This window comes from Pseudonaja textilis, chromosome 3 (assembly GCF_049901715.1).
Source record: "Pseudonaja textilis isolate UNSWEBS1 chromosome 3, rPseTex1.2, whole genome shotgun sequence".
In the NCBI taxonomy this organism is placed as follows: domain Eukaryota; kingdom Metazoa; phylum Chordata; class Lepidosauria; order Squamata; family Elapidae; genus Pseudonaja; species Pseudonaja textilis.
The window spans coordinates 78,717,649-78,861,827 of record NC_141992.1 but is presented as its reverse complement, the minus strand read 5'-3'; the positions used below and the strand labels follow the sequence as shown (position 1 = coordinate 78,861,827).

At 38.9% G+C, this 144,179-nt stretch overlaps 1 protein-coding gene, 1 long non-coding RNA gene and 1 pseudogene across 2 annotated transcripts; 2 read left to right on the top strand and 1 right to left on the bottom strand.

Moving 5' to 3' along the window:
- Positions 1–47,137: 47,137 nt before the first annotated feature.
- Positions 47,138–76,490, bottom strand: LOC148126180 (uncharacterized). The gene is made up of 3 exons (XR_015742926.1): positions 76,252–76,490; positions 75,154–75,231; positions 47,138–48,777 (listed from the first exon to the last, which is right to left on the bottom strand). It is a non-coding gene; the product is annotated as an uncharacterized LOC148126180 (long non-coding RNA).
- LOC113435970 (HAUS augmin-like complex subunit 4) lies at positions 56,533–57,089 on the top strand (annotated as a pseudogene).
- A 70-nt stretch (positions 76,491–76,560) lies between the features above and the next one.
- Positions 76,561–133,791, top strand: SNX7 (sorting nexin 7). The gene is made up of 9 exons (XM_026700333.2): positions 76,561–76,865; positions 89,935–90,117; positions 99,263–99,373; positions 99,799–99,963; positions 102,586–102,790; positions 106,136–106,335; positions 109,223–109,309; positions 114,532–114,684; positions 132,995–133,791. Exons 1-9 carry the CDS (start codon positions 76,659–76,661, stop codon positions 133,076–133,078), a joined length of 1,395 nt encoding a protein of 464 aa, XP_026556118.1. The 5' UTR covers positions 76,561–76,658; the 3' UTR covers positions 133,079–133,791.
- Positions 133,792–144,179: the final 10,388 nt, after the last annotated feature.

Sequence of the window (144,179 nt, the reverse complement as noted above, 5' to 3'; positions counted from 1 at the left end):
CTGCGGGCTGGATGTGTCACGTGCTGACCACACCCACACTCAGTTTAATGAAGGAGGGGAAAGTCCTGATACATCACGTGATGCCACCATGATGCCATTAGTTTGACACCCCTGTTGTAAACCATTCAGAGTCACTTGATAATCTAATAAATAACAAATAAATAAATAACAAATGAATAAATTGCAGATCTAGAATGCAAAATACAAAGAAAGCGGGAGAGAACTACATTTGTTCTCGAGATTTAATATAGAGTAATAGATTGGCTGCTACAATGTTTAGTTATTCACCTCTCTATCCTCAACCTGTATCTTGGTAAATACATTCAAATATTAAGAATGTGCCATACATCCCCTTGCACACACACCCCACCCCCCATGGCTCATTCTTCACACAGAAACAAACAAAACTGCCCAAGTTAAATTCTAGGACTAGGAGAAGCATAGCTCTGGTATTTCTCTCATTAACTGGCTACTACCTGCTCCCTAGGTTTCTATTAATTTCTTGTACATAAATAAACTTTAAATCAATAGGACAATGCAAACGAAGGACAGAAAATCATAGAAACAATAACAGAAGGAACATTGTGATTAGATTTAACAGTCAAGAAGCTGAGCTACTAACAGTAATCAAGGACAGTGCTAGGCACAATGATTCATGTTCTTATTGAGATCTAGTCATTTACCAAATGTCTTGGGGAGTGTAAACAGGAGGAATTTTAAGCAATGTTTACTTGTGATCAGGTAAGGGTTAATTTTCACTGAGTGCCTTCTGAGACATTTAATCTCTATTTAGAGGAAAAGATCCACTAATGCTGAGGATGCACTGGAATAACAATGGAAAAATGGGAACAGAAATTCAGAGGGCGGAGGAGAAAAAGAAGGAAGAGAATGTCAATTAGTCCATTCCTAAAACCCGAAATGGTCGTGAGTAAAACAAAAGAAAAACAGAAGAGATTTTTATTCTTAAAATATAGCCAAATTTAACAGTGAAAAGATACAGGAATAGAACATTTTCATAACCTTGGACAGCAATTAAAACATTTATGCTAGCTGGCTAATAAGAGAACTGAAAACCAAGGACTGTTTAGTTTAAGAATATTTTCCTAAAGGAGGTTTGTTGGAGTGGCATCAGAGGTTCAATATCACAGAAGGACTGGCAGAGACGTGGACAAGTGGTCATGCCTCACAACTGAGATAGTATCAACTGTTGAAGATGACTAAAGAGTAACATGGGCTGGTAAGCCTGAACTGGATTAAGCAGTATTTACACTGCTGAAGACGTATTAGTTGAAGAAAGGCCTGAAGACCTTAAACTGGAAGAAGGTGTAACTGAGAAAGATTACAACTGTGGTGGAATGTAATCTGGATTTCCAGGAAGGAGGGGCTGCAGTCCAGAGGAGCAAAAGAGAGTGAGGTTGAGATAGATTAGTTGTAGAAAGAAAGTCAGAACATCTCCTTCTTTGGAGTTTTCAGAGTATGTGTTTAATTATGTAAGTGGTTTGCTTTTCTTTGACAAGGTTTCGGTCTATGGGTAAGGAACAATAAAGGGTTAAAACTGCTTAGATAGAAGACCCTTAGCATGTCATTTTTGCTTTTTGGAGCCTGACATCTAGAGATTAAAAGAAGACTGCATCATAGGACCTGCCTACCAACACACAGTCAAGGATGACAAAACCAAACCTATCAAAGAAAATGCACTAGCTATCTTGATAGACAGAAATTAGCTCCTCATATTTTAAGCTCTTTCCCAATTCCCAATTAGAAAGGAGCCAAGACGTAGAAACAGAGAAAATTGTTAAACCAACCTTGGGGAAATCATACATGTACAGCTAGAAAATCCTAATACTATAAGCTCTGCATTGCAGGACCACACATTTTACACTCCTCTCCAGAAATTAGGAGGAAAGGCTAGCGAGCACAAGCTTGACCTACCTACTATAAAAATCTTTGGGACATTTAGAAAAAAATACCAAAAAAAAACCTCATTGTTTTCATTCTTGAATTAATAAAAAGAGAAAAAATGTGTCTACTTGCCCCAAAGTGTTTATCAAATCCTGAGAAGTCACATTCCCAGCTGGGGAATTTGGGGAGTTGAAGTCCATCTGTCCTAAAAGTTTCCAAGGTTGAGAAACACTGCCATTGACAGCCTAAAGGCTCCTGGAAAAGTACAGTGGACAAATTGTAATTACGAAGTGAACCAAATAGCTTTCTCCCACACTCTCAGTTAACTCTGCAAAAGAGGGCTTGGCTTTTGCAACCATTACTCTCGGATAAAAACAATTACTTTCATCAGGTATATCTTGTATAATATACAGCATATATTGTATGGCAATCCTCTTCTATACAACTGTTGGAGGTGTAACTCTGTTATCCTGGGCGTCTTAATTAGGGAGGACAACATGCAATCATCCATATTTCCATTTGGTTTTTATGGGGCTGGGATAGAACAAAAATAAAGGTGGATCATGCATTTAAACAGTAAGAACCATCTGAACATTTCAGTCAGTTTGTGCTATTTGATTGCCTGTGGTCCAATTTTCTTAATTAGAGAATTCTCACACTTATTCCAAACTTGGTCCATTTTTAAGACACTCATACAAAATAGAAGAATTCTGATTTTGCATTTATTTTCTTACAGTCTCTATGGGTCTGTGTCTATATCTTACTCTGCATACCTCTCTCTCTCTTTCTCTCCCTCCCTCTCTCTCTCTGTCTCTCTCTCTCACACACACACACACACAAACACACACAAACACACCAGAGGTGGTATTCAGCAGGTTTTGACTAGTTCTGGAGAACCAGTAGCAGAAATTTTGAGTCTTTGGAGAACTGACGAATCCCACCTCTGACTGGAGATTTTACAGTATCCTTCCCCTGCCATGCCCACCAAACCACGCTCACAGAACCAGTAGTAAAAAAAATTTAATCCCACCACTCACTCACTCACACACACACACACACATCTATCTATCTATCTATCTATCTATCTATCTATCTATCTATCTATCTATCTATCATCTATCTACCTACCTACCTACACACACACACACACACACACACACACACACAAGCTGTAACATTTAATATTTTCACATAAATCTTCCACATTTAAAAAGCTGGAAACTATAGTAATATTATTAGAAATAATTGGAATACTGAACATTCTTACTGGTTTTGTTAGCAAGGTTTTCTTGACTTTTACCCCTTTCTCAAGATACTTGCTGCAAACCTCTTTTTTTCATCTTTTTTGTTCTGTTTTTGTTCCTGAGCTAGCCAGAATGGTGAGATGGCACAGCAATCCAGGTGGGACAATGGCGAGCAAAAAGATGGGGTTGCCACATTGTATAGTCCCTTAACAGTCACTCAAAGGAGCAAGCCGTGATCCCTGATTAATTACTTCTACTTGGAATAGAGCTAGCTTTGCATTGATTAAGGATTACTTGTAAAACAGGAGGAGACGGCCAAAAATTATACGCAAAACAAATGCTTTGATTGAAATGTGGGTGATGGTTTTCATTGAACTTGTCTTTGGGCAAAACATATATGCTTTTTTTTTGCTTGCTGCCTATTTCTTTAATTAGACTAGCAACAAGGTGATTAGACAAGGGTTTGGGAAAGGGGAAAAAAGAAAGAAAGAAATCATATCCACTTTGACTGAAAAGAAAGACTTCAGAATCCACATTATTCACAGTTGATTAGACTAAGAAAAGCATTTCTCAGACATTTCTCAGTGCGACATATTGTGAACTCTATTTTACTGCCAGACTCCAAATGGCAATTAACAGTCTTAAGCTGCATATAAAACCCAATATGAACCACATTTACAAGAGCATTGTGTGTGAATCAAATTATGCTATCTTGAGTTTGAAGAACTTAGAAATAATTGCCAATAAGTATTCATGTATTGGACCAATTTTTGAAACAAGTTCTTGTAATTACTACCAGTGTCGGGAGTACGTGTGGCTGATTTTATGAGATCTGATGCATTTAAAGAAGTTGGCTGAATAGTTGCCGGTTTACATTGGCAGGAGAACATTCTTCATGCCACAGCTTTGTATCCCAGTTTTTGCATGTAAGACCCCAGTACAGGGGTGCAATATTTCAGTATCATAAATGGTGTATGAAATGAGAAAAGGAAAAAAAATAAAATAAAGTGGTTACGATCCAATGAAATGTTAGCCAAGGAATGCACTTGCACAGGTGTTTGAATTGCTTTTCTATTCTGTTTCTGTTGTATATTTAAAGCAATTACTAAGATTCTTTGCTTTTGAAATTTTTATTTAAGCAGTAAGAAATTATTTCAATGTAAAGACTTTTGTTAAAGGGGGTGGACCACTTTTTTCTTTTGGTAAGAACTGACATTTTCAGATACTCCACACACATACAAACAAATTTTCAATCTTTTTTTCCTTTTTCCTTTTCTTTTTACTCATTCACTTTTTCTTTTTTCTCATATTCTTTCCTCCCCATCATATTAGAGTCCTCTAGGGACAAATATTTGAAAACAAACAAGGAAAGGGTATCAATTATAAGGATAGGAAATGAAAGAGTCTTGTGTTTTCTTAAAGGCTGATACAATTACTAGGGAATAAGCCTGTCTATATCTATGTCTATGTCTATCTCTATGTCTCTCTCTATATCTGTCTGTCTGTCTTTATCTATCTATCTATCTATCTATCTATCTATCTATCTATCTATCTATCTATCTATCTCCTTTCTATCTCCTTTCTATCTATCTCTATCTCTATGTCTTGTCTATAGCTATATCTACTATGCATATTCAATAGAACATAAAATAATATTCTATAGTATATTGTAAAGAAGATAGAAAAATGTTCTATACAATATTATTATTAATGTTTTTGCTACAATTGATTAGTATGGATACCCTTCTAGAAACTGGAACAAGGAGAGAACAGTGCTTCTTAGGCTTCTATTTGTTAAAACTAAAGTCACACAAAAAGCTAATTTAGAGGGATTGTCAAACATGAATTGGGCTATGCCAGGTAGAAATGTTGAAGGTTTGGGAACCTAAAATAAATAAATAAATAATAAATAAGTTCCATGCGGGAAAATTTTCCTGCACTTTTTCTACCAGTTCTATCACCAACAGAAATTGATTTTGAATTTCTTGCAGGTTTTTTTTTTCTTTTTTGGTAATAGCTTCTACTACCAAGAGAATTTGGTTTTGAACTTCATTCCAAAGGGGAGAGATGAATGTTTGTGAAGCTACTATGGCTGGCTTGGGAATGTCCTTACTTTTTCATGTTAGAAAGTGTAGGTAGCTAGCCAAAAAAGAAGTGATAGTTAGAATATTTTGGACATGTGATGCAGCACCCAGAAAAATATGACATACTTCCCTTAATCCTCCAAGGAAAGATTGAAGGAAAATGAGGTCCAGGCAGAAGAAGAACATCATGTCTAAGGGACTGGTTTGAACAAAACCTCGACAGTCCTTTTTCGTGTGGCTATTGATAAAAATAGGTTCGGCAACATGATCACCAATGTCCGATGATGGATAGGCGCAAGAAGAAGAAGGTAGCTAGAGAGATTTGAAAACAATACCAACAGTAGAACCCTCTGTACCCTTCCAACCAACAAGGGAACCCAACTGAAACCACTAAAAGAAATTTGAAAGATATTTTCAAGAATCTGAGCATATGGAAGAAGAAGAAAAAAAAGACTATCTGGCAGAGGGAAGCATACTTTGAAGAAACTTCCAAGCTAATGTTGGAACAATGATTTAGACATCTTAAAAAGTACTTTAGTACTTCCATTGAGTACCCTTGAGTACCATACCAAAAGTACCATTGAGTACTTCCACACCAAAGGTTTTTTTACCTCTCTCCCCAATTTTAGATATATTAAAAATGAACATGATGTTCATTGCATGAATAGATCGGAGGTTTGGAGGCAAGTCAGAAAAGTCTAGATGGGAACTACGACCATGGGATTAAACCCCTGCTTCTTCTTATATACTGTATGTTGTAAACTGATCACCACTCCACAAATACTACAGTGTAAGCAAAAGATGAGGGCGGTTGTTTTCCTTTGTTTTTCAAATAAACACCAGGATTTTTTTTTCCTGCAGAATACCTATCTTTGGCTCTACAATTGCAGGCGGCACTGTTCACCCATGCAACAGTTCCATAGAAAGAGGAAAAACAGAGTTAGCCTGAAACTTTTTGGTTTGACCCTGTATGTTCTGAATGGAGAAATTAAAGATGCAATAGGTGGGCACAAGAGCTTAGTCAACCAAAATGCAGGTGTCCTCAATTGAGCCCCAACATTTCCATTGCTAAGTGAGATGTTTGTTAAGTGAGTTTTGTCCCATTTTTATGACCTTTCTTGCCATGTTTGTGAAGTGAATCACTGCAATTGTTAAATTAACAACACAGTTATTAAGTGGATCTGGCTTCCCCCATTGACTTTGCTTGTCAGATGGTCGCAAAAGGGGTTCAATAACCCCAGGATACTTCAATAACCATCATAAATATGAGTCACTTGCCAAGCACCTGAATATGGATCACATGCTGCAACCATCCTAAGTGTGAAAAATGGTCAAAAGTCACCTTTTTCAGTGCCATTGTAACTTCAAGAGGTCACTAAATGAACTGTTGTAAGTCGGGGACTACCAGCAGGGCTATCTGAGCCAGTCACTGTGAAACCTGATTTATGAAAATAATTTTCATATCTGTAAAAAAAATCTTCATAGTATAATCCTATACTCATTTCCTTGGGGGATAAACCCCACAATGGTTCGGTTTGCATTTGAATTTGTGTCTTAGCATTGCCACCAGAGCCTCTTTATAACAATTGCCATCCTGCCACAATAAAGCTTTAATTCTGCAATTACATTAATGGGTGTAAAAGAGCAAAGATTAAAGATGTAATTTCACCTCGATTAAATAAGGAGTGTAGAAAATATTCCATTTTGCCTGCATAGTCTTTCCAGTCCTTTTCTTTCTCTGTTAAACCCAAATGTTGCTTTTCTGTTAAGGTGCTATCTCACTCTGTTTTAGTAATTGTTAATATTGTATCTTGCAGATATATTCCCTGCAGGAGCATTTAGTTTTTTTTTTCCTTTTTATTATTATGCTTTGAAAATGTCAGTCTCTATGATCACATTATAAAATGTCTGCAAACATTGATATTTCTAGGGAAGCAGCTAAACAAAGACTAGGCTGGTGTGTGTGTGTGTGTGTGTGTGTAGTGCATGCACACCTGCACATACCCATGTGTGTGTATGTGTGTGTGTGTTTTATTTTCTTGATGTAATATAAATTAAGAGTTTTCTTGTTTCCATTTTACACTGAAAGACCCCTTGGTATACAAAACAACATTAAAGATGCCTGAAATAAAAGAATGGAATTATAGTTGCAAAAATAAATCTCTGAAGAACAGAAAAGCCGGGCAAAAAAAGACAAATGTTCCAATCTTACCTTCATCATAATCTTATTAGCATTTCTAGGGAGAAAAGTTCAAGTATCCGTCTACACTCGTATGAATCTGTCTCATAAATATGTCAAGCGCAAAGTATAGTTATTTTAATAATCTGTGTTGGTGGCCCATCGTGGATTTAATTAAGAGACAGCGAGTGTATGAAATACGGCATGGAAGCCCCCAACTAAATGGAGAAATGGTTTACTGCAGTGCCAAATTGGGGAGGGCACAGACTTAATGATGATTTGGTCTCAGAAATCCTACTTAAACTTAATTAATACTGACTGCAGCAGATTTGCTCGGAGAGAAGCAAAAGATAGAGGCGCACAGGAAAAAAAAAATTAATGATTTAGGCTAGAGCGTGATTTTTGTAAAATACCTGCATTAGTTCAAAGCACACGGTGTTATTTACCAAGGAAGATTTTACCATAGCCCCTGCCCTATTTCTAACCTGGAATTAAAATTCTCTATGCAATATTTATAATGCCGACTTTTAATTTTTGTTTCCTGTTTGTTGGGGTGCTGTTTAGATGCCACCCCATGTTTATTCTGGGATCATGATCCCAGAATCTTCTTTCTCGTGGGTTGCACCTCAGAATGAATGCAAATTTTATTCCCCTAGCATGAATCTAAAAGAGGAGCAATAGTGATAAATCAGGAAAGTTATCCCAAAAGATGGGGCTGGGGAGAGATGCCGAAAATAAAAATCAATATTTTACATTGAAACGACCCAAAATATCCCCCCCCCGACTCCCCCTTGAAACGTCAGTCTATGGATTCAAATTCCTTTTTAATGTGTATCGTTCTTAAAATACACTCTGCAGGAAGCAAAGCATAGGATGCAGAAGGTTATTGAGATGTAGTGCCTGAAAGACCATAAAACATCGAGTGGCGGGATGGTAGCCAAGAGTAACTATCCATCTACAGAATAATGTTTGACAGTAAAATGGGTTTTCCTTTAGTCGGTAGCCCTGGTTCTCCTCCATCTGCCCAAAATCTGTTCCAGAGAGCTGGCTGTTTCCCTAATTTCAGAAGGCTGTAAACATGAACCCTGCTGGCACCAACATCCAACCTTCTCAGTGGATACAAATTCTGCTCTGCTCTTTTCATTATTTATGTATTCTGATACCTGGAAAAAGACAGGTGTCCAGGGTGTTACACAAAGATTCGTGCTTCAGCTAACCTCAGCTATGCAGACTTCAAGCTCACAGAAATTTGTTCATTGTTTATTAATTTATATACTGCTTTGATAATTTTTTATAAATAACTCAAAGGGGCAAACACACCTAATATTCCTTCCTTCTCCTGTTTTCCCCACAACGACTGGCCCTAGTTTAATAGTTTAATACCGGTAGTTCCCGACTTACAACAGTCCAAAGTTACAACAGCACCAGGGGTGGGCTTCCAAAAATTTAACAAAGGGTTCTTTGCCTGGTTGCTGGGTGGCCGTGGCCATGATGGGTGTGGCCTAGTTGGCCTCCTGCACCACGGTGGGGGGCATTTTTGCCCTCCTTGGGCAAAAGACTCTGGAGGTTCTCTGGAAGCTGGAAACAGGCCCATTTCCGGCCTTCCCAAACTTCCGGGAGGCCATTTTTCGCCCTCCCCAAGCCTCCCTACATGCCCTGCACTTACCTGCATCCAAAATGGGCCGCATGGGGACTCCTGAGAGAGGCAAGGCGAGGTGGGTGGAGCCAGCCACGAGTGGGATTTGGGGGTTCTCTGGACTGCACAGAATCTTAGCCCCCAGCAGCCGAACCCTGAACAGCACTGAAAGAAGTGACTCATGGCTGCTTTTTACGCCTACAACTTACAGCATCCCCATAGTCACATGATCAAAATTCAAACTGTTGGCAACTGACTCATATCTGTGATGGCTGCAGTGGCCTGTGCTCCCCTTTTGTGACCCTCTGACAAGCAAAGTCCACGGGGGAGCTAGATTCCTTTAACAACCATGTTACTTGCTCAACAATTGCAGTGATTCACTTAGCAACTGTGGCATGAAAGGTCATAAGATGAGGCAAAACACGTTTGAGAAATATCTCACTTCGCAACGTAAATTTTGGACTCAATTATGGTTGTAACTCAAGGTCGTAACTCAATAGCGCTTTGCCATTACTGCTAGCTGATCTTTCAGCTGGAATTGCCAAGGAGCAAGCCTGGAACATGCCAGGAATACAACTTGTTCTCAAAACCAGGTTATAATCACTGCCGCTTTTGGGGGTTATTGTTATCTCTTCTCCCCCCAATCATAAGAAGAACATAAGGTGGTATTTGATAAGGAAATACAGATTGATAGCCAATAATTGCTCTGTATTATAAGAGAATGCTTCCACTTATTAGAGTCCAAAAAAACCCTAGTTTTGCTAAATTTTTCAATTTGCTTAAACCTTTCTTCTTCATTTTGAAGTTGAGATGCATGCAACAAAGGAAAATGAGCATACAAAGCTTCAGGCTTGTTTGCTCATTTCTTTAGATTTTCTCCCTCTAGTTTCAAGATGACAAAGACTCGAAACAGTGGTTAGAAATCTCCACATTGCTTCCTGCTATGCCAAAACTTCTTGCTCAGACCTCCATGGAAATTCTTCTAAGCTCAGACTTCAGACTTGAGGGAAAAAGAACTCTTTTGAGACTAGCATGCCTTAGAAGGAACTGAAACACACAAATCTTTGGGTGCTGTTGGAGCTCATCTATATTTCACACCCAACTAAAAATAAAAGAAACTGACATTGCAACAGCCATGATCCATTGCGATCAAATTAAAGGCAAAGAACACCATTCATCTGGACAGGGCCAGCATTGTCTCTAGATAGAATCTGGTACATAGGCCGGGGAGGTGGGGCTGATCTTCTGATCAGCAATACAAACTTTCTGCTGGTTCTTCTAGAACAGCCTGTTTAACAAAAGCTTTGAATGCCACCCCATTGTTCTTGATCCCCTAATCTAGCCTAGACCCCTAGGAGAGTATCCCATTTCCAGACATTAAAGTATCTGGGCAGGTAGATTGGTCCTTTGTCTTATGGAAGAAATGTCTTGTAATTCTTTTTCAAGAGGAACTGAGTGTCAGGCACAAGCAACCATGTCCATATGACTACTTTATTGTATTGTACCCATAGTACAAGAATCTCCCCAGACTCTAGCCCTCCTTTGAGAACAAGCATGGAACTTTCATGGAACTTGCAGGATGTGTGTTTGTGTCAGTTTTAAGTTTCTTATGGCTGTGCAACAATTCAAGGCTAACTCCCCATTTAATCCCTCCTCCTTGTCTGGTTGATAGTTTTCCAGCATTGAGCAGCCTACTAGATTTGACTTTCATTTACTTTAGAACAAAATAAGTGAAATGAGGCATTGTGTAGTTCATGGATTTATGAAAAAAATATTAAAATGAAGATGATTCAAGATTAGATTACATGTTTCTGGTACACCTGTGATGTACTCCCATTTTGATCTTTAGTGTGTCATAATTACACATATCGAAACATCATATATCTCTGGTACTTTTAGTAAGTAATATGAATTAAGGGCCAAACTAAAATACTTTTTCCCAAAACCTGCAATTCTTCCTCAAAAGCACCGTATAATAATGCTACATCCTGGAAAAGTTCCTATTTTTGTCTCCTGGCATTCTGGATAATGATTTGAAAGACCTTTGAGATACATCGCTCAACATCTTGATTTTTTTTTTTTTAACTTTTAGAAAACTTTTAGATCAACTTGCAGATTTTTTTGGTTTTGGAGAATTCATTGTTAGCTTTCAGTCAAACAGCAGCAGAAATGTCAGATCCTGGTAGGGAAGTGTCAGCCTCAAGATCTCTTTGGGTACCCCAACTGCTATCTATCTCCTTTATTTCTCCCTTAGTTTCTCTACTGCTAGGCTTACTTCTTTCGGCTGTCATTAGCAACGGGGGGAGGGGTAATTGTGGGGGGGGAAGAGAGCTGGAGGTGTTTTGCATTCCTTTACTGTGGGCAGAAGAAGGAGGGGGTATATAAATTCTTCTTTCCAACTTTCCATTTCCTTGCTAGCCTCTATCCTTTTTGCGCAGCTGCGAAGTCTTATCAAAATATGTCAAGGTCAACGGACAGAGACCTCATCACCACCTGAAGATGCCCACATGATCATATTCAGAACTTTTAATTGGAAGAGACTCCTGGACTTCGGGGGGTGGGAACAATTCCATTTCTTTGTATGTGTGATCTGCGCGCCAAATCCTCAGTTTCGGAATTTCATTTGTAGCTTCCTTTTCATCTTCCAGTAAAAGACTAACTTTGCTCTGAACCATGGAGTCTGAGTATTTCTTTCTTGGATTTTGAAAGGAGCACACATTGACAGGAAGGTTCTGGATTAAAAATTCTTTACAAAAATTCTTTACATAATTTTTAATGGGCAAATGAGCAAATCATGCAATAAATATCCAATGTTTTTTTTTTTTTTACCCCAGACAGTTTATTGTCTAGCTTCTGCTAAAATACATGAAGTTCTGGGTTATTGATTCCATTGTTGAACAACAGGCAGTACAAGAAGCAATGGCTGGAAATTAATCAAGGTGAGAAGCAACTTAGAACTAAGGAGAAATTTCCTGACAGAACAATTAATCGGTGGAACAACTTGCCTCCAGAAGTTGTGAATGCTCCAACACTGGAAGTTTAGGCTTAGTTGGTGGGCGTGGCTTGGTGGTCATATGACTGAGTGGACTTGGCTTGGTGGTCATGTGATTGGCTGGGTGTGACCAACTCAATATCACTCACATCGAGGCAGGCATCTCCTTGCCTGGCCTCTCATGATTGTGGGGATGCTGCAACAGTTGTAAGTATGAAAAACGGTCATAAGTCACTTTTTTCAGTGCCATTGTAACTTTAAATGGTGACTTCACACAAGCAAAGTACCAGCAAAGGAGGGGAAAAAACTCCAGAGAAGTTACTGAGACAGGAAGTCCAGCCCTGCCAAAAATGTAATAAGGGTTAACAGAGAGGCAGTTTCTGTAAGCAACACCAGAATGTTTCTTTCCCACCTTCGTTACAGGATTAGGCCAGTAATTTCTTCTAACAACCGGTTCCCGAACTGCTTAGAATGTTAACAACCAATTCTAGGGAATAGGTGCAAACTGGTAGAATCCCACCCCAATCATATTCAATATCCGGTCTGGCCAACATAGAAATTGATTGATTTGGTTGATATGGTTACTTCTCTCACACAGATGACTCTGGGTTAGATACAAGGATTAAGAGCATGCAAATCACAACATATAGCCCCTGGTATCTAAACATAAAATACGAGCCCCATTCACAAAATATCCCTACATCAACAGCAGCAGTTAAAATATTGCTTCCATTGATCCAGCCTAAAAACCTTATCCGCTTTTCAGGATCCTTGTCACAGGGTTGACTCACACAGTGAATGTGAGTCAAGATTCTTTTCATATATACTATTAGTAAGCAGATATGGATAGTTCTCGACTTACAACCATTCATTTAGTAACTATACTTATACATATACTGTACCTATGGCTCAGCAACTCCAGACTGTATTATCCTGTGATCCATAAAATGGTAGCCTGAGTATCTATTTTGATTTCACCAAACTTTATGGAAGAGAATGTTAGTAATTACAAATCCAACCCATCTTCAGGACTTGGGGGATGATTTGTGATATGAAAAAAGGCAGATATTGTTTTAATGTGATAAAACATATAGGATATTTATAGGATATTAATGTGATGACCCAGAGTGTAACACAAATGTAACAAAATCCAAAACGTAAATAAATGTCCTTTAATGCCTCCAGCTTGGCCCCACTGTTCAATAATTCTCAGTTGGAGATAAAACGTACTCAAAAATAGTCTTCAAAAGAAAGCAATACAGTTCAAACTTAATGAGCAGATAGAGTCGAAATTAAAAACTAAAACAAACTACAATGAAGGAATTTCCACAATGGACCAGGATAAGTAATTTCCAACTTCAAGGAGATAACAAGGCACAGTCTGTTGGAAGGATGCTAACCAAGATAACTTCAGCCCAAAGTAACACACGCTTTGCTTCTGGCAACGCTGTGTTTTAACTGTCTCTCTTATATACTATTCTCCCCAGCTGCAACCAATGAAGTGGATCATGGCCACTTCCTCTCTCATAAGCCACGTTGTTCCCTTCTCCGTTCCTCCCTGCATGTCCTAGGATGAAGAGAGGATGGGCCTGGTTCTTCCTCTGACTGCCCAGCCAGCCTCTACCCTTTCCCAGCCTCCTCCACAACTTCCGGAGCCACACCTCCACTCCCTGTCAACTGTTCCTCCTCTCCCCCAGAGTCTGACTCTAACAAGGGCATGACAATTAAGTTTATAAACTTAGTGGGTTTGATATGGAAAAAATATTTAGAATTTCAATATATTTTATATCTAATGTATTCATCATGCTATTCCCTTTGGGGAGTAACGTTCAAAATTACAACAGCACTGAAAAAAGGGACTTATGACTTGTTTTCATACTTACACGACCATTGCATGTGACCATTGCATGACCATGGCCATGTGGTCAAAATTCAGACACTTGGCAACTGACTCATATTTACAATGGCTGCCGTATCCCAGGGTCATGTGATCCCCTTTTGCGACCTTCTGATGAGCAAAGTCAATGGGGAAGCCGCATTCACTTAACAACCATATTTCTCACTTAACAATGGCAGTGATTCACTTAATGTGTGAGGAGAAATATCATAAAATGGGGCAAAACTCACTTAACAATTGTTTCACTTAGCAACAGAAATATTGGGCCCAATTGTGGTCATAAGTCAAGCACTACCTGTATCTCCCAAGGTATACTTCTAATTTTACTTTTCATTTACTTAAGAGAAGAACTGCGTTTCTTTCTATTAAATTCCACTGTTAGTTTCAGCCCACATTTCCAATTAAGATTATAGTAGATTTTACTTTTGTCTTCTAGAGCAGAGATCTCCAAACTTGGTACCTTTAAGACTTGTGGACTTCAACCCCCAGAATTCTCCAGCTATGCTGGCTGGAGAATTCTGGGAGTTGAAGTCCACAAGACTTAAAGTTGCCAAGGTTGGAGACCCCTGTTCTAGAGGATTACGTATCCTATCCAGTTGTGTGTCATCCACAACTTTGATATCCATTGACTCTCTTTGTTCAACTCATTCATTGAAGCATGAGTTCAGAACTGTATCTTTGGTATACCATTCACTACTTCACTCCAATTTGTTGAGGATTTGTAAATAAGTACTCTTTGGCTAAAATTTTCCAGACAGCTATAAATTCACTCAGTCTTCCAATTCATACTTAACAGCTATTCAAAATGTCAGGAGTCTTTTATCAAATACTTCGTGGAAGTCCAGGTGCATTATGTCCATAACATTGTCACGATTTTCTAAGGAAATTACTCCATAAAAAATAGGAAATAACTTTAGCAATGCAAGACTTGTCCTTGACAATTTTTTCTCTCTGATTTCTGGTAGTTCTGCCTTTTCTTTATTATCGCTTACTTTTTCCTTTTTTCCTTTTGCAATCTTCACTGAACCATTAATGCCTTTTCCCTTTCTTTTATTTTGAAGATATTGCAAGGAGCCTTTTGTGTTGTACTTAGCATCTTTTGCTAATCTCACCTTATTCTGACTCTGAACTTCCTTGACATCATCTCTATAAATCCATGCTATATATATATATTCATTACTGGCCTGTCTTTTGTTCTGTCTTTTCTATGGGCTCTTTTGGAATTTCACATTTTTGGTTTTTGGGGCAGCCACATTGGCTTCTTATGCTATTTTCCTTATTTCTTCTTGTTTCTTCTTTGTTAAAGCACTTTGCAACTATGCTCTCAGGTATCTCCAGTTTTAGGAACTCTGTCCATTTTGCGCTCCTTTTCCAATTAGTTTTCTTCCAGCATAAATGTCTACTTGCAAATCCTCTCAGTCGATTTAAAACTGAACTTCCTGAACTTTAGTTTTTGACTGTAGTGCACTTTAGGAAAGTGTAGCTATTCAGATCTGAAACGGTAAAAGATGCTTAGGAAAGTGATTGCAGCTGAGCAGCTGAAAGACGTTGTGTCTTTTCCTGGGCTTTCCCAGCAGTTGTGCATTCCCAGAAAAGTCTACATTTCCACAAAGGCAATCTCAAGGAGGCCTGCTTTTCTGAATCAAGTCTTAAATTGAATCCAGTCTTCAAAGTGAATTGATTTGAAATTGCTAATTCAAATCAGATGTTGGCTGATTTGCCACAAACTCAGTTTCTGCGACAACCTCTGCTTCCTCCCTGAATCGTCCATTGTGAGCAATCAATATCTCTTAGGACGCATCCTTAGCTATGAGTTATTGTTCACTAGATGACATCACAAAATTAAACACAATTAAACAAAAGCCCCCTAGAACACACAGTTTTATTGGTCCCTTGGTCTTTTTCTTGTTTTTCTTTATGTTAAAAGTGTGCAAATCTATTGAGTGTAAATGAGTTTCCATGTACATACTTGGTGCTTAGATCCTCATCCACTGCTATTATTACAATACCTCTACACACAGTCTAGCAGGCTTAAGGCCAGCAAGATGTTCTCCCCCTCTCATTACTGGTTATTCCCATTACAAGCCAGAGTATCAATCAGCCTCTTCAGGATGGGCATTGGCACAACCACTTAAAGGTAAAAGTTCCCTTCGCACATAAGTGCTAGTCATTTCTGGCCCTAGGGGGTGGTGCTCATCTCCATTACAAAGCCGAAGAGCTAGTGCTGTCTGAAGACGTCTCCATGGTCATGTGGCTGGCATGATTAAACGTCAAAGGCGCATTGAATGCTGTTATCTTCCCACCAAGGTGGTCCCTATTTTTCTACTTGCATTTTTACATGCTTTCAGACTGCTAGGTTGGGAGAAGCTGGGACAAGTAATGGGAGCTCACTCTGTTACGCGACGCTAGGGATTCGAACTGCCAAACTGCCGACCTTTCTGACTGACAATCTCAGCATCTTAGCCACAGAACCACCACATCCCTTAGTGCAATGATATTTCTTCCTGGTAGCCCAAACTCTCTGCTGTGCAGTTGGAATATATAGGCAGCAGTCATCCTATCACCTTCAGTGGAAATGAATTGGTTATTCTGGCCTAGATTGCCTGGCATTTGGCAAGAGAACACTGGAGGTTTTTCAAGAACTTGGTGCTCCTGAAGATGAAGGCCTTCTCTCTGGTTCTGCAGATGGAACAACAAGCTCAGTGGGCAGAATCATACAGGGGCTACCATCTTCCTGGAAGTAAATACACTGTGAGGAAATAAAAACAAAATACCAAATCGGGTAAAAAATAAAACAAAGTGTGTGAGTTCATAATTTTTGGTAATGAGATCCGTTTTAAAATAGGCAGCAAATGGTGTCTCCATCTTAATTTTAGGACAGGCAGGAGGCTTTAGACTACCAATAAATTTTAAGATAGGCAACCCACATCTTAATTTTCCCAAACTCAAACTCGTAAGACAGAAATATTTTCTTCCTTCCAGGAGCCTCATTGTCTTGCTACTTATCTCTTATGGCTTGCTCTTCCGCATCTTTTCCATGGATGGAGCAGATCAGAGGTAGTATTCAGCAGGTTCTGACCAGTTCTGGAGAACCAGTAGCAGAAATTTTGAGTAGTTTGGAGAACCAGCAAATACCACCTCTAACTGGAGATATTACAGTATCCTTCCCTAAGCCACGCCCACAGAACTGGAAGTAAAAAAATTGAATCCCACCACTGGAGCAGATGTGGTGTCTTTAATGGATCTTGTTCACTGCGGAGAGTCAGTTTGATGTAGTGGTTAAAGTACCAGGCTGGAAACTGGAGGGTCACAAATTCTATTCTTGCTTTGGGTGAATTTGGGTCGATTTACTAGGAAGGAGAGGATGGCAAACCACTTCTGTAAATGTTGCCAAGAAAACTGCATTGACATCTCCAGGCTGTCAAGAATTATGAATAGCTTTAAGGCATTAAACAAACCAAAGCCAAAAAAGATATCTAAACCAGGGTTCCCCAGCCTCACGGTTCATGGACAGGCACCTGCCAGGAACCGGTCTGTGCAAGCAAGGGAAGCCCCATCCATACACCTGTGGAACCATGAAACCACGCCCCGTCACCCCGACCTGGTCTGTGGGAAAACTGCTCTCCATGGAACAGGTCCTTGGTGCCAAAAAGGTTGGGGGGGCACTGCTCTAGACAGCTTGATAAGATGCTCTTTATGGATGTTGTATATACCTCTGTATTATAATCTACAAAACTCCAGGTTTTAACTTTATATACAATCCTCGATTTACAGCAGATCATTTAGTGACCAAAGTTACATCACTGAAAAAAGTGACTTATGAATGTTTTTCACACGTGCAACCAAAAGTGATATCCTACAATCTTAGAAGAATCATGAATCATGATCAAATTCATTACTTACCTTATCAGTTGTTGCATATTTCCTTTGGACTATACATGAGACAGTGACTTCTTACACATTATTATTTTTTTATACCTCTTGTCTTGTGAAGTATTAAAAAGCTATCACTCAAATATTTTTTCAACATTTGCCCAGGTTTTTTGGTTGCTTGGCAAAGAAATTAAACCAGTCAGTCTTAGTTTTAGTGAAGTTTTTTTTTATTATGTCAGCTTAATTCAGGAAACAATAAAATGACAGTGCAATGTTGGTATGCACAGCATCAGTTTGCATGAACTTTAGCTCAATGGTCAAAATACACACATTATATATTCCAGGTATACTGAGAATAACTTAATTTGGATTGGCAGGGCCATAGTGAAGTGTATAATTGACACATAAAGCATTTTAAAAATATAAATTCATTACTTTTTTTATCGCTAAGGAAACCATCAAGAAAGATCATTTGGAAAGGTGAAGGTGGTACCCATAATTTCAAAATATATTTGCTTTACCCTTTAATAAATACAGTTCAAAATATTCATATATTTTTTCTAATATAAGTATGCTTAAAGGCAGCTAAATATTTTGTGCCTGCATGTTTATAGCAAATCCATTTTTATCCGTTATGTTTACATAAATTTTCTGTACATTTATTGTATCATGGCTGTCAGTCTGCATTTGTTAGGACCAAAATCTTGTTTTTTTCCTGATATGATTCAATTGGAAAAGGGTCAAAACATGCAAATTACTTCCAGGAAACATTAGTGGCTAACCAGAATAGACATAACATTGTTCATATGAAAAAAAAGAAAAAGAAAAAGAAAAAGACACTGGCAATTTCTCTGTGGGGTCCTTGGTGCTCTCTTGAGCTTGGCTGTTATATTGAAGGTCTAGGAAAGGAACGTTTGGGGTCCATAACAAAATCCATCTTCTCTATGGGGTCCTTGGTGCTCTCTTGAGCTTGGTTGTTTTCTTGAAGACATCTCATTATGCAAAAGTGCTAACACTGATGATATTAAGTAGTTGAGTAATGAAACATCTGCAAGAAAACAACCAAGCTCAGGGAGCACCAAAAAGACTAACCTGAACTATAAATATTCTCCTCTATCAATGATCTCTAGTCTATGGCTAATCTGGGTGGGGATAAGGAGGTTTTGCTCCAGGTGGAGTCATCAGGTTAGAGAAGGAATTATCTTCGCTAACCAAAATTAAGGAGAGTGAAGAAAATAGTTAGCCGAACATAAACCACCAAAAATATTGTCATAGTCTCTAGTCTGGATTCTTGATTTACATAGCCAGTCAGAACAAGATACAGAAAGAAGCAAATTATCTGAATCTGGACATTCACTGGTAACATTCCATGAAGACAAGAAAATTGGTGTCAGCTTTGGAAACCATATTCCACGCTGCCACATAGCCTGAGGAGTTGGGAGAGGGGGTGATTTCATTTGAGTAGTTCTAGTAGACAAAATAAAATTCTTTTCTTAATTCAAAGTTATTAAATGTGGCGCAGCAGAGAAAAAGGATCTTACACTGAGACAGATCGTGATTGGTCCATGTGATGTGATGATGAGAGAAAAGGGGATGGATTGTAGTTTGGGACATTGTGGAAAGTCCAGGAAACTTGAGACACTGGGCCGTATCTAACAAAATGAAATTCAATGTAGAGAAAAGTAAAGTCCTACACTTAGGCAAGAAATACCAAAAGTACGCATATAGACTGGGTGAAACCAGGCTCAATAGCAGTAACTGCAAGAGGGATCTTGGAGTCTTAGTGGACAACCAGCTAAATATGAGCCAACAGCAGCCAAAAAAGTTAATGCAATCCTAAATTGTATTAACAGAGGGATATAATCGAGATCAAGGGAGGTACTAATACTACTCTATAAAGCCTTAGTAAGACCACACCTAGAGTACTGCATCCAGTTTTGTTCATCACATTACAAAAAATATGTTGAGACGCTAGGAAAAGTACAGAGAAGAACAACCAGGATGATTAGGGGACTGGAGGCTAAAACATATGAAAAACAGTTACAGAAACTGGGCTTGGCTAGTCTAGTAAAGAGAAGGACCTGGGGAGACATGATAGCAGTCTTTCAGTATCTGAGGGGCTGCCACTGGGAGGAAGGGGTCAAGCTATTTTCTAAAGCGCCTGTAGGCCAGACAAGGAATAATGGATGGAAACTGAACAAGGAGAGATTTAACCTAGAAATAAGGAGAAACTTTCTGACAGTGAGAACAATCAACCAATGGAACAGCTTGCCCTCAGAAGTTGTGGGAGCACCATCACTTGAGACTTTCAAGAAGTGATTGGACTGCCATTTGTCTCTGTAGTTTCAAGATCTGCCAGGTGCTAGTCTAATAAAGGTACTTTTGAGATTATGCCTGTCTCGGAGTTACTGATTGGAATGGAGGTTTGCTGAAACACTGACAACGGATCTCTGTTGTACTAAAGTAAATGGATAAATAAATGCATTTCCTTTGGCAACTGAGACTGGAATATGAATATGCAATACATTTTTTATTTTCAAGACCCAGAGGTTAGACAGTAATGTCCCTCTCTTTTGGGAGTAGCTTGAATGAATGCCATTATTTGTTGCACATAACTTGAAGCCAATGAGTTGATGTCCCACACTAGGGGTCTTCAAACTTGAGAGATTTAAGACTTGTGGACTTCAGCTCCCAGAATTCCTCTTCCAGTCATATTAGCTCAGGAATTCTGGGAGTTGAAGTCCACAAGTCTTAAATTTGCCAAGTTTGAAAACCCTTGTCCCACACCATTATTTTATGTTCTTCAGAGACTCCAAATATGTAATACATTATCCCAAGTCCTTAGTATGTTCCTTGGGTTAGACTATGTTAGCACGCATGTATGTCTGCTAACATTTTTTGAGACATAATAATCCATTTGAGATCAGCAGCTGCTAGAGATTCTTTCCATAGTATACAATAGGTGCTTATTTCTTCTTGTTGTAGTCTTCCCTTTAGCACAAAAACCAGCTGGGTCATTTTGGACCAGTCATTATTTTTTTTAGACTGGACAGAAAAAAAATCAACTAATCTCCACTGGACCAGTGTGATAGACTATAGTCCATCATTTTCACTGAAGAAACTTTATCATGAAGTGAATTAATCTGAAATAATAATAATTCATAATAATAATGCAATAAACATAAACATTAATGATTTTGCAATACACATATAAAAATGACTCCATTATAAACAACAGATTAAATCTTGACTAATGGATTTTATATTGGCCAATCCTTCTAATATGTCAATAAAGAGCCGTTCAAAAGCAGAGGAATGTCTTCATTCCAGGATTAAAAATCCAGAGCAGCAGTTTCTTTCCAATAAAACAGAACTATATTTTAAACTCTGCATTTGATAAATTCTAGTTCTTCAAAAATTGATAGATTCTCATTTTTCATTTTATAATTTAACATAATGTTAATGCTAAATGTCCCTTAGACATGAAAAAGAATCATTTGATGGATTAATCTCATCTTAACATATGAAATTTACTTAATATTTTTTGAACATTAGCCATTCCTTTGTTAATATGGGACAGAATCATCTAACATACTTTTCAATTGTACTGGCAATGTAGGGATTTCAGTGATCGTTAGAATAACACAGAGATGTCAAACTCAAGCCAGCAGGGCAAGATGAGGTAATTAGTCCAGCAGGGCAAGAGAAGGAATTTCAGATGTGAAAAAATGGCAGTAAATCAACCCACTTGGGAGGATTCCAAGAACGCAGATAACCACAGTCAACACAAGATAAACTCACGTTTATTCCCAGCAGATGCCACACTCAGCTTGCATCTCTTTTAAACTCTCATTCCCAGGTGTGACTAATGAGGGGAATCAGGGCCCTTTCCTCCCCTGTAAGCCATGCAACCCATGTTGCTCTCTTCTCCATTCCTCCCTGAATGTCCTAGGATGAAGTGGGGGTGGGCCTGGGTCTTCCTCTGAACTCCCTCTCTCTTGTTCTGTCCAGCCAGACTTTGCCCTTCCCCAGTTTCCTCCACAGCCAAAAGAGCCACATTCCCACTCCCTGTCAGCTGTTCATCTTCCTCCTCAGATTCAGACTCCAACAGGGGCATGACACAGCAGAGCTGATCTGGAATCAGTGAAGGACTGGCCTATGATGCCTCTGCCAGAAAAAGAATGGTAGTTTTCGCTGGCAAAGGGTTGCGGGAGGCTGTTGCAGCTGAAAACAGAGCTTGTGAGGGCCATGGGCGGCCCTTCTGACCTCTGTTTTTGCTGGCAGAGGGTTGCAGGAAGCAGTCACAGCCAAAAGAGAGCTCAAGAGCCCATTTTCTCTGTCAGAACACTTGGGCCGCCACAGGCCGCCCCCAACACAAGTGACGTTGAGCTGGCCATGCCCACTCTGTCTATGCCCACCCCAACCCCCCAAGGTCAAATACAACCCTGCTTTGGACCTTTGACATCCCTGGTATAACAGATCCAAATAATTAAGTGAAAAGATGTTTTTACGTATGCTGTCTTTCAGCAATTTTAAGCAACTCGCGCTCTTCTTGTTCTTATGCATCCTTTAACATAGGAACGTGGTGGCTCACAAGGTTAGGATACTGGCTGACAATTGGCAGCTGGGCATTCGAGACCTGTTGCTGCCACGGGGCAGGGTGAGCTCCTATCACATGCTCCAGCTCCTGCAGACTCAACGGCTCGAAAGCAGGTGACCATAAATAGATAAATAGGTACCACTTCGATGAGCAACTTCCCAGGGATGTGAAAGGAGGCAAAGGTGTTGTCACTGGCAAATTCTTTCACCGCCAAAGCACTTCGGTGCTTCCAAGTATTAGTATTAGTACCCTTTAACAAAAACAAAAACAAAAGAAGAAATATATTTGAATATTTTTGATCCGTTTCCATTTAAATGCTTACCATAATTAAAATGGATTGCCAGCACATCTTAAACTTGTGGCCAAGAGACCATTAGCTTATTTCGTTTACTATCCAAGTCCCTGCTCCTCATTCTTACTAGTAACAGTCATGGGCTTAATAGCCTTTTTTGGAGAAGATGTCTTCAAACAGGCGACTAGTCCTCTATACAGATAGAACTGTTCTTTTGTTGACCTTAGTTTATAATAAGCCCATTCCATTAGTTCAGCCAGAGTGAATATAAAAAATAAATTATACATGCACACATTGATGGTTTGCACCCTATGACTATTATTAAGTGTTGTACCTTATGATTCTTGATGAATGTATCTTTTCTTTTATGTACACTGAGAGCATTTGCACCAAGAGAAATTCCTTGTGTGTCCAATTACAATTGGCCAATAAAGAATTCTATTCTATTCTATGGTGAAGGATGTTCCTTTTATGGAAGGAACGTTTCCACATGTGTATCTTTGTATTCACACAGAACTTTCCCTTGCACTAAACTAAATACAAAACCTCTGAGCCTTAGGATCATTTAGTCTATTGCAGTCAGAGAACCTCATCTGTGAACTTGTGAAACATTCTGCGGAAACATTTTCTTTTCAACACATTCATCTATTAAGATTTCAACAGTATGTCTTTGTCAGATGTGTGGTCACACCTTAACTTTTATTCTCACTTTAAAAAATGAAAGCAATTAATTAGCCTCCCTAAATATGAACATTAACATTTAAATGAGTGGAAAAGTGTAAAGCACTTGACTAATTTAATTAACAAATATCCAAATTGTTTCTTGAACATGGAGGTAGAAAGGTACTCAGAAGAAGCCTTCCCTGAATGCAAAGTAAACAAAGCAAAACATGGGCAATTTTAATGAATTTCCAAAATGAGGGTGGAGGTTGTGTGTATGTAGTTTGCTATCATGTTAAGAATATAAAACAATGGAAGTATAAGCAATAGGGTTTTTTTTAGGAATAAAATATGGAGAACCAAGCTTCCACCATTCTACCATCCCCATACTGGAATGCTCATTGTCAGCCCAAGGAATCATCAAAAGGATCCTGGGAATTATCTAATCCAAACTCCTACACAATTAGATATGTATAAACTGCAACTGCAAACAGGCCAAGATTGCAGTTGTCTTGTTAACAGGGTGCCATTATTTATTGCCTCCTGTGGAAAACAAAGCAAGCGTTTATCCTCTTTGCTACTGATTTCCATCTGGTTAGTTATCAGTCAAACTGGATTCCACTCCTATAGCTGAAAGCAATTCAGTCTGAACCCAATCTGGTTACAATACAATCTGAACCCAAACCCTACAATGGAAAGCATATTTGAGATTCTGAAAGGTCTGAATTAAGTATTCAATAATCACTCTGAATTCCCATTTTATTTTCAGCGGTCTTCATTCTCAGCTCTCTGTCTTTTGGCAAACTGGGTAAGCTGTCTTTTTTTTCCCTTGAAGCCATCTTCAAACCAGGTGGATAATTGCACTTTACCTTTCCAGTTTGACACGGGACCATTCATGAATAATCTTCATCTCTGATACCTCAATGCTATACAGGTACTCTTCAATTTATGACTGTAATTGAGCCTGGGATTATGGTCATAATTCATGGTAGTTATTCAGCAGATCTCCATATGAGCACACCAGTTTTACAAACATTTTTTTGCAGAGAAGCAATGTGGGATTAAGGAGAAACTTCCTAACAGTGAAGACAATTAACCAGTGGAACAGCTTGCCTTCAGAAATTGTGGGTGCTCCATCACTGGAAGTTTTTAAAGAAGAGAATAGACAATCACATATCTGAAATGGTATAGGTTTTCCTGCTGGAGCAGAGGGCTGGACTAGAAGACCTCTAAGGTCTCTTCCAGCTCTTTTCTATTCTTTCAAATGCTGCTGTCATTAAAAGAACACCATGGTCATTAAGCAAAGTGGTGGTCATTAAACATATCCATTTTAGCCAATGGGCAATTTTTGCTACACACTGAAAGTAAATGCCAGTTTTCAGCAAAAAAATATTACAAATTGTAGCTGTAAATGCAGACTGGTCGCCAAGGGCTAAAATGTGATCATGCGACTGCAAGAATGGGCCACCATTGGAACATCAAATCAGGTCATAAATATCTTTGAATGGTTGCTAAGCAAGCAGCCCTAAGTTGAGGACTACCTGTATGAATCTATCTAACACTAGTAATGTCCAGGACACTTTTTTTACCCTCTTGATGCACAAACGGTTTAACCAGAGACTTAACCAAATACGTTATTGTCTCAATTTTTTCATTCATGGAATTCTCAAACAGCTCGCTCAAAACAGTAGATGAAGTTCATGTAACATGATTTGCTTAAAAGAAAAAGACAGAACCTTACATTCATATCCACACTCGTCCACTTACTATTCTGACCAAGGCTTCCCGAGACTGTAATTAAGTACATGCTTAGTTAAAACAACTCTTGTTTTATTTGAATGCAAGGAATTATTTTCATTCCCAGCAGGTAATGAGTCCCAAACAGTCCCTTCAAGGTAAGCACCCACCTTTCTTTCCTTTGAATTGCTGCCAACAACTAGAGTGCCAGATGAATTATAAAAAAACCAACCAAAGTGCAAAGTCCACACAGAGCTTCAAGGATTAATCTGAACAGAATGAACGACTTTGCTTCCTGCAAAGGTTTCGTCACCTTTGCCTGTCCTTTATACCTTATGGGAGGGGCAATCACCTCCCAGCCTTACTCCCAAGTCAGCCTTTTTGTCTCAGCTGTTCTTGCCTTCTAGCAGCTCTGCGCATACGTGCACTGGGAACAGGCTCCCCTTTTTCCTTGGCCTCGCTACTGCCAGACTTCGGAGGCTCCAGAGTCAGCACATAACTCCCAGATGGTCCTTGTCCCATCTTTGCATCGGACACAGGACCCTCATCTGAGTCCTCTCCAGACTCCCTGACTGGTCCCCTTTCTTTCCCACTGTCTGATTCTGCTTCCTTCTCCATAGGCTGCCTGCAAATCACAATACTTACATCCACACTCTGTAAATTCATCCCTTCTTTGCGTCTTCTTGTCAAGTCATTTTGTAGTCAGACCTGCTTACTCATTTCCTAGAATGTGAGAGCCTTTCTCACCATACCGATCTCTTCCTATTTCCTAGCAGTAATCAGATGCTGTATATATACACATTTCCAGATTCTGGCCTTTCGATTCTGGTCTGGCTTTTTGGATGTCAGATGACACTTTAGATGGATAAATTGAGATCCTGAGATCCAGCCTAGGATTCAGAATTTGACGCATGAATTTAAAACAGGGGTGTCAAACTCAAAGCCGGGGAGCCAGATTTGGCCCATGGGGTGCTTAGATCTGGCCCATGGAGCCACCCTGGAAAGAGTGAAGGATGGGCCTGTGGTGCCTCTGCCAGAGAAAATAGGTTCCCAATCTCTGTTTTCAGATGGGACAGCCTCCTGTAACCCTCTGCCACTGAAAACTCAGTTTTCTCTGGTAGAGGCTTGCAGGAGGCCATCCCAGCTGAAAACAGAGCTTGGGAGCCTGTTTTCACTCCGGCCACCACAGGTGCCCCTGACATGAGTGATGTCAAGCTGGCCACGCCCACCCTGGCCACACCCACCCCAGGCCCCCAAGGACAACCACAATCCTGATGTGGTCCTCAATGAAATCAGGTTTGACACCCCTGATTTAGAAGGTTAACAATAATTTGGGATTGCAGGTGTGTGTGTGTGTGTGTGTGTGTGTGTGTGTGTGTAGGTTTCTATGGTACTAGAAGTCCTCAACCTATAGATTAATTGGCTACAATATGTTATGTAACAGGCACTTCTTTATTATAAAAGATAAGACCATGAAATAAATTATATGACTGGAAAGCCATATATCATATGCTCAGGATTTTATTTGACTTCATGGAATTCCTTATCTATTGAAAGGTGGATGTCCATGCAATTAGAAAAACTGCTTGATAATATACTTGGGAAAGTAGAAATTAGCATCCATAGGAACACTGTTTTCATGTCAATTTTTGGGAGAAGACTGAAGGCTTTTTTTTCCCCCAGAAAACAAAGCATTTCAGATTGTTGTCTGTTCAGAAATTCCTGTTCTCCAGTTCACTCAGGCATGGCAGTTGAATAAAATACATTTTGTAGCTCTAAAATTCACATCTACTTGTTGAGAGACAGAAAATATTAAAAACTATTCTCCAAAAATTCACATATTATTTGATATGTAAATGGGAGTGTTATAGGGTGGGAGGAAGGCAAACATACAAGAACTATTCTCTAAGGTGTTTAGCATTTCTTGCAAATAAACAGACTTGTAAACTTCCTTGCAATTAGAAACCTGACGAGGTTAACTCCCAGCTGCAAAGAAGCTTGCAAATAGACTAAGCAGGGTCCATGAATTTGCAGAATTGCTGTTTTCACATACCAGTCTTTGAACTAAATAAATGTCTTACTTTTCGGTGGTGGGATTTCACAAATCTGAATTCTTTTATTTTATTTTCAATAGCATTGTAGTGTCAGCCTAAATAATGATGGTGCTATGTTGATCCTTCTCTATTAGAGATCTCTTCTTTTGTCCTCAAACCACAATACTCAGTCTAGAGATTAAAACAAATTTTGTCCAGAATCCTGATTCGGTGAAATCTTTCACTTCCGATGGATAATACACTTACAAGTGTCAAACTTGCCTTTATGAAAAGAGTTTCTGGTTTGGTAGTTTCTACAATCAACCTGCCTTGTGACTACACTAGTTGAAATTTTATGGGATGAGGTGCTAAAGATGCTTGGTATAAAATGTTCTTGTAATAGCCATTAGAAAACAAAGCTATTCCCCATCATCTGGATGGGGGAATGTCAGTAGATGCCAGTAAGAAGCCTTCTGACAAGATCTGGTGGGCTTGGTGAATGTTGTTCATATCTAATAGTATTTTCCAGGTATAAGGCCTTAAACATCTGCCTAAAGAGAAATACAGTATAAGTAAATCTACAGCCTAGTGCAGGGGTCCCCAAACTTGACAACTTTAAGACTTGTGGACTTCAACTCCCAGAATTCTGGGAGTTGAAGTCCACAAGTCTTAAAGTTGCCAAGTTTGGAGACCTCTGGTCTAGTGGTTAGGGCACCAGGCTGGAAAGCTAAAGGCTGTGAGTTCTAGTCCTACTTTAGTCTTGGCAGCTGGCTGGTGATCTGAGCCAGTCACCCTCTCTCAGCCCACCTCATCTCACAATATTTTATTAAGTGGAGAAAAGAGGAAGGGGAAGGGGAATTTAATATGTTTGCCACCTTGAATTACTTACAAAGTAATAAAGGTGGGATAAAAAAAAATCTAATAAATAAATCCAGAGAGGCTCCCAGAATAGGAGGAGGATTCAAGTCTTCCCCTGTTTCCCATAATGTTATGATCGAGACTGTTAGTGGAAGTTCATTTTATCAACAGAGGCTTTGCTGGAGACTGCCTGTGGCTTTCATTCCTCTCAAAGGAAAAAGCAAGGAATCATTTTTTGATCATCTGCATCACGCTGCACAGAAATGGTTCCTAAGAAACATGATTGATCTCAGGCAAGGCAAGGAGCAGGTCTCATATCTCCTCTCAGGAGCTGAAGGGGCAACTATAGCTACTTCCTAAAGTTATTATTGGTACTCTGAAGAAAGCTTGCATGTCATCTGGAGGGATAGATTTCATAGGTTGTCTGTTTTATATCCATTAGGAGAAGAAAAAAAAGAGTTTCAAGAGTTCCTTCCAAAAATCAGCAGGTCATGAAATCAATTCTTCCACATGGTAGAATTACACAATTTTTATTCTACAGCATTTCTCTGCTGGCTTTATCTATATTATTTTGCCACTACACAAATATAATTCAGTGCAGTTGCCTTCTTTTTCTGTCCCTTTAAAAAAAATTGTCAACAGCCTTTTTCCTCCCTACCCCTGGCTCAAATACTTTCAGTTTTCCTTGGAGCGTGTCTGAATCAGAAAGAAAGTCTGTGTATTGGATTATCCAGTGAAGAATCAACCTAGCTAGGATGGCCTATCCAGGAGTTTGTCCAAGGGAAAGAGAAATAAGCCAGGCATAAAAGAAATATTATGTATTATGCTTTCGTAGCCTTTTTTTACAACCCACTCTTGTCACCATTACTAATTTCTTCCTGATATCCTGTATCATCCTCCTGAGAGCCTCTTTAGATCTGCTTGTTTATGTCATGTCTAGCTCTTTGTTTAGAAGGGAGCATCTGACTACATTTAAAATCCACAAGCCAAGAAAGATTGCCACTTGCATCTCAAGGCTTTTTGAAAAAATAATAATAATCTCACTGTTTAAGCTTCAGTAGAACCACACCAAAACTTTGAAGGTTTAAATATAGATGAAAGAGAACAGCCAGTGATGGGATTCAAACATTTTTACTACCAGTTCTGTGGGCGTGGCTTGGTGGGTGTGGCTCAGAGGTATGATTCAACCGGTGTAACAACCGGTTCGGTGAGCGTGTGCTTTGTGTTTGCACGCTTCACGCACACACGCAGAGGTTTTGCTACTGATCTTCTCCTGCAATCCTGCAAGCTCCTTGTGTGTTAAACAGCTGCCATGTGGCAATCCACTGTGCCATGCGAAGCAGCTGAGCTTGAAAACCAGGAAATAAAGGTCAGTATAGAGTCTGGGCAGTTGAGCAGGCCCAGAAGCTGAATGTCGGAGTGAACCGATTCGCTCACAGATGATCCCCAGAGCTAACGGTTCGGCCGAATGGGACCAAGCTGGTAGAATACCACCACTGAGAACAGTTCTCCAGTTTGCAATAGAGACACAAACTTTGGGGAGAACCTCTCATCTCCAAGCAGTGCAATCAGATGTGGTCCTGTGTCTCATGAGCCATTGTCCAAGCACTCCAGGTGATGACATAAAGCTCAAAGCAGGTCGCCAAATCTAATCTGAATGGCTGGGACGGGATCCCTCTAGATCACAAGAACAACCTGGTTTGCTCAGCGCTTTATAGAATTGGGTTGAGACCCCAGTTTTGCAACCTAATACAGAGACTCCTGTTGTTAGATTAAAAAGATTATTAGAAAGATTTTTACATATCACTGACTGGAGCGCCACTAAGTGGCCAAAAGCCATGTCCTCTCTCTCTCTCTCTCTCTCTCTCTCTTCCTCCTCCTTCTCTTCCCTCCTCTTTCTTTTCTTGGTATGATTCCCAGTGTTCATGTTCAGCAAAGCCTCGGTAACAGCTTCCAAGTTTTTTCTCTGAGACTTCCAAGACCCTTTGCTATTCCTAAGATGTGGTCACGGTTAACAGTGTTTAAAGGCTATGTACAATATTTCATGCCACTCTTTTATTCACCTGATAACAATGCGAAACAAAAGGCTTTCTTGAGGGTTGTTTTTTTTTTGGTCCCTCCCTCTTTGGGTTTCTGATTAGTTTACAGTCCTGTAGTTCCAGCTGTTTTATTCCAAAACCCTAAAACACTAACGCTGGGGAGTTCTGCGTAATTGCACATAATATGCGCCACATTATCCATTTCAGGAACTCTGCTGAAAAGCAGCTGCAATAAGGGGTTTTCTAAAGGCAGTCTGGTTTAAACTAATGGCCCTAACAGGAAGGAAATGCAATTTGAAAGAAGCTGATGCCTACGCTCTATTCTTGACTATAATATTTGATTTAATTATTAACTGTCAGTGATGGAGAGGCAGATCCTACATGGTATTTGCCTTCTGCTATGGATCACTGCCCAAGACCAGTACTGAAGGAGCTTTTTTTTTTTTTTAAGATGGCGGTGGAATGCTGATACTTAATTATTACATTAAAATGCATTTCCTGAATATTCCTTGAATCCTATGAAACAACATATTGTATTGTGATAGATTATGTGCTGAATTTAGCATAATCTCTCTCTTCTCTCTCTTTCTTTCTCACACACCCACACCCATAATTATAATTCAAGAGATCTTGGGGCTAAAAGCTGGGGGGGAAAAACTCATGTTTTTCTCTACCCTTAAGCCAAAATTGTCTTACAGGAAAGTTGTGATGTTTCTATGGCATGAATGTCACTCTTAGGTATTGCACAAAGTTGTGATGACCTGACTCTTCCTCCGACAGTATGATGGGGACATTAGCACTGGAGCTCTGACATAAGTGTGTGTCTAGTGATTTTGTGATTTTACTGAGCCTTGATGCAGTTTTAATTACCCAGTGTTTCTTGGATGGGTGGGTAGCCATATAAAGGATGGATGGGTGGGTGGGTAGGTGGATGAGTGGATGGGCTTTGCTAAACAACTTGCACAGAATTGTATCAGGCAAAATTTAGGATTTGATCAAAAGTACTGCTGATCCCTAAGAGCCTACATCACACCAAAACAAGAAATGAACCTGCTTACTACTTGATAGCAAGGACTGTATGTGTGAGTCTAAGGTGCCAAGCCCAGATCTCCATTTTGTAATAAGCACAGCAGTAAAAAGCCTAAACAAGTCAGTTATTCTAAGCAACTCCAAGACAATTCAGTAGCCTTCTTTGGACATTTTTCTCTACTTAGTCTGGCAAAATGTTCAAGTGAACAAGGTATCTCCCACATTTTTGTCCTCACTCAATCAAATAGTAGCTTTCACAGGTTGAGGACACTCTATGAAAGAAAGATTTATTGTGTGTTCAGGAGAAACATGAGAATCCTTTTCATGTATATACATCCTGGCTGCACAGGAATTCAGATTTCATAAAGGATTTTGGTGAAACTGCAAGGAATCTTCTTTGACACTTGAAGTGCAATCTGCAGGAATTAATGGGAAGAAACATTAAGGGTGGAGTAAACTCAGCTCAGCCTCTTTCCCTCTACACATTGTTTGAAGGTGAGTTTGCAAAAGAGCTGAGGAAGAAAATACACCAAAGCAAACATTAGACAGCTAACATGAGGAAAAATTTTCACTCTAGTTGGCTAGATCTGGAAGTTTAAGTCAACTTTGTCTATGAATCATACTAGGTAGTTGAATATCAGTAACAGTCACTATTAAGTAACTTCCTATTTGAAATATGCAGCTGGCTATTATGGCAAGAAAAGGCTAAGCTAGATACTGGCTTTCTAACCTATGGTCATTGTGAGATTTGGCATGTTTGGTTTTTGTTTATGGCAGAGGTCCCCAAACATGGCAACGTTAAGACTTGTGGACTTCAATTCCCAGAATTCCTCAGCCAGCTATAGAGACCTCTGCTTTAGGATGATGCAGGAACCATCTTTAGACCTGAGCATTGTATATGAAAGAAGATGCTGTGGCTTGTTAAGCAAGCCATAATTTAAAAAAAAAATTACCATGATTGGACTAATATAAAGGTAAAGGTTCCCTTGCACAAATGCGCTAGTCGTTTCCAGCTCTAGGGGGCGGTGCTCATCTCCATTACAAAACCGAAGAGCCAGCGCTGTCTGAAGACGTCTCCGTGGTCATGTGGCTGGCATGACTAAATGCCGAAGGCACACAGAATGCTGTTACCTTCCCACCAAAGTGGTCCCTATTTTTCTACTTGCATTTTTAGATGCTTTCAAGCTGCTAGGTTGGCAGAAGCTGGGACAAGTAACGGAAGCTCACTCCATTATGCGGCGCTAGGGATTTGAACCACCAAACTGCTGACCTGATTGACAAGCTCAGCATCTTATATGTCTCAAAAGACTACTACAGAAGAAGAAAAATTGTTGAAGGAAATTGTGTGCATGAGAGCAGACAGAAGGATACTACTACCTTCATCAAGATCTCTGCTTGGTTGCATAACTGGTCCTTTTTTAATCTTTTTCTGCAGTATAGCTATCAGCCTAGAATACCTCATGGGTCAGTCATTTTGACATCTGAAGAAATCTTGTTTGTGATTAAGATGCCTGCCTCTTTTCATTCCAGCTCACATATAGTTTTGTCTCATGAAAACCTCTAGCATTCCAAGACCTTATCCACACATAGTACAGAACAGGTGATTGAGTGAACCGAACCATTTCATAGAGGGGTTAGAAAATAGCAGGACAGTGTTACAACATTTTCCTCCTTACTTTTAAATGTGAAGTTAGATATAATTAAGGCACCAAGCTAGAAACGGGGAGACTGTGTGTTCTAGTTCCCACCTTAGCCATAAAAGCCAGCTGAGTGACTCTGGGCCTGTTACTTTCTCTTAACTGAATTCACTTTACAGGATTGTTGTTGTGGAAAAATAGAAGGAGGAAGTAATATTAGAAGTGCTCACTGCCTTGAGTTTATAAAAATAATAAAATGCAAGATATTTAATAAAATAAAGTATACTCCCCTGGTTGCGGCCTGTGTGGTATAGTCCATTCTTCTTCAGGACCTTGTCATCTCATTCTGCTTCTACCTAATGTTCCTTCAGAGCTAGAAAAATGGTCCACCAGGTTTTACAGAATGTCTTTGTGTCTATGCACACAAAATTGAAGAACTGCTTTCGCTCTCAATATTTGGTTGCTCAAATTCTTATTTTTCCCAAAGCATGAAAAACAGTGTATTTCTCCTTAGAGAGCAAATTCAGTGCCGAAACTGAATACAGCTGTGCTTTTGAAAGGCAAAGAACAAAAGTTTCAGCTTGCTGAAGTCATTCAGCTGGGAAACAAGAGTTTAACACTAGTAGTAAACAGCATAATTGAGCAATGTAATTTCAGTGGGGTATTTTGTATCTGTCTGCTAAGATTATTATCATTGACATGATGCTGGACAGATGCAGGATTGTAGTTCGAACCAAACAATGGGGGCAATATTGGGAATAAATCCAAAGTGTTCTCTGTTGTTTGCAAAAGTAGTTTTTACCTCGTTAATTGATCCATAATTTCTCACCTTTCATTATGCATATGCTTCTGCATAGAGACACACACAGCTTTGACTCAGTGGGATGCCTTTTGGGGCTGGGGGGGGGTTATGATTTCAAAGGGGATTGTTTATTTTTGTCGTGAGTAAAATGGAAAGCAACAAAAGCTTCCTGAAAATATGTTGCCACCATTTAAATGCCTAATTGGCTTAGACAGATTAAGAGGGAAATAAGAGCCATTGACAGAGTTTCCGCTCTTGGGATAAAACTCAGAAATTTCTTAGACAATCATTTCCTCCCAGCTAACTTCCCTTAAACCACAAATGCTAGTGCGCGCGCACACACAGAGACACACACACACAGAGGGAGAGAGAGAGAGAGAGAGAGATCAAATGGCAGGCTGTACTTATTACAGCATGATCTATCTCAGACTTGATATTAAATCGTCAGCAACATTCTCAGTTTTATATGGAATGTAGGTATTTTTATCTTGAAATTTTATATATTTAGGAGTCGAGTTCACTCATCATTCTTTGACACATGAGCCCCATTTTTTTAAAAAAAAAATCAAGTATCTTCAAAGGTATAAATGAAAAGACAGGCATTCTTGTTGGTACTTCCTTCTTACATGGGACATTGGGCTGCAGCATTACCCAATGAATGAGCTTCTACAGCAGGGAGATGAAGAAGGCGGCTCTCTATATGATGAGTATCCTCGTTATTTTGGATTCTGAATGGCAAATGGAGCCTGCTCAACCAAGTAGTCTTTCTATTAGATCTGGCTTACAATATTTGGAGCCAAGTCATCAGTCAGAAGGACCCCTTTATTTTATTTATTTATTTTATTTTATTTTATTTATTTGTCAATTGTTTACTTAGATAAGTAAAAGTGTATACATAATTATGAATACATGAAATGAGTACATATAAGAAAAATAAAAGAAAAATAAAAGAAACAATAGGACAGGGACGGTAGGCACGTTGGTGCGCTTTATGCACGCCCCCCTACAGACCTCTTAGGAAAGGGGTGAGGTCAATAGTAGACAGTCTAAGGTTAAAGTTTTTGGGGTTTGGGAAGAAACTACAGAGTCGGGTAGAGTATTCCAGACATTGACCACTCTGTTGCTAAAGTCGTATTTCCTGCAGTCAAGCTTGGTGCGGTTAACCTTGAGTTTGTATCTGTTGTGTGTTCTTGTGTTGTTCTGAAGTATTCATTGACAGGTAGGACATTGCAATGTATGATTTTATATACCATGCTTAAATCAGACCGAAGACGGCGTAATTCAAGGTTTTCTAGTTCTAGAATTTCAAGTCTGGTGGCATAAGGTATTCTACAACGAGTAGAGGAGTGGAGAACTCTTCTTGTGAAATATTTCTGGACTTTCTCAATTGTGCTAATATCAGATACGTAATGTGGGTTCCAGACTGATGAGCTGTATTCGAGTATTGGTCTAGCAAATGTTTTGTATGCTCTATTCCCCCCTCACCTCCAAAAGAAGAATTTTAATGCCTTGACACAGCTATAATTTATGAAGAAAAACTTACAGCCACTGTACCTTATGATGGCCTGATACCAGGTTGTTATGTCTCATCATCTTTTCTTGTACAGTACATTAGAAGTACCAAAACTGTCCCAACTGTTAGATGAGTGGTATTCTATTGGGGAAGGATTCTAGTATGTGAAACCTGGAGAAATTTAGAGCTACTCCATCCTGAACCAACACCTAGCAGGATCTTCCATTTAGGAAGATCAGAGCCTTGAAAAAACCAAAGTACCTTGATTAGTTCATTCTCCTCTTTGAAACCAACTAAGGTTAATTCAGGTAATCCATAGAGCAAAATGGAACATCTGCAGCGAGGCTGTCAAACTGGGGGCCCATGAACCAGATGCATCACAAGCAAGCCATGCCCAACCCAGCTCTGCGAAGGGGAAAAAAAACATCACAAAATGTCACATGATGGCAACATGATGCCACAAGTTTGACGCTCGTGAGCCAGGGGTAGGATTCTACGGGTTCTGTCCAGCTCTGTAGAAGTGGTAGCTCTGAAGAGCAGCAGACATAGAACCGGTTCTATGTCTGCTGCTGTTTTGGCCCACACACCTGCCCAGGCTTTTACCTCATCTTTATTTCCTGCTTTTTCAACCTCAGCTGCCATTCGAGGCACAGCTGCGGTTGAAAAAGCAGGAAAAAAGTGATTTTTCAAACGCTACTTCCCTGCACGCAGCGCTGCTCAGCTGTCCAGGCAGCAAGCTGACAAAGATTTACACGCACATGCAGCGTGCAGGGAAGCACATTGTAAATCACCGAACTGGTAGTTAAACCTGTCGGATCCCACCCCTGCCATGACCTAGAGGACAATGCAAATAGCTACTCGGGTAATTCTTTTTTACATCAAGCTTTATTCTTGATGTAAAAGATTGTTTCAGCTAGGGCAAGACTCTATATATTCAGTCAAAGATCTGAAGGAATAGCAGAACATTTACACAAACAGGCAGGGGTGGGATTCTACCAGTTCGCACCTATTCACTAGAACCGGTTGTTAACATTCTAAGCAGTTCGGAGAACCGGTTGTTAGAAGAAATTACTGGCCTAATCCTGTAAGAAAGGCAGGAAGGAAACATTCTGGTGTTGCTTACAGAAACTGCCTCTCCATTAATCCTTATTACACTCTTGGCAGGACTAGACTTCCTGTCTCTGGAACTTCTCTGGAGTTATTTTTCCCTCCTTTTCTGGTACTTTGCTTGTGTGGAGTCACCATTTAAAGTTACAACGGCATTGAAAAAAGTGACTTATGACCATTTTTTTACACTTACGACTGTTGCAGCATCCCCACAGTCATGAAAGGCCAGGCAAGAAGATGCATGCCTCAATGTGAGTGATATTGAGTTGGCCACACCCAGCCAATGACATGACCACCAAGCCAGGCCCACAGAACCGGTTGTTAAAAATTTTGAATCCCACCCCTGCAAACAGGTGATATTTTGCAGGCATTCTAGTGTACATATGATGGGGAAGCAGTCTGAAGAACACTAAATTGGGGGAACTAGAGACACAGTTCTTCAACTTTCATTTCATTTCATTCATTTTAATTCACTTTCAGTTCCTTCACTTCATCTTTCGCTTACCCTAAGTCAAGAGCATTTTCCCCATATTACTAGCAGAACTCAGCTACACTGAGTGATGATTGTTAGACGGGAGAACCTGGCCTAAAGCCGCTTCCAGTTGCAAAAGAGCACACCCACCCACCATTAAAATGCTGAGTGGGTGTGCTCTGGGGCAGGCCTAAACTACTGCACAGTGTTTCAATAAATAAAGTATTATGTTTGCAATCTAAAGCTATGGGTAAATTATGGGCAAAGAGAAAGGGGGGAAAATCATCCTGCATTCAGAGTCTGGTTCTCGTCTTCCTAACCAAATGAATTTACTGGGAAGAAAGCAACAGCTGCCTGCCTTGATGGAGATCTATTTATGTAAAATGCTCCACTGCCACCTTTCATGCATTTTCCTGCTGACAATGCTCATAACCATCATAACTATCCTAAGCTACATACTCACATGGCTGGGGTGATTTTTTTTTTTTTTCCTCTCTCCAGGCTTTTGCAGTTCATTGTCATCTAGCTGCATTACACTTTCGCTCCACTCTTCTGCCCACAGGGAAAAAAAATCACCGGGGAGGCTGGTCCTAATGCTTTTTGTTTTTTTGGGTTTTGCAAACTTATTATCTAAGAACCAAAGTCAAGTCTTAGAAAGGATGCAAAGATATTGGGGACCTCTCCCCTCAGGTTCCATTCCCAGGAAATGCAAATTTTAATTAAGGCATTTATTATTCCAATTTAGACAGCCCCACCCATCTCCCCCCCTCAAAGAGGACTGTTTATTTCTTTAATGTATGGCATACAATGTCAGGGATGAGCGGTGTGGTGGCCTAGAGGTGGAGCTCTTGCCTCACAATCAGGAAGCTGTGAGTTCAATCCTAGGTAGAGGCAGCTATTTCTCTCTCTGGGCACGATGAGAATATATCTGCTGAATATAAGTCTGCATTGGTGACAGGAAGGGCATCCAGCCAGTAAACATTCAGCTCCATTCAGCTGCCCAGACTCCACCCCACAAGGGGCTAGGGGGGTCATTAAAAGAAGATGATGATAAAATGTCAGGGATGCTACACATGCTAGATACAATGCAGTTCCTGACAGGCTAGATTGCTAGTTCATCCTGTTCAGCTTCTCCATATTCATCCTTGGTGTACTGTGTGGGGCAAACTAGTTTTACATCAATTAGCTAGCAGCACTTGGGTTGCTGACTGCTCCAAGTTCCTCCGTCAGTCTCATCTCACCTCGTGTTGCGATGCCTTGCATCTGGCCAGGCCCAGTGCCAACTTCTGCTCTCCGCACACACAAATGCAGCTAAGGTGTTTGTTTTTTTTCCCCTCACCAAAGTGGTACCCATTTATCTATTTGCAATATTGCCTGTTTTCAAATTCCTGGGTGGGCAGGAGCTAGGGGTTGAGTAACGGGAGTTCACTCTACCTCATGGAACAAGGCTCATGGAGTGCAAATAATTTCTGGCAGGCAATTCCAGCATCCTTAAGCCACCATGTTCCCTACAAAGAGGACTCCGGGTAGCTTAAATTTCCATCAATAAGTATTTGTCCGTTGTAAAAGCAATTCATCAAGACAACAAATTAATACCTGTTTCTCTCTCTGGATCAAGTGTTGAAGTTTGGGATTATTTCCATGTTCTCTAAGTCTCTTCTGTCAGAGAGTTTTACTTTGCTTTGGTAGAAATCTTTACATTCCTATTACACTCACTTTATTCACACCCCTACATATTCAGCAATCACTCTTCATTAGCCCAGGGGAACTCAGCACGGCTGTGTAGCAGCTTGAATGTGGAAAGAGAAGCCGGCTGGATGTGAGGTTGTGTGTTGTGATCCAAATTTATTTCTCTCTACAATAAATAAATGTAAAGATCACCTTCAGCATGTCCATCTGCCGGGTCTTAAGAAAGAATGAATAGGTATAATGTTATTCTCTGGTGATCATCATCTTCTGGCTGTTTTCTCTGACAGACTCGCACGTTTTCAGCAGAATCTCTTCCAGTATTTTGTAGAGGGCAACGGGTGAATATATCCTGCATAAACTGAAGCTCATTATTCCGTCCCTGCTAAGTACTTACAGGGTCTTTCTTCTATCTACCTGTTCTATGCTGACTTCATTTGTTTCAAAAGAGCCTACCCAACACTGATTTACAAGCAAACAAAGTGTTTGTTCTCCAGGTCCACACTGAAGAACTTGGCTCTTTCTTCTTTTGCTTAGTCCAAGATTTCCAAGGTGGCTTATGCGTCAAAAACAGTAGAATCTAACAACAAATACTCATCTCACTTTATGTCCTGTTTACAAGGGTGGCTGATATTGATCTGAGCCGTTCAAACAGTAAAAGGGAGGGCAGCCACCCATTCAGAATTCAGAGAGGGGAGAAGATTAATTATTTATCTGTAGACTATGACAAAGGATTGCACTAAGAAGAAAGATTATTAGACGTTCCAAAGATTATTTTAAAGAAGACAACATTAAAATAAGACCACTAGCTACTTAGACCTTCTTCCATCTTAAATTCTTTATTGAATTTTGTTTCTTCTTGAAAAAAAAACCAGGTGGGACTGAAGATAGAGATTCACGAGTCCTGGAAATTTGACCTAGCCTGAATATGAATGAGCTCTCCTCAATTTCACAGATTTGGAAGTTGTTAAGAAAATATCTATTGCTGTCTGTAATATGTAAGTCACATAGGAAAGGAAAAAGGGAGACAGAAGGAGAGGAGGAGGAGGAGGAGGAGGAGGAGGAGGAGATGTATTCCTTGAATGTCTAAACCAGGTGTCCAACCTTGGCAACTTTAAGACTTGTGGACTTCAACTCCCAGAATTCCTCAGCCAGCATAGCTGGAGAATTCTGGGAGTTGAAGTCCACAAGTCTTAAAGTTGCCAAGGTTGGACACCCCTGGTCTAACCCATTTAAAAAGTGGCAATCTTCATCACATCTTATGACACTGAATTCCATAACATATGTCTTGATATTCCTGCTAGTGAAACCATCTTTTGTTTTTCTCGGCCCTAGGAGTAACACGAGAAAGAGTTTCTGATAGCAATATAGCAATATGAAAATAAAGGGGGTGGGTGGGCCTCGTCCTCTAAATAAAGAACCTTGATGATTGAAAAAAAAACTCTCTATTTTTCTCTTTCTTTGAATGCCTCATGCATGAAAGGTGCACGGCAAGTAATAATGGCATTAGGAAGACTTCTCTTGCCTGCTGGGGGTTATCCTCTGATGTCACTGCAACAGGGAATGAATTTTTCCCCAGTGCAGGCTGTCAGCAAGGCAGCTGTGGATTTCCTTAAAGTAATAGAAGTCTGAAAATAGAAAAAGTATTGATTGAGGCTTTCTTCCCTTCAAGGGAAGAGCAAAAAAGGCCCAGCAGGTAAAATAGAAGACTTATTTGCAGGAGAAAATAAAACATGTTTGAAGAAGGTAAGGAGTTGCTGTGTTTATTTATTTCCATATTTTTATTAAGAGATGGGGTGATGGGGGATTAAATTAAAAAGAAAAGTCAAATCCACAACAGTTCTTAGTCTGCAAACTCTTCCCAAAGGCTACCTCATAATTCTAGTTTTTAAAGAACATTCCTGGGTAGAGAAATTTTTCTGTAGGCAGAACGGTACCCAGGAGGCAAGATTACACATCTTCACACTCTGTGTGTGTGTGTGTGTGTGCGCGCACATACTTTCCTAAAGGAAAGGAGATGTTAACTGATAGAGGGATTTTCAAAGAAGTGTGCTCCCTATCTTCATTCTGAAGTTGCATCAGAAGGTTCAAGTTCATGTTGATTTATGTATCCAGGATACAGTGGGTTGTAGTGATAGAGTTAGCTACTACGGTTGGGTGAATGCTGTTATTTATCTAATTTTGATAGTTAATAGTTTGGCTGCAACCTGAGATGATGGCTCTCTAAACATCTTCCCAGGTACATCAGGCAGCCCAGCGACAAAAGTGAGCTACAAATAACACTAAGTATACATGGATGGCAAGGTTGGCAAGGTTGGCACTCTGTGTGGATAGATATTTTAAAAAACGGATTTTAAGATGGAAATTTGGGGGAAAAAACTATGTTAATTTAGTAATATGAAAGTGCCTTGGAGGCAAGTTTGTTCATTGACCAAATAAAGCTATTATCTCACTCTCTGGGCAGGTCTATGGTTTTGTGCAATCACTGTGCCTCATTGATAGAATTGTAGATAATATTCCAGATAATATTGCTTAGATTGATTAGACATGCATGGTTTTTTTTCCCATCAATTGTTTTTTTTCTTATTCCAAACAAGTTGTGCATTGTCTTCTCACTGATCATACTAGGAGCTTTCTATCTGGAAGCATCTTAAGATGAGAAAGCCAAGACAAGAATGACCTATCAAAATATATTATAAAGTTATTCAGCCTTTTCTTCCCTAGCTGATTTTTCTAGTAAAAAAATAGAAGATGTGTTACAGCATACAGTAGAATTAGATACGAGAGATGGATATCTGGGCTCCCTACCACTGTCACTTTATTTTTTTTAAAAGTGGTTCCTCTATTTCTCAGGTGTTCAGACTTACATACTTATGGATCTGTATGGATGTGTGTCTTTAAGTTTACATTCAGAATCCATTTTAACACACTGTTAATGAGAGTTGTCTATTTTTTTGTTTTGCTCCTTGAGTAATAAGTATTTTTTCTCATTAATTTGGAGAAAAGTACCCTTGAATACGTATTCTATTACCAACACATTTCAGACATAATTCAAAGCTTTGGCAATGATCTCACTTGGTCATCTCCCTTTTCCATCATTGCAAGAAGATAAACAAATCTATCTATCATATATCTATCCATCCATCTATTAGTTTTATCCATCTATTATCTATCTGCCCTAATTAATGATCCCAACTGAGCCAGCTGAATCCAACTGGAGCCCAATCCACAAATTTCTTGGAGATGAATTACAGGGCTTTGAACTTTATGCCAGCATGAGCACCACAGCCTCTCTGCTGTTTATTAAAGCAATCAAACTCTTTAGCCTTCCTAGCACAACTGGAAAAAAATATATACAGGCACTTTAATATCACATCAATGGCTCAATATCTGGGGGGCAGAATGTCTTTCTGTTTAAGGCTTGCACAAAAGGATGACAAGGTTGGTTTCCTTTAAGAATAGCAGAGGTGCTTGGCTTTTGGGGGAACCCATTTGGAAAATTTACACAGTCTTAATATAGAATTGTTGAGATCAGATAGTTGAGGAATTAATAGATTAGAAATCTGAAAAGGTGTGGAATGAAATTGCTACAAAATCGAAAGAGGCTGGGAGCATGAAATAATAGACAACATTTCTCCATCCCAAGTGTGTGTGGGGGGGGGAGGTCTTTTACCAGGCCAGCTAAGAATTCATTGTGCAAGTGACCTTTATATGATTATTGTTTATGCTTTCTTGGTGCGAGGTAAAGAAGGAAAAAAAGAATATTCCAATTTATTTCAAAGGTTACCTATTAGAACTGAATATTTAGTATGGCTGCATTATCATATTGCATAGATTTTACCTAAGAGATTGGACTTTCGATATGAGATGTCCTTGTGCCACTTTGAATTTCCTGCCATGAAAGTATATATAGGAGTTGGAGAAGACGCTTGCTCCTCTTCCCAGCGGAGCCATAGTTTCCTAGACTCAGCTGTCATTAACAAATAAAAAGTAGAAGTAGATTTTAGAAATAGAGATATAAAGCAAATTGTGTAGTCATCCTTCTCTTCTTTTTGTAAGGAAAGTCTGTCCCATATTTCTGGGTTTTTAGTCAATAGATGAACAGTCCTAAATGATGATTGATTAAAGATGTCTGGATTAAATTTTTGTTAACTGATGTGATAATTTATTATCCCCTTATTAAAAACAAAACAGAAAGGAACGGAAATCTAAGCAACTGGGGAATATGGTTTATCTACCTACATGACAACAGAATACATGAGCAAAAAGAGTTTGTAAAATTCTTCCTTACTGTGATTTTCTAAGTTTGTAAACTGAAGAACAATTACAGATTATTCCAAAATGTCCACATTGGACCTGTTTCAGAAAAGGTCATTTAGAATTAGCAGTGCACAAAGCTATTCTTTGCCTGCAACTTTTTAAGGCAGCTGTGTCTTTTTCAGGATTACGTGGCTCTTGCCACAGCAGGCAGCCACATAATCCTCCCACCCCAGCCCCCAAAAAGACACAGCTACTTTAAAGTAAGCAGTCCTGTTTCTGTGCTTCCTCACACTTCCCTCAAAAATATTTCCCCACTGTTTCCAAAGTATTACACACACACACACACACACACACACACACACCAAGTATTATTGCAGGATGTCAGCTGAGACACAGAATTATGTCAGCCCTGAAAATTAATCTATCATCATTATTATGTCCATTTGTTAGGATTGTATGACAACCATGCAGACTCGTTATCCAGTCTGGTGGGTTGCTGCTTTAGAGAGGTGTAAGTGAATGGATGAAGCTAACAAAAGAAGCACTGGAATTAAAAGATTTGGAGGGCTGCCTGACATATATATTTTATGATGTTACATGCTATGAATTTTTTTTCTTTTATTATGTTATTATAAATGTTGTTACATTATGTTATTTCAATGCAATGCTATTTATATAGTATAATTAAATTTAGAATTTCTGTAGCATTACAAATTTGAAAGAAGCCAGGAAAAGTATCTGTTCATTTAAATGTATTTATATTGTTATTCCACCCCCACCCACCCCATGGTACTGGCAGCAGCAATCATTTTTTTTGATCTGCTTTTCCACTGAAAGACTGTTTTAGGAACTGAATAGATTTCCTACATTTTAGCCCTTGAGAATGTTAGCCATGGATAGAAATGCATTGCCCAGGTTTACCCATTGAAAAAAAGTGATGAATGAAATGTACCAATTAGTAGACTGGCTGCCCAAAGTGCTCATTCAACAGAATTATTAGCAATTATAGACCTCTTCTCTGACACAGTCTGGCCTTTCAAAACAAAAACAAAATCTGCAGGTGCAAAAATAAACTTGTCACCACACCAGCATTAAGGCAAAAGTTTTACTATTTAGGGCAACACAAACAAGGTGTCTAATTGTCAGGCAGATGATTTGTATTTAACTGTAATGCATTTTTGTTTCTCTTTAAATCCCCTTAAATTGTCAGCGCCAATGAACTAGAGATTTGTGCTGTTTTAGAGACAGCCATCATTTAAAATTTCTATTGATGAATTCATCCTGGACACTTAAAATGTGAATAGCATAAAGCCATTAACCCTCCCACATAAAGCTTGGCACCAATATTATCTTTGGTTTCCTTGAGCTGAAGAAAGTATCTGAAAGCTAAATGTACTATTTCTCACTGACTTCATTGACTAGAATATTAATTATGCTGAATTGTAATGTTTTGAAGACCAGTTCAAAAATCCCAGTTATAGAAGGAGAATGTAAGTTTATTGGGAACATCACTTACCTATATTCAAAATAATCACTTGTTATACTTCCTTTTGTCAAACCCAGTTCAATAAACAACAGTATGACCTTTAAAACTCATATCAATTTGATTCTAGGTTCCCTAGGAAAACCTGCTTCTAATATCCAGTTTTGTAGGTGTTACAATGACCTGTGGATCTTCAAGGATTCCTATTATTAGCAATAATACCAATGTTGATGCTAGAAACTGTATTTTCCAGGACTACACTGTCTCTGATATATCCTACCCAGAAAACCATAATTAGTATCTGCATGTTATTCAGATACTGATTATATTACCGTTTGGGTAATAGCACGTCTTCAAGAAGACAAACAAGCTCACAGAGCACCAAGGACCCCTCATTTCAACCTGGAGCTACAAATATGGGCATCCATGTTTCTGAGAGCATTGTGATGAAGATAAATGCAAATATGATTTAAAATAACTACAAATGTTGCTGCTTTTATTTCACTTTCTAACTGTCACACTTGATTTTTCCATTTTTATTTATGCTGTGCTTCTCTGTTTCTTTAATGCTGTGAAAATTATCTGTGGTTTGTTATTGTTAGTCGGTCTGAGCACCTGTTTTGTGGAAGGTGTGATAAATAAATAAATATGTTTTCATTCTCTGCCCATCCTCAATAGGACTTTCTTTTCTCATGGACTTGAACAAAAAGGCTGTTGGATAACTTTTCTAAAGCTCTAGAACAAAGACATAACAATACTACGATCCATATACTTTCTAATAATCTTTGGCACATATTGTGACACATATCAAAAATTTTTACTACAGTCCTGTGGGCGTGGCTTGGTGGACGTGGCTTGGTGGGCATGGCAGGGTTACTACAAAATCCCCATTCCCTCCCCACCCCACTGATCTGCTTTCCAGCTCCGTTGTCCTGAGCAGGGCAACAAAGAAGACCCAGCCAATCAGCTGGGACTTGGGAGGCAGAGAATAGATGGGGGCGGGCCCAGTCAGAGGTGGTATTGGCTGGTTCTCTGAACTACTCAAAATTTTCACTACCAGTTCTCTAGAGCTGGTCAGGACCTGCTGAATACCACCTCTGTTGTGATAGTATCTTTTTTAAACTGTTCTAGACCAGCAGACTTATCTGTTATTCAAAGACACCAAATAAACCCTTGTTGAATTTTATAAACACTTCTAACATTTATCAGCAGTATGTTGGGTACATCACATGATGATCTGACATTGAAATTTAATACTCCAGCAAAACTGCAGTTTCACTCTCCTAGAAGTTTTCTTCTCCTGAAAAAGATGTGTTTGTTTTTCTACCTCATTCTGAGGATGATTTACAATTTCTTTATACTTTTATTTTGACAATAGAACAAAAAAAGATAATTCTCTCATCTCTTCCCCATTACACATTTTCCCCCCCTCTCTGGTGGCCCTGGTTTCCCCAGCAAAAAAATAAATAAAAATAAAACCTCATTGGATGATTATCATCTCATGAAATATAACTGAGAAGTTGCCAGCTGCTCTAGAAAATCATATATATACGTATTTATTTTAGTCACTTTATAATGAAAATAATGCAAGTGTGTCATATTGTATCCATAAAAAGTTTACCACAGTTTTCCTCTTCTTTGTTGTGTTTGTTTGTGGAGGGGGGGAAGTATAGAAAATGCTACTTTTATATTGACATTTTTATATTTATATACAGTTTTTATGTATTTTTTAAAATTTATTGTTGTGCCCAAGCTACTTTCAGTAGGGTGGGTGGCTATAGAAATTTGTTTCATAAATAAAAATAAATTCATTTTCCACCATACTGAATAATGAAATTCCATGCAGTATGAAAATCAAATCTTTTTAGCAGTTCCATCGCCTGGATTGTGAATTTAGCAGCCTGGATGAAATTTTATAAGAAGTGATAGCAATTAATTGGGTGGGGACCAGAAATGTCCGTTAACTACTATCTGCCAATTAAAGGTAAAATCCTGTTGGATAATATTTTTAGGACAGTCAGTAGTGCTATAGAAATAGGCTGTTCATTGATGTGAAGTCTGCTGCTTTAATTAGCAGAATACATCTGTCTTGATAGGTCTATAGAAGCAAAAGGAAGTATATTGAGTGTTTTCCAAATAATAAAAATTTCAAGACTGTGATCCTTTATGCCAGCCTTCCCCAGAATTGATGTTGTTCAGAGTCATGGGTTTTAGGTCTGAGGTGACAACAAGCAGGATTTCTCTGTTAGATCCTCTTAATAGGTTCCTCAAGCAACAGACTGACCTCATCTTAGCATTTCTTACATGTATTCTTCTTACTATCTTCTGTTACACCCTCTTGCCTCACCCCAATTTTGCCTCCAGCTCGTCCACAGGCTGCAAGATATTCCTGTGCAGCGGGTGCCTTATAAATATTGTTTCACTATCACTGGTTAATCAGCCCCACGTGTCAACTTTCCTGATGACAGATTTTACGCTTTTCAAGCTGCTCTATACAGCACATTGGTTTTGTCTCCAAATCTGTCTTTGTACCGGTAGAACTTGTAGTTATCAGATTCCAGTTGCAAAGATTCAGATTAACCTGAACTCGGTTGAATTTTGCGGCATGCTTCTGCTGTTTTAAACGCAATTGCCTGTATGCAGCTCAGAGTTCATGGCAATGTTTAGCAGCTGAAGGGGCTGAGCTGCATTTGAGGCAGTCTGGTCCAATGGATGAGTCTGCTTGGAAAGACAAACGTGCCCCTGCGAGCCTTATGCCAAATCTTGCACTCACGAAATAGAGGAAATATTGTTCTCTGCTTTTTCAAATCTAGCAACAGAAACATTCCAAGTCTTTTTTTGTTATGCTATTATAGAAGCAGATATTCCTTTTTTCACCTTACCTTCCTGGAAACAATGGTCTTCCTTTTCCTTCCTTCCTTCCTTCCTTCCTTCCTTCCTTCCTTCCTTCCTTCCTTCCTTCCTTCCTTCCTTCCTTCCTTCCCCATCACATGGATTTGGTACAACTGTTCTATGTAACGATAGGATTAGCTACTTGTTGAAAGATGTATTAAATGTACCACTCCATCAAGAGCTGCACACGCATGCAGGTGTATACACACACAATGACGCAACTGGCTTTTCCAAATTAGAACATATTTTCAATTTATTAGAAATAGTACCAGGGTATTTTTTTTTAAAGCAACAGCAACTCTATGCTGGCAAATAGGATACATTCAGAAGGGAGGTCAGTTGTTTTCATAGCAGGTTCTGGAATGATATGTTTAGCTTATGATCACGCTGCCAAGAATTTCCCATATGGATGTTCTACTGTGAATCTTTTTAGAGAAAAATTATTGGCAACAAATAAATGCTACTTAGAAGACTCTCTGTTGTTCATAAGGCTGCAGAACGAAGGCCGATTTGCCTCTTGAACAGGCTGCGTCTGCTGCTGATGCTGAGTAGAGATGGGTCTAATTGCAGAATGAGTGGCAGAGAAAGTGAGACAGAAAGGAAAGATTGCAGCCATAAAAAACTAGTTTATTGGGAATGCTTCCTGTCTAAACCACGCCAAAATGAATGCATGCCCCAGCTCTTGCTTAAATCCTATTCATTCCATGGTGTTGATGTATATTTTCCCCATATGATACATTTTCATAATCTGCACAAGGGAAACTCAATCATTTTCATCAATTCTACTGAAAACAACATCAATTTTTAACAAGTAACCTGAACCCTACTTTAACTCTTTTTGTTGTTGTTGTTAAAATAAAAGAAACAACCACCACCATAAAACAAGGGAAGAATGCACTCAGTTAGAATAGTGGAAATAAATAGGTTTTCCTCCCCTCCCCCAGTAACTGGCAGCATAACTTTACCCAATTAAAATGATTTTTCGGTTTATCAGATATAGCCAATTAGGAATGTTAAACTTATTTTAAAAGAAAGACACTGACAGTGTCTAATTATATACATATATGTTTGGGAGGCAAATTAGTTTGCGTGAAAGCTGCACGCTGGTGTTACCGCTCTTATACAATACTTCCATCTAGTGGATACTGTTGGGGTTATTTAGTTTTATTGAAAGGCAAGGCAAGGAGACTGGTATTAAAGAAGGTACCTACTGTATAACTATGGAGGGAGACCATTCCATAAAACAAACTGATTTAAAATAATCATTTCCAAAGCTGTGCATCATTACACTTTTAACAGGCGTTTGAAATCTGTTTCCTTCTGAATTCCAGTGAAATGTTTGAGCAACGAGTGAGCTTAGGGAAGCACAGCCGGGCAGAACGCCAAACAGCTTGTAAACCCTTGATTCCAAATAAATGAAGGCTAGACTTCAATCACTTCTTTTTTCCCTCCCCTGTGCTGTGATTTTTCTTGTGGAAATGGCATTATTGGGAAAGTGACAATGGCATCCATTTTAGGCACTCCTGCTGGTAGTTTGTGCTGTTGGCGGAGGCTCTGATTCTAAATGTATGAAGATTTGGAGTGCTTAGCACGTTGTGCCGAGCCAGAAAGTCGTCCAGCTTCTCTGTTGCCTTTTAAATACATCCCCCGGCAAGCCTTCTTCTATAAGCTTTTTCAGTCGCATATCTAGAAATGATTGCATGCCATAGACATTTTGAAGCATTGAGATTGTGTATAGAGGACAAGAATTGGGAGGCTGTCAGCGGTGGGAATATGTCGCTCTTCCAGTGTTGCTGAACTACAGTTCCCAGCTTCATTCACTAATAACCATCCTGGTAGGGGTAGCTGGATGTTTTAGTTTAGTAAACATCTGGAGAGAGAGAGAGAGAGAGAGAGAGAGAGAGAGAGAGAGAGAGAGAGAGAGCGCTATACAGTTTTGGCAAAGATCCAGAGATCTACAGATCCCCACATTCCCCACTCTATGGCCACGATGAGCTTCTATATTCCAATCAAGATAACACTAACTTGCTAGAACCAGCCACTGAAAGTAACCTTGTGGTAAACCAAGCTTTTATTGTTCTTCCTAAGTTATCTAGTGACCATATCATAGCTCAGAAAGTGAGCTGGTATAGCTCTGCTTCTTCTACTTCAGTAACATTTGGCATGAAGCTATAACCAGAAAGCCGTAAAGAGTGTCATGCTATGGCTATTCATTTTTCCAAACCAAGCCAACCAGAATCTGAGCTAAGTAGGACTGTGGATGTAATTTCCTGCAAAGATCTCAAAATCAGATTATTATATTTGGGCTGTCTGGAAAATATGCAGGTATTACTGTTCAGTTGCTATTCCACAGTCTACCTAGATGGGGTGGAAACAAAGCCTACAATACTCATTTATCCCACTTTAAAAACAAATCCATAAGCAACTTCTGGTGAGTTTGATCTTGACATTGCTAGTGTTTTTATTCCAGGAAGGAATCCTTATGACACATTGTTTTCCTTAATTATATAATAATATAGTTTTTCATGATCTCTACAGTAATTTCATTTCCATCACATTAACGTGATTCGTTTTCTGGTGTTGGTGTTTACAGCAACATGCGTCATTTCTTTTATCCAAAGAAGTAGTTCCTTATAAATTATTTCTATCAATAAATCCAGGTCTCTGTTGTCTGCTTGTAACTTGGATATTTTATCCTTGTAGCATTCAGTAATTTGAAGAGTCAAGAGTTCCAGCTCTGATCCTTTAATAAAAATTCCCTAGGATTTTTATCAACAATGAAGCATATTCAAAACAGCTGTTGGATGAATTGAATTAGTTCCTAGAGGCATGTTTTGTAAACTGTTGGGTACAACATCAAGAGAAACCTTGTGTGAATGAGATGCACCAGATCAAATAACACTGTAATATGTTTGTGTTTTACAGTGTTTGTACCTACTGTATATAGCTCTAAATCACTACGATGAAAAAATGAATCATATGCATACATTAACCACTTTCAAACCCATATTTCATTATTAGTTAAATATATGTAATCAATTAACATTATCTTATCCTGATTTTTTTTCTTTAGTAAACATAGTATGTAGTCAAGATATATATGATGATACATCATCATTATCTGAATTTGATCCTCTGATAACATCACCACCAGTGGTGGTATTCAGCAGGTTCTGACCAGTTCTGGAGAACCGGTAATGGAAATTTTGAGTAGTTCAGAGAACCAGCAAATTCCACCTCTGACTGGAGATTTTACAGTATCCTTCGCCTGCCACGCCCACCAAGCCACGCTCACAGAACCAGTAGTAAAAAAAATTTAAATCCCACCACTGATCACCACTCTACTTTCTATTTGAAACAGAGCTGGTTTGTGATTTTCACCAGAGCCATAGAGAGCCTTAATCCCCCGCTTTCATTGTGGAGACTGTGGTCCCATTTCTGATCATATTTCCCCTAAAGCAAATATTCTAATAACAAAAATTGGACATGATGAATGTCTGCCTGCATTTAATGTGCCATCTAATTTGCCATTCAGTCTCCTCTGTTTTCTCTGCAAAGGTCAGGCCCTCATAATGAGGCTGCAGATGATAAGTAATCTAGTAAGAGAGCTACTAGAGGAATCAAGTACCAAGCAGCATAAAACAGGCAGCTAATGAAAATCAGATTTCATAATAGCGGAAGGATAGTCTTGTCTTCTCTCTCTCCCACCCCCTCTCCCTCTCTCTCCTTCCCTCCCCCCTCTCTCTCCCTCCATTCCTTTAATGTAAGAGAAACTTTTCTTTTCTGATTTTTCTGTGTGTCTTCATAATCACCACTTTTACCACAGAATGTCAGAGTATAAAGTGCAAAGGAAAAAGATTGCAACAATTGTGATTTCCATGGAAACACTACAGATTTGCCATAAAAGTTTGATCCTATGTAGACAGTACTATCCGTACTTATTTTCCAAGTGGGTGCAATGCAGACTCTAAGAAACACTCCAGGATGTCCCATTAAGAATTAGAAAAGATATAATTTGACACACAGGCTCTCAGTGACTATAGAAACAGAAAAGGATATTTCACACAGGGTTGTTGTTGTTTTTTCACATCGCCAGAAAATTAGTTTCTATGATTGCAATGGATGCTATTAACAATGGGAGACAGTCTCTGGGCCAAATCCCTTTCTTACACCCCACCTCAATTTTTCTGGTCCATGGTGACCTGCTAAATCAAAGTTTAGTCCATAATGTCCCATTTCTTTCTTTTTTTAAAATTATTTTTAATTTTAATTATGAGAATACAACACAATACCTCCAACTTATCCTTGTTATACATACATACATACATACATATATACATATTCTACTTCATCATTTATAATCTCATTTAAATTATTAATTACTAAATAATCTAATCATAACTACTAATATTTTGAACTTGTCTTCTACTATATAACCATTGATAAAAATTTATTCCATTTCTTTTATGTCCCATTTCTTTTATGTTTCGTATAAATGATATTGATCATATTTGTTCCTACAGAGTATTAGGCTGATTATAAAGTGAATTTGTGTGGATAGAAAAATAAATACAATAAGGTTGTCCGAGCCAGCCCATAATCTTATCATTAAACAGAATAGAGCAATTGGCCACCCTTGATTTGGAAGCATCCATACATATTCAGGATGGATATTTTCTTTCAAGTGCTTTTAAGAGGAGGGTAAAATAAGGGGTCCTTTTTTCTCTAGCTGCTTCTAAAGACAACAGATGGACTGCTTTGCAAACAAATCTATTCTGTAGGTATTACAATTCAGCTTCAGCAAATCCCGAATGTCCAAATGCTAAAATATAATATGTTTGCTTAAATTATGCAAATCAGGAAGGATAGCCTTTTAAACTGTTTAATGTTCTCCTTATGTTATTTCTGTGGTTTTAAATTGCTGATTATATTAGGTAATTTCTTTTTTAATTGTGTTTAATTAATTAATTTGATCTGTATATCTTTTCATTATTATTATTCACTGCATGGGTGACTTGTTTATTGTAATCCCAGCTCAGCAGAACCAAATGTATTTTCTGTATCAAAATTGCTAGGATTAGCAATACTTTAAACTGAATATTGCTTTTCCGTACAATTCTCAACTTTCTAATTCTTAGATATATTTTAGGCATCGTGTCTCATAATAATGGACACTGTGGGTCATTAGTTTATTTTAAAAAATGCTTTTATAAATTGAATCAGTTCGTTATAAGAATAATGAGAGATCTATAAAGTTGATATATGTTATTTCTTTTGGTAGCTAGAGATATACTGTGTCCACAGATACACTGATTTATTTCAGGTTCTATTCTGCTCCTTCCTACTGCCATAGCCACAAGTTTGGAAAAATATATGGAAAGGAACTATTTCATATACCTGTGATGGCCAACCTATGGCATGCCACAGGTGGCACGCAGAGCCATTTGTGCTGGCACCGTGAGCTGCAGGCAAGCTTACTTCACTGGGCATGTGCATGCCTCACAGCTGATTTTCGGCTGGTTTGAGGCCTTTTTTGGCCTCCCAAAGGCTTGAGGAAGGCTTCTGCAGGCTGAAAACTAACCCCATTTCATCACTTCCTGTTTTTCCAAAAATACCAAAAGTGATGAAATGGGCAGAAGCCTGCAGAAGCCTTCCTCAGGCCTTTGGGAGGCCAAAAAAGACCTCAAACCGGCCAAAAATCAGTTGTGAGGTGCAGTGCAGGTAAGGGGGCAGCAGGGATGGGCGGGTGGAGATTACACATGCATGTGTAGCGGGTGTGTGGGGGCGCGCATTACCTTCTGGGTGCTGGCACTCGAGTGCGAGCATGCAAGCACATGCACAATTTTTGGCACCGGAGCCTAAAAAGGTTAGCCACCACTGTCATATATATTTATGAATATCAATAGTCCTCAACTTATAATCACAATTGAGTCCATTGCTAAGCAAGGCAGTTGTTAAGTGAGTGGCCCCCTGTTTTATGACCTTTTTTGCCACAGTTGTTAAGTGAATCACTGCAGTTCTTAATGGTATCACTGCAGTTCTTAAAGGAATCTGGCTTCACCCATTGACTTGGCTTGTCAGAAGCCAGCTGAGAAAGTTACAAATAGTAATTGCATGACCCCGAGACAGTTTAACTGCATAAATACATGCCAGTTGCAAGTACCCAAATTTTGATCAAGTGACCAATGCTACAATGGTCATTAAGTGTGACAACCAGTATAAGTTTTTTTCAGTGCCATTGTCACTTTGAATGGTCACTAAAACATATGGTTGTAAGTCAAGGATTACCTGTATATATATTTTTCTATTTGTCATACTCAAGAACAGCGGTGTTTAAGCTGGAAGTCCTGGAAGGCCAATGGATAATTTTGGAGGTGAGGTATCTGTGAACTTGGATGGGAAAAATAATAGAACTTTACTTTTGCTAAACCACTAACTGAAATTTGGCTTTTCATTCAATAATAATCTGTGCAGGCCACAACGTAATTTACAGTCACTAAACTCCATTAATGTTTCTTAACATCAATTATCTAAAATTATTATATCTTTTAAAAAAGAGTGTGAGAGCCAATCTGGTGCTTAAAGGCATGAGGCTTTAGTTCTACCTTAGGCATGAAGCCAATTGATGGTTGGTCACCCTCCCTCAGTCCTAGAAAGAAGGCAACTGCAAACCACTTCCATAAATCTTGATAAGAAAACTGTAGGGCCATACAAGAGTCAAGACTGATTTAAAGAAAGCTCCTTCCACCAATGTCCTATTGGATTAATAAAGAAGTCCATATGTGTGTTATTTTTAATAACTTTATCAGTTTTTGAGCATGATTGATTTCCTTTTTAATAGTCTTGATTGTCTGTTGTCTATGCACTTTCATGCAGCAGTATGCAGTATATGATCTCGCTCTAAGTGCCTTTGTACGGATGGGATGATGGAATGGAAAATAAATGACCTTTTCAAGAGGTGTGATACGTTCCCTGTAGATATCTGCCTTGTACTTCAAAACATGAGGATGAATTTTGTCTATAGGGGAATAACTGTGCAAATTTCAAGTTTCAGACTTTATTTTTTTAACAAAACGTGGACATCCCAAAATTTATTTTTTTAACAAAACGTGGACATCCCAAAAGGGGTGGTGGAACCCAGCTTGGGGAATATATTGATTTAGCGTATGGAACTAGCATATTGCTTCTAAAAGCTCTGACATACATTTAAGGATAAAGACTAAGAAGTTGGTATTTGTCAAATAAACTGAACAAAGGTTACAATGGAAATGAAAAAAGTAGGGCCTTCAGGCAAAATGTATAGGTTTCAAGGAGAGAAAGAAGAAGAAATAAAGCATGAGATATCATAATTATCTGTTCTAAACCCAAGAGACTGCCCTTTGGGATTATTTGTGGGTATTTTGAAAAATACTATAAACTCAGGCTATCTTCTAATCTCCCAGCTCTTAGTTATGCACTTAAGAGAATCAAAAACATGAGGCTTGTTTAAATACCCTCAAGAACAACATTTTATATGACAAACTCCCAGATATCTTGCAATAATGTTGGAGAAACCAAGTAGCAGTTCAGTTGTTTTGGCCCCAAAGCTACAAAAATTTCATATTACAAAATCCTACTACAAAATCATTTAACAGCACCTTCTCGAGCTTCTGTAAACATACTGGCTGAATCCCACAACTGGCATCTTCAAAAATTGCTAGGGTTAATGTGGTTAGTATGGATACAGTTCCCCCCCAAAAAATAAGGGAGAGCAGGATGGACGAATTGCTGTTAACAGATGGCATGCCACACATGAAACCATGTTTTGGATTCAGAGGGCCTTTTCCTAGACTCTTTTTCCCAAGTTGTTCCATAATAGAATAATGGAACCTCTATTAGAAGAAGATCTAGCCCTAGAAATAGGGGTTAGTTACCTGTAGAACAAATATGAAAACAACCCAATTGATTGAGAACCCATTCGCCCAGTGGTGCACGATTGCTAATCACCTAATCAACTATGGAACTACCAATGTTCAAAAAAGGTTAGTTCAACCACAGAGAGAATCAAGGAAACCATATCAACCTCTAGTCCGCTGGGACTCTCTACTCTTCTATAGTGGGTGAGGACAAAAAGTAAAAATGAGGATTCAGGACCTGGAGAAGGATAAACTGTGGGAGGATACCCTTTTTGTCTGTATTAGCAGCAGGGAGAGAAGGCTTATTTTGTATTAATCTTCTCAGTCCTACTGGGTATGACATAATTGCGAAGAGTTACTTTATACCCATATATTTGGATCAAAAATATTAACCTCTTCTATTTTTGTTCTTGATTTGGGAGAATGGTTGAGCAACATGAAGCCCCCTGCTTGACCATTGGGTGAACAGACCAACAAAGAAAGGAATAAGAAGACCAGCTTTGGAGACCATGAGAAGATTGAATAAAGCTAGAGAGAACTGTAAGGACAGAACAAGAAAATCCAGTGGATCTCACATTCAACCACAGTTACGAAAGGTTCTATGGCTTTGAATCTATGCTCCATATGGAGCAGAACAAAACTAATATTTGTTATTAAAAAAAAAACCAAAAGAGATCCTTATCTGTGTTTCCTTTGATGTTATGAGGGACAAATAAGCATCAAGCATCAGCATGCAAATAAAAACATACTATGGTGGATACTCGGGTGGCATCCACACATTGCAGATGAAAATGTTCCAGGATTCTGATAATTCTTCTGTTAAGCCTTTGAATTGATTATTAAAACAGATTTTTTTTTTAATGTTTGGAGTCAGTGAGGCATATAGGTATTTACACATCCTGGCAATTTTCTGGGAAGACTTTCTTTAATCACTTGAGGTATAGCTCTCTGGAAATTAATCAAGGGGGAACTACACAATAAATTAGACTTGTACCTTACTGTAGCCCTCATGTGTATCATAAAACAATTTATGCTAGCCATAGAATAAATAAAATCAATCATAGGTCAGGTCACTAGCTAATGCAATTCACAAAAGACTGTCATACAGCTGCTCAAGGTAAGAAACTGGTGACAATGTGGCATAGCCATATGGAACAAACGGTGCAATTTCTCTCCAGCCACACAAGATGCCATGGCTGTGGTGTTTAGTGACAGCTGGATTATTAGCTTCTTACTGAAATTCAGATAGTTCATTTTTTTGCTCAAAATTTTTCCCAACCAGTAAGTTTGTGCATCATAAGGAAGAGATCTTTTAATGCATTCGACATTACACAGCTGTGCAATATTGATGTAACAGAGTTGTTGATTAATATTCATGTAACTGAATTGTTGATTAGTAAAAGTTTGTAGAACCTGCCTATGCAAATTTATCTGCTGTCAGGCAAAAACTTTTCCTATGTGAGACCTTTTTCTTTCACTAGTGGCAGGCAAAAAAGGGAATAATAATAATAAACATTTCCTTCTTCCTTTCTCTGCCATGGCATATTACAAAATCAGTTAAAGCTGAAATGGGAGGCTCATCCTGAAACCTGCAGCATCTCAAACGATGGGGAAATATACTGGGACCAGAGGTTCCTTGAAGCCCAGTATCAGAATGGTTTGATATTGATTCTAATATCAAATATTGATTCCAATATCAAGTATTGATTCCAAACATTGATTTCTAATGTTTGGACGTGCTCAGTTACTTTTATCCTGAGAGAGATAACGTTGGAGCCACAGTCCAGATGATTTTGCTTGGTGCCTTAGTGGAAAGCCTAGCCACCAAGAACCAGCATCTGAAGGAGACCAGAGCTCAGCAGGAAAAGCTGATCAGATATTTGGAACAGCAGAAAGCGGCTTATCCCCAGGTCCTGTTGCATTGTTTAGGCCTCCTAAAACAATTGGCTCATGAGTTTTGCCTTGTGTCCAGTCCAAACTGGACTAGCTCAACACCCAGTATATGGAGATTAAACGCAATGCATTGTTGCTGAAGATATGGTTTAAGGGACTGAAGATCGTATCAGAAACTTACACACCTGAGATAGTGAATGTGCATCAGGTGATCAGGGACAAACAGCAAGGTGGCTTGAACCAGGAAGAACAAGATCTAGTCATTTCCCACAAGATCCTTTTGAATTACGAGATCCTGGGGCCGGAATTTGAGGAGTTAATAAAAGAATACATGCGGTTGCAAGAAATTCTTCAGAACCGCTGGTGGGTGCTGACCGAATTGAACAAAGCCTGAACAAAGCCACCGCCTCACACATCGTTTGAGTTGTTTCAACAGCAAAATGATCCCTGTTCATGGCTACTGCTTGCTATGCTAATTCTGATATTCCCTTGCATTTTTTTCCTCATTTGGATTTTTTATTTTATTTCATTGGCTGCCTGGAAATGAGAAAGGGAAGTATTTAGGCTTCAAAATATACACCGGAGCTGTATAACAGGTGAAACAGAGCTATATGCAACCAACTCCATTTTTAGAATGATAAATAGTTGGGAATGTTTCTGCATGCTACAGAGTAAGAAAAAGGCAAGAAAACAACAGCATATGTCTTGGGATAAAACAATCTCTGTGCAAGTTGATGAAAATCTGTGGAAGGAAGCAGCCAGAAGTGTGCATAATGGGACTCTGCTTCTGGGGATGGTTGGGCTTATCTAGGTGACAAATTGATGAGAAGAGACTAGGGGAAAAGGTTGATTTAACACAATGATTCGAAATTTGGGTTGTGCAGCTGTTGCCTGCAGACCTACCAAGATAAATTCAGAAGCCATCTCTCTGTGGTGGTAGATTAATAGCAAAAATGCTAAAGAGTGTGCTGAAATTCTTGGTGCAGAAAAATCCTTATGGCAGATGGCTGGAAAAATCTAAGAACTGCAGTATACTAACTGGGAAAAGCTGAAGTATATAAAGGAAATACTATTCCAAATATAACTAGTTGCTAATCTTAGCTGTCTTGCTTAAAAGAAAGATGGAAAGAAAATGAGATGGGCATATATAGAATACCAACAGAAGGGGATATCTGTAGTTTGGGGTTGAATTGTTGGAGCCCTTGGTACTGTATGGACTTGGTTGTTTGCTCGCAGATGCTTCATTACCCAACTAGGCAGAGGTGGTATTCAGCAGGTTCTGACCAGTTCTGGAGAACCGGTAGCGGAAATTTTGAGTAGTTCAGAGAACTGGCAAATACCACCTCTGACTGGAGATTTTACAATATCCTTCCCCTGCCATGCCCACCAAGCCATGTCCACAGAACCAGTAGTAAAAAAAATTGAATCCCACCACTGCAACTAGGTAACTTCAATGAAACATCTTCAAGTAAACAGCCAAGCTTAGGAAACTCCAAGAATTCCACGTATACAGAATTATAAATTAAATGTAAAGCCAAGTGACTAGAAGAAACATGGAAAACTCCTCCTGATTTGCTGGCCTACAGCTCCCATTATCCCCACCTTTGGAAATATTGACTGGGGTTACTTAGACTGGCTGGAAGCTAATACTATCTAGAATCCCAAACTCTAAAATAAGGTTTCTGTTGACATAGATCGAATTTTCAATAGAAGAAACTATGTTATGGGTCAAGCACTGGGTCCAAGAAGGAAAAAGGTTACTTATTAAGAAAGCCAGTAATGAGGGAAAAGATGAATATTTTGTTCTGGAAATTAGTCTCCTCCTTGGATCTTAAAGTATAATGAAGCCAACACAGATAATCCTGTAAATCCACAAAATAAGACAAAATTCATTTAGTGACTGCTTGCGGTTATAATGAAAAAGTAATTTTACAACCAATCTTCACATTCAGGATCTTCACAAGTCTGTAAAGCCAAGGAAAACTAAACTAGGATTATAAGCACAGTTGTGGTTTTACTTAGCACTGGTTTCACTTAATGGCCAACTTGCCAATTGTTGTCACTGAATAAGGACTATTTGTAAAAGGCTCAATTCACAACATCTACCGACTAAAAAAATAGTTTTACTCAACTGCAAATCATCACAAGTTCTTATGGACAGTACAAATGTGCTCTTACTATAAAGGATAATGCATACATTCCATTTAGTCCATGAATTCTAATTTAAAGAGATCATAATTTGAATCCATGCAGTAAAAGAACCCATCCATTTAAATCAAAGAAGTGGTCTGTATGATAGACCCCACAAAGACCTCATGCAGCTTTTTCAGTGTTGAACTACTCCTAAATATCTTAACAAAAGTCCTCAAATGTGGCCTATTTTAATGAATCCCATTGAACAAAATTCTGAACATCTTTCATAGTAGAAAGTCGCCAGCTTTCTGAAAGGGAGGACTTTTAAAGCTGGATATTCAATGATCTGTTTGGGATACAGCTGCTAGCCTCCCAAAATTGCACTAATATTGTCCTGCTCAAAAGCAAATCCTTATTCACTAAGAGTTCTGCTTTCTCTTCAGTGTCTACTGTTTGGATTTGTTACACTCTTTGTACCTTATGCTCCCTACTACTAAGCCACGACTCAGCTAGCACTTCAGTGTAAAGGAAAAGCTTCTGAAGGAACACATCCAAGAAAAAGTCTCCCACACTGAAGTAGGAACTCCCTTTTCATTGTCAGTGTTTCCAGGAGGAATGTGTTGCTGTTACTCTTTCCACACAAGGAATTTAGGCTCTTTCCTTTTGGAGGAATCTCCAGGAGGACATAAGAAGTGTCAATGCAAGACCCTGCAATCACAGCTATTGTGTAGTGATTTCTGTCCTGCAGTAAAAGATCTACTGTATTCTACTTCTTCATATTTCCTTTAATGTTTCGAGCATATAATAATAGTTCCTCCACTGTGTGCTGAAAACAAATAGAAATCTGGGAACTACAAGGAATTTCCTAGTTCAAACCTCCCTTCAGTTATAAATTAAGCATCTCACAAGTACAGTATCCCTTCAGTATTTGCTTATGGGGACAATATTAGTGTAATGTTTTGTCCAGGGAGCTTTGGTCAATAAATCATCATTACCATGTCAGGATTTTCTCCTCACTTCATCTTTCCCTCTGGACTTGGTCTACCTAAGAGGAAGGATGTCACTAGTTATTTTCATCACTTCTCATTTATTAGGAGGAGATTACATGCACTGGCTTGAAGAGAAAGTGACATTTATTTAGAATATGAGCCTTACCAAATTCTAGGGCAATTTTGAGATTATAAAAATACCCCTTGTATACTGAATATTTGAAATGTGAGATTATATTATCATGATTAAATTCCTTTCACATCTTTTAAACGATGAAATACAATACCTACCCAGTATCTAACCTAACCCGATTCTCTGAAGAATGAAACATTTGTTTATTTATTTCTCTTCTTTAAAATGAGAGATTAAGTGCACCATAAAGGAGCATAACACTTCAGTCCCAGAAGTGGGAGGAATACAAAAATTCATAGTTGCCCAATTTCATCTTCCATCAAGGAAAAAGAAAATTATACATTTCTAATATTAGGAAAATGAAATGAGTGTCTAAATGACTGCAGAAGACATTTCACGGTAGACTGATGGGAAACATGCTATAGGCATTGTCATTAGTAGAAAACCACAAACCAAAATTTTCACAACAGAGATTTGCACAAAACTGGCTAAATCTCACAAGGGACAGATTGTTGGGCTGATGCAACTCCTTACTATTTATGATGCTGCAACAACAACAACAACAAAACTAAGAGTGGGATTTAATATGGTGGCATTAATGCAATTCATAAATATATAGCTATTATTCAAAAAAAATAGTAGGCATGAGAACACTCATCTTGGCTTGTTAACTGATGGAGGAACTGCTCTGCATCGAGGTTTGTACACTAGCTGTTTGCAAAGAAAGAAAACTTGTATTCACATTAAAAGTTCCGTGCTTTCAGTACAAATAGCAGGTGCAAAATCATTGTTCCAGAGAATGAAATCAGGACTAGAGCCATCTTCCTCATCCAGGTTTCTCATCCAGATTGCCCCCATCCCAATATCTATTTTAGTTTTTAAAAATTCAAACAGTTTTTTTTTTAACTGACTGAATAGCCTCATTCTGGTTTGTCCCTGAGGAAGAAAAGGCTTTTCAACAGCATACAAAAACAGATATACTTCAGTTGCAAAATGAGGTGCTATTATATGTCCCATCTTTGTTGTTATTTTTTTCCAATTAACCAGAAACAAAAGCCAATCTTTAATCTTCCATTATAAGGAGAACTTCCAATTCCACCATAATTTTAGACCCTTTCCCCTTGTATTCTTTCCAACTCAATATTCTTCTCTAAGTGGAAAGGAAGAGGGAGTAACTGGAACTGTAACCACAATGAAAATATAATTGCACTACATCTGAACAAAGAAAAACAAATTTCCAACATCTTTTTAAGAAGTTCTTTGTTTGGCAGAGCTTTTCATCATATATTGCAGACATTCTTGAAACACTTGAAAATTGTATCAGCATTCTTTATTTCTGCTAACCAATTTGGAAAACCCTTTGGCAATTAAAAATAAACAAGAGGGAACAAGTCAGATGCAGGGAAAGAAACCCAAGGGTGTTTATAGCTGTGCCGAAATGCTTGCAAAACCTTTTTCCCCCCCTCCCTTTAAAGATTTTTCTCCACAATTTTTCAAGATGCTGATTCCCTTAGCTTTCCCACTGTGGCGGCCCAAGGCTTTTTGTCATGCTGCAGCTGTGATCTGATAAAATAAATGACACTTGGAGGGGCTCATGTCCTTAGTAACAGTTATAATAGAGTTTCTAATGTGCAATAATATTCAAATGAATATTAAAACATCACAAAGCAATAATAAAACCGCAGCTGTGCCACTATAGAAAACCACAGATTCTAAAGGAATAGGAGGCAACCCAGCACTGAGTTACGCATTGATACCTGCAGGGCAGCCAAGGTTATCTCTCAAACTGATGGAAAATAAGGCATATGGAATTCTGCTCACAAGGAGCCAAAGGATGATTCCCAGAGGAACCAAGGGGAGCTCAACAAAAGAATATTCTCCAGCCCCTTTTTGACTTCGCTATTCCATCTTTCCATCTCGTTCTAAAGCTAGAGCTTTAAGAATTCATATTTAGGATTAAATGAGCCATTACCTGAAACAAATGTGCAGTTGCTCTCCACAGCAACCACTGTGCTTATAAGCTCTCCAACTGCTTTTTTGTGTGTGTGGGGGGTGTGTGTGGATGGATTTTGGAAGTGAGTGTGCTAGTAAGTGGCAGCATCTGGCCAGTGAGGCTAATATTGGAAGGTAAGCTGGGTTGACTCCAGTTAGACTTTTAGGGGACTCCATTTAGGTTTTGGCTGGATTGGGACATTGAAAAGCATCCAGGAACAGACAATGGGAAATCACCTTATAATTTTGCTTGTTTGTGTCCGGAGCTTGATTTGAGGAAGACTTTATTTTATCCAGGAGCATTAAATAAGGCATGTCTTCCCTTTTAAGATACTAGCATCTTGTTTATGCCATCAGTCAATCAGTTTGTGGTGATACAATCCAAGGGAAAAACATATGCCTTCCTTCTGCTGGTTGTATAAATTAGTTGCTGCATTCCAGTCAAGGTAAAGCCAGGTCAAATTAAGATGGTAGCTAAGAACTTAATTAGCAGATGCATAGGGAGGATGAAATGAAGAATATATGATCAAATCTGTACCTCAAGTTCAAAATTCAGAGGACTTTCTGTTTTCCAATCACATCAGCTTTTAATACCTTCCTTCATAGATGAAGAGACCAGTGATTAATAAATGATTACTCTTACTTACTCTAATAGAAGAGAAGCACTGAATGCATTTCTTCTGTGTAATAAACTCACTCATCATTAAAAAAAATCAATGAGAAGCTATTAGCTCCATCATTTATTTCTGTTCCTCCTTTAATGTTGTGAATAGTCAAGGGATACATTCACACGAGGGACTAAACTACACTGAGATTAGCTCAAGCAAGTTACTCTGGATTGAACACTTTCACACTTTTCTAGTTTTTGTTCACAGTGGGGACACAGATCTAGACCACATCTTTCACCCTGACTTATCACTTGGAGAGGGCAAGTAACCCCCAAAACATTTTATTTGACTAGGATTCAATTCTGATACCAACTGGAGCAGGATCCAACACTGCAACTTTTTCAGCTGTTCTTTCAGGCAAACAACTTAAATGAAGACATCAGGATACAAACTAGGATGGATGTGGAGTGGATAGTTTCATTGTGCTACAGCCTATCTCCCAAACCAGGGACAGGAGAGGAACTCCAGCCAAATTATTTACAGTCACCGATGCCAGAAGATCAGTGTTTTTAAGGCAAATATCCAGGGTGTTCAGTAGAATAATCAGCAGAGCTGGCTTTCTCTGTTTTTAAAATAAGCCAATTAGTACATATTACTCTCTAAACCAAGCACCTTTCTTTCAGCAGTTAAACCCAGAATCTAAAACTTACCTAACTGAATTGCTACTTGTAGTCTTGAACCTCACATGCCAGAAACACAGTCATAAAAGCAGACCCATTCCTGGTTATTTAAAAAATAATACAATAACAGAGTTGGGAGGGATTTTAGAGGTCTCTACACCAGGGGTCTCCAACCTTGGCAACTTTAAGACTTGTGGACTTCAACTCCCAGAGTTCTTCAGCCAGCTTTGCAAAGCTGGCTGAGGAACTCTGGGAGTTGAAGTCCACAAGTCTTATGCCAAGGTTGGAGACCCCTGCTCTACACCATTCTGGATAAGTGGCTGTCCAATCTCTTCTTAAAAACAGCCAGTGATAGAGCACTCACAACTTTGGAGGAAAGCTGTTTTACTAATTAACTGTACTAGCTGAAATTTCTCCTTAGCTGGATTTTTCTTTGATAAGTTTCCATCTGTTACTTCTTGTCCTTCCCTCAGGAGCTTTGGAGAAAAGACTTGTCCCCCTCTTCTCTGAGAAACATGGGGATGAATTGGTTTTGTCTTTTTAATAAGTCATTTTGAGAGCTTGCTGTGATGAACAGTAATACCCTTAATTTTAAATCCTCTTGGCCAACAGAATTTACATTACAATAGAACGCATCCCAATGCAAATATATTCAATCACTTATAGCAGGGGTCTTCAAACTTGACAGCTTTAAGACTTGTGGACTTCAACTCCCAGAATTCCTCCTCCAGTCATGTTAGCTCAGGAATACTGGGAGTTGAGGTCCACAAATCTTAAACTTGCCAAGTTTGAAGACCCTTGACTTATAGCAATACCGATAGCAATATTTTCCTTGTCTAAGTTTAACTTTTCCAGCAGAGTCAGGCAGAAGATGGCAGAAGAAGTGATTCTGAGAAATAACAAACCATGTATGTATTCAATGATAAACTGTTCTCACCTGCTTCCTTCTCCTCCTTTGTGGTATGGAAAACAGTGGAATAATGTTGCCAGGAGGTTGCCTGGCCATTCTGGAGACCGAGGCTGCCACGCTATTCTTGAAATGATGTAAATTTCTAATGAGAATGGGCTCAGTCTAATCCAGTGGTCACCAACTGGTAGTCCATGGACCACTGGTGGTCTGTGAGAAAATTTTGGTGGTCTGCAAAAAAATTATTTGCATTTTTTATATTGCACTAAATCAGGGGTCCTCAATCTACAGCCCCTGGGCGGGATAAGAGCAATGAATGTTTATGTTGCTGCAGTCTCCTCCTTCAGGGTCTTTTTGTGCGGGTCGGAGAGGGGCAGAAATTCTGACTTGGGGTCTGCTTCAGCCTCCTGGTACAGGACTTTGGGCGAAGGCTGGAGAGAAGTGTCACTGAGGGCCTTGTTCCAGTGGGACTACATCACAGCCTGGAACTGGTTGACTATCTCAGCCCACTGAGCCTCCAGGCGCCAGTACCTGGCCTTGCACTCCCACAGGTTTTCCCTCTGCTTGGAAAGCCTATGTTTGTAGTCCTCAGTGAGGTGCTTCTGCTGAGCCTCCTTCTTGGTCAGATCCAATTTGAAGTGAGCCAGCTGTTTTGCCAACTCTTTCTCATGGCGGCTGCTTAGCTCCAACAACTGCTTCCTGTTGAGGCCCTAAGGAGCCCGGGCAGGCAGGTGAGAAGTGGCTGGGCGCTGAGGGGAGTAGAGGTCGGCAAGGCGCCCCTTGACATGAATGACATCAAGTTGGTCATGCCCACCCAGTCACATGACCACCTTGCCATGCCCACCCAGCCGGTCAGTAGGCAGATCATATTAGTGGTCTGTGGGATTTAAAATTATGAATTTAGTGGTCCCTGAGATTCGAAAGGTTGGTGACCCCTCATCTAATCTATCCACAGATTGTTACCGCATAAAATAACACATACACTTTGGCCTTGGCTTCTGGAAGAAAAAAAGGATGCATATATAAAAAATAAATAGAAAAGAAGGGAAATGTGGCCTGTATACAAGTATTTTTAATGAACATTCTTAAAATGTGTTTTCAGTACCAGACAACCTCTTATAAATATCACCTCTTAGAGAAGAGAGATTATGATAGGGCCTTTTCAGTAGCAACCCAATTCCATGCCTCTTAACCCCAAGATGTTTGGCTTGCCTTTTCTTTATTAAACTGCTCGTGATTTCAAATTATTGTCCATTTTATTTTTAATTTTATTTTTGTACGATGCAAAAGCAATAATTCTATCTTGAATATATGTTTAATATGCTTCCCATTCAAACATTCAGGCAGTTGGTGTTTCTGTATTCAAATCAAAATATTGTGCAGTCTCTACCTGGCCTTATTGCACACATTCTTTCATTCAGTAAAATAACATTAAAATAACAACTTATTGATAGTTTTTAAGTAATTGTGCTATGATCAGACATATAACAAAAATCAATATTACACTCTTGAATTTGGTGATATAAAATCGATGATATTAACAAAAAAGCTCAGTTTTTTTCTTTGCTATTTTCCAATATTATTGAAATTGTATTGTGAGGGTTTTAAAGATAAGCTTGTTGGTATACTAAGGGCTTTTCATTGCTTCACTTGTATATTGCCTCTAGCACTCACTGAGCAGAAGGGAAACAAAAAATTAAATAAACCTCAGAGTTTGTAAATTTGTTATAATTTCATCTATTACTTTGATAAAAGTATACCTGATATCTTCATCTAATAAAGCAACAGAAATGGGGATGAAATTCAGTAAAAATCATGTCATTCTCCATTTCTGCTTCATATTATATTTCAGTTTATAGTTTTATTGTCAGTGAAAGATTGCTTAACTACTTAATTAACTTTAATTAATTAAAGTCTTACTGTCCCCATTTATCTGCATTTACTTCCTTTGATCATGTTTATGTCCATACCTATTTTGTTATTTGTTTGACAAATGAAATAAATAAATGAATAAAATAACTACTTTAATTAATTAACTAATTGCTTAATTCTGGGGTGACCTAGAAAGAAAACAAGTGACAAACAAGTTGTTTTGTCTGGTAGCTAAGTTTGTGCATTTAGATACTAGAAGTTAAATAAAAAATTTGGACCCCACTTGGGCTTTTTTGAGCAATTAAAAGTAATCAGAAATAAATCAGTTGATGTTAGAGAGAGACTAATCAAATTGGAGGAGGAGTCAAGAAGGGAATCAGTTATTATGTAGGCATGAGATGGCAAGGTCTGATCCCTCTTGAATGCCACTGAACCTTATCTAGTCTGGCCCAGTGCAGACTGGGAAGATTCCTGTGAAATTAGGCATGAGCAATAAAGTGGCTAATTCTTCCTATCTCCAACCAGTTGTTCGTTTCTGACAAGTCAAATCTACATTGCAGAGGGATAGCTTGATAAAATGGTTGCATTGATTATAACTGGAATCCTTTGCATATTTACTTGAGAATAAAATCTTCAATGAACACACAGTCCTTTGTTACTGAATAAGCATGTATCAAATAAGAAAGCTGTATTTTTAAATGGCTTTTGGGGCCATCTTAGTCTGCTTATATTGGATTTGCAATATAAGACTTTTTTCAGTCTTATCTGTACACTTTCTCAGAAATATCATTGAAGTAATGAGACTTAATATAAAGTAAAAGCATGTATGATTTTAGATTGGATATAGGTCATCGTTCTCTTTTTGAACTTTTAGAGTCTTCTATTAATTCTTGACAGCGAAAGTACTGAAACTACTCTGGGAGGTAGATGCTATTTCCAAAATTAATTATACAACCCATTTTGATAGAATACAGCCACTTTTGTTCTAAATCTTGCGATCAAAGGAAGTCAGCTGCTGGCAAGCCCCAATGTCCATCATTAACTGCATCTCAATACACAAAGCCTACTAGAAATACATTAGGGAAGTTTGCCAAGTTAAAGTTTTGCTGATGCTTGTCCTTGATTTTTAAAAAAAGGCTCTTAGCTTTATAGCTTCAAAGACTAAAGTAGAGAGAGAGAGAGAGAGAGAGAGAGAGAGAGAGAGAGAGAGAGAGAAAAGTTAAGAGAGAAAAAGAAGTGAAAGCAAGTTCCCGAATGAACATTGCAATCAGTCAAGATTGCAAGACCTTGTGAAACAACCTTTCAGAAGTTTATCAATGGTCATCTTCTTAACCATAAAGAAATAAATGAAAGGGCCATTTATTGTGTAGAAGAACATCAGGCAGGAGGGTCAGATCAAGTTAGTTTTCAGGATTAACTTTTGAAGAAGTGATGGATCTGGCTTGATTATTGCCTTGTGATTTCTTTTTAAAGGGTATGGTTTTTGCCGTAGTTCTTGCTGGGAGGAAGAAGAAAATAATATTGGCTCTACAGTCTTGAAAATGTAATATCTTAATGTGCACTTTAGATTTGTTTTATCATAGCCATCAAGGTTGCAGTGATTTTGAAACTGAAAATTCAAAAGTTCAAATGTAGAAGAAAAGAAAAACTTTGAAGCACTTTTATGGCAATCAGCACAAAACAAACAATGAAACTAAAAATACTTCTTACTGTAGAAAGTTAGCATCTACCCCGCTCCTAGAAGAATGAAATATTTTGAGAAATATTAAAAAGGCAGAATATTATATTTGCCTGGGTGAGAAATGGAGAAGCATGCTCTTGGAAAGCAGCCTCCACCTTCCTTAATAGCCCACAAGCAGATGTCAGCACTTAAGAGATAGAGAGATATGTAGCTTTATTCATAGGCAAAAATTCCCTGCAGCAAGGTCTGAACAAAGGTAGGATTAGCCCTCAGCCACAATAGGAATTGCCCAACAAGCCCCTTCATTGCATCAGCCAAACTTCAACTGAGCCAGACAAACTCCTAGGATTTGTACATGGCACCATGGGAGTCTGACAACAGCCAATAGAATATACAGTATGTTCTTGCATAGGAACAGAAGTTCAAGTGCAAAGCCCAAGAGAAGGTATAAAAAAAACCCCTCACTCTCAATTCCCTGTGGTCAGCTACTCAGAATCACGCGTGCTTGGTGGTTCTGCTTCATCAATAAATGGACCCTCTTTCCCATCAGCCTCCATTTTGTCTCCAGTGCCTTTCTCTCGGCTTGGAACTGGACCAGATGGATATTTCTCCCAACATTACAAAGAAAAGTTTAATACTAACAAATTATGGTGGAAAAATCCTGAACTTCTTTATAAACTCTCAGCCTAGAAATAATTTACAAATTGTAAATATCAACTTTTACTAGAGAGATATAAAGATTTTTTTACATGACAGTTTTTATATGGTGCACACAAAGCATTCAAAATAATTGTGAACTAGTTGTTTTAGTTCACCTATCCACCATTCTTCTTTCCCTTTGTTAAAAAAAAACGGAAAACTCTTCACCATTTTCTATTTTTTAAAAAAATGCAACACCTGCACAAAAATTAGATGAAATTTTCCTATTATTCTGTGTCCTGATAACTCCACTCCATTTCTCTCCCACTTCCCTCCCACTAGCAGCAGCAACCCTCTAGAAATGGGTTTGCAAGATCAAGGCTGTTTAAAAAATAGCTGTGCTGAGCAGTTCTGTTTTCTTCTCAGGCAGCGAACAAAGAAATAGATTCATTGTCCCTCCCTGTTCTTTACTGCTGCCACTGAGTTTAAGATAAATGAGTGGGAAATGAATGGAATTGGAACACCATGAGCTTCACTATAAACTAATAGTTGGGGTAAGTTTGGGAAATACTGCAGTTCTCAGGTTTCAGACTTCTCCAAGTGTTGTGGGATTCATAGGACTCTAAAAAAGCATGCCCATTCTCTCATTCCTTTCTTTGAAAGTAGATGGGAAACTCTCTCTCTCTTTCTCTCTCTCTCTCTGCATGCGTGCTGAGATAAATGGCAGTAAGAAGAGATTTTATAAATGGATTTAAAGATCCCAGTTCAAAAAAGAAACTCACAAAGAAATCCTCCATTAATTAGGAGTTTTAGGCTGATTATATAGCCATCGCTTATGCCAATAATTAACACTATACAGGCACTCCTTGAATTACGACCACAACGGAGATCAAAATTTCTTTTGCTAAGTAAGGCAGCAATGTTCAGCACCAGATTTTACAAGCGTTTGGTTGAGAAATGGCTACACTCAAGCCAATCACTCTGGTTGTTAAAGTGAACCACACAGTTGTTCAGGAAATTTAGCTTCCCCCATTGACTTTGCTTGTCAAAAACTGACTGGGAAGGTTGCAAATTGGCAGTCACATGACACTGCAACCATTGTGATGCCCGTTGGTTACCAAGAGCCTGAATTTTGATCATATGACTGTGAGGATGTTGCAACAGCTGTAAATGTGAGGACTGGTCATAAGTCACTTTTTTCAGGTCATTATCATTTTGAATGTTCGCTAAACCAATGATTGTAATTCAGCGACTACCAGTAATTATACAGCCATTTAAGGAAGCATCCTTTCTTCTGGTGCTGTTCATCACGCTTTGCTTTTCAAATAGGAATATTTCCCTGTAAATTCCACATTCTACCAGGTTGACTAGATGAATGGATGAATGGTGAATGGGTAGCATTTCTGTGGGAAACATGAAATAAAGTTAATGGAGTCTATAGTCATTTGAAAGATCCATTCAAACATAGATTAGCTATCAGTAATATATAAACATTCGCTGTTGGGAAACATGCCAAAAATCATACCAAAAATGTTTGTGCATAAGTTATTTCCTGTACAAAGTTTGCAAACTACAAAATAGAAAATGTAGGGATGGCCCAAAAATCGGTTTGCATGAATCACCCGCAATATTTTATTTCAACAATCAGGAAAAAATGTGCTTTCTGAAATGGTTTTGCTTTGCTGGGAGTGGGACCGTGCAGTTAGAAAACAGCTGATCCTTGGGTTACTGAGTTAAAAGTGACTGAAATAAGAACTGACAGGTTAAATGTCCACATATATTTTCTAGTTAATATAAATTGCCAGAAACAAGTGAATGCGAAATTGTTGGGGAAAGTGTTTTGTCTTTTCTTCAGTAAGAAATACAGAGTTTATCCTAAATCTCTTGGGCTATAAATGCTCGTTATTGTTTTTTCTTCCCCTTTTCAATTCTTTCTCTGAAATCATTTGTACAGGAATAGCAAAAGCATCACAAAAATAAACATACAAATTGGTGATTTTTAAAACACTACAATTCACTCAATTGTTCCATCCAGATGTTAGGCAACATAACTTGTGATTATGTGAGATTCCATTGGTGTGGCCAATGAATAGCTAGGGAAACAATATCACGGACTATATTTTTGTTAAAATAAGAGCTTGGTGATTTTGTAAAGCATTTTCTTTAAATATGTAGCATTTTCTATATATTGTATTGTGACATATTTCCACCCACCCACCCCCCGCCAATTCTAACTTGGACTCCCAATCATAATTTCCCCATAAACCCTCTGGTGGCAGAGAGATGAATCTTTACATACTCCAATAGACTTAATTCCAGGTCAACTCAGTAGCATTTAAAAGATTGTTAGGCAGTAGAGTCTTTTAAACCATCTGCTTATTACTTGAAAGGGAAACCATCAGGAAAGACCAGGCCGATAGGAAGCCAGCAATGGTAAAGCATTCCTGTATGGTTGCCAAGTACACAATGCGGATGTACCCATGTGATCAAAGAACTGAGCTTGACAAAATCGTCAATTAAAACGTGATGGAATGTTGAAGGTTCTTGCCCTATCTGTGAAAGGGAAAAGAGTCACATGGAAGGAGCCTGACTTAACAACCTAAAAGTACATTTGCGCTGCTTTTATTGTCATCTGTGTTTGGAATAAAATAAGTGCTGGATTCGGTTCAAGTGTTCCCTTCTCTCTGATCTTTCCAGAGTGATATTATGGATCATATTTGGCAGAGCACTCAAAGTATGAGGCCAGTTACATCAAAAAACAACAATCCTGCCAGAAATACGAAGAAATAAATAACCCTACTCAGCACTAGCAGTTACATAAGTGCCACTGCTTTTAAAATGAATGTGCAATACTTGTGGGGAACTGGATAGCCTGTGCTGGCCATTATGATGATACTGTTATAAATTTAAACCTGATAGGACAGATGTTTGTTTATTCAAACATGCCAGAAAGCATAAGCTAAGGATGAGCTCTCCAGTGCTGGTTTTAAAATGTCAGGCATTCCCACAAAGCAAAAATCGGTGGTGTGTTGTGGTTTTTTTAAAAAAAAAATTAGCCCATCATACAGAACAGTGGTGGGATTCAAACTTTTTTTACTACCGGTTCTGTGGGTGTGGCTTGGTGGGCGTGGCAGGCAGTGGTGGGATTCAAATTTTTTTACTACTGGTTCTGTGGGTATGGCTTGGTAGGCAAGGCAAGGCAGGGAAAGCAGAGGTGATATCCAGCAGGTTCTGACCAGTTCTGAAGAACCGGTAGCGGCAATTTTGAGTAGTTTTGAGAACCAGTGGTAACCTTCCCCCAGGAGTGGGGACGGAATGGAGATTTTACAGTATTCTTCCCCTGCCCACCAAGTCATGCCCACAGAATCGGTAGTAAAAAATTTTGAATCCCACCACTGAGGGAAAGGATAGTGTAAACTCTCCATTCCGTCCCCACTCCTGAGGGAAGGTTACCACCAGTTCTCCGAACTACTCAAAATTTCTGCTACCAGTTCTCCAGAACTGGTCAGAACCTGCTGAATACCTCCTCTGATACAGAAACAGGGAAAGCAAGTCTTTAATGTGATAGTCTGACATGCTTGCCAAAAGCAGGCAGTGGCTAGGAAAATAATCTCCCTATCTGGTATCCGGAATGAACTACATGAAAAGATTACACAGAAATTAAAATAAAACCAAGACTTAATTGTATATGTTCATTTGTTGGATTTTTGTTGTTGCTGTTGTATTTATACACACACACCCCAAATTCAGTTTAAAAAAACCTCCTTGCAGTTTACATCCTAAAAACAAATTCTCAGAAACTTCAGAACAAATCAAGAAATATTATAAATCATGATGATTGTTTGTTTTGCTTTTCCTCCAAAAGCTGAAGACAGTAGCCATAGCATTTTTTCCTCCATTTGTCCTCCAGAATAGCAACTTTGTGAAATAGGTCAGAAGAGACAACAATAGCAACTTGTTTAAAGTCACCTGGTAAATTTGAGTGAGTGGATTTTAGGCTACATCTCCTGAACTTTAATTCAATCTTCTTACCATTGTATCATATGGGGTCACATAGATCAATGGTCACCAACCGGTGATCCGTGGCCCACTGGTGGTCCGCGAGAAAGTTTTGGTGGCCCGCAGAGAAATGTTACCCCAGAGCACCCCCCCCAAAGCAATTAATCCAGGCTGTGTGGGAACACAAGGCTGCGCCACCCACATGGCCTGCAGGAACCCTACCCACCCACTCACTCCTTATCTGGCAAACTTGCCTACTAAGTTGCTATTTTTCCTTTTTTTTCCCCGACCATCAGCTGTTCTGCTGTGCCAGGAGATTTAGATTAGCTAGAAAGCAGGAAATCAATGGATTTCTTGCTTTGTAGCTAATCTAAAAGCAGAGCTGAAGCTTTCTTAGGACTGAAGCTTCTATTTTCAGTGCAGACTCAGCTAGCAAATTGCAGGTAGATAGATCTCTAAGTGAATCTGTGATTTTGTGAGCAACTCAATCTGCCTGCCTATTCTGCCTGATTTGGGGTAAAAGTTGCTCTTTTTTCATAAAAAATTCAATATTTACTTTCATGGTGTGTTGTGAGTTAATTTTGTGAGTTTGCTTGCTAGCAAATTTTATGGGTTTGCTTGCAAGCAAATTTTATGTGACAGACTCAGGTAGCCAATGGCAGAAAGATAGATCTCTGAGTGAATCTGTGATTCTGTGAGCAACTGCCTGCCTGCTTTGCCTGATTTTGGGTAAAAGTTGTTGTTTTTTAATAAAAAATTCAATATTTACATAAATATTTATATTTACATACGAACCATGCCCAGTCAAATGACCACCAAACCACACCCACATATTAGGCCACACCCACAAAACCGATGGTTAAGAAATCTGAATTCCACCCGTCTCTCTGTTTGTGTGTGTGTGTGTGTGTGTGTGTGTGTGTGTGTGTGAGAGAGAGAGAGAGAGAGAGAGAGAGAGGGGTTAGATCTGATCTCTCTCTCTCTCTCTCTCTCCCACCAACATCAGCAAGCCACCATCAGTCAAAATTCATATTAGTGGTCCCCGGGATTTAAAATTATGAGTTTGGTGTTCCCTGAGGTCCAAAAATATCTATTCCAGATATTTTTTCCTACAGTGCAAGTAATTATTGTTTCATAACAAGGACAAATTAAACTGATTTGTCTACAATGGGAACACAAATGAAGATTCTGTTTCAACCCGACACCGATTGTATGGAATGAAATAGTAGGTAGATTATAAGAGATGAAAAAAATGTTGTAATAGCCAGCTAATACTCGGAGATCACAGGTACTCTGATAGAAGATTCTCTGTATGTCTCATCTAATCTCTCTTGTTCAGATCACACCCTTAGCTAAGCGTCTGAGGTTTTACGACTGAAATGGTTGTGAAGGAAATAGTTGCAGCCATTAACATCAATGTGAGGCATATTAAAAGAGCTGGAGTGGCACACTGAGTTTGGCACTTAAGGAAGAACAACCATTAAATAATATTAAAGCCTTTACTTGATTTGATTAGAGATTTTGCTGAAAACCATCGGGTGGGACTTGCAATATCGAAAGGAGTGCCTCATCCTTTAAAAAAAAAAATTAGTTTATTTTTCTTCATTACATTTCTATACTGCCCATCTCACCTAAGTATGTTCCTCTCTGTACCCTAAAAACAATCAGTGGAAGTCCTGCTTGGGTGGCCATAACATGCGGGACTAGGTAGCCTTTTTCAGTAACAGCCCGCACCCCTTACTAATGAGAAATGCCTCAGAATAGTTCTGCTTTCTTCTTGGACAAAGACTTAAACATTATTAACTTATCACATTAAGACGTATATGCTGCTGAGAAACTGCTTAACTATTTCAGTTTTGGTTTTTTTTGGTCATTTAAGTGCTATGGGTGAGTTTAATCTGGGGGTTTAAATGCATTGAAATCCTGAAGATGAAACTTTAAATATTTTGGCCACCTAATGAGAAGGAAGGACTCAGTGGAGAAGATCCTAATGCTGGGAAAGATTGAGGGCAATAAAAGAAAAGGATGACAGAGAATGAGGTGGCTGGATGGAGTCACTGGAGCAATAGGCATGAGCTTAAATGGGCTCCAGAAGACGGCAGAGGACAGGAAGGCCTGGAGGAACGTTGTCCATGGGGTTGTGAACTAAGAACAACAAAATGCATTGCAAACTGACCTGGGAGAACTTGGTTTGAATTTGATGAAGCAAAGATTTTAAAAAATATTATTGTGGAAATTTGATGCAAAATGCCAATACGTAAGGAAGAGATTGGTAGACAAATCAACAAGCGTCTCTTTATTGAAACCCTATGTTAAACACTAGGTGGAACTACATCTGAAGCTACCTATATAGGTAGTCCTTGACTTACGATCACAATTACGCCCAATATTTCTGTTGCTATTGGAAACAGTTTTTAAGTGAATTTTGCCCCATTTTACGACCTTTCTTGTCACAGTTAAGTGAATCACTGCAGTTGTTCAATTAGTAACACTGTTGTGACATCTGGCTCTCCCATTGACTTTGCTCATCAGATGGTTGCAAAAACTGATCACATGACCCCGGGACACTGCAGTCGTCATAAATATGAGTCAGTTGCCAAGTGTTTGAATTTTGGTCATGTGACCGTGGGGATGCTGTGTGAAAACTGGTCACAAGTCACCCTTTTCAGTGTTGTTGTATCTTTGAATGGTCACTAAAAGAATTGTTAAGTTGAGGACGCTCTATACCACAATATTCTCGCTGCACACCTAAGCATGGGAGCTCCTGAGTTGGCTTATTTTGCTTTGGCGAGCAAAGTTGTACCTGTTCAACGTTTTCGACCTACCGGCATCATTTTCAAGGGATTACTCTGAATTGCTCTTCAAGCCAGGTACAGGTAGTCCTCGACAACTGACCAAAATTTCTGTAGTTAAGAGAAATATTTGTTAAGTGTCTCATTTTATGACCCTTCTTGCTACAGAAACCACAGAGTGAGTACACAGAAGGCATGATAGCAGTCTTCCAATATTTGAGGGGCTGCCACAGAGAGGAGGGGGTCAAGCTATTTTCTAAAGCGCCTGTACACCAGACAAGGAATAATGGATGGAAACTGAACAAGGAGAGATTTAACCTGGAAACGAGGAGAAACTTTTTGACACTGAGAACAATCAACCAATGGAACAGCTTGCCCTCAGAAGTTATGGGAGAGCCATCACTTGAGACCCTCAAGAAGAGATTGGACTGCCATTTGTCAGAAATAGTGTAGGGTCTCCCACTTGGGCGGGGGGTTGGACTAGATGACTTACAAGGTCCCTTCCAACTCTGATTATCTGTTATCTGTAATCCTTGATTTACAACAGTTAGTGACCATCATTTTTCACACTCATGACTGTTGCAGCAGCCCCAATGATAACATGATTTACATTTGGGCTGCTTGACAACCGACTCACATCTACCATAGTGGCAGCTTCCCGGGGTCGTGTCATGCCCTTTTGCGACCTTTTGAGAAGCAAAGTCAATAGGGAAACCAGATTCCCTTAACAAACCATGTTACTAATTTAAGAACTGCAGTGATTCACTTAACAAAGGTGGCAAGAAAAGTCGTAAAATGGGGCAAAGCTCACTAAGTGATAAATGTCTCACTCAGCAACATAAATTCAGGGCTCAATTGTGGTCTGAAATGGAGGACTCCAAATGCCTCCTCATACACACACACACAAGAGCGCAAAGTCAATGGGGAAACCATTCACTTAACAAATCGTGTTACTAATTCCAAGAACTGCAGTGATTCGCTTAAGAAACGGGGCAAGAAAATGGGGCAAAGTTCACATGATAAATTTTTCACTTAACAACATAAACTTGGGGCTCAATTGTGGTCCTAAATTGAGGACTATCTATATGTCCAAATGCCTCCCCATCCCTCCCCTACACACATCCCCCGCACCTGTTGCAAGGCTTGCCCGAGGGAGGAACTGAGGCAGCCTTAGTAGCCGAGAGCTGTTTCGGGGGGCGGAGGGGGCGTCTGCTCTCCTCCCCTCTCCTGCCTTTCATATCCCCAGGATGGAGGTGGAGAGAGGAACAGCAGCTATATTAAATCTAGGCACCCAAACCAAGGCCGGGGTCGCCCAGGCGGACTCCCCGCTCGCCGCCTTTCCTCCGTCCCTCTCCGCCCCTGCGCAGTGCGAGCAAAGGGGCGGCCGAGAGCTCCGTTGACCAATTACCGTGCCGGAGAGGAGGAGCGCAAACCCGGGATGGTCCGCCTCCCAAGCAGGGCGCCCCGGCGCGCATACACACATACACGCGCACAGAGAGAGAGAGAGAGAGAGCGAGCGAGAGAGAAGCCGGGGAAGGATGGAGGGTGAGCGGGGCGCTTCGCAGTCGCCGCGGCCGGTCTCCTCCCCTCCCCCTGGCGGCCAGGCCACGGCAGCTCCGACCCTCGCCGAACCGCCAGCGCCCCTCGCGGAATCAGCGCGGCCGCCGCCGCCACCTCAGCTGCCTCCCTGCTCCCCGGAGCTGCTGGAGTTCGACGACGACGAGGACCTGGAAGTGTTCAGCAAGGTACAGGCGCACCTACAGGGGGAGCCTCTGCCGGCTGCTCCCGGCGAGCCCGGCGGCCCTCCGCTTTCCCCGTTGGGGCGCTGCGGGCGTTATAAGGGCGGGTTCACTTCGCCGTATGAAAAGAGAGAGAGAGAGAGAGGCACCTCTCGCTGTCCCGCTTTCCTTCCATTCACACCAGCCCCGGGAGACTCGGAAGTGTCGTGCAGCTTGTAGAAAGTCGTCCGTCCCTCGTCCCCCACCCCCCACGCCCCTGCCCTTTACTTTCTAGCTGCGCTTAAACCCGCTTGTCCCGCTTGCGCTTGTGGCGGCCACATCCAAGGCTAGGGAAGAGAAGGGACTTAGCGGGGGGAAGTTTTCCCCGGGCCAGAAGTTTGCAAAAACACGGCTCGGAGCGCCTGCCCTGACAAGCTCTCGGAGGAAAACCACCTTTCATGGGGCAGCAAGCACAGGAGGATGGGATAATAGATAGTGGACAGCCGAGCCCTGGCGTTGAGTCTGGGGCTGCGTGAAGGGCTTCCAAGTTGCCCAGAAGAAGCGGGACAAGTTGGAAGGGATTTGGGATAAGGGGGCGGCCTCTTTAAGAATGTCTTCCCCCTTTCAGAATAGCACTAGTAGTAGCGCTTAGACTTATAGTCCTTTATACTCACAGTCCTTTACAGCCCTTTCTAAGCGGTTTGCAGAGTCTACATTTTGCCCCCAACAATCCGGGTCCTCGTTTTACCGACCTCGGAAGGATGGAAGGCCTGAATCAACTTTAAGCCCCTCAGAATCGAACTCCTGGAGTGAGCAACGAGTTAGCCTGCGGTGCTATATTCTAATACTATATTCTAATCGCTGCCATCACAGCTCTTATATTGTTTCTGCCAGATATTGTTTGTGCAGCCCACAAAAAAATTCTGATCCCAAACAGTTTTCCATAAGGTAAAGCATTCTATCAGACTACGCTTCCCATTGTTCCCAACAAGTAATGCCGTTTTGGCCAGGGATAATGGGGATTGGGATCCATCACAGGTAAAGGGCAGCATTTCAGTGATCCAAGGTAAAAGGTGATTTCTGCCAAAGGCCTGATGTGGATATTGGCCTTGTTTCATATTTTGGCAGGCTGCAGTGGAATAAAATATTTGGGCCTCACTCTGCATAATATCTTGATGCTGTGTTTCCATGCTTGGCAGATTAGAGAGAGGGCCTGGGGATGAAGTAGGCTGGGTTTAATGGGTTGAGCTGAACATTTTGAGACTGTTACTGGAGGTAGCTAATGTCCCTTATTGCTTTTTTCTGAGAACAAGATTACCTTTGTAATGAGGCACAGTATAATAGGGGGAGAGAGCTTTAGTCTTGCTTTTGGCTCTGTAGTTCTGGCACTGCTCAGGAATTTGATCCGGATTTGTCCTTCACTGTTGCTACTGTGCCAGACAAGACAGGCTCCACAAATTACTATTTGTCTCACTGAGCAAGTCATAATTTCTGGTTACCAGTAGCCCTTGTTCTGGGGACAGAATAATACAGCAACGGAACAAATATCTGACATTGCAGGAATCTTTGTTGTAAGACAACAAAAGGAGAGTATCCTTTGTTTTGAAATGAAAGTTGACATAACAAAAAATTGCCTTGTCTGCTTTCCTCATGTTGTGCTGAGCTTTAGGAGAAACAGAAGTTTTCTCTGGCTGATTTTGCCTGTTCTGAAGCCCAGGACAATGACACCAAATTTGCTTTTCCTCCTGCTAGGACTGGCAAATAGAATTGAGGAGAATTAAGGGAAGTTTGCCTTTGCCAAGATTGCTGGAGCTTTTGCTTCCATCCTACTTCTTATAGGGGATATCTCAAAAACTTTGAAGCCACTCATCCAGAGGTCTCCAAACTTGGCAACTTTAAAAAGACTTGTGGACTTCAAGTCCCAGTTGGCTGGAGAATTCTGGGATTGAAAGTCCACAAGTCTTAAAGTTGCCAAGTTTGGGGACCCCCTGCACTCACCCATAAAAGTAATCATGTATTGAAATGGACCTAGCAATTCTCAAAAGTTTTCTAATGAGAAAGAGGTTCCTGTTTTTCTACTTTTGAGTGCTTCAGAATTTCTTTCAGAGTTCTCTTTACGGTGCTTTTGAGCTTTCTGCTTGGAGTAGGGATGGGGTTGCTATATCATTATTTTGCCACATATCCTCCTGAAGCCTTTCTGATTGGCTTTCATTTCCAATCTGGAAGAAGAGAGTGGGTTCACAGAAAGAGTTCTTTTATAATGCTTTCCCTTGGAATTTAATGGAAGGTTTGGAAACAAGGAACGAGTGCAGGCATCTGAAGAGATAATTGTATCATGAAAAACAGGACTTCCACAAACACTATCTAGTCATCAAACACTCCTTGGCTATCTAGTGCAGGTATAACATGTATCTTTGAATTTTCTTCTCTTCTGAAATAATTTCAAAAGCAAATTCTCTTTCAACAGATTGACTGAGAATTAGTTGGGGAAAATCAGGACTTGGGGAGTTTTGTTGTTTTGTAATATTGCCTGAGTTACATTACTTGGAAGGAGAAGGGATGCAGGGCCAATTTAGTTCCTCTTTTTCTCTCAAGGTGGTTAGCATTCTGCAGCTGCTTATTAGGAAACCAGTCATAATTGAAACTGAAAGTTGCACGTAACTTAAATAATTCTCTAGTTCTACTACTAAATGTTCTCCGCTACCAAAAAGAATTGGCCACCAATTCACAGGAATCTTCTTTGCTGTTTTCTCACAAATCTATTCCTTATCAGTTGAAAAATCAGGCAAGTTACTACAGGTGCTTTCCGTGTGGCTGATGCATTGCATTAGCAGAAGTGTGAAAAAACTAGTCAAGCTGGTGAAACAATGTTGTTTGTATCTGGGGTTGAATTTTGCAAGTTGTGTCACCTTAGCCATAAGTTTTCAAATTTTTTGTCATACGTTGTGTACTTTATACACATACAGCCTCTCTCAGGATTGTGCAAAGCAGATATACTCAGTATGACTGTTCATCCTGCACCTCTAGAGAATGTCAAGGATGAGCAGATCAGATGTTACAAACCTTCAGAAGATCCATTGTCTACATTAATAACCTTTTGCCCACATGCAGGGAAAGAAACAGCTGCAGTTGTTGGTTCTTAATTCCTCTTATGGTTGATTATGAACAAGTGCCATTCTGTTGGGGTCAACTCTTCATGACCACATACATCAAGGGTCTTCAAACTTGGCAAGTTTAAGACTTGTGGACTTCAACTCCCAGAATAATTGAGCTAACATGACTGGAGGAGGAATTCTGGGAGTTGAAGTCCACAAGTCTTAAAGCTGTCAAGTTTGAAGACCCCTGACATACATAGATTTTCTCCATGACAATATGCCTTTAACCTGGTCTTTCAGGTCTTCCAATGTTGCATCTATAACCTCTGAAATTGAATCTATCCATCTTGCTGCTGTCATTGTCTTTTTTCTCTTTCGTTCATCTTTCCCAGAAGTAAAGCCTTCTCTAGAGAAGTTACTTCTCATTCATAGTATAACTTAACTCATGTATGCTTTAGGATAGTAATAAAAAGGTCACATCACAAATGCAAGGAATCGGTTCAAAAGTAGCACTCTGAGTGGTTTATACATTCAATCCTAGAAATAATCTACTAAAAATAAGCTCCACCATGGTAAATGAAATTTAATCTGATTTTGATACCACAATTTGAGCATTACTGTTATATATTCTTTGCTTTCGCTCAAGCTTTGATCTCCAGGGCAAATAGGAATTTTTGAAAAAAGAAATGAGTGTAATAGTTTGTGCATTTGAACCTTTGATCAAAATACCAAGAGCCTTGATGCTAAGCAGGTCCAAGACATGGTTTAACTTCAGTTTATTTACTATCTATAGTTTTAGTTTATTATTCTTTCTTATGCTAGCAAATAAGGTACAGTGTGGAAAACCTGAGGAAATGGAGATCAAATGCCTGAAGAAAAATATTTTATATATTTGCCAAAAGACCATTGGATAGATTATTGCTTGGTTCAAAGAAGCCAAGATGATGTTAAGTCTTGGGCTAAGATATTGTTTAAGTTTCTTAATTTTTCCAATAAACATGATCCCAAATATTGCTTTTTCTTCTTGATTTAGCACATTGCTATTAAACAACACATTTATTCATTTATTCAATCCATTAAACCAAAAAGTACGAGGTAGCATGATGGTCATTATCAAAGAAGCAATCTGTGGTTCAACAGAAAAATAGGAAATGAGACAATAGTGAAGGCTTCGAAAGTAGAGTCTAATAATTATAACCAAAGCCAGAGTTATGTGGTACAATAAACTTGAACAAAGGCAAATACTAAAAATAAGAGCTATTTCTGATGCAAGAAGGTCTATAGATAACTGGGATAATGAATCCATAATTCTCCAGATCTATCTAAATTGAAACTCAAAGAAGCCACAGCCAGCATGACAATTGAAAATAATGGTGGGAGCTGTAGGTCAGCAATATCTGGAAGACCACAAGTCATTAATACAGCACTTGTAATCTATCAGGAACCACGATTGGATGTGTGAGGATTTACTAATTAGATGGTGATAATCTTAAATTATTTCCACGATAGCTCTGTAATGTAAAACTTTTCTATGCTATAACATTGTTAATAGTCACTGGTTTGAAGTTAGATGCTTATCAGGGCAAATATTAAACTCTAATGTGTTTTCCTAAAAATTAAGGGAAATAACATTCATAGAGTAGCTGTACAAAACGACATATATTTTTTCATTCCTGAAACACTGTGCATGACAAAAATTTATGGAATGAACAATCTAAACATCAGCATCTTAGAGATTAGTACTAGATTTGCTATTGAATATGATCCTAAAAGGCATTAATAAATCATTTATGATTTGTACATCTCCTAATGTTTAAAAATAAACTCAGTTAATCAGGAAATACTCCCATTCTGTGTACAGGATCATCTTCATTTTTTCTTCTGTTTTCCTCCAGTAAACTCTAAAAGTGAATATTTTTATCTTTGGGTGTAGTATATATATATATAAGGTTATTTAACCTTAGATATTTGTCAATTGTTTCTTGATTGGACTTTGGCAAGACAAGTGGGGTAACGTTTATTCATATCGTCTGAAGGGATAACCCGACCTATTCTCCCTTCCCTATTCTCTTTTCCGTTGCCAACTTCTCATCACCTTACCCAAATTTATTACTATTTCCAACCCAGTGGGAATTTATTACTATTCCCAGTGCATAAATGTTGATGATGTCAACACCCAGGTATCTATTAAGCTATGGGAAAATGGAAAAAGAACTATCAGGTTGAAATTGCAGTAGATTTAAGAGGGGACTATATTCTCATGTTGACACAGGGCAATCAATTGCTTCAAGTGATCTTTTTCTAATATGTAGTAAAGATCTTTATCTAGCTGGACTTCTGCCAAGTTTGAATTGAGGACAGTCACACAACATGTTGAAGTACAAATTACCCAATCTCACTTTCATTTAAGCTTATTATAGGGTGTTGTACGAACAAATCCTGGTGATTTGGAGGGGATCACTATATCTCAAATATATTTATATGGCTTGGAAAGATAGGTAGCACAGGGCATTGAAAGGGCACCGGAATCCAAAATATCTGGGGATAAACATACTGCCTCTGCTGTAAAATTACCCATATTATCAATGTGCATAAGAAACAATTCATGTTTGTTTGTTAAATTTATACCCTGCCCGTCTTAACGACTGCATTCTTGCTTAATATTGCTTAAGATGGGTGGCTATATAAATCTTTATAATAAATCAGCGTTTCTATTTATGAGTCACTCTATGTGAACCAGGAAACAGTCCAACAAATGTGAATCCAGTAAAATCTCAATGGGACTGGAAAATTAACACAAGAGTGGAATCTGCCCAAACCTCCATGAAAGCTAGAGATCAGTTCCTAAAAACCTCATTTTGGACTGGTGCCTTTTGGAATCTGTCTTCCTTGTTTGGAAACAGATAAATGTAGAAAAACTGTAGATGAAGATTTTGTTTAAATATTGCAGGAATATTGGGTTGCTGTGGGGAATCTTTGGGTTTGTTTTTCCTCTTTTCATAAAGTTTATTTAGAAAAAAGGGGAAACACTTCCTAAAAACTGTCCAGGCACTAATCTAGGAGGAGGTTATTGAATGCAGGGAAATGAGTGAAAGCGAGGGTGCTGTTTTCATTTGTGTTAATGTTTTACTGCAGAAGGTTCTGTTATTGATTGTTTGGGATTATTGTTTCATAAAGAACTTCATGCTCCTTCAGGAAGGAAAAAATGTGAAAGTCAGGTGGGATTTCTGATGACTGTAGAAACACTTCCACCATGCTTTCTTGGCAACAATATGGAGATGATTTGCAATTCCCTTCTTTGGGACTTTTTTTTAAAATTTCCCAGTCTTTCTTACAGTCAAGGGTTTTTCCTAACCATTCACTGACCAGATCCCATCTTGCATTATTTTCTGAGATCAGATGGCCTCCCACCTGCTATGACTGATTCAGAAAAACAAAATACTACTAATAATAGCAATAATAACCCCAACAACAATTTTGACCCACTATTTGCCCGCTAAAATTTATTTTTTTGGTGGGGATATAGAAACAAAACACCATCTAGTGTTTTGGAAAGTGGCATTGAGATCTCTGAGGATTTGGTAGAAAAAGAAAGTTTGGAACAAGGGAAAAAGTAATCACAAATATTCTGCTCTCCATTTTCTGATATTCTGGTTTAGCTTTTAGGAATAATTTTATGTTATATTTAGTGAATGGTGAGTCCTGGAATGAGGGATTTCATTTTTTTTCTCATAGAGACAATAGGGTGGGGAAAATAAATGCTTTAGTTCATAATGATTTATTCAGGCATTTGGAATTCATATATTAAATCACCGCAGTCCAAGATTCGCCTTCGTTTAGAGCTCTTCAGCTTATTTTACAGTTAAGTACCTACACTTTCTCAGATCAGTTTGCCAGCTCTCCAATCATCTGAGTGTTTAGTTCCAAGCCTTCGTGAATACAGCTTGCTTACTTCATTAACTCCAAAAATGTTAGAAAACAAAGCCTTGAAAGACCGCTTCAGATGCTTGTATCGCTTATTTTAAAGACAGCTTATTGTTGTCTCCGGATTTTGCAAACATTAATAGAAGTGTTCCTGCAAAATCAATATTAATAGGAAGGAAATTCCCTTGTTGTTGTACTGCTCCATGTTTTCATCTGCAAAGTTTGCTGCCTAACCAAAATATTATTTTCTTAGCACACAAATACCTGGAAACAAATTGACTTCATATATCATTCCTTGCTGCTTGCTCAGTGGAAATAAAATAGCTCTCCAAGTAGTGAAAAATGAGAATCTTAAAACTGTCAAGTTTAATAATCCAGATTATTACTCAAAATATAAACTCGAAGTACGTACATTTTAGAAAATGCTTGGCTGTGTGGCATAAAGATGCCCCTAGAGCACAAAAACTTTGAATGAAGTATTAGAAGACGATAATGTGGGGAATATCATGTTCCTGTTGTACATGAAAGTTGGGACTCATATTCTTAAAACTTTTCTGTACTGTATCTAAGGAAAAAAAATATGTTTCTAGTTGCATCAGATTACTTTCCTTGAAATCAGTTCAAGGTAATTAGCCCAATGACCTCCTGGGAGCTAGTGTTGTGTAGTGTAGTCAAAGGGTGTGAGGTATGAGAAGATCAGGTCCCAGTTCATGCCTCTTAGACAATCCACATTCTTTCAGTCTTAAACGTTCATCTCCAAGATATGAAAATACAATAACATGCTAACAATAGCAATAGCACTTGCTTTCGCTTTTAAACTTATATACCGCTTTACAGTGTTTTATAGCCCTCTCTAAGTGTTTAGAGAGTCAGCATATTGTCCCCAACAATCCGGGTCCTCATTTCACCGACCTCGTAGGGAGGGAAGGCTGAGTCAACCTTGAGCCAGTGGGAATTGAACTGCTGGCAGTCGGCAGAATTTGCCCGCAATACTGCATTTTAACCACTGCATCACCATGGCTCTTCACTCACACCTCAGTGAGTGTGGCTTGAGATAAAGTTGTGTCAGTAATAATGATGAAGTGTAGGTGAACACTAGTCAAGTGTGATCTAGACAGGTTATTGGTGTTAAGGAAATAATTACATAAGTCTATTATGGATTCTGAATTAATTTATGGAAGGTCCTGGAAACAATGCTTCTCAAGAAAGTTGGAAGGGCCTGCCATCCAGGTTCAGGATGCTGCTTTCAGGGCTGCTAAATTTATCCCAATTGTGATTTTAAAATAACAAAGACCATGATCCCTCATTCCTCCCTCCAGCATTTCCCTCCTAGTGTTTGCCCCACACAGAGCCTTCTGTATGTTATCCTCAGTTGATGCTGAATATTGAATTTGTAAGCCGAGAGGTCAAAGGCACAGATTGCAAAATAACCATTCTGTTCTTCAGAACACCAGAGTCAGGCAGGAAAAGGGCCTCGGAAATATTAGTAGCGACAGGGAATAAAATGTATATTAAAAACTTCCGCAAGGATGACCTTTCCACTGAATTCTTTCTCCTTTGCCTCACTGATTGCTGGGTTTTAGTGGAAGAGCAATACATGTAGCAAAATGCTATCCATATAAGATAATGTCAGAGCCCTGAGCCATTTCTTCTGTTAATCAAACCAGTAAACAACTTCTTTTCAATTACTTTTCCTTGGAGTCTGTTTTGATAATCATAAATAATTTGGAAAAATTTTAAGATCATGAGCTTCCTGAAATTTATTTTGTATAGCCACAGGGGTATTGGCCCAACCCTCATGCCAACCCTTTTTATTTTGTTGTGTTTCCTTTTCCTTAACATTGGCCGTGTCTTTGGTCTCTTTATTTTTTTTCAGATAGGACCATCTGACTAGCAATACTTTTGACTCTGTTGCTCTCCCCCTCTTCTTATCTCCATGCATATCTGAAATTACTCAGAAGAAATGCAGAAGGGACAGCCAGCTCTGGTATTTCCTTAGCTTTGACAGCCTTTGGTGGATCTCAGAAATCTTTTGTGTCATCGGAATCCACATATAGTTCACCCCACGAAGAGGACTTGAACCAGCCCAGAATCCTCCTCAGACAAGAAGAGGATCGTCCATTGAGTTGGATTTGCGGTGGTGCTCTAAGAAGATTGCTAGATCTTACAGCAGTATGCATTTCCTTCCAGTTTTCCTGGATATCCGATGGACATCTACTGACCTGGATTTTCCTAGTCAGCCAGCTTCAGCCAGAATCCACTATGGTTTATTACTTTGCAGCCTTTAAACTAGTCTTGATCCCTGGCTCTAAGAGAACTGGTATTTCAGGAGCCAAGGAGCACCCTGCCCAAATCCAATTAAACAGCATTGACAAACCAGTTACTAATAAGGAGCGTCTACCTTTCTTTCCCTACCAGCTATTTGAGGATCCATCTAACCCTGATCTTCACAAGCTGCAAATAAATTCTTTTCTCTTTTCAATGCAGAGATGTGCTGTTTTTCGTCCCAGGTCATTTGGTATCTGTGCAAACGGTACCCTTTGTCTGCCATTGAACCTTAACTAATGGGGCCCATATAACACATTTCCTACTTTCTTTCCAGTGGTAAGCAGCCTCCGAAATGCTGGATTTCTTTGTGGTGAAAAGAGTCTCTCTCTGATTCTCTTTATCTCCTATAGCTAAACACTGTGTAAAACAGTTCATGAAAACCTGCCCTATACCCCTGTTGCTCTCTGAACTCCTTACATTCTCTTAGTGAATTGCATAATAGGCTAAACACCCCTACTACTTATTTGAGTGCTTTTTATGTTAGCTTTAAATAGCCTTTGTACTACCTTCCCCATAAATTGTCAACTGCTCATTATCTGTTACCTTTCAAGTTTCAAAAATAGTTAATAGATTATATTGATTCATTAGTCTTGTTTTTGGATTCGGAACACATAAACCCAATAATATGTAATGTAAAGGTTCTGATAGAATTGGCACTGAAGAGAAAGAGCTAATTTGTATACTAGATAACTGAAGTGAGAAGAGATGGGTTACTTAGCTACAAAAAAAAATTCCTTGAGGTAACCTGTCCATGACTTTGTTTTCCACATTATACAATAGGTTTTTTTTTATATAAATGTATGAGTTTAACTGTGACAACTGTCTAATGAGAGAAAATGCTTTAAATTTCTATTGAAATCACTCTGTCAGGCATGAACAACCAAGACCACATGTGAAGAGTCCAATTAACTGGTTTATTGCTCAAGCCTATATACAGGAATCTTCTCAGACGGACAGTTTGCACCTGGGTAAGACTAGTTAAGTTTCAAGGGCAGTAAAGGGGAAATTGGAGTTTGCCCTCTTATGCCTGGGTAGGGATTGCAGGCTGATTCCTTGCTTGACTCCATGCCCTGGCTCTGCCAATCTCTCTCCAACATACCCACAGCTTCAAAAAATAAAAATTAAACTAGGTTTGTCTGCAGGATTACAATCAGCAGTGGAAGACACATTGTGGAAGGCACAGGGAGGGGAAAAGGAAAGTACAAACAAAAGCCAATCGATAGGGAGAGAGGGAAAAGGCTAAAGTGAATAGATGTGAAGTAAGAAGGTGCTTGAATATAATAAAAGAGAAAGAATTGCAGAAGGAAGGGCATTCATCAGGAACAAGCTGTAAGAGAAAGGGTCAGAAAACTTAACATGAGGTCAGAAAAATGGAGAAAGAAGAAAATTGAACTTGACAGAGCTGCTCAGATTTTATATCGTTACTTTATTTTTTTTCTCCTTCAACTTCACTTCAAGTTTCTTTTGCCTTTCCTTAAAAGTCTCTGTGGTTTTAGTAAACTACATCTATCTTTTCTTTTTTTTGTCTTTTCCTTTAGTTTCTGTAGAGGAGAATTTCCGGTCTTGATAATAAAAAAATTGCCTCCAATCTCATAACCAGGAAAACAATATACAGCAACAAATATTCTGATCATGAAGGGGGAGGGAACCGCTACTCCAAAGGATAAAATTATGTCTAAATAAATATAGTGTCTTTGAAGTGTTCCTTGGCAGAGCAGTTATGCCACAGTATGAAAGTTCCTTGTGACCAGCTACAACTTATGCTTGACTTACGACCATAATAAAGATCAAAATTTGCCAAGCAAGGTTAAGTGACTTTTTTTGCCACAGTTCTTAAGCTAATCACTGTTAAGTGAATCATGTGGTCATTAACCAAATCCAGCTTCCCCTTTTAATTTTGCTTGTCTGAAGCTGACTAGGAAGGTTGCAAATAGCAATCACGTGATCCCAGGATGCTGTACCCATCATAAATGTGAACCAATTGCCATTTTGACTGTTGTAAGCACAGGAACCAATCACAAGTCATTTTTTTCAGTACCATTGTAACTTTGAATAGTTGCTAAATGAATAGTTATAAATCAAGGATTACCTGTAATGGTTGAACTACTATCTTTCAGTAGACCTAAATTATAGTAGTATTTGTTGTTGAGCTGTTGGGTTGTTTTTTAAAGAAATGTGTATTTTATATAACATTTTTATTGAACTACCATAATATAAGGTTCCATAAACAGATGGATCCCATTCAGTTGCACTTCGTACCAAATATTCTTTGAAAGTCAGTTGCCCCTGGAATGAGGAAAGTTAATCATAATATTGTAGGAATGCAGAATGAGCAAATGCATCACACTTCAAGATCAAAAAGCCTGCAGATACGATTTTTGAAAATTGGGTAGGATAATTCCAAGTACTTCTTTAAATATCACATGCTTAAAATCATCTCTGGGTTAAGCCTTATTATTACACTGCAAGGCTCATGAAAACTGGTGGCCTGGTTAAAATTAGTTAAGTTGGTTAATCAAGTTAATTCATAATAAAACTGAGAAAAACATTCATACTGGTTATTATAGTGTGGTTAAAGTGCTGATCTAGGAACCAAGAGGCCATGAGTTCTAGTCCTACCGTAGGCACAAAAAACCAACTGGATCACTTGGGGTCGGTCATTTTTTCTCAACCTAACCCTCACAGGATTGTTGTGAGGAAAACAGGAAGAAGAAAGAGTATTAAATACATTTGCTGCCTTTAGTTGCTTAAAAACAATAATAAAGGCAGGATAAAAATAAAATAAATATAGGTGTCTTGATAGCACCAAATTGGAGACTGTGTACATGTGTTATACTTCTATTCTGCAAGACTGAGTGCAAATGAGGGCTTCTGTAGCAATTCAGTGATTTCCAGAAGCACTATTGTTCTTTTTTAGTTGCTTAACACTTTGTATTATAACCTCCAAGGAAAAGATACATGCAACATTACCATTGTACGATTCAACCAGCGTTGTATAAGAAAAAAGTGATCTGCAGGGCTAAATTCAGTGCCATATTAACTAGGGAACTCTTGCTGGAAAGAGGAAGAAAACATGGATGAACTTTGGAGACCAGGGAAAGTTTTAGACCCCAATTCCGAGTGTATTTTCAAGAAAGAAAGGCTATTGTAGCTCATTGATTGATTGCTATGTTTTCCATCTCTCTCTGGTTGATTTTTGAGAAGCGAGCAACCTGTTTTCCATGCCAGAAAAGAAAAGAACAGCCGGCTGAGATCTTTTTGCCAACAAAGTGAAATGTTAGGGAACCACCTTTAAAAACTCTGGAATAATTGTTACACAGAGAAGGAGTAAAAAAAGCTGGTCAGTTCTAGAGCAGTAATGTTTTATCAATTACTTCTCTAGGAGACATAATTGTAAGTATGTACACACAGCACTATTGATACTGTTCTTTCTCACCAAATAAGGAGCTATCTAAAGTAAATCTATTATTTCAGCTGAAATTTCAGAACTGACTCAATATATATCATTTTTCCTTCAAACTCCTGGACAAAGCAGCATGACATTCATTAATGGCAACTAGTCTTCTGTGAGTCATTAACAAAAAAAAAAAAAAACAGACTGAGCCTGAAATATAAGACTTGTGTATTTTGCCTTACAAACTGTAATTCATCAATTGTATATTATAGCAGCAGTCCCATGTTGCTTTTATGGCATTATCTTTTGCTAACCCTGATGACTTTTCCCCCCATTGCCTTGTTTATTTTCACAGGATGCGTCACTCATGGAGGTGAACTCGTTCAGTCCTTCGATGCCAACATCTCCATCTTCGATGATAAATCAGTACAAATTTGAGGATGAACCAGAAGGAAAGGATCTTTTCATAACGGTTGATGATCCAGAAAGCTATATTACTGCCATTGAGACATTCATCACTTACAGAATAGTCACCAAGGTTTGTTTCCTCTTATAGTAAAGTACCACTTTTTAAAAATTTAAGGCCTTATAGATCTTGGTAGAGCAAACCATGATTTAATTATTAATTGACCATTCAATAAATGTATAAGCTGCCCCAATTACCATGGCAACATTAGGCAACATATAATGTATATCAAATGCATTTTTAGACCAAAAAATGAAGAAAAATCAGCTATAACAATATCAACTTTAACTGCTCACTTTGGAGAACCCACAAATATAAAATACAAATGAACTTTTTAAAAAAACTGGGTGACATATCATCCTGTTCCATGGCTTGCTAAAAGAGCATGGATTTCATTTACATAGATGTTCATGGCAAATTGTCAGAGTAAAGTGTTCAGAAGAAGACAGTAAGTTTTAAAAAGTAAATAAGAGCAGTTGTGACATTTGCATTAGTTCCAGAAAGTAGATATAGTGCAAGCTTTTCAAACCAGGTGTTTTCAGGATTGCAGCTGTCCAAATTATAATTGCAACAGATTTCCAAAGAGATTCTGTTTTGGAGTTCCCTGACAGTAGTAGCAAACTGCTTTTAAAACTGCATGAAATTTCAAATGGGACTATTAACTTATTTATTTAAACTATATCGAAGCTGCCTGTCATTAAACATATTCCTGATTGCAGATGGGATAGCAAATGGAATGCTTTTCAAGAAAAGAAATAATGCAACCAGCAGGTGCTCTTATTAGATCTCAAGAAAATATAATGACTCCGTTTATAATTATACAGAGGAAGTTTCTATATTTATTTTTCAGATTCCCAGGTCAGTCAGTTACAACTCCTATGGGTAGCTTAACAGCCAATTCTCCGTCACGCTGCTCTAGAGTCCAACATTGGGTATAACTCCGCCTTCTTATGACGTGAGCTGAGTTTGCCACTATAAAAGGTTCGCCTCTGCTGAGAGCTCCAGCTTTTCGGCTCAGCTCTTGGACATATGAGCTATTGTCTCTGGACTCTAAGTTAATTAGCATTCCTCAAAACTTAGGGCAGAAAAGAGAAGACATGAGGCTTTAGAGAAATAGTTCCTCCTCGGGAGAACAGGCCCCAAGACATCCAGGAAGTAGTTTCGGTGGCAGTCGGACAGGGCATTGCTGAAGGTTTCAAACAGCTCCTCCACCCCCCGGGCGGAGGCTCAGGTATCCTTTATTCCTTCTGTCATGGAGGGAGATTCCCACTTTGGAACCTATGTATAGCTGGGAGGGACAGGATGACAGGGGATCCTCTTACCACTCTGAACAGGGCAGTTCCGCAGAAGAGGAAGAGGGGGAAATTAAAGACTCCTTCCTCTCTGATGAAGAGGAAACCAAACCAGAACAACCGTCCACAACTGCTGTCTTTAACCCCTCCTAGTTTTGCCTCTTACTACAGAGGCTTTGGTTACAGCCCAGTTAAGCCCAGAAGAAGTGGCCCCGGAACCACAGGCTGGCCCCTCGAGCCAGGGAGACGCACTATTTTCCAAACCGGTGGTCTGAAATGAGGTTCTCCCATCTCCCTTGTTGTTCTTGGATGTAGTAAAGGACCAGTGTCAGAACCCCCTGTCAGGGCCTCACCCTTCTTCCCAGGACAAGAGATTTTTTAATGTAAGTCCCATCTTGGCTAATGCATTAGTTCTCCCAGCAGTAGATTCCCCGCTGTTAGCCACCTTTGCTTCCTCAGGTACCCCTACGGAACTGGAGTATGTTTTACGACCAGAGGACAAATAGTCGGAACGAACTCGGAAGCGCACACACCAGGCCGCAGCTTGGGCCGTGAAAGCTTCCACCACGGCCTCATTTTTTACCAGGTTGTCTATTCACTGGTTGTGTCAACTTCAGGACAGAGTTCCCATTCCCGATGTTAGGTCCCACCAGGACCTCAACAAAATAATAGCGGCAGCCATGTTCACCGCCGACGCCACCTTAAGCTCCATCAAATTCACCACAAAGGCAGTGGCCTCTTCCATGTCTGCCGGGCACCTGCTGTGGATGCATAACTGGCAGACCAACTCCAAGCGTAAGTGGAAGTTGGCGGCGGCCCCTTGCTCAGGAGAAAACCTCTTTGGAGCAGCCTTAGAGCCGTACATGATGGAAACACGAGACAAGAGAAAGGTGCTGTCTACTTCCTCCAGGGGGTCAGATTTTCAACACACCATATACCCCAGAACGCAAACCTTCAGGCCAGTCAACACCCCTCGCTTCAGTTGCAACCAGACAACATTTCCCCCTCGTCGGGAACAACAGCAGGACCGCCAACCCAAACAACAACAATTCTCGGGGAAGTGGCCCTTTCAAGGGGGAGGAGGTCATTCATTCAGGCGCTTTAAGTAACTGTATCCACTCCCCTCCCATCGGAGGTCGTTTGACCTTTTTTTAATCCAGATGGGAGGAATCAACTAACTGGGTCATCAGTACAATATCATTGGGCCTTCGACTCAAATTTTTCGCCCCCCCTCCATCATTTTTTGTCAGCTGTCCTACCTCTCATGACACATCTAAACGGGCCCTGATGGACTCAGCTATCTATCACCTGATGGACAGGGATGTCGAACTTCCAGGCCACGGGCCGGATGCATCACACTCTGGCCATGCCCTCACGCGGTTTAGCAAAGAAGAAAAATTGCGATATGTCTTGTGACGTGTCTGTGATGATGCGAGTTTGACACCCCTGGCCTGAAAGGATGCTATTTTAGAGAGTAGGTGCTATGACAGAGAAGGCCCATTTCCTGGCACTTGCTAGATTAGGGCTGTCAAACTCCCCACCTGCGGGCCGGATGCATCACGTGCTGGCCACGCCCATGCCCAGTTTGGCGAAGGGGGAAAAAGTCCCGATATGTCACATGACGCAGCCGTAACAATGTGAGTTTGATACCCCTGTGCTAGATGATATGACGAGGGAGAATTTTATATGTACATCGAAACTCCTTTTTTGGGGTATTTGAAGTTGGATCTTCAAACATTATGATAATAGTATTCAGAGATGAAGCTCTTTGCTTTTCATGGATTTTTTTTTTTTAGTACAAATGTAAGAAATCCTGCTTTGGCAAGATTAATTTTTCAGAAGCTGGGATGTGGCTACTTAAGCCATGCCACATGTAATGCTAAGCTGAAATGTCCATCTTTTTAGCTATGGCTGCTGGCTCATATTTTACTCTCCTGTGCAAGATGTTAGCCATGACCAGATACATCATTGTTAAATACAGTTGATGAGACTCTTGAGGATAAACTATGTGTTATGAATGAACTGGGTGCCCTGGCAAGGAAAATATAAGCACAAGTACTCCAAAGAAAACATCCCACACATTTTGTAATCACAATTTGTGAACAAGTGTAGAGGTGAAATGCAAAGAGATACACCTATAGAAAGAATTTCTAAGACCTAGCACTGAAGAAAAGCTGAATTATTCAGTAAAAAAAAAAATCCTGGTGATAATATTGGTGATAAATAACTTGATGAGTCTTGGCTTTGAAACAGTTGTAGAAAGATCAGAGGAAAGCAAGCAACTGAGTAGCAAGTACAACTCATTTGCTTTGCATTGAATATATTTATCATTTTACCCAACTGTGTTTGTTTATCAGTAGACTCTATGAATTATTTATGTTACTTACAGGATTTGTAAGATCTGTCAGGGAATACAAACCCAAAGCAGAATCTCTAGGGACGTACATTGGAATTACAGTCCTAAGATCTTCTCTGATGAAGAATTGAAAGCATATTAGAAGACACGGATCTTACTGAGGAGAGAATTCTACATATTCTGCTACCAGTATCAGCCAATGTTCCTTATTGAAGTCTATCATGTTCATTAAATTAGTTGGATTCCTCTGTGCATATTTGACATAAGGTGAAATGTATTTACTAAGAAGAATCCTATGCATTATCAACATGACACGAAATTCTTTTTTAATTGAAAGAAAAGTTTCCTCATGTGCTAACTTTTCCATCAAAATTCACCTGAGCCAGATTTTCATCTAAAAGGATTGTCTTAACTAGGATTTTAGGTCGAAGTTTTTCATTTAGACTGCTACAGAGGAACTTCCCAATTCTATCCAAAGGAGAGCATCTGGAACAAAGAGAGGGATTCACAATATAATTCCAATAAATGTTGACTGAATAGGTTCAAGGTGCTTATATAAGTCAGAACACAAAACAACAACAAAAATTCAGTATTTTTGCATTGTATAGATAGATTGCAATAAGAATCTAAATATTTGCAGTGTAGGAAATCTAATAATTGCATGTGCTGTGGCCTCACATATTTGCTGCATTCTGGAAATAGAGGACTCAAAGAGCATATATAAATGTGAAAGTATTTATGAAAAAATAGATAAGAATATCTAAATTTGAAGGAAATTTATGGACATATTTTAACATCTTTATCTACTCAATTTGGAAAACATTCATTTCCTACTTATACTCTCTAAGAATTTTCTTAGAAAAAAGGAGCACCTTCATTTTGAAGCATTTAAGTCCCAACTCTTTGTTCTTCGGCTAAAATCAAATCTATGTGGCATATTGGTAAAAATGTGCCCAAACTTAACAAGTATTAATTACTTTTAATCACTAACAAGATAAACAAAATATATGATGGGCATGATTATGGCTGATAATGTAGCCTACACTTTATCTTATTAAAATGTGTTACATAAAAATGTGATGATTTTACCTACAACCATAACATCCTCGGAAGACAGTGACTTGGAATGCAAAAAGAGTTAATGATAAACATCATGAATTAATAACTGAAAGTAAAGTAAAGAAAATGTGTCTGAATTTCAAGGAAAGGAAAAGGAGTTGCTATATCTGAATGAAGTTGATTGAGTCTTGTAGAATGGAGTTAATGAGTATGTGCACAGTACCTTTGGAATCCAAAGATATAGGTTTAATTTAATAGGTTTAATTGAATGAATGCCCTAAATTGAATGTCAAAAAGTAGGAAGTTGTGCCCTCTAGGTTATTACGGGTATGAATGAAAAAGCAAGAATCCATACATTGGCAATGTTGCCTATTGTGCTACAATGAATGCTGATAATTGAAGAATTAAAAATACCATTTGGGAACGGTTATGCAACATCCAGGATTAATGGCAGTCTAATATGCTGTTAACTGATGTGAATGGATGAGTGGGAACATGCTGAGAGAATGCAGAAAAAAAAGTGATTAGACCATTGAGATCTTGCTTAGAAAAGGATCTTCTGTTAATTTTATTTTGAAATTATTTTAATCATAAGCACATCCATTTATACACCTGAAAAGGCATGAAAGAAAGAAAAAAGGCTGATCTTATTGTTTGGGATGACAACTTGTGAGTATTAATGAAGGATACAGGAGTAAGGAGAGGACCTCAAGGACCACCAAACTCATAATTTTAGATCCCAGGGACCACTAACCGGTTCTGTGGGCATGGCCTAATTTGTGGGTATGGCTTGGTGGTCATGTGACTGGCTGGGCATGGCTTGTATATAAATATTATAAATATTTATATAAATATTGAATTTTGTATAAAAAAAGAGCAACTTTTACCCAAAATCAGGCAAAGTGGGCAGATTGACTTGCTCACAGAATCATTCAGTGATCTATCTACCATCGGCTAGCTCAGTCTCTCAAATTTGCTTGTCGTAATTTGCTTGCAAGCAAACCTTCAGTCCTAAGGGAGGTTCAGCTGCGCTGAGCTGAAGATCTAAAGACTAGCTAGAAAGCAAGAAATACAACCATTTCCTGCTTCCTAGCTAATCTAAATCTCCTGGCACAGCAGAACAGATGATGGTTGGAAAAAGGAAAAATAGCAATTTAACAGGCAAGCTTACCGGGTAAGGAGTGAGTGGGCGGGGAGGGTTCCAGTGGGCCATGTGGGCCGCGCAGCCTTGTGTTTCCGAGCAGCCTGGATTAATTGCTTTGGGGGGGTGCTCTGGGGCTGAGATTTCTTTGCAGCCCACCAAAATTTTCTCAGGGCCCACTGGTTGGCGACCACTGCTATGAGTACAGCGTGAGGAAAAAAATTGATGAAAAGGAGTGCTGTAAGAATATTGAAAAATGATTAGGCCGAATGGTGCAATTGGAGAAATATTAAAATATGATTTGGTTATGGAGTATCTGTATGACTTGGTTAAAATATGTTTGAAGGCTGTATTCACTCCTGACATTTGGAATATATCTATCTTATATAAAAGGAAAAGTAGCAAGAGTGAATCAAAAATCATAGTAATGTTGATGTGTTAAGTGTGCTTGGGAATATGTTTGACATGTTTGATTAAAAAGCCACAAGATTGGACAATGCACAAAAGAATTGCAGTGTGGCTTTATGCAGATAACAGATAATCAGAGTTGGAAGGGACCTTGTAGGTCATCTATTCTAATCCACCACCCAAGCAGGAGAACCCTACACCATTTCTGACAAATGGCAGTCCAATCTCCTCTTGAAAGTCTCAAGTGATGCCAAGGAGTTTAAAAGGCATAGTTTTGTTAATCAGCAGATCACTGAGAAATATTTGAATGTGAGAAAGCAGGTTTATTACACATTTGTTGATTTTCAGACGAATTACAGAACGTTTTGTGTCATCTGGAGTTGAAGGTTGTTTCTAATTATAAGAGTAGTATATCAATGTCATCTTATAGGTCTCAGTAGATATCTGATCTTACCGGACCCTGTTTCGGTACCTGCCTCTGGAACAACATCCTTTCAGAAATGTAGCCGCCACACTATTGCCTCTCATGCAGGCTTTAAAAACCTGACTCTTTTCTCAGGTGTTGGGCCCATGGAAGGATGGTTTTGCATTGTAGAAGTCAGATCTTAAAGGTATATTAGTTGGGAATGTGAATGTTCCTGTCCTTTTGTATACAGTAGATACCATTTTGTCAATCGAGATAAATTATATGATGCCATGCAGAGTATGGTTCTGAAAATTAATACATCACAGTCCAAAGTATTCGTGTTTGATGCGGAACATTGAGAGAACAATGACAAGTCATGCATATGGTTTTTACAAAACCCAAAGCAATTAGATGAATTTGTGTATTTTGGTCAAAAATTTACAAAAAATGGGGAAGCAAGCAAAGAAGTTTTGAAATATGTAAATGATGATAGAAAAGCAGTGGGTGGCATGTAGCCTGCTCTAAAGTAGGAGGATTTGTAGAACAAGATGGCTGTAAATATGTTTCTGTGTGATTTGTTACAAGAAGTAAGGGTGGAGTATTTCAGGAGAAACAATAAAATAAGGTGAATGTAATAGGAACAGTGTACTCAAGAAGTGTTTGTGGTCAAGCAAGAAAGAAAAGTCCAAGACTCAATGCTCAGTTGATGAATGAATGTGGATTTGATACAAAAATAAATGACCCATATCATAGAAGTACACCTTAATCATATAGAGAAAATAAAAGAGGGCTGAATTGCAGAACAAGTATATAACAGGAGAGTAAGTGGAATAGAAAGAGCGAAGACTTGGAGAATGTTATGGTTCAATAAATTTGATATGGTATTGGGAAAGGGAGTGGTTGAGAACAAAAGTCAGTGGCTGATGATACAGTATATAAACATAGTGATTATAATGACATTTTGCAGGGATAGGAAGATATGGAGATGTAATGTGAATGAAATTGATGGAAACTAGATTTAACGTTTTCTTTTTTTTTCTTCTTCATGCCTACATTTCTTTGACTTTTTGTTTCTTATTCTTTCTTTGCACTTTGCGTGTGATTGCTTATCCCAGAAGGGAATAGTGGAATTGGAATTCAGGTAGGCATTTATGAATCAATTTAAATCAAAGTTAACATATACTGCAATAGGAAATCTTGGTTTATTGGACTGTAGAGAAGCTTCAATATGATTGTTCCTATATATACAGTCTTTTCATTTCATTGTATATTTATCTATAATTTGTGCTTAAGTATTTTGGAGCTATATTTTTGCAAACATATTTTTCCCCAAGTTCCTGCTCTAGGATAGCCAATGTATGCATGATTTGTCTTTGGAAGTGAGCCCTATTGTATATCTTCTAGGGCAGTGATGGCAAACTTTTTTGTTGTGGTGTGCCAAAAGCGCGTGCACGATAGCACTTGTGTGTGCATGCCGACACCCACAATGCAATGTGCCCTGCCCCCCCTGCACATGCACAACAACACCCCCTGCTGTTCCCTTACCTGCACTGCACATGCGTGCACATCCCAGCTGATTTTGGGGCTGTTTGAGGCCTTTTTCGGCCTCCTAGAGGCTTGAAGGAAGCCTCTGCAGCTTTTGGAGGCCGAAAAACAGGCCTGTTTCGTTACTTCCAGTATTTCCAGAAATACAGGAAGTGATAAAACGGGCCTGTTTTTCGGCTTCCAAAGGCTGCAGAGGCTTCCCTCGAGCCTCTGGGAGGCCAAAAAAGGCCTCAAAACAGACCAAAAATCAGCTGGGAGGTGTGCGCATGCGCAGTGCAGGTAAGTTTGGCTAGAGCTCGCGTGCCCACACACGTGGCTCTGCGTGTCACCTGTGGCATGCATGCCATAGGTTCTCCATCACGGTTCTAGAGCTTATTCTCTTGCTAGCAAGACAGATGCCTTCAAGTTTTGTACCATTTCAAGATCTCTGCAATTTCTTCTAAAGTTGTTGGAAAGCTTAAAAGGTTTTAGATCAGCCTTCTTCAAGTGGTGCCCTGAAGATGTATTGGGTCTATAAATCTCATCATCCTCATCCAAGGCTGCACTGAGGAAGCTTAGGGTTCTAGTGTAAAATCTATGGAGAGTGCCAGATTGTGAGCTGCTGCAAAGTTTTTATGCTAGAATATTATGTAAAATTCTAGAACATGCTTGAATGATCAAAGGCCCTGGTTGATGGTCAGAGTTCTGAACTGCAGTTGTATATACCTGAGTTATTGCTTGGAAGAAACAGCTTAAAGCAATGAGAAAGTTATGTGGGCACTTTTTAGATCATGAAGATTCAGTTGAAAGGAATGAAAGAAAGCATATGGTCTTAGAGGGGTTGACCTGGACTACAAACAAGACCTGAATGGTGAATCCTATCCATTGTGAATTCTCAATATTATATATAATTTAATTTGTTTGGTTCCTTCCCTAGTCATATACTATTATTGCCACCGTATATTTAACACAAGTTTCTCATTCTCATTTTGTTTTGCTTTTTTTTTTTTACTTTATGGTTTTCTTTGCAGACAACTCGTGGTGAATTTGACTCCAGTGAGTATGAAGTTAGAAGACGCTATCAGGACTTTCTTTGGTTGAAAGGAAGACTTGAAGAAGCGCATCCAACACTTATTATTCCTGTAAGACTTTTTATTGACTTGCATAGAAAGTTGGGTTACAGCAAGGAGATAGAGTGCTAAAATTGGCAATGGCAGACTACCAGAGAACAGAGTTTGAGGGCTGTTTCCCTATTGCGTTCATTATAATGAGGCAGCCTAGCTTTTGTAAAGTGAATGATGGAATCATGCCGTTTTATTCCAGTCATTTTCTGAATCTTGCCCCCAAATGAGACAAAGTTGCTAAAGTCAAAATGTGGATATGTTAACAAAGATTTCTCTCTACCCACCTTCTCTATTAACTTTTGTGCCGATAAAGAAAGAGTTGTGAGTCATTCCATTTTAAAGCATAGTATGCATAGAAATTGTATTTTTAGAGTTGCGGTTTGGGTGTATATGCATTAATGCACCTTAATTAGTTTCATTCTTCCACTTCTTCCTTTATTTAGCCGTTGCCTGAAAAATTCATAATGAAAGGAGTTGTGGAACGATTTAATGAAGAATTCATTGAAACAAGAAGGAAAGCTTTGCATAAGTTTTTAAACCGGATTGCTGATCATCCTACTTTAACTTTTAATGAGGACTTCAAAATTTTCCTTACTGCACAAGCAGAGGTAATGAAACCTTCAGATATTTTTCTGATACAATAGGAGCTGCCATGTCTAAGCAAAATAGGATACAAATTGGGTTAAGGTAAGTTTTTTTTTACTGTAGTCCCAGACACATACCTCATGCAAATGAATTCATTAGTCTAAAAACAACAACACTGAAACCTTTTGTATGTTGATACAAAAATCTTTGAGTCAGACATGAAGAAAATGAAACCATTAAACATACATAAATTACATAATGCAAAACAACTGTTTCACTCTGATTTCTTAGCTAGCATTAATTTTTATTAACCCATATTTTATTTTATTACTGAGTTGTTTTTTCCAAGTTTATATATAGTATTAGCTCAGTGATGGCGAACCTTTTTGGCACTGAGTGCCCAAACTGGAACACGCATGTGTACACCAGAACACCAGAAACCAAAAACCAGCTGGCTGGTGTGCATGTGCATGCCAGCCAGCTGGTCTTTGTTTGCGCCGGAGCACTGGAAACCTGAAGACCAACTGGCCAGCATGCGCATGTGTGCCGACCAGCTGGTCTTCAGGTTTCCAGTGCATGCAAATACCATTTGGCCGGTGTACATGCACAAGCTGGAAACCAGAAGATCAGCTGGTGATGGCTCACGTGCCCACGGAGAGGGCTCTGGGTGCCACTTCTGGCATGCGTGCCATAGGTTTGCCATCACGGGACTAGCTCTATACCCGTGCTTCGCTATGAAACTATGTAATCAGGCTTAGTTTTGGGGGAGGAAAATAAGGGGAAAAAAATCATGCCTCTGCCTACCAGTATCCATCGGTATTCATCTGGCTAGCATCCTGTCAGTGTGTGAGAGAGTTGAGGGCTGTTTGGAAACTGAAGCAGTCTTTGCTGTGTGAGCAAGGAGTCTGGGTGTAGCTAAGCTCAACTCGTACTAAAGTTGCTTGCTACTCAAAAACTGAAACTCCTCTGTTTGTATTTTGCATTTCGAACAGATTTCTTTTCAGGTGGGGAGGGGGAATAGAACTCCTTAGCATCAGAGTGTGTTAATAATAATATACGAAATACTAATGCTCTGATGGTCATTTCAGATAAATCCTTTCTTAGTGAGCACCTAGGAGCCAAGAGGAACATACATGCCAAATTTCAAGTTTGTAGGCTTTATGGTTCTGGAGATTTTGTGATGATGCATGAGTCGTATTTCGCTTTTTTATATATATAGATGGTGCTAACTAGGAAACCCATCCCACTAAGAGCTGCCCAAATACTCTCCTTGCAAAGATCTTCCCTTTAGTTTTTCCCTTCTCACTTTCTTCTTTCTCCTTGACTGGTAGAATCCATTTGGTTTTTTACTTAGATTTTTAACCTGCCTTTTCTTTCATGTACAGGTAGTCTTTGACTAACAAGAGTTAATTTAGTGACCATTCGCAGTTACAACAGCACTGAAAAAAGTGGCTTATAACCATTTTTCACACTTATGACCTTTGCAGTATCCCCATGGTTACGTGATCAAAATTCAGACGCTTGACAACTGACTCATACTTACCATGGTTGCAGAGTCCTGGTATCATGTGATTCACCTTTTGTGACCTAACAAGCAAAAATGAAGGGCGAAGCCAGATTCATTTAATAACCATTTGCTAACTTAACAACTGCAAAGATTCACTTAACAACTGTGGCATGAAAGGTCATAAAATGGAGCAAATCTCTCACTTAGCAACATAAATTTTAGGCTCAATTGTAGTCGTAGGTTGAGGACTACCTGTATACTTTCAGGGGGTGAAATTACCAATATTGCTTCTTCCTTCTATTTTCCCCACAACAACAATTCTGAGATATGAATTGAACTGAGTGACCGTAAGTCACCCAACTGGCCTTCATAGCTGAAGGAAGACTGGAAATCACCGTTTCATGGTTTCTATGCCAGCACCTTCACCACTACACCAAATTTACCCTCTTTCCTCCCTTGTTGCTATTTTCCCCTCCTGGCCTATATTCTCACAAGGGGTTGGCCAGAAGCTCAATACAGTCAAAATGGAAAACAGTGGCTGTGTTTACATGTAACACGAAGGCAGGTTATGGCATTAGAGTCATGAGCTGCATTTATGCACTCAGCTTTCAGTGTAGTTTCAGGTATTGCGATGGAACAGTGATGGCGAATCTTTTTCTTGTGGTGTGCCAAAAGTGCGCGCATGCCAGCACCCACAATGCAATGCACCCCACTGCGTATGTACGTGCAAACCCCCCGCTGTTCCCCTTATCTGCACTGCGCATGCACACGCCTCCCCGCTGATTTTTGGCCGGTTTGAGGTCTTTTTTGGCCTCCCAGAGGCTCTGTGTCATATGCATAATTATGTATTTATTTATATTTTTGTCATGTTTATGTAGTGTATATTTGGAGGTGGTGACCCTTTGAGAGCTGTATGCAACAGAATTTCAGTTTTAATGTATGCTGATTACTGTATTTTTAAAGTGACAAAGTTATTCAAAGTTGGTGAAGCACATAGGCCTGCTATGTGTGACCTCCGTATTGTTTGAGATTGTGCTAGGGGTTTTGCTGTGGAGGTGGGCTTTCATTCCATTAAATCGATTGTACAATAAGAGCCATTGATCCATCTTGAAATTGGATTTCCTCCTTTAATTTTTAGGAACTTTCATCTCACCGGAAGCAGGGCCCTGGCTTACTTAGCAGAATGGGACAAACAGTCAAGGCAGTGGCTTCATCGATGCGTGGCAGTGCTGTGAAAAACCGCCCGGAAATATTTACAGAAATGAGTGATTACGTGGATGTGTTTAACCAGAAAATCAATCTATTGAACAAAATCTCCCACCGAGTTTACAAAGAAAAAAAAGGTTAGTGAAGGAGGGAGAGGGGGGAAGGCAAAATTAATCCTGGGATATAGATTGACCATGTTTCCCCCTGTCAAATTTTAGAACTTTATAGCAAAACAAGATAAACCTATACCTTTTTTTTCCTCCACCATTTGGCGCACTTCACAAATGGAAAATCACAAGGAATACTTTTTCTCTGTGAAATAATTCCTGCAGAACCATTGGATTTTAATAGCTTTGACACTGACATCTTAAAAATGGAAGAAGTTAGCAGCTGCTCCTGTAAGTCCTGAACTTGTGTGTAAGGATGGAAGTTAGGATCACCCTTAACCCTCATAGCTATTTGCTGTCCCAGGCAGATACATCTCTCACACCAATTCATCTAATGCCCATTCGCCTGGCTACTTGGCTAATCACTCAGAGCTTTTTTTAAAAAAAGAAAGAAAGAAAGAAAGAAAGAAAGAAAGAAAGAAAGAAAGAAAGAAAGAAAGAAAGAAAGAAAGAAAGAAAGAAAGAAAGAAAGAAAGAAAGAAAGAAAAGGGGATTGTCAGCTCCAGTGGGGAGAGCAATTAAGAATATGGGTGATATTTTCAGAAAGATACATGGCCAACTGCATGGATTAACTTGGCCTTGTTTTCCAATCTGTTTCCCAAGCCGCTGAATGTTAAAATCCATCGATATAATTTTTCTCCCTAAAAGGACAACGTTTAAGAGGATTGCAGCTTGGGGAAAAAAAGAATTGGCTTTTCTTTCGTTATGTGTTGTAGCCCCCAGAAAAATCCACCCACCTACCAGATTGCTTTTTAGATTACAGGTTTCAGATTTAAAATTTTAGGCTGGTGCCAGTAAAAGGAAGTTTCCTAAAGAAAAATGCTGTATTTGTGTGAGTAAACAAGGGAGCAGGTGGATTTTCAGCACAGAAATGAAGCAGAAGATGCTTAATTTTCTCTTCCCTTAACACTGAGATCCCCTAAATATTCCTTACAATTCCTTACATGGTAATTAAGCTTAGGGAGAAAAAAACACAGTTTCTAATGATGCCAAATGGATAGTATTTTCAATTCTTAATTGCCAGGAAGAGGGTTGTTGCCTTGTAGTTATATCCACATGCATGTAGCAATTATATACATTGCCTTCAGCCTGTGAATAAAAAGCCAATATATACAACTAAAGAATAAGTAAAGTAAATTTTAAGAAGGAAAATATTGAGAGCAATGTATAAGAAGTTTTTCCAGAAAGTGACCTTGCATTTTGTCCATGGTCAAAGGCACGGTGTCCTTTTTTTTTTTTTAAAAAAAAAAAGCTTTTTTTGTTAAAAAAATTAACAGATGGTTCAGGACTACTGTATCATTAAAAGCCATCCCTCTCAGGAAAAAGCATTTTACCAGGCTCGGAGCAATAATCGTGCCAATGGTTTAACAAGAAAAAGTTGTTTTCTGAATTCTGAGCTGTGGAGAAACCTGTGGCACAGAGGCCACACTCACAGTGTAAGGACTTGGCAGTCAGCCTTGTCAATCCTGGAAAAGGGGAGGGGAAATAGTGCCCGGAGGTTGTTATGGAAGCCAATATGAGATACAAAAAGGCAATCCAGGAGTTCTGTAGGATCTTAAGGGCAAATTAACAGGGTTATCAGTGCATACATTTTTTTGTGAGCAGGTTTTTATTTTGGGTACATGAATGATGTTAAATGTTCTGTCTGCATACCCTTAATATAGCTCCTTTAAATAATTTTTTTATCATTTATATACTGTTTTTCAGATTTTTTAAAAAGTGCTTCAGGCACAATATTTTAATAATTCTTAAAATGGATTTTATATAGCAATTCAAATTCTGGGCTACTAGCATTTCCGTAGTTCATAATACATTTTGAATGCAAAAGCAAAAGGTTTTTTTTAAAATGTAAAGCTGACTTAAACTTGCATCCATATGTTTAATTATCCTTAAATGGAAATCTGTTGCTAACTGATGTTTTGGTAAGATGGCCCTAAATTTCTTAATTCATTCATTCAATTTACGCTGCCTGGTGGCAACTCTAGGTGGCTTAGAATCATTACAAATCAATAGAAATGTTAAAACAATAAATAGTGACATTAAATTAGTTAAAATAGACAAAGATGTGAAGGAAGGGAGAAAAATGCAGGTAATCTTCACTTAATGACCAAAATTAGGACTGGAACTCTGTTGCTAAGCAGTGCAGTTGTTGAGTGAAATATCCTGTGACTGTACCAGACTTAAAACAACTGTTTAGCTGTAGTCATTAAGCAAACTATCCAGGTCATTAAGTGAGACATTTTGTTAAAACAATTTTATTGTTTTTTTAACAAACAAACAAACAGACAAAACATAAACATTTTGTGATCATAATTTGTGATTTTACTACCAACTTTTCCATTAACTTTGCTTGCTGTGAAGCCCACAAATGGTGATCACATGATTACAGACTGCTGTGACATTAATAAATGCGTACCAATTGTGAAGTGTCTACATCACAGTTTCCTGACCCTGGGTCACTGTGATAGTTGTAAGTTTGAGGGCCTGTCATAAAGATACTTCGTCATCACCAATGTAACTTCAAACATTTGCTAAACAAGACCTGTACCTGTCTCTACTATTGAACTCTGATTCCACATGAAGAGCCGTGGTGGCACAGAGGTTAGAATGCAGTACTGCCAGCTACTTCTCCTTGCTGCCAGCTGTCAACAGTTCAATTCTGACCTGCTCAAGGTTGACTCAGCCTTCCAAGGTCGGTAAAATGAGAACTCAGATTGTTGGGAGCAATAGGCTGACTCTGTAAACCGCTTAGCTGTAAAGCAGTATATAAGTCTAAGTGCCATTGCTACTGCTATATGCCAGAATTTCAGATTATAGTGCAGATAGCCTTGACGTACGAACACAATTGAGCCCAAAATTTCTATCGTGAGTGAGACATTTGTTAAGTGAGCTTTGCCCCGTTTAACAACCTTTCTTGCCACCGTTGTTAGGTGAATTAATGCAGTTGATAAGAGAGTAACCCGGCTGTTAAGTGAATCTGGCTTCCCTGTTGAGTTTACTTGTCAAAAGGTTGTAAAAGTTGGTCACATGACCTGGGGACCCAAGTATGGTCCTAAGCGTGAGCCAGTTGCCAAGCACCTGAATTTTGATCACATGACGATGATCATGGGGATGCTACAAAGGTGGTGACTCTGAAAAATGGTCATATGTTTTTTCAGTGCCATTGTAATGTTGAATGGTCATTAAAAGAACTGTTATAAGTTCTGTATTCTTCAGAAAGAGCTTCTGTTTAAAGCACTGTTTATTTATGATAATTGCTTGGGAGATTGTTTATGAAGTTCTGAGTGTATTCCCCCCCCCTTTTTTTTTCCCAAGACTATTTTAATGAAATGAAGGAATTTGGTCCAATTCACACACTCTGGTCTGCTTCGGAAGAAGATCTGGAAGATACATTAAAAGGAATGGCTACAGGCATCGACCAGTGTTGCAAAGCTGCAGACAAATGGATGGTGGCTCTGTCCGAAAGCTTTTTCCCTGTTATAAATGAATATTTGCTTTATAATGAAATATTGATGGTAAGTTGGGTTGGAAGCTCTTAAACAGCTCAGTTTCCTCTGATGTCATTGATGCAATGGATGTTCTCATGAGATGCCGGTTGCTTTCTTAGTCGGGCTAATAGTGCAGCCCTGCAAGAAAGGGTTATGTTGTATTTTATTTTCCTGCATTGATGCCTGTGTACCTTCCTGCAAAATACACCTTTTTCTTCTCTTAACTATACATGATTTATGGATCCCTAGAGAGAAAATGGCAAGAAGGCGAGAAAGAGCCATTATTATAAAGCTAGTTAGTTTGAGGGAGGTGTGTGATGACCCGGGGCATGGCAGAAAAGGAACAAAGTCACAAAAGTAGGTAAAGTCCCTTTAATACCTCCAACTTGGCCCCCAATGTCCAGTTATCTTCGGCTGGAGAAAAACCTCTCCCAAGAACAGTCTTTAAAGGGAAGAAATTCAGTCTGAACCCAAAGTACATATAAATTATAAATAAAAACCAACACAAACCACACTGCAGTAATTAATGAGACAGGGCGGGATAACGAGTTGCAGACTTCAAAAGATAACAAAACACACACAGTTGGGAGGACGCCAGAACCCAGATAAGACGTGACAAACAAAGATAATTCACGCTTTGCTTCCAGCAAGGTGCTGTGCGCAAACGCCCTTTTAAAATCCTGTTTTCCCAGCTGCAGCTAATGAAGGGAATCAAGGCCCTTTTCTCCCAAGTAACTCACATTGCTCCCTTTTCCGTTCCTTCCTGAGTGCCCTAGGATGAAGAGGGGGTGGCCCTGGGTCTTCCTCTGAATGCCCAGCCGGACTGTGCCCTTCCCCAGTTTCTTCCACAGCCACCGGAACCACACTCCCACCTCCTGTCAGCTGCTCAACCTCCCCCTCAGAATCAGATTCCAAAGGGCATGACAAGGTGTATCAATGATTGTTTTGCAAGTAGCAAGGATTGTTTTAACAATAGAATATTACAGGTTTCCAGAGTATATAAGTCTTCACGTTTGAACTCCCTTCTGCATGAGATGGCTAGGTAACTATGTTTGAAAAGACGGAATTCCATTTGAATTGAGGGACATTTTAACTCACAGAAAGAATATCTCTAGACATTTGTAGTTTCAAAGTACGTTATAAACAATGTTGGGATTCAAATAATTTTAACAACTGTTTCGCCCAGGATCAGATTGGCTGTCTTGGGAGGTGTGGCCCATCCCCATCCTCCGGCTCTGCCGCACATGCGGGACGAGCCTCCCACGATTGCCAACCTGACCCAGGGCAAACCGGTTGTTAAATTACCTCCACCCCCACCCCCACTATTACAGTGAATCCTGGGCACTGCACTGCAATGGAGAAATGGGAAACGTAGCGGCCAGCCTGAGGGAAGAAGGAAGAGCAGGGAGAAAAAAGAGGAAAAGTGGCCTTCTCCTTCCCTCACACCGGCCACTCCATTGTCCGTTTCTCCATTTCAGCACAGCACTCAGGATCCACTTTGATAGTGGGGGATGGGGGTGGAGGGGATGTAATTTTTAACAAGTGGTTTGCTTGAACCGGTGCAAACCGGCTGAATCCCACCACTGGTTATAAACCTACTTTTGTATGGGTCTCTACAAGGAATGCAGTTTTTCATAGTTCCTCAGTTCAGTGAGAAATAAGTAAAAGAAATCCAGATGGAAAGACTCCGTAGCAGATTTTTTTTAAAGTCTACAATGGCTCAGCATCCCTCCTACTCCCAGACCTGGGGAAATAGGTAGAGTTTCAGCAACTTTCTGAGTATCATTTGGTGGGAACAGCCGTATGGATCTCTGATGGGATGCTCTTCCATGGTGGGCAACATGACAGAAAGTAAATAACATACAGGATAAGCAGCAGCTAATGGAGATACAGTGGTCCTTCAGATACAGGGTCCTTAAGGCCCTGTGGGATACACTTGAAAAATTTGTTTAATAGATAACTGACAGAAGTATTACTATTGCCCTGGTTCAGCTGTCGTGTGCATGGTGACTTAGTTCAGCAAATAGAAATGACCACGTTTAGGAGACATTTTCAGTTGACATTTAGATAATGCAATAAAATTCCTTCACCCAAACAGTTCTCCTAATGAAGACTGCAGAAGCCTACTGAGATTAGGAGAGTCAGACAGGAAGAGGAATGCAGAGGTTGATTTCGGGTCATATTCTGTACGGCTTCTACTACAGGATGGAGGATAGGTGGGCAAACCAAGGGGAACAGCAGAATGTCAGTAGTTTCAATAGGACTTTACCAAAAGAGCCACCTTATGGAGGAGACTTGGTGGAAACCATCTCGGGATGAGTTGAACAAAGTCCAAAGAAACATCTGTGTGGCCCATTAGAATTAAATTTGATGGGACCCCTACCTTGTGCCAGGTTGTCTGATTAATTGCAGGGAATGTGAGATGAGAAATTAAAGGATGTTATTGCATTTGTTAGACCCTTAAACTCCCCCTCAGCCACACAATTAGGCTGCATTTGGTGCAGGCAGGGGGTGGCTCATCCTTCCATTAACACAGCTTCTCAGTTTCATTTCTTTTCCATTCTATTCTGTTGACAGCTGCAAGGCTTGCATTCAGCTGTAGGTTCTCATAGTGGGGAGCAGGCAGTAGCACTCATTTAATAAATGTCATTTTTCCTTCAGAAGGAAGGGGGGGGGGAAGCACAGCTCTTTATGGACCCACTTGTACCAATGCGACAATAAAGCTTTTAGCCTCTCCTATCAAGCAGACAGAAAATGACATCCAGGAAAGCTCAGAAACTTAGTGTTACATATAAGAGAGTTGTGGACCCCAAATCTCTTTCTTCCCCATTTTGACTCTAACACAAGCCAAGAGTTCTCAGGATTACTTGTTGAAAATTTCTGATGCATTTCTTTCTGTTATTTCATATTTCAGGGTGTTCTGAAAAGAAGGGACCAGATCCAAGCAGAACTGGATTCCAAAACGGATGCTATGTATAATAAAAAGGCTGAAAATGGCCTGGTAAGCAATTGAAAATAAAATGGCAAATTTTTATTGCTATAATCAAATCTAGATTATACCGCAGGTTATTGTCACTTTCCCCTATGTGTTATATTCCCATTGTGCTCTTTATGAGCTACTCAAGGCTGCTATCCTTTTGGCAGATTTGTAGGTACATGAAGAAAGTCAACCTTGAATGTTACCCTACGAGTACAAAAAGCTGTACAGAGACAGAATGTGGAGTTGAGTAATGTACGTGTTCTGAAAAAGCAGTTGGCAGAGTCCTCAGCCCACACTCTGGATTGCTTTGGAGGAAAGATGGAAGACCATCTGTTAAATATTCCTCTGCCCACAACATTCTCTGTACTGATAAAATGTGCAGTTATAGGATAGGGTTGGCTTAGTCCCTGTCACAAGGCACCCACAGAAATGGCTGCTGCTGTCAAAATGACAAAAACAGCATCATGTTTCAAGCTTTTACAACAATTTGGTGCATCATCCAACATTGCGGTGTATATTAACAAAAGAGTTGGGGACATCATAATATTGCTGAAAGCAGTTTAACCCCTCACAAGCCTCCACTCCGAATTGTAAGTATGAGAATTTATTGAGGCATGCTACGTGATGCTAGATTTCTCAGTGATAATACCAGGCAGTCCTTGACTTACGGTCTTTTAAGAATCTTTTCCAGTCACAGCAGCTCAGAAAGGGTGTTTTACAATAAGGTTGCAGGAAGGTTGAAAGCTGCTGCCACCTGCTGAAGGATTTTCACTCCTCTCCGTGCACCAGAGTGGAGGAAAGTCAGGCTGAAAAAAACAAAAGGATTCAGGACCCATTTTGTTTCTCCAGCCCAGCATGGGAGTTCCCTTCTCCCCACTTGTCAGAACGGACAAGAGGAAGCAATGTTTCACATAGCAAATTAATGTATAGGTTTTTTACCCTAAGACCATGATGACGAACCTATGGCACGCAGAGCCACTTCTGCCGGCACGCAGGAGGTCGCCCGGAAGAGCTCCACTGCGCATGTGCACGTGCGCCCCGCCAGCCAGCTGATTGTCGAGTATCTGCTGCACATGTGCGGGGAGATGCATGTGGGGTAGATATGCACACATGCGCAGAGCCGTATGATGCAGGGGGGTTGTGCGTGCATGCGCAGAGGCACGCAGTGCGCATGCAGGGGCTCATACATGCGCAGGGACGGAGGGAGTCACGCATGCATTGCATCATGGGTGCAAGCACGCAAGCGGACTTTTGGCACACAACGTGGAAAAGGTCAGCCATCACTGCCCTAAGATATGGTTATAGCTACTACCTTGATTGAAAAGTTTTGAAAAGGAGGTCTAATAAATTCTTAGCTGACAGGTCTAGGAAGGGCTGTTGGGCTTAAAGTCTCAATTGAATTTCTAGTTTCTGGACAGAGCATATATCTGACAAGGCAAAAATAACTCATCAACAACTATAAAGGATCCAAATGACAGCTTGATTGATCCAAAGTTTGCAGACGATAGTAAGTCTCTTGCATATAGAAGTGCCAAGAGACACAAGGTCACATAGATCTTATTAAGGAAGTTGATGAAAGATAGTTCAAGCATTCCCACATACATTCATTTGATTGATGAATTCTTTTAGAAGGCTGCCCAACTCCATAACATCCTGGTCATCGTACAATATTAACAGTACTAGAAAAAAAAAAGGGAGGGGGGAGGCAAGAAAAAATGTAGGTACTGAAAAAGAAAATAATTAGTTCACAGGAAATTATTTTTCTGTATGTGGTTTTTTTTTTTCTCACTTTTACCAGATATAGTGAGAATTGCTTTACAACTTATATGAAACCCAAGGGAGATACAGGTATCTCTCATGGTATCAAAACATTTCTGGAAAGAAAACATAGCAATTTGTGATGACCAAGTTGAGCTAGGGCTTTCAATGTTATTCTAAAACGTGGACCTAGCCAATAAAAACAAGAAAATACAGCAGCAAATGTCTTTGAACTTTGCCCTACCCCGAGGCATGGACTTTGTATTTATTAGCCACTAACAGCTCAGATTGCCATAATAAAAAGAAAAATCGGTTCTGAAGGATATTGCAGGAGAGGCAGAGAGGAAAGCATTTAAGAATTTAAAAGAAAAATGCAGCAATATATTACTATAGTTATATACATTGAAACGAATACTAATACCCAAAATTGATAAGCTCAATTTGGACAATTAATGTAAAGCAGATACAAAAAAAGAAACTAATTTTTGATCATAAACATGTTATTTCAGGATCAGTTGTCATCTAAGCTTTTTGCTTAGATTAATTTGCTTAGGTTAATTTTGCTCAATTAATCTGGTAATTAAAGACATAAAGATAGTTAAGTATAATTGAAATTCCTAACTGGCAAACTATAACCAAAACCCTGTTATATAACGGGGCCGCAGTGCCTCGTGTGGGTAGGATCCACTTCAGCAGTTCAAAACCCAAGAGAAGCTGCATGATGGAATGAGCTCCTAACAATTTGAAAGCATCTAGCCCTGTTTTGTCACTTCCTGTTTTCCCCCAAAAAATGGAAGTGACAAAATGGGGCTACATTTTGGCCTGCAAAGCTTGTAGAAGCCTGCGGAAGCCTTCTTCTAGCCTTTGGGAGGCCAAAAAAGGCCTCAAACCAGACGAAAATATAGCTGTGAGATGTGCACATGTGCAGTGAGGTAAGTTTGCCTGCAGCTAGCGTGCCGGCACAAATGGGTCTGCGTGCCAACTGTGGCACCCGTGCCATAGGTTCGTCATCACAAACCTAAGCTAAGTCAATGGGAAAGCCAGATTCACTTAACAATGGTGTTGCTAACATCAATTGCAGTGATTCACTTAACAACTGTGGCAAGAAGATCGTAAGATGGGGCAAAACTCAACAAATGTCTCACTTAACAACAGAAATTTTGGTCTCAATTATGGTTGTAAGTCGAGGACTACCTGTAGAAGATGATGCTTTTCTCCATATTGCGTATGAGAAGTTTGCAGCCCCTTACAAGATAAAAGATGTGAAGATGGGAATATACTTTTATTGATCCCTCCATTCTGAATCTTCCCCTTTCCCTTACTTAGACTGCTCTCTGGTTGGTCTTTATGAATTCTACACAACTGTCCAGTTGAGTTCACCTCTGAAACTGAGACCTAGAAATCAAGTTGACAGTGAATGACACGGCCCCAAATTTTATTTGAAGAGCATTTGTGCAAAACAAACAGAATTGCAAAGATGAAAATGCATTGTCTTTGAATTGGACGTAAAATTGACCCTATGGAGAGTACAACTATGATTTCTAACAAAGCAGTTCTGATTAGAGTTGTCGTGGAAGAAATGCAATAGCTGTATTCTTGAAGTCTATAATATGGGTTTATTTTCAGGATACCCCTTTTAGGATCTTTTGTCTGCTGTCTTCTTTCTTTCTTTCTTTCTTTCTTTCTTTCTTTCTTTCTTTCTTTCTTTCTTTCTTTCTTTCTTTCTTTCTTTATACTTGCAAAGTGTTAACATTGATAGACTATTGAATTTGGATCAGAGATATAGTTCAGAATCTTGGCTCAGACATGGAAGTTTGGAAGTAATCACAGGATAATCACAGGAGGCTGAATCAAATTTTTAGTATCGCTCATAATTTCTGGAATGAATTAGTGGTATGATTTGCACACAATAGAATGCCATAATAGTTTTACATATACTGTATCACTAGACCTAGAGATCACAGTTATGGTATAATTGGACTGAAATCAAATGAACTCTGTTGTTTCAGATGAAATGGCATTTGGCATAATGTAAGAGTGACTGACAAATTATTTGCAGATTACACTTTTAAAGAATTGTTTTTTATTTATAAAATCTATATGCCATCCATCTCATTGTAAGGTGTGTAAGTCACTGTGCACCTTACAACCAATAAACAGCTAAATACAGTATAAATATAATTAAAATTAAGGGTTATATAAAAGCAAAGACCACTTGGACGGATAACACAAAAGTGAGGTTTTCTTATTCCATCAACCACCTCAAGCAAGGAGCGCCTTCAACGGGGCCCCAAGGCAACTGGCCAAACTAGAAGGCCAGGATTACAAACAAATCCCATCTCTGATGGTAGAATGTTCCATAGGCCGGAGCCACAGCAGAAAAGACTCTCCTTGACCCCTGCAGCTGAAATTCCTTAACATATGTAGTCCACAGGAAGCTTCTTCTGTTGAAGGGAGTCTCATTGGAACAAGATGGCACCACAGATATCCTGGGCCATGCCATAAAGCGCTTTAAAGGTAATGACCATTACCTTGAGTTGGACTGAGAAGTAAACTTGTAACCAATGTAGCTCACGCAATAGCAGTATTATATACATCTCCTCCAGAATAGTCCATTGCCACTGCATTCTATACTAGCTGTAGCTTCCAAATACTTTTCAAACGTAGCCCCGTGTGGAGCACATTGCAGATGGACAGAGCATGGATGTCCTTCCTGCAAGGACCATGTAATCTGAAATTCAACAAAAGGATACATCACAAGGAGAGTCCGATCTAGACAGGCTAAACAGAAAAGCTACGTTTATTTCATTCTGGAGCCATTCCTCCAAGCCAGTGAAGAAACCAGAGATGCTCAAAGGGCTTGGTCATGCAGCTCTTTCCCCCAACCCTGATCATGCCCAGAAAATTTCAGACCCCAAAGATCTCATCAGGTCTTCAAAGATGCCTTGAGCAGTAAATCCAAAGGAGATTTAAGAACAATAAACTACATTGTACAAGTACAGGTAAAGTAGGCAGTTGGGAAGTACGAGATTTTAAAAGAGGCTTCCACCTTCATACTGGGGAAAGCTAACCTGCTCAATTTTTGACAAGTCCTGTTGCTCTTAAAAGCCAGGAACCCTGCCAGGAAACAAACAAACAATCTCTACAGGGATTCGCTGTTGCCCTTTCTGAACTAAGAGTGCCTCTACAAAAGAAATAACACTCCACTGCAGCTGCAAACAATAGGAGGTAGTCAATAGCAATAGGTAAGCAGTCTCAGGAAATCTCGTCAAGCATTACAGATCTGCTTAGTGATAGATCATTGATAAACTTCTAAGGAACCCCACAGTTTCCCAGAGGAAAATAGGTTGGAGAAAAGGAGACCCGACTTCCTTCTTGGAACGGAGCAAGATCCTTGTAACGATGCTATTAACGTTCCTTTCCTGATGTTGATATTATCTCCAAACTTGACTTTCGTCTAATGTGGGTTTTGTTTTGTTTTTTAGTTGCCTGAAGAGATTGGAAAACTAGAAGATAAATTAGAGTGTGCCAATAACGCTCTGCAAGCGGATTGGGATAGATGGAAGCACAGCCTGCGTCTCGATATGAAAGCAGCATTTGGCACTATGGCAGAAAATAATCTCCGCTATTATGAAGAGGTAAAACAGCTTTTTAAAAACGATAGCCAATTGTGTGATGTCTTTATATGGTTTGCTTCTAAAAAGAAGCATTTAAAAATAGAGTTGTTTCTTTTGTGTTCTTAGATGCACTTCAGAGTCAGCTGTATGCACACACGCAAACACATATTGCTTTTAAGATCTCCATCAACAGAGGGCAGTCTTGATTTAAAAAGCACAAAGCATCTTTATTTATATATTTAATTCTTTGCTTAATTCAAGGAAGCTTCAGGATAGGAGAGTTTTGCTTTCTCGGGCTGTGGAAGAAAAGACTGCCAGATCTGATCAGCAGATTAATCCCCTATCTCTTTAAAAGATGAGTCAGAGGGGCAATTTTGAATCAATAGAGACATATTTTAATCAGCATTAAAATTAGAAAGTAGCCTGAAGATTGAAAGTAGAGCTGTCATCTGCCTTGCCCTCATATTATCAAGCTAATCAAGTCTTGTTGGTGCTTAATCTCCTCACAAAGTAACATTTCCAAAATACTGAAGGATAAGCAGTTTTCAAGTCAGCAAGGGTATATAAATGAGAGATACGCTACTTTGATTTCCTTGAAAGCAATGTTTGCACAGACATTGTCTATAAACCAGCAATCTGGGTTATTGGGAACAAGCTATGTGTCAGTGGGACAAACAGCTGCTTTATTCACACTTTCCTGCAAAACCAACCCTTTAAACAAGCCAGAAATGAAAAGTGGCTTTTTATTCTGTACTTGTAGAGCCAATATAATGAAGATTACAGTAGAAAGGGATTATAGATCAGTTTCTAACAGTAACTATCTTAAACGGTCGACGGTAATTTTCAGTTAAATTTCATTATATTCCTAATTATGGATCCAATCCATTAAACTAAAATTTACCTCTTTGAGTATTTATTAATCCAGCGTGAAATTTTAAAAGTAAAGAGAAATTCTAAAAATAAAGAGAGGTGCTACTCTTTTTAACAAATGAAACTGAACAAATGGCAACCTCTAGTAATATCTATTGACACCCAGCTAGGTTCAGCACATTTGTATTATGCTGCAGATTTTCTGCCCTGTACTATTTATGCTCAGCAGGGTTGCTGGTATGCAACTGAATAGTTTGAACAAATGAACCCACCATACAATGTCTGAACAATCTTTCCTATTGCAAAGGCACCTAATTTTATATTATAACACATATCCTTATGGATCTTGTTAAAGAATATTGTTCTTTAACAATACTGTAGCATTTCCTCGCAGTTGAAGTTGTAACCATCTGAAACATGCTGAAAGTACACGTCTTTTCACAAGAATGTCAGTTGAAAGGCAGAGATCTGGATAATCAAAGAGTGTTTAATTATGCTGAGAAATGCATAAGGCTGAAAATCTGCTCTTGCAGATCAAAATCAAAGCATTACTCACACCAGAGGTCTTGCTGATCCTTCATATTTCCTCAGCCTCTTCCTATCCATGTGTATCTTCTCAACTGTATATTAGAGAAATGCCCCAAAGGTAATGATACAAATGTTGTGTGCTAAAAACTGTTCATGGATGTGTATTTTTTTCCTTTTTCAAGAGAAAAGATTTGCAAAACTAAGCACAGCCATTTAAGTATCTCCTTGTACTGTTGTAACTTTCCTGAGAATGCTCAACCATTCTCCTGTTTTATAATGCTACAATTACATTGTATATGGTCCTTGCCCACTTCTAACATCCATTACAATAATGTAACTACTCAAGAAAAGCAATCAGTTTTGAGCATTGCAACCACTTGTCCTCTCTTCAGTTCAGAAACCTAATGAATTCATGGCAACTATACATCTGATCACTGCACCGGATGCAAAAAATGGACTCCTATTTTTTATTCTTCTGCTATTATAATGAACTCCAAGGTGTCTGAAAAATACTGCTATATACTCCTAATATAGCAATATGAGTACTTTTTAAAGTATTTTTTTTTATTTTACTCTGAAAATTATGGTAAAACACAGGACTCCCCAAAAAGAGATTTTTTTTAACTAAAACAAAACAAAGATAGACAAAACAATAAAAGAATGTGCATTAATAAAGAGAAAAACACACACATATATATTGCCCCCACCCCCAGTTGAATAGTGATAAATATATTGGACCAATATTTGTTTTCCCCCTTGCAAAGCAGGCTCAGAATTTATAAACTTCTACCTCTACAGGTAGTCCTTACCTTTGACCACAACTGAGAGCAGAATTTCTGTTGCTAAGTCAGTTTGATCCATTTTACGACCTTTCTTGCAACAGTTGTTAAGTGAATCACTGCAGTTGTTAAGGTACTAACATGGTGGTTAAATCTGGCTTCCCCATTGACTTTGCTTGTTAGAAGGTCACAAAAGGTGATCACATGATCCTGGGACCGTGGGACACTGCAACCGTCATAAATATGAAACAATTACCAAGCATCTGAATTTTGATCATGTGACCATGAGGATGCGCCAACCGTGTGAAAAACTGTCATAAGTCACTTTTTTCAGTGTCCTTGCAACTTTAAACGTTCATTAAATGCAGGGTTATCAATTAAGAATTGCCTATAGTTGCAATCAATTTGACCTGTTATCTATTTACTGTATATAAAGGCAAATAGTTAACAGGTGAACCAGCAACAAAGTGAAACCTCAAAGCCTTCTGTTAACAATCTATTATTGTATTTAACTCACAGAAAATCTCCAAAGCTTCTTATCAACCATAAATCACCACAATCATTCTCCCTGATCTGTCCGGAATCAAATATCTTTGTTTGATTCTTAATAGTAAAAGATTTTGATTGAGAACTTTCCTAGCAATTGTGTTGTATTCCCCAAAATCATAAACCTCTGTTGTCAGTCCGTTTTCCTCAAAACATTCAGTCTAAATTGTTCTCCAGCTAGATATATTAAGTTTATTCCCCAAACAAAAAAAAAATGTTAAAAAGTTACGATATTTATGTAATTACTTACCAAGCGCACCTAAAATATATTGAAATAACCAAAATATCTTTACAATGCCTAAGGCATGTCACAACTTTTGAGCACTCCTAATGTTTGGAAATTGAAAGTTGAAAAATTTGACATGCCCTATAACCGCCAATCACTATCAGTCTGCTCAAGAAAGTCCAGTTCATCACTTATTAATTCTGTTAACTCCAAATCTGTAGAACCCATATCCCCTTCAGCTTTCTCCAACAAACTAGCAGTTTCCAAATCACGTTCTTTCTCCTTTAAATCTGCCAACAGCAGATTTAAATTCCAATGCATCCAGCTGATAGTTTGGTTTGGTCACAGTTGCTTGTGTCTGGATATCCTTTTTAGGTTGATGTATAACAATGCCTGTCAAACTCACGGCATTGCCTTGCTGTCACATGACATATCGCAACGTTTTTTTCCCTTTGTGGAGCTGGGGTGGGCGTGGCCTGCATGTGAGCATCCGGCCTATGGGCCGCCATTTTGATACCCCTGATCTAAAACCATTATTATTTTACCATTATTATTATTTAAACTTTTTGCCAAATGGGGGAAGGAGGGGTATTTTGAGATATTTGAGGTGAAATGTGGAGTTAGTTAAAATAGGACTGCTGCAATCAGTGTGAAATCTCAATGTGTCTTATGTAAGTATTGTTAAATTTTGATTTCAGCTGGAATAGGTTTCCTATTTTGTTTCATTCCATATTATAGGAAGACTTGTTTCAGTCGATAACTAGTTTGAGAAACATCAAATGATAGAGATGCTTTGCTTAGAGCTTAATTAGAAATTCAGCCTGAAAACACTTTACAAGAAAAGGCTTGCAAATAAGTTTATAAACATTACTAGCACACATAAAATGAAATCGTACCTGTAACTAAGAGCATTATAATCAAATGCATCAGCAGTTACCACACAGCCCTGGGAAAAATGTGCAGCTGTTTTATCTTTTGCAAACAGATGTGTGTTTGCAGTCCCAGATTCTCCAAAGCATTTGGACTTGAATCTGAACATTGTACAGCCCTAATAATTCCTTTAAGTTATATTTGCAACCTGTCAACTTGGTCCATGAATTTGAATGATTGATACATAATAGGGTAACTTTCATATGCTTGGATATGGTTAGCCCAACAGGCAGCAACTAGCAAAAATAGAATAGAATAGAATAGAATAGAATAGAATAGAGCAGAGCAGAACAGAACAGAACAGAACAGAACAGAACAGAATTCTTTATTGGCCAAGTGTGATTAGACACACAAGGAATTTGTTTTGGTGCAAATGCTCTCAGTGTACATAAAAGAAAAGATACATTCATCAAGAGTCAAGAATCATCAGGTACAACACTTAATGATAGTCATAGGGCTCAATAAGCAATCAGCTATTTAGGACAAGGAATAAAAATGCTATTACGAATAAAACAGTGAGCATGTTTTAGTCTTTGCTTATTTTATTGTGTGTTTATGCATATAGACCTCATTTCAAAGCCATTTAATCTGATAGGAACTAGCACTACAAATGTCAGAAGAGGCATAGTTCGGTTTGCAAGGTATAGGATTTATACCTGCAGAGTGTTTTCATCTCCAGATAGCAACAGCAGGGAAAATTTCAAACTCTGCACAGGATTTCCAGTGAAGAAATGGCAGAGAAGAGGTAGAGTTAGTGACTGCCACAGAATGAGGGACTCGGCGAGTAGACAAAGTCTTTATAATGTCTCTCTGGACAAGGAAAGGACTTGAGATTGCCCACAAGTGCTCCATATAGTTGCTCTTCTCAAAGAGACTGCAAGATAGCAGTCCACAGCAGGTTGGTAGTTCTGGGAGATGAGGGAATATACATTTTTGCTGAAACTTTAGCGCAGTTTCAAAATGACACTCTGCATGCTTTTTCTAATCTTTTTCAGACTGCTTTATAGGTGAACCTTTGGCTCCACAAACTTTGCAGCACTTGCTCAGTTTCTTTCAATCCTTAACAAAATATCTGATGAATTACTCTTAATCCTTAGCAAAAGAATTTTTAAATAAAAGTTTCAGGACTTAAATTCTTTTTTTAAAATAAAGAAAAAAATAGGTATGTTGCTATCAGTGATAACTTTCAATGGACCTCTGCTGATTAGGACTAAATGACAAGTATATGGAAAGAAGAGAGAGAAGTGGTTATATTTTAAGAGAAAGGGATAACTTACTAAAATTGTTTATATGTGATAAAAGCGGAAGTCAATCGTTTATATATATATCTTTCGTATATTCTCATTCCTTTTCTACTTTTTCCACTGTTTTTCTCTCCTGTACTTTTTTCTTTTTATTGTTTTGGTTAATATTAGTTTTTATCATTTTAACTGTAATTTTTTTAATAAAATTACTACAAAAAATGAGCCTCAACCCCTATGGATTACATTGAGATAGATGGCTTGAAACAAGGTAGAATGTTATCTGCCGCACTATGAGTTAGCAGGGGAAAGTGCTTTCCAAGTCTTTTACATTCTCTTTTTTTTTAAACAAAGTTTTTATTTTTTACAACAAACATACAAACAAAACATAAAAACATAAAACCCTCTTTCAATTATATACATACAGTATGTCAGTTGGTTACAATCTTTTGTGCTATCCTTTTTTTTTTTACAATTCACAAGTTATATAAATTCTCACCTTATCAATCTAGCTTCTGTTTATGTAATATCAATTATTAAACATTCATTTGACTAAACTATTTTTCCATCATTTTATATGAGATATTCTAATTTTCATTATGATTTAATCTTATACATTCATCCAATGCTTATATATTTATGTTGTATTCTATATCAATCTATTAACTTTTATTGTAAGACTTACTAATCTATTTCTTTATCATGTTTTATTGTCCAACCATTGATAAAATAAATCCCATAACATATAAAATTGTTTATCCTCTTGTGTCAATTTACTCATTTTGGCACAGTCCATGATTTTCTTAATAATTTCCTCCTGCATAGGTATTTTTTCATTTTTCCAATTCTTAGCAAATACAATTCTAGCCACTGTTAAAACATTTGCAATCAAATATTTCAAATCTTTTCAATATATTTCCGGTATAATTCCCAATAAAAATATATCAGGTTTAAAGTCTATGTGTTGTTTTGTCATTTTTTCCAACCATGTGTGGATTATAGTCCAATATCTTTTTGCATCCGAGCATGTCCACCACATATGGTAATATGAACCAGGTATCTGATGACATTTCCAACATTTATCCGATTTATTCTTGAACATCCTCGCAATTCTCATTGGGGATAAATGCCACCTGTAAAACATCTTACACAAATTTTCTTTATATGAAGTTGACATTGTCACTTTATAATTTTGAGACCACAATTTTTGCCATTTATCTAAGTCAATCCCATATCCAAAATTTTTCCCACACACAATCATTGTTTCTTTTACTTGTTCTTCCTCGAATTTAAACTCTAGCAAATGTCCATAAAATTATCTCACCATATTTAACTGTTTGTTCCTTTTTATATATTATTGGATAGGAAAAAGCTTCAATAGTAGATAACCATAGTGGAATTTTTAAATAATATTGCTTTTTTATCTTCTCCCAGTTTAGAAACAATGCTTCTCGAATATAATGTTTTCTAAAATACCCCTGGGTTTAGTTCCCTGATATCAGAGGAAGGCATGCCACCCTAACAGCAAGTCATGTCCTTCTAAATTCAAAAGTCTAGTGTTCCTAATGTTATCCACTCCTTTACCCACATCAGACTTGTCGCTTGGTAGTATAATCCCAATTGGGCAAAGCAAATCCTCCTCTTATTCTTGCATCTTGTAGCAATTTAAGTTTTATTCTCGCTTTCTTCCCCTGCCAGATGTATTTTAGCACTATTTTGTTTAAATCTTCAAAAAATTCTTTCCCTAATCTGATTGGAATTGTCTGGAATAAGTATAAGATTCTAAGCAATACATTCATCTTAATTGTAGATATTCTTCCAATCAGTGATAATTTTATCAAGTCTGTTGCAATCTGTTGTTTAAGTTTTAAGATAATTATCCTCCTTAAGTGTGCTACATCTTGGTGTTATGTGTATCCCTAAATACTTAACTTTATTTGTGACCTGGATCCCCAAAACTTCTTCCAATTCTTTCTTTCGTCTTACCAACATGTTCTTTGCTAAAAATCTTTGTTTTATCTTTATTTATTTTCAAACCTGCTAGTTTCCCATTCTCTTCTATCTTTTCTATCAGTTTAGGTGCTGACTCCAGTGGATCCTCTAATATAAATACCAGGTCATCTACAAAAGCTTGTAATTTATACTCTTCTTTTTTAATTTTCATTCCTTTTATTTCTTTTTCTTCTCTGATGTTCCTATTCAGCACTTCCAGTGTTAACACAAACAACAGAGGCGACAGTGGACAGCCTTGTCTAGTCCCTTTTCTTATATCTATAAAGTCTCTTAACTCTCCATTTATCATAACCTTTGCAGTTGGTTTATGATATATCGTTTCTATGGCTTGAGTAAAATTTTTTACCAAAGCCCATTTGGTCCAATTGTAACAGCATAAAACACCATTTCACATTATCAAAAGCTTTTTGTGCATCTAAAAACATCAGAGCCATTTGTTTTTCAGGATGTGCCTGATAGTATTCCAGTGTATCTAAAATTATTCTCGTATTATCTTTAATCTATCTCTTTGGCAGAAATCCATTTTGATCAGGGTGAATAAAATTGTTTAAGTATCTTTTCAGTCTTTCTGCCAGAATTGAAGCAAAAATTTTATAATCTGAATTTAATAGTGATATTGGTCTGTAGTTTTTAACTTGCTGTGGGTCTGTGTCCTCCTTTGGTACAAGTGTGATATATGCTTCTGGCCATGTTTTGGGTATTCTCTTCTTTGTCATAACTTCATAACTTCTAATAAGTGAAGATTCAATGTTTCCTGGAATGTCTTATAAAATTCCACTGGCAAACTGTCTGGACCTGGTGCTTTCCCAATGTTTTGCTTTTTTAAAGCTTCTGTTAATTCCATCATTGTTATGTTACTTTCTAACATTATTTCAGTATCTTTGGGTATCTGAAGCAAATTTGCTTCCTGTAAGTATTGTTGAATTCTTTCTTCCTGAACATTCTCTTGATGGTACAGTTTTCCATAATAATCTTGAGTAATTTTTTTCTGATCCACATTTTCATAGCATACATGTCCTTGTTGATTTATCCTTCTTGAGTCTCTTTCCTTTCTCAATTTATATGCTAGCCATCTGCCTGGTTTGTTTACATCTTCAAAATAGTTCTGCTTAGCATTTTTAATTTTTTGTACTATTCTTTTTCCATTAGCCCCATTTTATGTTTAGTTATGTCCATTTTAATTTTAATGTCCTTTTTTGTGAAAATTTCTGTAGTTCTTTTTCCAATTTCTTGTAGTCATCTTCCGATATTTTAAAGGTTCTTTTCTGTTTTATATTTGTTTTCCTTGTACAGTCCATTATCAAGCCTCTTGTATAAGCCTTCATCGTGTCCCATCGAGGTTCTATAATGATGTATCCTCTTTTGTGTTTTCTTTGAAGAAAAAAGTCAATTCTCTCTCAATTTTCTGTTTAAAGTCTTTTTCCTATAATATCGTATTATTTAAAGTCCATCTAGATCTCCTTTTTTGTCCTTTCCATACAAGTGTCATTGGATTGTGATCTGCCATAGGTATTTGCTTCTATTTCAATGCCTTGTATGTTAGAAAGCAATTCTATTGACATCCATATCATATCTATTCTAGACCATGATGCATGTCTATTTGAATAAAAAGTATATTGTTTATTTTCTGCATTTCTCTCTCTCCATGCATCTTTTTAAGTTTTATCACATCTACTATTCGAAAGAAGGATTTTGGCAAATGTCTTTCTAGTTTTCTTTGCTGTTTTTTGTGTTTTATAGTCCAATTTGTCATTTATTATTCTATTAAAATCTCCCATCAGACAGATATTAGCATAGTCCAGTTCAATTATTTTCTTATGTAATTGCCTGTAAAAAATATTCTTGATTATCATTTCAAGCAAAAATTGCTATTAAAAGTATCTTTAGATTATTGTCCATTGTCCATATTGTCCATCAAAATCCATCCGTCATCATCTGTATATATTTGTTCCGCAGGGATTGTATCTCTAATGTATAACACCACTCCTCTCCTTTTACACCGTGTCAATGCTGTAAATAATTTCCCTAATTTTTGTTGTTTCAATATATAATCATGTTGTTTTTTTAATATGTACTTCTTGTAAGCAGATTATATCAAATTTTAATTTCTCTAATTTATGAAATATTTTTCTTCTTTTAGTAGCTAAATTAAGTCCATTTATATTAATTGTAATCAGTTTTCTCTCATCCATTTTAGACTTTATAAGAAGGATTTGTTGCTCGATCTAGTAGAAGTTGGTTCTCGTTGCTCTCTGGGTACACCACCTAAGGCTCCTTCTTTTTCAATTACTGCTATACATTCCTCTTGAAATTCAGTTAACGACTCTTGTTTTCTTTTATCTTCCTCCCTTTCTCTAAAATATTCCAGATAGAATAACTCAGCTTTTTCAACTGTATCAATTCTGTGTCTTTGTTCCTGCCAGGTAAACATGAGACCTTCTGGTAATAGCCACCTGTAATTTCTTCCTCTCTTAGGTAACTCCTTGGTCAAGAATAAATATTCTCTTCTTATCTATCTCAGTCTTCTCGGTACCTGTTTCAGTACCACTATTTCTTTATCTTTGTACTTTAGTATTTTTTCTCTTGCCGCCTGCAGTATTTGTGATTTAATTATTTTCATATTAGTAAATCTAATATGAGCTTCTCTTGGCAGTTTATTTCTTGTATAGACACGAAAAACCTCGTCCATTCCATCCATCATCTTCTCTTTAGTTACCTCTAATGCTTCTGCCAGGATTTCTGTCATCTTTTCAGCAAGGTTTTCACCCTTTTCTTCTTCTATATTTTGAAATCTAAGATAGAATTCTGATCTATCAATTTCCCATCCCAATGATTGTGGAGATCTGCCCTTGTCTCTTTCCACTTCACTCAATCGGGTATTCATATCTCCAATCTTCTTATCTCTTTGTACATCTTGTTCTTCAATTTTCTTGATTCTATCCTCGTATTACATCATCATCTGTTGAATATTTTCAATTTTCTCATCTGCCTTTTCAGTTCTTTGCTCAATATTCTCTGTTCTTTTTTCAATATTATCTGTTTTTACTTGTATCTTTTGAATTCCTTGCATAATCATCTGCAGTGTCATTTCCTTCTCCTTCTCTTGTTGTAATCACCTGTATTGATCGTTGTCCTCCAGATGGTGAGGAGAAGAAATCAGGATTGAAGAAGCTGGGGCTGGTATCGTTCTGCTCATCTTAGAATGCTTAATAGGAAAATTGAGAAGAAAAAGCAAGAGCAGCTAACTGCCACTCCAATAAAAAATAAATAAAAGCACAAAATAAAAATAAAAAAGGGAAGGGAAAAAATCTTCAGGCACTTGAATACCTTAATCCAATTGGTTCCAATTATGTAGAAAAAAAGAAAAATAATGGAAAATGGAAAAAGGATGAAAAAAAAATAGGAAAAAATTTAAAAAGACAGAAATCAGTATATTCCCCTTGCTAAAAAGGTAGAACAAAGGGAGGAGGGAGATAAAAAAAGTAGTCTTATTCCTGCATCGAAGGACTCAAGTCCAAATATAAAAATCCAACTGGGTGGGGGGAGTAGAAAAAAAAGGACTTTTACATTCTCTGTGGAACACTGATTTTTAATTAAATGAGATACAGAAGATTCTATTAACATAAGAATATGCTATGCTCCATCCGTTCAAAGGACTATCCAGTTCAACAGAGCATTTAGTCAGTTAGTTGTCTGGGTAATAATCCCTTCTTACTGATATAATCTAGTGACTGGGCTTCAGCCCAGTGCTTTGTGCAGAAAAAATAGTCTTTGTTACCCTGGAAAAAGGCCGAGATAAACAGTAGGTATCACGGTACATAAAAGGTTGCTTTCTGAAAAGATTGATCTTTTGTAACAACATCAGTGTTCCTGTGGCAACCCTTTTTTGAATGGGCAAGCCCCCATAAATCTACAGCTATTTTATTTTATTATTTATATGCTGCCCATCTCCCCTAGGATTCTAGGCGACTTACGGATAGTAAAAAGATAAATAGAAAAGCAGCTAAAAATTTAAAACCATGCAAAAAATCAGGAACCAAGAGACAAGTGGCACAATCTTCTTCCCCCATCAGTCACATCCAGTGGTGAGCCCCCATCTCGGGACCCTAAGCCAGCTGGCAAAACCAAATGTTAATACCCTGCCAAAAGGCCAAAAGGATGGGAGCAGTTTTCAAATTTGGTAGAGTATTTCACAGGGACAAGGCCACAGTGCAAAAGGCTCTTCTGCTTGACCCATCCACCAGGATTCCTTAGCAGACAGGGTCCATAGTAAGCCTCTTTTTCTGCTGCAAATGGGGCAAGCTAGTCCCAGGGACATCTATAGCATGTGCCTACCATCCCAAAACTACCCGCCTAGCAGTTGAAAAGCATGCAAGTAGATGAATAAGTACTACATGTAAGCGTGCAGGAAGGTAACAGCATTCCATGTTTAGACACACACTTTTTTGCTGTGGTGTGATGTCATGCTAGCCACATAACCACCATCTTCCAAGAGGACCCTAGTCCTCTTTGGCTTAAGAAATGGACTAGCAAGGTAAAACCTGTGGGGACACTTTTACCCCTAGCTCTTTTAAAACTTCATGGGCAGTGGAGATCCAGAAAATTGGACTAATTTTCTAAACTGTAATTAAAATATCCATGTTTGAGTGTGTTGTGTGAACACAACCATAGCAATAACTTTGATCCTCTAGCACACTGAAAATATTAAACAAAATTGGTTCCTAACATAGGCATTAAAATGAAGGAATGAGCTATCACATATGCATTTTCTGCGTCATTCCAAGACCTTTAATTACTGTAGTGTTACCATGGATTGAACTGCCAAGTATTGAGAATGCACACGGTGCAAATACAATGCTGTGTCGGCATTGTGAACCATTTCCCACACATACTGCACCAAGTATCTCTGTCCAAAACAGAAAGAAAAACAGCGAGACTTTTGAATGGGAAGAAAAAGATGAATACACAAATAACAACTGCTTGACAATCAAAAGAGTGTACTGTTCATAAAAATGTGGCGGCTGATACGATGTGAGTTTGTAACACATATCTGTGAGAAGAAAAGATGAAGTTTTATGAGGCATTCCACATCTAAATTTAATTCATTGTTTTAGTGGACAGTTCATTAATAATCATATTATCATGCTTGAAGGGATGTTCTTCTAGAGAAAGAAGAAAAACAATTTAAGGCTACATAAAATAGTATTCTTGTGTTCATGTCGGAAGCACCAAGGCTGAAAGCACCAGGTTGAAAGAACTAACCGGGTACATCACTGTTGCCTGGGGAACATCTAGTTTCATGTACCCATTAATGTACCCACTGAAGTGGTACCTATCTATCTACCTACTTCTGATTACTCACTTTCAAACTGCTAGAGCAGCAGGAGCTGGAGCAAATGACAGGCGCTCACCCTGCCACGCACATTTGGGTCTCAAACATGGGCTTGTTGATTATCAGCTTAGTTTCCCAACCATGAGCAACCGTTGTAAAGTCTGCCTCACCAGTCTTCTAAAGAAAGCAAAACTCTTGAAACAAAAGCCATTTCAAAAGGAATTTTTATTGGAAGATTGTGATAGCAAGAAGATATAGGCATGAACTAAGATTTCCCACTCAAAACATTAGATGGCAAACCTAACCATTGCAAACAGAGCCTCTCCCAAAACCTACCCCCTCATCAAGCCAATCCCGAGGTGTGAAGATGTTATGGGAAACTCAGGTCGAGAAGGTGATAAATGTTGGTCCCCAAGGCAACGCTGCTGCTCCTCTCCGTAGACAAGATAAGGCAACTGGCTCGAGGCACATTACTTTCCCCCATCCCAAAATGGGATGGTTACAGCAAGGCAAAGCAAGGAATAGAAACAGAAACCTCATACAGAGATTCCCCCCAAGCCTCCCCCGTCCTACCAGAATGACAGCGTCTCTATAGGACTCTACGCGACCTGACAATCATGCTCCTAGTAATAGTAAGTCTTAAGAATACATCTCTCTGTGTATATGGATGGGCGCCATTTCATTGGAAGATAATGCCACTGCATGAGAAAGTGTCCCAGTACGGGAATTACGCAGCACCAGAGGATTTATATGGAGGGCATCCAGTTGGTGTTTTGGGTTACTACAGTATTCCCAGGAAACAGTGCATCCAAGTTTAGCCAGTTTACTAAGTCTATTGTAATTCCTTGACTCACATCTAAGATTAGTCCCAATTCCTCAGAAGTACCATCTCAAAAAGAGATGATTAGACATGTCAAACACACGGTCTGTGGGCCACATCCGGCCAGCGATATGCTAAGGGTTATCCCACGGGGCCATCTTGGAAATGGTGAGGGACCAGTCAGTGCGGCCTCAGCCCACCCTGGCCACGTCCACCCAGTTGGCTGCAATGACCAGGCCACGCCCACCCTGACCCCCCCAAGGGCAAACAAAATCCTGATATGGCCTGCAGTGGGATTGAGTTTGACACCTGTGGCCTAGATCTTGTGTCTTAGGGTATACAAGCAATGCTGAAGCTTGCGGTATCAGATGTTATATGTTAATTTTCTATTATTGTTATTATTGTTGCCTGATTGTCTACACCCTGACCTGTAGTGCAGTGTTTCTCAACCTTGGCAAGTTTAAACTGTGGACCAACTCCCAGAATTTCCCAGTCAACTGGCTCACTTCTATTTCCCAGCTGGCTGGCTGAGGAATTCTGGGAGTTGAAGTCCACACAGCTTAAACTTGTCACAGTTGAGAAACACCACTTTAATGAATCAGCTATGCCTATTGGATTTTGGCCAATCAGATGATTAATTGCAGAAGTTATACTCAAATGCCTGAGAATTAAGCTAGTTAGAGCAGTGTACCTGAGAGAAAGGGGTTCTTTAGCAGTAGCTTCGTATTCACTTTGGCAAGAAATAAAATTACTTATTTTTCTGCTTTATGTAGGCACAGAAGCCCTTAAAAGATGAAGAAAGCTGTTGTTTTTTTAATTAAGATAAGAAAGTAACCCAAACCCATGAATAAGCTGAAACATCCATTAGTTTTGTCATGGCTAAACTGGGTGAAATCTAGAAGAAAGGGTTTTAATAAACGGTGTCCCAAAAGTGCTTTTCTCAGAGGCAACTGGACTTTCTTGATTCCTTTGAAGACATTTTGCTTCTTATCCAAGAAGCCTCTTCAGTTCTGACTGGGTGGTGGGGAATGGAAGGATTTATATTCCTTGCAGACTGCTAGTCATTTGCATTCTTTCACAGGCCACTTGAAGGTTTATCTGTGTCCTCTGGGTCACCTGAGTAGTGCAAATGTGGATGTGGAGCCTTTTTTGAACTACTGAAATTCTCATCATCCAGGTCATGGTTGTCCCAAAAGTGCTTTTTCAAGAGGCAGCTATTCCATCAGCAGTTCCAAGAAGGGGTCGCACCATTTGCACTACTTATCATGACCTGGATGACTGAGAATCTCCATAGGCCATAAATGTTGTCTTCCTGTAATTTATACAGGGAAAAGAAGGCTACTGTATTGCCCCTAAAGTACATGATCCAAATAACTGATGCGGTTGTTTTTTGCAGCAAGTAGTTATTTTTTTAAAAGATTATTTTAATGCTTTCTAATTAATAACAAAAGAAGAAGAAAATACAGAAGAGAAAAAAAGGAGCATATAAAAAGTGGTTTAACAAAAAAAAGTGAAATAGAACAGAGATAGAAAACAACATGTTGTAACAGTAGCAACAATAGTAGCCTTTGCAAGCTAATCATCCAGTTTTGGTTTCAGCGAGTCTTGAGGGTCATCTACATATAGCTGTGGTATCAAACTCAAGGCCTGTGGCCAAATCCGGCCCACGGGGTGCTTATATCTGGCCCCCAGGGCCACCCTGGAAACGACTGGGCACTGATCTACAGCCTGTTGGCAGCTGGCAGCATGCTGGAGGACCATGCCATTGTAGCCGAAAAGGAAGCTTGGGGGGCCCACACCACATGCAACACAAGGCACCCCCGACACAAGTGATATCAAGTTGGCCATGTCCACCCCAGCCATTCCCATCCACCTCCCCGAGGTCAAACACAACCCTGATGTAGCTCTCAGTGAAATTGAGTTTGACACCCCGACATACAGTGAAAACACTGCAACTGTGAGGAACATTTGAAGCAATTTCAATATAGATAGTCCTTGGTTAACAACAATATGAAGGTATGTTATTTGACTTGTTATTAGTATATCCCTTTTAATTGTAAAGAGATCAACCAGTTTATTTTGTATATCCACTGTAGCCTCTTTCCACAGGGATGGGATGCTACTGGTTCTGCCCGGTTCTAAAGAACCGGTAGCTCTGAAGAGCAGCAGACACAGAACCGGTTCTGTGTTTGCTGCTGTTTGGCCCACCGGCCCGCCCAGGCTCTTACCTGTCCTTTATTTCCTGCTTTTTCAACCTCCGCTGCTTTGCGCAGCACAGCTGAGGTTGAAAATAGGAAAAAATAGGAAAAAGCAGGAAAAAAAATAGGCTTTTCAAATGCTGTGCACCCATGCACAGTGCTTTTCAGCTGTCTGGGTGGCACAGCTGATTATTTTTTTGCACGTGCGTGCAAAGCGTAGTCACCGAACCGGTAGTAACACCGGTTGAATCCCACCCCTGTCTTTCCATATCATTCTTGTAACTGTCATTTTTAAATTTACTTTCAGAGCAGTCTCAGTCTTGTCTGGTAAAAAGTGTTCCTCTTCCACAACTTCTTTTAAACACAATTTGTCTATTATGACAGACGTTTTTAAAATTAATGTCTGGGTCCATTGTTCAAAAATACTCTTCAATAAAATGTTTTGCTTAGTTCTATATTAGTGTTTTAATTTAAGTGTTTGCCTTTAATGGTAATATTTAGTTCCTTCTGGTTCCCTGTTGTGTCCAGCCTTCAGAGTCTCATCCTATCAGTCCTTTTTATTAAGAGCATTTTTTAAAAAAGCACTTTCCCATGAGAAGAATTTTCATTAATACCTAATTCTAAATTCTTATTTCAAATCCATCTCGATCCTTAGTCCATTGGTAACTTTCCAATATCAAAATTCTTATCAGCCTTTTTACTGTTCATTCCAAAAGAAAAAGAATTTAAGTCCTGAAACTTGTATTTAAAATTTCTTTTGCTGAGGGTTAAAGGCAAATCACCCAGCGCTATAAAACTTGTTATGCCAAATATTCCTATTGGCTGAAAAGCAGGGAACAAGCAATTTCTGAAGGTATTTACAAAAAAGTATGTGAAATGTCCTTAAAGGCACCAAACATGGTTTGAGTGAGGTGGCTATTCCCTCATCTCCCAGTTCTGTAAACAGATTAGAAACCACTGTCTTGCCGTCTCTTTGCAAGAAGCAACTGTATGGAGCATTTGGGTGATCTCAAGTCATCTTCTTGTCCAGAGTGGAATTATGAAGAGCCAATTTACTCACTGGTTTATTGTGGTTGTCCCCTCCATTTTTAGCAGAGCCATCTTCTCAATTTTTTAAACTTATATTCATTTATGTAACCAAATATGTGTTTGGGAATTCAGATTCTTCTGTAACGTATTTTGTTATTTAAGCTAAGTGCTCTGCTCCAATTAACAAGATACATAATTAGCCATGTGAACATAAAAGTAAGGTCTCTGCGCTTTGGGCTCCAGGCTTTGCTTCTGGAGAACATCAGCTGTGGAATTGCCATTCCTTCTGAAATTCTTTCTTTTTCAGTTCCTTAGCATGAAAAATGAGTTTATAGCAATAGCAATAGCACTTAGAGTTATGTACTGGTCCACAGTGCTTCACAGCACTCTCTGAGCAGTTTACAATGTTAGTATAGTGTCCCCGACAATCTGGGTCCTCATTTTACTGAATTCAGAAGGATGGAAGTCTAAGTCAACCTTGAGCCAGTCCAGATCAAACTCCTGGCAGTGAGCAGAGTTAACCTGCAGTACTGCATTCTAACCACTGTGCCACCACAGTGCTTATATGACTGGATATGTAATTTGCCATCAATTACTCATGAAAATTTTACAGGTTACGAGCAGTAGATCTACCCAAAAATGTAATGACAGAAGCTTGCCTGAAACTGCACATTGCATTGAAATATTATCTCAACTTATAGGAATGATGGCATCAGTTTCAGCAATGGCAGGTTAAGCCTGCAAAAGATTTTGGTATTGCAGGCAGCTGTGTGTACAATACATTGGCAACTATGATAATTATGCCTTAATCCTATCTGGAGCATTAGTAAGGATCATGGAGTATTTAAGAATGTGAAGTAATTTCTTTGCCAGCATAGTAAATATTAGATCTCTGAGCTGAGAGCAATCAAACATTCCCTTGACTCACAGTAGTTGTGCTGAGAGCAATAATATGTTCTCGTGACTTGCTCTATATGAGACTATCACAGTCTTCAGCAGAATTGTGGCTGTCTTAGAATTTCTCAGTTCAGTGGTCTGTTATTTTACAATGAGGTGCCAAATTAAAGCAATAATCATAGAACACTTACAAAATCTTGTTAGTTAATCTAGAATAGTTTACTACCTTATTTGTGCAGGTTAATTACTTCTTAAAACAGTGCTTCCCTAAGTTTTTCCTTCTTTATCTGAAATTGATTATCAGAAAGCCCCATTTATCGCTTATCAGAAAATTCTGCTTTAAATATCCCTCTTGTGATTGGATCATGAGTTTGGGTGTTGTTACCCAAAGAAAAATCACTTTTATTCAGTTTTGGATAATTTACTCAAGTTTGGGAAGCACTGCCTTTAAAGCATAACTTCAGTACTTAATACCATACTCACCCAGGGGTATTCCAAGACCATTCTGTTCTTCTGGGAATGAGATCTAGAGTTACAGAAATGAGTTAGCCATTCTGAGTTACTCAAAAGTATTCCCGTGTATCTCAGATTATCCCAGACCTCATGCCCTCTATCATCTGACACGGGAAGTTGTAAATGTGCCTTTTGGGTTTTAATCAGCGAATTGGCAAAAACATTAGGACGGTGGGAGGATGAAATGTGCCAAAGTTCAGAAAAATCAGAAATCAGTGGACTCCCATTTTGCTTTACACAAGACTGGGATGAAACTTACAGGAACATAAAGTGTTATACAAGGGCATGAAGCCTCCCAAATTGTGCAGAAGACAGTCCTGGGGTTTTTTCCATACAAAATATTTGCTGTCATTTGAGCAAAGTTTCCAAGTTAATTTTTTCTTTTCTTTTCTTTTCTTTTCTTTTCAAGTGCCTTGCCACCTGGGAGTCCTTCTTGACCTCTCAAACTGCAGCAGATATTACCTTGGAAGAAGAATCTGAAGATCAGTCTTGATCGAGGCATCCTCCTCTGAATTGTTCTTCACCAAAGAATTAATTTATATTTGAGATGAAATGCATTTATTGTGTAGAGATATTAAGATCAAGAGTGGGAGAGTAAGCTTATGTCAGGTATTCTATTATCCTGGACTTTATTTGAATCATGGTTTGTGTATGTGCTTTTGGTAGTGGGGGAAAGAAAGAGAGAGGCCCAGTTCAGATGTAACAGTAACCTCATTTAATACTGTGGGGACAAGTTTAGAACTTCAATTCATACACCCCTGCTTCCTCTCTTTTTGATAGAAATACAATTGCATTATAATTTTTCTCTCCAGTTCTACAATCACTATAGCTTAAGACTAAATCCAAACCAACAATTGAGAAACAAGTCTGTTTCTGAGACAGTGAGTTTCAGTGAATTTAGTTTTACTTAGGTCTACTCAAAATAAACTCAGAGAAAGCAATGAAAGGGAGACATTATGTTCTTTCTTGTAACATTAAACTGTGTTAGTAACACCTTACAATTATGATTTAGCACTAACCTGTGGGTTGTAACACTTTCTTATAAAACTTAAAAATGATTACACATCCAAACTGGGTCACTGAGGTGAGAATATATGATTGCCAGCATTTTTCTGGAGATATTTTGTTTTGGTTTTTTTTAATACTGTGCAATTTGAATATAAAATATTTTAAATATGCATTTTAATAATAAAAGATGAATAGGAATTTCTTCATTTTCTCTTTATGACTATAGCTAAGCTCTAACCTGGCCATTATTCTAAATTTCATAATAATGTTCAAATGAACATTACATTTAATGCATACAGTGACAATGAAATATTCACCACTGGAAAGAATATGGAAGCTGTGAAATGTAGTTTCTACCCCAATTAGCCTGACATGTCTGACACCAGGAAATGCATTTCTTAAAATAGTAAAAAAATTGGCTTCCTGACAGATGTTTATTTAAAGAGCCATTTTTATTTGTTACAGATACAGAGTTGTTCTTTTCAAAGGAATATCTTGTTCTCCTTTTAAAAGATATTAACTTACACACACACACACATATATATATATGTATGTATATATATTACTTTTTTAACAATAAGTTCTAGTTTTCATTGATTCAGTAGTAAAATATAGGGTTGAAAATACACAGATAATTTAGTAGTATAAATAATTGTTTATGTTTAGTAAATTACCAATCTATGATTGCGTTAACAGAATAGAGAAGGACAATCAGTAGTGGAAGATCTGCCAGATCCAAAATGAATGAAAAAGGAGCCGTGTTCATTTTCCCTGTCCTCTCGTATGATTTCCCATACTTCCAAGTTTTATTCAAGTAATTCCAGTCACTCTGATGGAAGAAAATTAATATTTGCTTCCTCCAAGGTTAGTGTAAGTTTGCCATCTGCTAAGGCATACTGAGTGAATGAGAATACTTCAACCAATCCAAAGCCCCTTTTAATTTATTTGTTTATTCAATTTATATGCCGCCCACCTCACCTAGAGGTGACTATTCCTGATTCTATTTCAACTTGCACAAAAAAAGACCACCCACCCTGCCCCCATTTTGTTTTTACAGTATTGTTAGGTTGTTGAAATTTCTACAGTAGCAACAAAATCTGTTATTTTTTCAAATCAGGAAGCTTCCTTGAAGGTAGATCTCTCTCATCCTATGCGCCCTGAAAGTCCTCCAAAGGAACATAAGATATTCATTCATTCTGAAAGTAATTTAATCTTTTGACAACCTTTTGAATAACCTCAACTTTTCAAGTGATATTTTATAACCTTATAAAGTCTCCTACACTTAAAAACCAATTGCCCTTAAGCAAGATTGGAGAACTTGCTCTCCTCTAACAGTGGCTAAATTATATTATACATGAGTATCAACTAGAGGAGCTAAAGGATGCTATCGTAATTCAGCAACAGCTAGAAGCCTACTCCTAACAAAAGTGGGTCTGAAAACTTTCCTATGTTTTACAGACTTGCTGCACAGTTTTTCAGGATAAATTAAGACTCTTGTGAAAGCCAGACCAATATATTTCTTCAATCTCTTCTCTGAATTTGTTTAATTCACAATTTTCCTTCCATTATTCAATCAAGCCATAAATTTAAAAAAAAATTAAAAATGTCATTAGTCACCCACTTTGTCCATTCTTTCACCTCCTTTGTCCTAATATTCCTGTATAACTACCCATAATAGTCATAAACTTAAGTTAAACCATGGGAAAGAGAAAACAAGACTGCGCATATTGCTGTTTTTCTTACATCAGTCTGCATGTGATTCATTAACCGTTTCGGAGATTTGACTCTTACGTAAGGCTTGGCCCTTCCTTGGAACTCAAGTAATCACCCTTTAGGGTTAGTAGAAGTCAGAATTAAACTTATGTCAGTCCTTGGTTTTAAATTCTGGTTCCTGCATATGCAGAATAACAGCTCCTGCAAGCTTAGACAAAACACTGAATCTCAAATAAGACTCCTATACACTGGTGTGTTTCAAATATTTTTACCACCGGTTCTTTGCGTGCACACACACATTTTGCGCATGCGTGCCAACTGTGCACTATGCGCAGGCACATGGTAGTTTTGACTCATCTCCTGCAATCCTGCACTCTCCCTGACACTTTAGCAGCTGCCGCGTAGCAATTCCTGTGTCGCGCAAAGCAGCTGCACTTCAAAAGCAGGATATCAAGGTTAGTCTGGGAGCCCAGCAGGGCGGGTGAGCCGAACACAGAGCGTAGGAGAGAACTTGTTCATTCTCCACTGCTCATTGCCGCTACCGGCTCAGCAGAATACTACACTGCTTCTATGTTATTTGAATGAGCAATAGGTAAAGGAAATAATATGGAAGTGTGCATATACTACTACTACGGCTTGCAAGGTAGTAATGGGCTTTTCTTCATTGGAAGACTTGCCAAAGAAGTGAGCCATCCGTCAAGAGTGTTATGACTCATTCAAAGCAGACAATTGACCTAACTGGTATCAGAGTCACTCCAGCTCTATGATTTTATATGAAACTGCTTTGTAGCAATGGGGGTAGTATTAATAATTTTCTCAACATGTAGAAAGTTGGAATATGGTAACACATATTTCAACCCAGCTTGCCGCTAGAGAAGTTGGAAAGCAGGACGTTTTTAATCTTCCCTGGGAACCTAAGTATGAATTCTGCTTCATAATAGTAGTTAAGAGCTCTAGTCTAGAAGCAGCCATGGCACAGATGGCGATGTTTGGCTGCAAGAATACCACCCACGCCCACATTTGTTTTAAAATTATATTTTGAATTATGAATGACAAAAAAAACCTAATGGAATTTCTCTGCGGGGTACAATTTACAGCAAAATGCAGTACAAAAGCAATGTTTAAACAAACACCTATAGGATGGATCTATGCCACTTCAATAAGCCATTATTTGCTTAATTGTTCAATAAATAAACCACAAATTAATTGGATCCACAGCATACATTAAAACATGAGCCACTGCTTACAAAACACATTGGCTGAGTTCCCAGCTAAAATCAAAGTAGTCCCATTATGGCTTAGGCTTCTTCATAAGATATGCTTGACTGAGTCATGAAGAAGGCTAGCAGGTCATAGCCTAGGGCTAACTCCAGCCAATTAGGAGTATTAGATTTAGTGCTAAAACCAGACCCGTTATTTGTCTAGCAATAGTCTAGAAAAAAAAACTATATAAGAGAATAAGTAATCCATTTTCTAAGACAGGAAATATTTATTTAGTAAACAAATTTACTTGGCTGATTATCTTAACCAATATTACATGTAATGATAAAAAGAGGTTTACTTAATTTGGCCCCATTTAATATAGGGGTGCCTTAAATGTGACAACCACACTTTGAATCACACCCAAAGCCTGCAACTGGTGGCCAGCAGAGCTTGCACAACAGTGGTATTATATAGGTGTACTGTGCACTCTGGACCAGATGAAACTTCCAAATGCTTTACAGGAGCATTTAGAGGGCGTTGCAATAATCCAACTGATAACCATCAGACATGAGCGGACTTGAACAAATCTTCCTGATCTAGGAAAGGGTTACAAGATGGTTACAAGGGCACAGGATGGATTTGTGCAAAAGCCTTCCTGACCACAGCTGCCGCTTGTTCCTTGAGCAGGAATGGCCACTCTTGGTGATTTCAAGTAGATGTGGAATAGAAGTAAGGAGAGAGTCAAAGAGTACCTGCAGAGCAGAAGCTGTGGGCTAGACTATTCTCCTATCAACCCCAATTCACACAATGAGTTGTCTATGACCCCTCTTTTTCCATGTGGTTTTCCACTCTCCTGTGCTCCCAAAACCTATTTTTTGTGGCACCAACCCCAGTTGTGCCACCAATTATCTTTTGTTGCTAATCCAAAACAGGATGGGGGACAGGCAGGGGCTGAGAACACTAAAAACCCATCCATTCCATGTCATACGCTGCTAATACAAAAAAAGGACCCCTGGGAGAAGAAAAGGATGGGTTATTCATGACATGAGAAGAGGGCCAGTTGTAAGCCTAGGTTGGTTACACTCATCAGTAGAACAGAAAGGACCAAAAAAAAAAAAAAACCCTCAAGGAAAGCAAACCTGGAAAATTAAAAATGGACCCATGCCATTAAAGGGTTTTGTATTTCCAACAATTAATCAATGAAACAGTTTGCCTCAAGGCGCTGTGGGTGTTCCATCCCTGGAGGTTTTCAAGAAAAGATTAGAATAACCGTTTGTCCAAGATGGTATAAAATTCCTTGCCTTGGGACTAGATGACTTCTAAGGTTCTCTTTAGCCCTGTGATTCTATGTCTGTATGCTCCTTATGCTTCATTCAATTACAGATCAATGTGTAATCCTTGCACTACTGGATTTCTGATTGCAGATGTTGGCACACTGTGTTTGTTTTTGTAGGCATCAGTGAGAGAAAATACAATTTCATTTGCAGATGTGCAGTGTACATTTCAAGCAGCAGCCCAACAAGCAACATTTTAAAATATTTAAAAGGAAGAAGAGAGTTCTACCAATAAGCTTGTTACCATGTGTTTTGGGCAATCACTCCATGGAAACCTAAAGGGCAAAGTAATGCTTCTGGTTTGCTGGTTCCAACACCTACACTGTAGTGTTACACCATTTCATTTCCTTTTCCCTTGATTCATCTCTTACTGGGCCTAGAACCAGAATTAGTTCCAGTAGCTAAACCATCTGCTTGTAGTCATTAATTCAGAAATGATGAAAGATTGGAGGGGGAAGAGGAAAAGAGCGGTGAAGGGTGGAAGATTATAGCCACGAATCATAGCACTGCATGCTTGAAATTCAATTATCCTTGCTATTTCAGAAGAAATAAATACAGCAGGATAGCTAGCTAGATGGATGGTTGGTTGCTTGATTGATGGGCAAATAGACAGCCAGCTAGATGGGAGGGAGGAATGAGAGGATGAATGTAAAGACAGATATGTAGCAATATTGCATAGCCACTCTTCCCTTCATAACCAGTACAGGATTCCCACTACCCTACATTTCCCAAATGGTGTCCTTCAGATATCACAATTCCTGACATACAAGTCATTGACTACAATAGTTGAAAACAATGGAAGTAGTGATCGAGAAGGTGCTGATTTTGTCTGTAGTTCCTGTTTTTCCCCCCAATAATATCTAGTCCCATGGATGAATGTTTTAAACTATTTTATATCTACCAGAAGAAACATCCATCATCTTATAATTCGAGATTTTAAAAGGAAATTGATTCACTATTCATGTCACATTTAGCAGGAGTAGATAAGTGTGTGTGTGCGTGTGTGTGTGTGTTCATTTTCAGAGATATACTAGTACAACTTGGGCTTGAGTTACAAGCATCATTAGTTTGTATTTGCAGGCTCATGGTGAGTGGAAAATGTGACCAGAAGCCCTGAGTTATAGACATAGGGGGGAAAAAAAACCCAATGCCAAGTGAAATTGCAAGCCTCACAGTAGTTCTGACTAAACTGTGATGCTGAAAGCCAATTCCAAGGATTTGCGAGAGGAAAATCACTAATTCATTAGACAAAATGGAAAATGAATGGGAGAATGGGCTAAAAAAATATGTCTTTCAGAACGCCTCCATTTCAGTTTGCAGCCCATTTAACTAAAGCTATGAATTAGTTCAGAGTGAACTGCAAACTCCTGACATGACAAGCATAGGAAGTCAGGGAGGAAAACTGAAGTCACTCCCATATATTCATAATAAAGGCAGTGTAAGAACTCCAGCCCCCATCAATAAGAACATCGACGCATTTGTCTCCTTTTGCAAGAATCATATCAAAAATTAAAACTACAGAAAAGGCAAAAGCAATTTATTCCTGAGCAAATTGAATTGAATTGTTTAAAAAAAAATGCATATTTTTTAATATATCTAAGGCAGTGTTCAAACTCATTTTGGTTCGGCTGTTACCTCTGCAAACTCTCCTCTGCTTCTTCCTGAGTAGTTAGAAGTCACTCTTACATAAGGAAATCACCTTCTCTGTATCTCATTATAGGGAGAACATGAGCACAAGCATCGGATGCCCTATTCATCTGAAAGGGCAGCCACGCTGCTAAGATAGGCATCTCAGATCAGAAAGAAAATGGCTTTAACAGAATAAGTCAAGTTGCTGATTTAAATTATGTACGCCTATCTAAACATTCACTTTTAAAAAAAAGAAAAACTGGCAAAAATTCAAAGTAGATGTGATGCCTTGAAGGGGCACTTTGAATCAAAGACTCAATCAACATGTTCTTTTAGGCTTCTCTGGGGAGACTAACCATTACGTTGTTGGCCTTCAGTGGTCTACATGCACAGAAGATTCTTCTGCCACCATTTTGGCTGAAGCAATTGGCAGAAGCACAGCAGCCCATCTTGTTAGTTCAGTGGGAGGCATGAAATTAGTGTACCTGGTTCGTTCAAGTCAACTTATTGCCTCAATATAGAACAGGGGTGCCAAACGTACTTCGTCCCGGCGGCATCACGAGATGTATCGGGACTTCCTCCCTTCGCTAAACTGAGCGTGGGCATGGCCAGTGTGTGACGCATCTTGCCTGTGGGCCGTAAGTTTGACAGCCCTGAGATAGATAATTCAAATGACCAGAACTGAGGTGACTCCACAAAGCATCCTGATCACTTGTGGTGACAAGATCCAGTAATGTTCCATTTTTTACCTTACCGAGGCCTGTTCAAAGGGTAAAGTTTTAAAACGTCCATCACAACTGTTTAAATTGTCATTCACATGCAAAGTGGCAATATCTGAATATAGAACAGCTACAAGTAAAAAATCTAGAAGTCTTTCCTTGACCTATCCTGCAGAAGGAAGATATAGTAAACTCACACAGGATTTGTTAGGGATGGGGGAAAGGTCATTTTTAGATAGGGACTTTGTAAGAAGAATTTCCACTCCATAAACAAAGACAATTTCCTACTGTCTCACTCCACTTTTCTCAATCAATCCAAGATACAAAAGGGTGATTCCAACCTCCAATTGGAAAAAAGAGAATATGGTCATTATTAAACTGGTAGCAAGAAATTGAATGAAAACTATGTTTCTCAATTTATATCAAATTGATCTCTATTGCTATGACTAGCGGCTCTTGAAGTAGATTGGCTATTTTTTCCACTTGGTAATTTTTCTTTTTCTGTCCCAATAGCTTGCAACGGTTGCTCTGGAATCTACAACTCTCCTGTGGTTCATTTGACTTGTTGTATGGCTATTAGCTTGATGAAGCATACCGAGGACGCAGCAACAAAATGACTTGTTTTTTTTTTCCCTTCAAACTGAGGGTCTCTATCGTTGCATCTTAACTATTTTATGGATTGTAGGATCACTGCCTCATGGCAATAACAAAGATGCCGTTTATTTATTGTTTTTAATCCTGAGTTTGATTGGTAATATGCAGGCAGGTTTATCCACACAGATCTCCCAGGAAAACTCTGATTATCTGATCAGATGACAAAGAGCGTGTTCCCATTACAATGCTTTCCTAACTGACTTTCCTCTTTATAAAACAAACAGTGGCAAACAGAAAATCGAATCATCAGCAAGAAGGCCAGGCTAGGAGGAGTATTTCCCCTGGGAAACATTAAGTGTATGGATCTCTGTCTTTTTAATAGTTACACAGAAGCATGCATAACTGACTTCCTGGTATAAAATGTGATCCTAATCAGAAAAAGGGGAGAAGGAGACCCAATATTAGAGCTTACGCACTTGAGCTGCGCACAACTTTGAAATAGAGAAACCAAGCTTTTTGTTGCCATCTTGGGGTCATCGGGAATTTTGCAGCCCATATCTACTAATTGTAATCAATCCTTTCTATTGCAAAAAAAAAGACAAAAAAAAAACAGGAGAAAGCAAAAGCAGGAATTAAGAATGAAGGCTGGTCTTTTTTTAAAAAAAAATTGGGAAAAGCAGAATTGTTGCTGTTTGTATAATGCAGTACGGTCATCACAAATAAACAAGGCTACTCTTACTTCGCTGTAAATCTTTGATCATTTCATAAAGAACAAACAAGATGCCAGAAAGCTTTAGGAGAAAGCTGAAAGTTTTCACAATTAGCCAAACAATCTTTTCCATTATAGAACTGCTCTCAAATTGACTGTAGAAGGAAAAAAATAATCCAAGTTTTAGTCTTCATTGAGGCTACAATGCCATAGAGTACTTTTTAAAAACCTTTTGCCTTCCTTACTATTACTGTAGGTAAGAATGACTGTTTCTTTGTCTCCAGAAAGCTTGGTGTATATTTTGTGTCACCCACCCCAAAAAGGATCTGTAAAAGTCTTTCTTCAGCTAAGGGACAGAAGCCTGAAGAGTCTATTGAAGCTTGTATTAAGTGCCAGATTATGAAAGCAGATGACAAACCAATTTTTAGAAGGTCACAGCATATGAAAATAAAAGAATAAAGAGAGGGGGCTAAACAGAGTAAGAGGCAGAAGCAGGGGAGACAAAAAGGAAGAAGGCTGAGGGAACCTTCCTATTTACTCTGCTTCTGAGAGAACATCTTATGGCTAGAAGGAATATTGATGAATGGAGGAAATGTTCCTTGTTGATATTTTCCGCTTCCCACCAGAAATACAACATATTTGGGGCAATGATGTTTGAGGGAGAGTGGTGTGGTGGCCTAGAGGTGGAGCTCTCACCTCACAATCAGGAAGCTGTGAGTTCGATCCTAGGTAGAGGTAGATATTTCTCTCGCTGGGCACGATGAGAATCTATCTCCTGGCTATAACTCCGCATTGGCAACAGGAAGGGCATCTGTGCAGTAAACACTCGGATCCATTCAATTGCTTGGATTATGGGGGTAATTGCAAGGGATTATGGGGGCAATTAAAAAAAGATAATGAATGATATTTGAAGGAGGTTAGGTCCATCCATAGGCTGACATAACTCCATGTTAAGTGATGAGAAGAGCCAGCACTTCACACATTGGCTAATGTAACCAAGAAGCAGATAAGACTCAGGCCAGGACAGCTCCATGTTAGCCGATGAAGTGACCATTACCCTAAGGAGGCTTTTGATCCATTGGTGAGAGATGCTGTTCAGATCATGCTGTCTGTCCTAAGGGCTATTTCTACCTTAAAGTCTCCTTTTTTCCCCCTTCCTCCTCTTCTTCCATAATGTTTTTACATTTTCCTTCTTTTCTCAAGCTATTCTGAAAAATTTCTAAAGCAAAGGAATAGCTTCTTTGACATGTTTTACTTAACTTCTGGGCTTTGCTGAATAGCTTCTAAAGAGCATACTGTTTTTATGTTCCTTCAAATCTCTTGCCCTACTTCCTTCTGTGCAATGGAGGGTCACTGATTCATTCCCACGCAGAGGTTTAAAAAGAGTTCAAGAAATCATGCTTTGTGCTCTCTCCCTGTCACTTGTCATAATTACTCTTGCAGAATAGTGAATTGCAAACCAAGTGCAATGTAAATTGCCACATTCTAAAAAAGATATGTGTTTTTACTATGTTTATTCTCTGCAATACAGAGGAATCATTTCTCCATTTATATCCATCTGCTTCATCTTGTATAGTTATGGAATATTTGGGACCCACCCACCCTCCAAAATAGACAAATGGGTGAAATCTTCCATTCTACCCAGAATACAGTACAGTGTGGTACCGCTTTAAAAATTTCTTCTCTATTTCTCTCTGTCTAGAGATGCCATGATGTCCCCCTCCTGCTCTTTCTCTTCTCCAATTTTATAATCTTTTGTTTATATTCACAAGATCTGTTCAATCAGTCCAATACCTTACCCTTTCTAATCCATTAACCACCTATGCAGAAATGGGCACTCTTCATTAACAGAATATACGAGACCTGCATACAATGTTTCTGTAAATATAATTATGCAATTTTTTGCAAATGAGAGATTATTCAAATTAGTGAATCAGTTGGTTTCAGATGCTGTAAATGAAGCAGATGAACAAAAGAACAGGAAACCTTCTCAGAGACAGGAAACAAAAGGCAGAAATAAATAGAATCTAAAATACCACTTCTAGAAGAACTTTCATGGTGATGGATATTGTTTTCTGTGTATACCTGAAATGGAGGCAGTTGCTAGAGCAGTTTTGCAGCAGTCTGTCAATGTTAAATGTATTTTGAAGAAAAAGCTTCAAAATGTAACCACCACACTCAGAATTGTCTTGTCTGTGCCCATTTCAGGAGAGGGAAGTTTTTCAAAACTGAAACTAATAAACTGCTATTTGAGTTTGACAACTAGTCAAGAAGAATTTAATGGTCTGACCAGAACTGCAATTGAAAGTGATACTTTTTGCTCTTTGAATACTGATAAACTGATAGCAGTATTTGAGGGACAGAAAGCAAAGAAAATAGTTTTCAGATATAAAAACAGTTTCTCTATGTTCCAGAAAGTGTATCTCTCTCTAAAGAAGAACTGGATTAAAAAATAAAAAGGGTAGCTAAATATTTATTTATTTCTTCTAGAAATATCTAAACTAAAGTTCAGGTATTGGGCATACATTGTTTGAACATTTTCTTCTGCATGGTTTCATCTGCAAAGTAAATTTAGTGAAGAGCCCCATGCCAGGTGTTGCATTAAGCCCCCAAATTTCTTAAACAGGCTCTGGCAGATGACTGTGGGGAGAGAGCAAAAAAGAAACTTTTAGTATACTGGCCATT

Coding starts and splice junctions, on each gene's coding strand:
- SNX7 (XM_026700333.2), top strand. CDS start 76,659: ATGGAGGGTGAGCGGGGCGCTTCGCAGTCGCCGCGGCCGGTCTCCTCC. Junction 99,964..102,585: donor TCCTTACTGCACAAGCAGAG/GTAATGAAACCT, acceptor TTTAATTTTTAG/GAACTTTCATCTCACCGGAA. Junction 109,310..114,531: donor AAAAGGCTGAAAATGGCCTG/GTAAGCAATTGA, acceptor TTTGTTTTTTAG/TTGCCTGAAGAGATTGGAAA.